Source organism: Tachyglossus aculeatus, chromosome 11, assembly GCF_015852505.1.
Source record: "Tachyglossus aculeatus isolate mTacAcu1 chromosome 11, mTacAcu1.pri, whole genome shotgun sequence".
NCBI classification, from domain to species: domain Eukaryota; kingdom Metazoa; phylum Chordata; class Mammalia; order Monotremata; family Tachyglossidae; genus Tachyglossus; species Tachyglossus aculeatus.
In genome coordinates, this window is record NC_052076.1 from 46415410 (window position 1) to 46534143 (window position 118734).

Here is a 118734-nt window from a genome sequence, read left to right on the forward strand (position 1 = left end):
GATACGTTCCTGTTCACAAAGGACACTCAAACAGGGGAGACCTACATAAAAATTCTTACAAATAGAATAATAAAAGGAAAAAAGGAACTATTGAAACAGCTTATATGCCAAAGTGCTGAGGATGGGGATCCCTAGGTACTTAAGTGCTGGACGTGATTGGTGGGTTCCGCACCCCTTGGGGTGTAGAAATGGAAAAGGTGAGACTTTAGGAGGGCTGTAAATATCGTGAGCTGGATTTGGCCAGTGAGGAATAGCGTAGAAGATGGAGGAGGGTGAGGTGAGAGTGACAAGGTTAGCACGGGAAGAACAAAGAGCAAGCTCGTGAGTAGTGGGTGAAGAGAGCAGATCTCTCCAGAGATCATTATAGCTGCCTGGAAGTATTAAACTGCAAAATCCTAGAAGATGGGAACTATATCTATTCAGCATTCAGCACACCATGGGCCAAAAAGGTGCAGGTGATCTCTGGAAGACCCCCCGCCAAACCCAAAACCTACCTAAATGAGAATGAAAACAACTTGAATGGGTTCTCTTCTTTCATTCATTCATTCATTCTATCATATTTATTGAGCGCTTACTGTGTGCAGAGCACTGGACTAAGCGCTTGGGAAGTACAAGTCGGCAACATATAGAGACAGTCCCTACCCAACAAAGGGCTCACAGTCTAGAAGGGAGAGACAGACAACAAAACAAAACATGTGGACAGGTGTCAAGTCATCAGAATAAATATATCTCCATATGTTGCCAACTTGTACTTCCCAAGCGCTTAGTACAGTGCTCTGCACACAGTAAGCACTCAATAAATACGATTGCTGAAATAGAAATAAAGCTAGATGCACATCATTAACAAAATAAATAGAATGGTAAATATGTACAAGTAAGATAAATAGAGTAATAAATCCGTACAAACATATATACAGGTGCTGTGGGGAGGGGATGGAGGTAGGGTGGGGAGGAGGAGAGGGAAAAGGGGGCTCAGTCTGGGAAGGCCTCTTGGAGGAGGTGAGCTCTCAGTAGGGCTTTGAAGGGAGGAAGAGAGCTAACTTGGCGGATGTGTGGAGGGAGGGCATTCCAGGCCAGGGGGAGGACGTGGGCCGGGGGTCGACGGCGGGACAGGCGAGAACGAGGTACGGTGAGGAGATTAGCGGCAGAGGAGCGGAGGGTGCGGGCTGGGCTGGAGAAGGAGAGAAGGGAGGTGAGGTAGGAGGGGGCGAGGTGATGGACAGCCTTGAAGCCGAGAGTGAGGAGTTTTTGCTTGATGCTTAGGTTGACAGGCAGCCACTGGAGATTTTTGAGGAAGGGAGTAACATGCCCAGAGTGTTTCTGCACAAAGATGATCCGGACAGCAGTGTGAAATATAGACTGAAATGGGGAGAGACAGGAGGATGGGAGATCAGAGAGGAGGCTTCTTCACTTACCCCAACCCAGGTTCACCCACCTGAACTTCCAGCTCCTCGGGTCAGTGGGTCAATGGGCTGGAGACCTCCATATCAGGGCCTTGGGTGATCTGCTCCACACTCAGCCAGAGTCTGTTTTCCCCAGCAGCTCGGGGATGCAGGGAATGTGGCAGAAGAGGCTCTTCTCTCCCCGTATTTTACAAGGTGACTTGGAACTTCCAGATCACCATTTCTGAGCCACCTGAAGGAATCCAAAAGGGTGATGCGGATCTCTGCTTTGCAGATAAGGAAAGTGAGAGGCAACAAGTGAAGCGTCTTGTCCAAGGTCACAGAGAGAATTGCTGGTGAGCCAACAGGATAGATAAATGATCCCAATGGCTCAGTGGAAAGAGCACGGGTTTTGGAGGCAGAGATCATGGGTTCAAATCCCGGCTCCACCAATTGTCAGCTGTGTGACTTTGGGCAAGTCACATAATAATAATAATAATAATAATAATAATAATGGCATTTGTTAAGCGCTTACTATGTGCAAAGCACTGTTCTGTGCCTCAGTTACTTCATCTGTAAAAGGGGGATGAAGACTATGAGCCCCCCATGGGACAACCTGATCACATTGTTCACCCCCCCCCAGCGCTTAGAACAGTGCTTTGCACATAGTAAGCACTTAATAAATGCCATTATTATTTGATATTGAGCACTTTCGGCTGAACTCTGAACTAAGCGATTGGGAGGGCACAATATAAAAGAGTTCACAGACACATTCCCTCCCCAGATCATGGGTGGAACTACACTGGGGCCTCTTGGTTGGTTGGATGGGGGGGGTCCATCTTCACACCCCATCACCCCACAGCTCCAGAAGCACCCAAGCTTTTCACGTGCAAATTAACTTGAGAGCCCCCAGTGTGAATGTTTTATGTTTCAGAACTAAATGGTCCCAGAGCCCTAAAAACCTTAAAACTCCCTGCTCCCGTGTTTGCCGTGGCACCAGAGCTTTAGGATTGCTGAGCCAGAACTCTAGTCTGGGGCCCAGGGATAAATTCTTCTATTACTGGTTCCACTGATCCAAAACCTCCAGTGGCTAGAGAAAAAGTGTGGCCTAGTGGATAGAGCATGGATCCAGGAGTCAGAAGGATCTGCGTTCTAATCCTGCCTCCACCACTCATCTGCACTGTGACAGCTGTGTAAGTCTGGGCAAGTCACTTAACTTCTCTGTGCCTCCGTTACTTCATCTGTAAAATGGGGATGAAGACTATGAGCCCCTCATGGGACAACCTAATCACATTGTTCACCCCCCCCCAGCGCTTAGAACAGTGCTTTGCACATAGTAAGCACTTAATAAATGCCATCATTATTATTATCATTATTTGATATTGAGGACTTTCTGCAGAACTCTGAACTAAGCGATTGGGAGGGCACAATATAACAGAGTTCACAGACACATTCCCTCCCCAGATCATTAATCCAGGGGGATTAATGGCTGTAAGTCACTTAATCAATCAATCAATCAATCAATCGTATTTATTGAGTGCTTACTGTGTGCAGAGCACTGTACTAAGCGCTTGGGAAGTCCAAGTTGGCAACATATAGAGACGGTCCCTACCCAACAGTGGGCTCACAGTCTAAAAGGGGGAGACAGAGAACAGAACCAAACATACTAACAAAATAAAATAAATAAATAGAACTTAACTTCTCTGTGCCTCAGTTACCTCATCTGTAAAATGGGGATTGAAACTGTGAGCCCCATGTGGTACATGGACTGCGTCCAACTTGATTACCTTGTCTCTACCCCAGCACTTAGATGAGTGCTTGGGAAAATAGGAAGAATTTAACAAATACCATGGATAAAAATGGCTAGCGATTTCCCCGTCAAATTGACCGTTGGTTTCAAGGATCTTCACTAGCTGCCTCCTCTTTATCTTTCCACCCCTTTCTCGCGCTACACCCCAATTAGTACTCTTCCTTCCTTGGAAGATTTCTTTCGCCTCTCCCATGTCTGACCTATTGTGCCTGCTCTCCCCCTGGACAGACTCCTTTCCCTTCAGATCTGCTGAGCCACATCCCTTCCTATCTTCAAAGCTCAATCAATCAATCAATCAGTCCATCAATCAATCGATCAAGCTGCCTTAACAAACCACTCTTCCAGGAGGCATCCCCCAATAAATCCCCACCTCATTGCTCATGTAATAATAATAGTAATAATGTTGGCATTTGTTAAACGCTTACTATGTGCAAAGCACTGTTCTAAGCGCTGGGGGGGTACAAAGTGATCAGGTTGTCCCACGTGGGGCTCACAGTCTTAATCCCCATTTTACAGATGAGGTAACTGGGGCTCACAGAAGTTAAGTGACTTGCCCAAGGTCACACAGCAGACATGTGGCGGAGCCGGGATTCGAACCCATGACCTCTGACTCCAAAGCCCGTGATCTTTCCACTGAGCCACGCTGCTACTCTTGGCATATGTGTATATACTGATTATTTCCCTTTTTTATTCCTGCATTTAGTTTTGTCGTTGATCTGTTTCTACTCCTGTTCCCTTTGCGTGTACACAATGTGTGCCTGTCTCTCCCACTAAACTAGTCAAAGGACTGTTTTCTAATTCATTCATTCATTCAATCGGATTTAGTGAGCGCTTACTGTGTACAGAGCACTGTACTAAGCGCTTGGGGAGTACAAGTTGGCAACGTATAGAGACGGTCCCTACCCAACAGCGGGCTCAGTCAGTACATACGTACATACATCATCATCATCATCAATAGTATTTATTGAGCGCGTACTGTGTGCAGAGCACTGTACTAAGCGCTTGGGAAGTACAAGTTGGCAACATACAGTGGGCTCACATACATACATACATACATACATACATACATACATCGAGAAGCAGCATGGCTCAGTGGAAAGAGCCCGGGCTTTGGAGTCAGAGGTCATGGGTTCAAATCCCTGCTCCACCAATTGTCAGCTGTGTGACTTTGAGCAAGTCACTTAACTTCTCTGTGCCTCAGTTACCTCATCTGTAAAATGGGGATTAAGACTGTGCGCTCCCTGCGGGACAACCTGATCACCTTGTAACCTCCCCAGCGCTTAGAACAGTGCTTTGCACATAGTAAGCGCTTAATAAATGCCATTATTATTATTATTATTATTATTATTATTACATAGGCTGTGCGCTCCACAGCTTTTAAGACTGTAAAGCCATTTTCCTGGATGCAAAGTTGCTCATAGGTATTTTTAAGGGGTTTTTAGTGCGGCCGGAGTTGAGCTGGCCAAGAACGCCATCGCTACCGATTAAACCAGTTCCCGTCCACACGCCTGAAGACACTTACTAATAATAATTGTGGCATTTGTTAGGCACTTATTACATGCCAGGCACTACAGTAGTAAGCGCTGGGATGGATACAGCAAATTCATTCATTCATTCGTATTTGTTGAGTGCTTACTGTGTGCAGAGCGCTGTACTAAGCACTTGGGGAGTACAAGTTGACAACATCATGCTCTTGCAGCATGGCTCAGTGGAAAGAGCCCGGGCTTGGGAATCAGAGGTCATGGGTTCTAATCCCAGCTCCTCCATTTGTCGGCTGTGTGACCTTAGGCAAGTCACTTCACTTCTCTGAACCTCAGTTACCTCATCTGCAAAATGGGGATGAAGACTGAGCCCCACGTGGGACAACCCAATCACTTTGTATCCCCCCCAGTTCTTAGAACGGAGCTTTGCACGTAGTAAGTGCTTAACAAATGCCATCATTATTATTATATACTAAAATTGGAACGATACGGAGATTAGCATGGCCCCAGCGCAAGGATGACATGCAAATTTGTGAAGCGTTCCATATTTTCCAGGAGGCCTTCCCAGACTGAGCCCCCCATTTTTCCTCTCCTCCACCTCCTCCTCCCCTCCCCATCTCCCCCCTCCCTCCCTCTGCCCTACCCCCTTCCCCTCCCCACAGCACTTGTGTATATTTGTACATATTTATTACTCTTTTTTATTAATATATTTATTTTATTAATGATGCATATATAGCTATAATTCTATTTATTCTGATGGTACCGACACCTGTCTACTTGTTTTGTTGTCTGTCTCCCCCTTCTAGCCTGTGAGCCCGTTGTTGGGTAGGGACCGGCTCTATCTGTTGCCGATTTGTACTTCCCAAGCGCTTAGTCCAGTGTTCTGCACACAGTAAGCGCTCAATAAATACGACTGAATGAATGAATGGATCATCTTCATCAGGGGCCCAAGAGCCGAGTAGAGTCCTCAACACGCAGTAGGTGAATTCTGGTTTTGATCCCGACGACCACCTAGTCCAGGCGTGAAAGCAGAAGGCTGAGACAAATGAAGCCGGGGTGGAGGGGAGCCAAATTTTGACCCCCCAAACTCTCCCTCCACAACTTGGGCTGTTCTGCTTTTGTCTCCAGTAACGAATGAATGCCTCCACCTTCAATTCTTAAACTAGATGAGACGTTGCCATATCTTAACCACTGGATTCAGAGTCAAGGTTTTAAAGAGGGACAAAGAGATGCTGACAGAAAAAGAGGGGTGGGATGGAAGTAATCATCATCATCATCATCATCAATCGTATTTATTGAGCGCTTACTATGTGCAGAGCACTGTACTAAGTGCTTGGGAAGTACAAATTGGCAACATATAGAGACAGTCCCTACCCAACATTGGGCTCACAGTCTAAAATGGGGAGACAGAGAACAAAACCAAACATACTAACAAAATAAAATAAATAGAATAGATATGTACAAGTAAAATAAATAAATAGAGTAATAAATATGAACAAATATATATACATATATACAGGTGCTGTGGGGAAGGGAAGGAGGTAAGATGGAGGGATGGAGAGGGGGACGAGGGGAAGAGGAAGGAAGGAGCTCAGTCTGGGAAGGCCTCCTGGAGGAGGTGAGCTCTCAGCAGGGCCTTGAAGGGAGAAGTAATCACCTCTCTATTGGGAAGGAGAAGCTCTGGGAGGGAATGGGGCTTTTTAGATTGGCTGGAGGCAGTAAGGCAGGGGACTTTGCCATAATTTATTTGTCTATATTAATTCCTACATCTCCTTCTAGACTGGAAGCTCCTTGTGGGCAGGGAACGTGTGTACCAACTCTGTTATATTTTCCCAAGTGCTTAGTACAGTGCTCTGTATACAGTAAGCACTCAGTAAATGCATTCGACTGATTGATTCGATGTCCCAAATAAGGACAATCTTGATAACAAACGTGTTTTTTTGGATAAGTGCTATGTGCCAAACACTATACTGAGTGCTGGGGTAGATACATGATCATCAGGTCCCAAATGGGGATCACAGTCTAAGTAGGAGAGAAAACAAGAATTGAACAGCCATTCTGCAGATGAGGACTGCGTGAAGACTGTGAGCCCACTGTTGGGTAGGGACCATCTCCCTGTGTTGCCAACTTGTACTTCCCAAGCACTTAGTACAGTGCTCTGCACACAGTAAGCGCTCAATAAATACAATTGAATGAAATGAATGAAGACTCCATTCCCAGATTGAGCCCCCTCCTTCCTTTCCCCCTCCCCATCCCCCCGCCTGACCTCTTTCCCCTCCCCACAGCACCTGTATATATGTATATTTGTTTGTACGGATTTATTACTCTATTTATTTATTTATTTTATTTGTACAGGTTTATTATATTTATTTTGTTAATATGTTTTGTTTTGTTGTCTGTCTCCCCCTTCTAGACTGTGAGTCCGCTGTTGGGTAGGGACTGTCTCTATATGTTGCCAACTTGTACTTCCCAAGCACTTAGTCCAGTGCTCTGCACACAGTAAGCGCTCAATAAATACGATTGAATGAATGAATGAAGGAAGGAACTAAGGCACTGAGAAGTTGAGACACCTGCCCGAGGTAACACAGGAAGCAAGTGGCAAAATAATAATAATAATGATAGCATTTATTAAGCGCTTACTGTGTGCAAAGTGCTGTTCTAAGTGCGGGGGAGGTTACACGGTGATCAGGTTGTCCCACGGGGGGCTCACAGTCTTAATCCCCATTTTACAGATGAGAGAACTGAGGCCCAGAGAAGTGAAGTGACTTGCCCAAAGTCCCACAGCTGACAAGTGGCGGAGCTGGGATTTGAACCCATGACCTCTGACTCCAAAGCCCGGGCTCTTTCCACTGAGCCACGCTGCTTCTCTGAAGCAAAACCAGAATTAGAACCCAGGTCTTTTGATTCCCAGGCCCATATTCGCTAGTCTATGTTGCTTTTTTTATGCCTACGTCAATCCCTTTTTAACACTCTTTTAGCATATTTCCATAATTGAGCTATTGAATTTTAATGCTAGTATGACTCATATCACTCTCTCACTTTGCTTTAGCATGCTCATGTTGCCACATGTGTGTTCTGGGCAGAATAAGTGTGTTCTGTGTGTTAGGCATGTATGGACCAACAGCACAGCCACCTTCCACCAAACACACGCTGCTTTTTTTACACTGAGGTTAGCCCTCAGTTAGATACAGAGAAGCAGCGTGGCTCAGTGGAAAGAGCCCGGGCTTTGGAGTCAGAGGTCATGGGTTCAAATCCCGGCTCCGCCAATTGTCAGCTGTGGGACTTTGGACAAGTCACTTAACTTTTCTGTGCCTCAGTTACCTCATCTGTAAAATGGGGATTAAGACTGTGAGCCCCCCGTGGGACAACCTCATCACCTTGTAAGCTCCCCAGCGCTTCGAACAGTGCTTTGCATATAGTAAGCGCTTAATAAATGCCATTATTATTATACAGCACTTCAAGACTTCAAAGCAAATCTCAATTAATGCAACATAGTAGCCCACTCTGGGAAGCAAAAGGAATACATAGTCTGATGTAACAATTAGAAGGCCCTTTGAACTGAAGTTTAGAGAAAGGAAGTATACTGGAAGGTGGAAGTGAATCAGTAGTAAACATGGTAACAATTTAAGTCTGGTAGTAACATTCATTCATTCAATCATATTTATTGAGCGCTTATTGCATGCAAAGCACTGTACTAAGCACTTGGGGAGAGTCCAACAGACATATTCCCTGCCCACAGCAAGCTCATAATCTAGAGATGTGCGGAAGTGCTAAACTCAGGTGAGTGGCAAATCAATATACTCAAAGCTTTTGGTGAGGACAATTTTTTATGTGTCTATATGCTCAAATGTAATTGTTTAAATTCATAACCTTTTATTATTGCTGCCTCCCTATAAGACTAACACAGGCCTGGAGTCCCATTGGCCCTGCAGGAAGTTTCAGGTGTGATTTAAGGCTGAGCCCCTTCCTTCCTCTCCCCCTCGTCCCCCTCTCCATCTCACCTCCTTCCCTTCCCCACAGCACCTGTATATATGTATATATGTTTGTACATATTTATTACTCTACTTATTTATTTTATTTGTACATATCTATTCTATTTATTTTATTTTGTTAGTATGTTTGGTTTTCTTCTCTGTCTCCCCCTTTTAGACTGTGAGCCCACTGTTGGGTAGGGACTGTCTCTATATGTTGCCAACGTGTACTTCCCAAGCGCTTAGTACAGCGCTCTGCACACAGTAAGCGCTCAATAAATACGATTGATGATGATGATGATATGTTTGTACATATCTATTACTCTATTTATTTATTTATTTATTTTACTTGTGCATATCTATTCTCTTTATTTTATTTTATTAGTATGTTTGGTTTTGTTCTCTGTCTCCCCCTTTTAGACTGTGAGCCCACTGTTGGGTAGGGACTGTCTCTATATGTTGCCAACTTGTACTTCCCAAGCGCTTAGTACAGTGCTCTGCACACAGTAAGCGCTCAATAAATTCGATTGATTGATTGATTGATTGATGACAGGAAGTTTTAACTGATTTAGAGACTTCTTGGATGCCGCCCAGAGAAGCTCGGACCCTTCCTCTTCCACCAGTTGTCTGGTTTTAAAAAGGTGTGCCCCCCTTCCTCTCTTCCTCCTCCCCTCCCCATGGCCCCCCTATCTCCCTCTGCCCTACCCCCTTCCCCTCCCCACAGCACAATTGCCAATTTGTACTTCCCAAGTGCTTAGTACAGTGCTCTGCACACAGTAAGCGCTCAATAAATACGATTGATTGATTGGTGCAGGTTGCAGTCAAAGATTGTCCAGGCCTCCTCCCTCCAAGAACTACGTTTAGTGACTTTTAATATTTGTTAAATGCCAGGCACGGTGCTAAGCCCTGTAGATATGGGCTGGACGCAGTCCATGTCCCATATGAGGCTCACGGTCTCAACCCCATTTTACAGCACAGAGAAGTTAAGTGATTTGCCCAAGGTTGTACAGCAGACAAGTGGAGGAGCCAAAATTAGAACCCAGGTTCTCTGATTCTCAGGACCGCGCTGTTTCCACTAGGCCACGCTGCTTCTGACTTTGTTTTATGATGTTGGCCAAGAGTTTCTGTTTGACGCAGGGAGGAACGAGTAACCACTGAAGGTTTTTGAGGAGTGGGGAGAGGTAAGTACAACAACATTTTCAAAAAATGATCTGGGCAGCCGAGGGAAGTGTGGACAGGAGAGGGAAGGAACTGGGGACGGGGAAATCAGTGAGGAGAGGGATGCAATAGTCAAGCTGGACTATGACAAATCCCCGGACCAATGTGGTGACCACCTGGATACATTAGAAGGAGCGGATTCTGGAAATGATGTGGAAGAAGAACCAAGGGGATTCAGTAACCGGCTGAATATTGAGACTCCAAGGTTTGCAGGCATGGAGCTGGCGTGGTCCAAGCGACGCTGTTGCAAGCGATGGATAAGCCGGGAAGACTTTGGAGAATTTGTTGCGTTCTTTTTTCACGGTGTTAAATTGTGGGTGCAGCCAGACCATCTGAGTGTGGATGCTGTGAAGCCAGGAACGGGACAAGGGAGAAGTAACCACACACATAGATCTGGGAGTAATATAATAACGGTATTTGTTAAGCGCTTACTATGTGCAAAGCACTGTTCTAAGCGCTGGGGAGGTTACAAGGTGATCAGGTTGTCCCACGGGGGGCTCACAGTCTTCATCCCCACTTTACAGATGAGGTAACTGAGGCACAGAGAAGTTAAGTGACTTGCCCAAAGTCACACAGTTGCCCGAAGTCACACAGCTGACAGTTGGCGGAGTCGGAATTTGAACCCATGACCTTTGACTCCCAAGCCCGGGCTCTTTCCACTGAGCCATGCTGCTTCTCATGCACAGAGACTTGAAACAACGAATCGGGTAATCCTCCCTTGTGTGTCAAAACCCAACTTCGTAAAAGTATAGTCATAATTCTAATAATTATAGTATTTATTAAGCGCTTTGTGCCAGGCACTGTACTAGGCGCTGGAGTGGATACAAGCAACTTGGGTTGGACACAGTCCCTGTCCCACGTGGGGCTCACAGTCTCAATCCCCATTTTACAGATGAGGTAACTGAGGCACCGAGAAGTGAAGTGACTTGCCCAACGTCACACAGCAGACAAGTGGCGGAGCCGGGATATTACTTTGCAGGGTACCACGAAAACATGTCGACCCCAGATCTGTGTAACTTCTTAAATTCTGGGGGCTCTATAACCATCCTTCTCTTCCTTTGCTTTCTTAAGGCACCTTGGAGACAATATATCCCCTTCTCTGTGTGAAATAGGGAAAATGTCAGCTTGTGGGCACTTATAAAACATGGATCTTTGGTAAGTCCCAAGAAGCAGCATGGCATAATGGATAGAGCACTGGCCCGTGAGTCAGGAGGTCTTGGGTTCTAATCCCGGCTCTGCCACTTGTCTGTTGGGTGACCTTGGACAAGTCACTTCACTAGGCCTCAGTTACCTCATCTGTAAAATGGGGATTGAGACTGTGATTCCAACAAAGGACAGGACTGGATCCAACCCGATTTGCTTGTATCCACCCCAGTGCTTTGCACAGTACCTGTCACATAGTAAGCGCTTGGCAAATACCATTATTATTATGATTATTGACAACCTACGCATCAAGCAAAAACTCCTCACTCTCGGCTTCAAGGCTGTCCATCCCGTCGCCCCCTCCTACCTCACCTCCCTTCTCTCCTTCTCCAGCCCAGCCTGCACCCTCCGCTCCTCTGCCGCTGCTCACCTCCTCACTGGGCCTTGTTCTCGCCTGTCCAGATGACGACCCCCGGCCCACGTCCTCCCCCTGGCCCGGAATGCCCTCCCTCCGCCCATCCGCCAAGCTAGCTCTCTTCCTCCCTTCAAAGCCCTACTGAGAGCTCACCTCCTCCAGGAGGCCTTCCCAGACTGAGCCCCCTTTTCCTCTCCTCCTCATCACCCCCACTCTCTCCCTCTGCCCTAGCCCCTTAATAATAATAATGGTATTTGTTAAGCACTTACTATGTGCAAAGCACTCTTCTAGACTGTGAGCCCGCTGTTGGGTAGGGACCGTCTCTATATGTTGCCAACTTGTACTTCCCAAGCGCTTCGTACGGTGCTCTGCACACAGTAAGCGCTCAATAAATACGATTGAATGAATGAATGTTCTAAGCGCTGGGGAGGTTACAAGGTGATCAGGTTGTCCCACGGCGGGGGGGGGGGGGGGGGGGATCACAGTTTGAATCCCCATTTTACAGATGAGGGAACTGAGGCACAGACAAGTGAAGTGGCTTGCCCAAAGTCACGCAGCTGACAAGTGGCGGAGTTGGAATTTGAACTCATGACCTGACTCCCAAGCCCGGGCTCTTTCCATTGAGCCACGCTGCTGATCATTTATATTAGTGTCTGTCTCCCCCTCTAGACTGTAAGCTCATCGCGGGCAGGGGATGTTATATATTGTTACCTTGTACTCTTTCAAGTGCTTAGTACTGTGAGGATGATGATGGTATTTGTTAAGCGCTTACTATGTGCAAAGCACTGGGGAGGTTACAAGGTGATCAGTTTGTCCCACGGGGGGGCTCACAGTTTGAACCCCCATTTTACAGATGAGGGAACTGAGGCACAGTGAAGTGACTTGCCCAAAGTCACACAGCTGACAGTTGGCATAGCCGGGATTTGACTCCAAAGCCCGTGCTCTTTCCACCGAGACACACTGCTTCTCCAAGCCCCTTCCCCTTCCCACAGAAATTGTGAATATTTGTACATATTTATTACTCTATTTTATTAATGATGTGTCTCTGTAATTCTATTTACTCTGATGGTATTGACACCTGTCTCCATGTTTTGTTGTGTTGCCGACTTGTACTTCCCAAGCGCTTAGTACAGTGCTCTGCACACAGTAAGCGCTCAATAGATACGATTGATTGATTGATTGATTGATTGTTGTCTGTCTACCCCTTCTAGCCTGTGAGCCCGCTGTTGGGTAGGGACCGTCTCTAGATGTTGGTGATTTGTACTTTCCAAGCGCTTAGTACAGTGCTCTGCACACAGTAGGCGCTCAATAAATATGATTGAATGAATGAATGATTACCATTATTAAAAGCGCGGCGACGCCACGTGCGGCGCAGCGACGAGGGGCCTGGAAGGGCGCATGCGCCAGATCGGGGAGGCGGGAGGAGGAAGGGCGCATGCGCCGGATCGGGGAGGCGGGAGGAGGAAGGGCGCATGCGCCAGATCGGGGAGGCGGGAGGAGGAAGGGCACATGCGCCGGTTCGGGGAGGTGGGAGGAGGTGGGACGGCGCATGCGCCGGGCCGGAGCGGCAGGAGGAGGTGAAAGAGCGCGTGCGCCGGTCCGGGGAGGCGGGAGGAGGAGGAGGGAGGGCGCATGCGCCGGGACAGGGATGCCGGAGGAGGAGGGGGAGGAGGAAGAAGGGCGCATGCGCCGGGACAGGGATGCCGAAGGAGGAGGGGGAGGAGGAAGGAGAACGCATGCGCCGGGACAGGGATGCCGGAGGGGGAGGAGGAAGGAGGGCGCATGCGCCGGGACAGGGATGCCGAAGGAGGAGGGGGAGGAGGAAGGAGGGCGCATGCGCCGGGACGGGGATGCGGGGGGGGGGAGGAGGAGGGAGGGCGCATGCGCCGGGACGGGGAGGCGGGGGAGGAGAAGGGGGGCGCATGCGCCCGGACGGCGGGAGGCGTAGGGGGGAGGAGGAGAGAGAGCGCATGCGCCGCGACGGGGAGGCGAAGGGAGAGCGCATGCGCCGGGCCGGGCAGGCGGGAGGAGGAGGGAGGGCGCATGCGCCGGGCCGGGGAGCGGGCGCGCGAGACCTCGTGCGCAGCGGCGCGCGCAGCTCTTCCCGCGGCCGTCTCTCGGGCGGTCGAGGCGTCGAGCGGCGGCTCTGCCCCTTTAAAGGCGGCCCGGCCGGAGGAAGGGAGGGAGGAGAGAGGGAGGGGGGCCCGCTCCGTGCCTGTGTGTGTGTGTGTGTGTGTGTGTGTGTGTGTGTGTGTGCGCGCGTGCGCGCGCGGCGCCGGGGCGGTCGCGGGCTGATGACGTCGCCCCCGCGGCTAGTGGCGCTCGTTTGTTCCGCCCGCGTCGCGCCGGAGCCCGTGAGGAGCGGAGCGGAGCCAGCGCGCGCCCGGACCGCCGCCCGCCCGCCCGCTCGCTCTTCCCGACGGCACGCGCGCGTGCGTGCGCGCTCCCGCCCGCCGCGTCCTCGCCCCCGCGCCGAGCTGAGGTGAGGGGCCCGCGGGGGGGGGGGGGGGAGGGGCGGCCGGGGGGGGGCTCTCCTCAGCGCTTAGCACAGTGCTCCGCACACGGGCAGCGCCCCCTTTATACCGCAGAATGAATGAATGAATGAATAGGGACTGCCTCTAGTTAAATACGATGGAATGAATGAATGAATAAATAGGGACTGCCTCTAGGTAAATACGATGGAATGAATGAATGAATCTGTGGCCCAGTTGTGTTTTCCCAGCGCTTAGTACAGTGCTGTGCACGCAGTCAGCGCCCCCTCAATGCCATGGAATGAATGAATGAACAGGGGTTGTCTCTGTTGTCTAATTGTCGTTTCCCAGCGCTTAGTACAGTGCTGTGCACGCAGTCAGCGCCCCCTCAGTACCAGGGAATGAATGAATGAACAGGGGTTGTCTCTATCTGTTGCCAAATTGCAGTTTCCCAGCGCTTGGTACAGTGCTGTGCACGCAGTCAATGCTCCCTCAGTACGATGGGATGAATGAATGAATAGGGACTGTTGCCAAACTGTAGTTTCCCAGCGCTTAGTACAGTGCTGTGCACGCAATCAGCGCTCCCTCAATACCATGGAATGAATGAATGAATAGGGGTTGACCCTATCTTTTGCCAAATTGTCGTTTCCCAGCGCTTAGTACAGTGCTGTGCACGCAGTCAGCGCCCCCTCAGTACCAGGGAATGAATGAATGAATAGGGGTTGTTTCTGTTTGTTGCCAAGTTGTCGTTTCCCAGCGCTTAGTACAGTGCTGTGCACGCAGTCAGCGCTCCCTCAATACCATGGAATGAATGAATGAATAGGGGTTGACCCTATCTTTTGCCAAATTGTCGTTTCCCAGCGCTTAGTACAGTGCTGTGCACGCAGTCAACGCTCCCTCAATACCATGGAATGAATGAATGAATAGGGGTTGACCCTATCTTTTGCCAAATTGTCGTTTCTCAGCGCTTAGTACAGTGCTGTGCACGCAGTCAGCGCCCCCTCAGTACCAGGGAATGAATGAATGAACAGGGGTTGTCTCTATCTGTTGCCAAATTGCAGTTTCCCAGCGCTTGGTACAGTGCTGTGCACGCAGTCAATGCTCCCTCAGTACGATGGGATGAATGAATGAATAGGGACTGTTGCCAAACTGTAGTTTCCCAGCGCTTAGTACAGTGCTGTGCACGCAATCAGCGCTCCCTCAATACCATGGAATGAATGAATGAATGAATAGGGGTTGTCCCTATCTTTTGCCAAATTGTCGTTTCCCAGCGCTTAGTACAGTGCTGTGCACGCAGTCAACGCTCCCTCAGTACCAGGGAATGAATGAATGAATAGGGGTTGTTTCTGTTTGTTGCCAAGTTGTCGTTTCCCAGCGCTTAGTACAGTGCTGTGCACGCAGTCAGCGCCCCCTCAATACCATGGAATGAATGAATGAATAGGGGGTGACCCTATCTTTTGCCAAATTGGAGTTTCCCAGCGCTTAGTACAGTGCTGTGCACGCAGTCAGCACCCCCTCAATACCATGGAATGAATGAATGAATAGGGGGTGACCCTATCTTTTGCCAAATTGGAGTTTCCCAGCGCTTAGTACAGTGCTGTGCACGCAGTCAACGCTCCCTCAATACCATGGAATGAATGAATGAATAGGGGTTGACCCTATCTTTTGCCAAATTGTCGTTTCCCAGCGCTTAGTACAGTGCTGTGCACGCAGTCAACGCTCCCTCAGTACCAGGGAATGAATGAATGAATGAATAGGGACTGTGTTGCCACATTGCGTTTTCCCAGCGCTTAGTACAGTGCTGTGCACGCAGTCAGCGCCCCCTCAATACCATGGAATGAATGAGTGAATGAATAGGGACTGTGTTGCCACATTGTAGTTTCCCAGCGCTTAGTACAGTGCTGTGCACACAATCAGCGCTCCCTCAATGCCGTGGAATGAATGAATGAATAGGGACTGTGTTACCAAATTGTAGTTTCCCAGCGCTTAGTACAGTGCTGTGCACGCAGTCAACGCTCCCTCAGAACCATGGAATGAATGAATGAATAGGGGTTGTTTCTGTTTGTTGTCAAATTGTCGTTTCCCAGCGCTTAGTACAGTGCTGTGCACGCAGTCAATGCTCCCTCAGTACCATGGAATGAATGAATGAATAGGGACTGTGTTGCCAAGCTGTAGTTTCCCAGCGCTTAGTACAGTGCTGTGCATGCAGTCAGCGCCCCCTCAATGGCATGGAATGAATGAATGAACAGGGGTTGTCTCTATCTGTTGCCAAATTGTGGTTTCCCAGTGCTTAGTACAGTGCTGTGCACGCAGTCAACGCTCCCTCAATACCATGGGATGAATGAATGAATAGGGACTGTGTTGCCAAATTGCGTTTTCCCAGCGCTTAGTACAGTGCTGTGCACGCAGTCAGTGCCCCCTCAATACCATGGAATGAATGAGTGAATGAATAGGGACTGTGTTGCCACATTGTTGTTTCCCAGCGCTTAGTACAGTGCTGTGCACGCAGTCAACGCTCCCTCAATACCATGGGATGAATGAATGAATAGGGACTGTGTTGCCACATTGTAGTTTCCCAGCGCTTAGTACAGTGCTGTGCACACAATCAGCGCTCCCTCAGTACCATTGAATGAATGAATAGGGGTTGTTTCTGTTTGTTGCCAAATTGTAGTTACCCAGCGCTTAGTACAGTGCTGTGCACGCAGTCAGTGCCCACTCAATACCATGGAATGAATGAATGAATAGGGACTGTCTCTGTTGCCAAATTGTAGTTTCCCAGCGCTTAGTACAGTGCTGTGATGCAGTCAGCGCTCCCTCAGTACCATGGAATGAATGAATGAATAGGGACTGTGTTGCCAAATTGTAGTTTCCCAGCGCTTAGTACAGTGCTGTGCACACAGTCAGCGCCCCCTCAATTCCATGGAATGAATGAATGAATAGGGACTGTGTTGCCACATTGTGTTTTCCCAGCGCTTAGTACAGTGCTGTGCACGCAGTCAGCGCCCCCTCAATGCCATGGAATGAATGAATGAATGAATAGGGACTGTGTTGCCAAATTGTGTTTTCCCAGCGCTTAGTACAGTGCTGTGCACGCAGTCAACGCTCCCTCAGTACCATTGAATGAATGAATAGGGGTTGTTTCTGTTTGTTGCCAAATTGTAGTTACCCAGCGCTTATTACAGTGCTGTGCACACAGCCATCGCCCACTCAATACCATGGAATGAATGAATAGGGACTGTCTCTGTTGCCAAATTGTAGTTTCCCAGCGCTTAGTACAGTGCTGTGCACGCAGTCAGCGCTCCCTCAATGCCGTGGAATGAATGAATGAATAGGGGTTGACCCTATCTTTTGCCTAATTGTCGTTTCCCAGCGCTTAGTACAGTGCTGTGCACGCAGTCAACGCTCCCTCAGTATGATGGGATGAATGAATGAATAGGGACTGTGTTGCTAAACTGTAGTTTCCCAGCGCTTAGTACAGTGCTGTGCACGCAATCAGCGCCCCCTCAATGCCATGGAATGAATGAATGAACAGGGGTTGTCTCTATCTTTTGCCAAATTGTCGTTTCCCAGCGCTTAGTACAGTGCTGTGATGCAGTCAGCGCTCCCTCAGTACCATGGAATGAATGAATGAATAGGGACTGTGTTGCCAAATTGTCGTTTCCCAGCGCTTAGTACAGTGCTGTGCACACAGTCAGCGCCCCCTCAATGCCATGGAGTGAATGAATGAACAGGGGTTGTCTCTATCTGTTGTCTAATTGTCGTTTCCCAGCGCTTAGTACAGTGCTGTGCACGCAGTGAACGCTCCCTCAATACCATGGAGTGAATGAATGAATAGGGACTGTGTTGCCAAATTGTGTTTTCCCAGCGCTTAGTACAGTGCTGTGCACGCAGTCAGTGCTCTCTCAATACCATGGAATGAATGAATGAGTAGGGACTGTGTTGCCAAATTGTAGTTTCCCAGCGTTTAGTATAGTGCTGTGCATGCAGTCAGCGCTCCCTCAATACCATGGAATGAATGAATGAATAGGGGTTGTCCCTATCTTTTCCCAAATTGTCGTTTCCCAGCGCTTAGTACAGTGCTGTGCACGCAGTCAATGCTCCCTCAGTACCAGGGAATGAATGAATGAATAGGGGTTGTTTCTGTTTGTTGCCAAATTGTAGTTTCCCAGCGCTTAGTACAGTGCTGTGCACGCAGTCAACGCTCCTCAATACCATGGAATGAATGAATGAACAGGGGTTGTCTCTATCTGTTGCCAAATTGTAGTTTCCCAGCGCTTAGTACAGGGCTGTGCACGCAGTCAACGCTCCCTCAACACGATGGAATGAATGAATGAATAGGGACTGTGTTGCCAAATTGGAGTTTCCCAGCGCTTAGTTCAGTGCTGTGCACGCAGTCAGCGCCCCCTCAATACCATGGAATGAATGAATGAATGAATAGGGACCGTCTCTGTTACCAAATTGTAGTTTCTCAGCGCTTAGTACAGTGCTGTGCACACAGCGCTCCCTCAATGCCATGGAATGAATGAATAGGGGTTGTTTCCGTTTGTTGCCAAGTTGTAGTTTCCCAACGCTTAGTACAGTGCTATGCACACAATCAGCACTCCCTCAATACGATGGAATGAATGAATGAATGAATAGGGACTGTCTCTGTTGCCAGATTGTACTTTCCCAGTGCTTAGTGTAGTGCTCTGCACACAGTCAGCGCTAAGTACCATGGAATGAATGAATGAATAGGGACTGCCTATCTGTTAAATACGATGGAATGAATGAATGAATAGGGGTTGTCTCTGTTGCCAAATTAGAGTTCCCCAGCGCTTAGTGCAGTGCTCTGCACGCAGTCAGCGCCCAGTAAATACCATGGAATGAATGTCTGAATAGGGACCGGCTCCATCTGGTGCCAGTTGGACTCTCCCCAGCGCTTAGTGCAGTGCTCTGCACACAGTCAGTGCTCCCTAAATACATTGGAATGAATAGGGATTGTCTCGATCTGGTGCCTAATTGGACTCTCCCCAGCGCTTAGTACAGTGCTCTGCACACAAATACGATTGAGTGAATGAATTAATAATAATAATAATGTTGATATCTGTTAAGCGCTTACTATGTGCCATGGTGATCAGGTTGTCCCCCGCGGGGCTCACAGTCTTCACACCCATTTTACAGATGAGGGAACTGAGGCCCCGAGAAGTGACTTGCCCAGAGTCACCCAGCTGACGGTCGGTGGAGCCGGGATTAGAACCCATGACCTCCGACTCCAAAGCCCGGGCTCTTGCCGCTGAGCCACACTGCTTCCCAATGAATGAATAGGGATGGTCTCTGTTGCCAAATTGTAGTTTCCCAGCGCTTAGTCCAATGCCGTGCACACAGTCAGCGCTCCGTAAATATGATGGAATGAATGAATGAATAGGGACTGTCTATCTGGTTCCCCATCCCCCCACCTTACCTCCTTCCCCTCCCCACAGCACCTGTGTATATGTTTGTACGTATTTATTACTCTATTTTATTTGTACATATTTATTCTATTTATTTCATTTTGTTAATATGTTTTGTTTTGTTCTCTGTCTCCCACTTCTAGCCTGTGAGCCCGCTGTTGGGTAGGGACCGTCTCTAGATGTTGCCGAATTGTACTTCCCAAGCGCTTAGTACAGTGCTCTGGACACAGTAAGCGCTCAATAAATACGATTGAATGAATGAATGAATGAATGTTGCCACATTGGACTTTCCCAGCGCTTAGTGCAGTGCTCTGCACACAGCGCTCCCTAACTACGATTGAATGAATGAATGAATAGGGATTGTCTCTATCTGGTGCCGAATTGGAGTGTCCCCGGCGCTTAGTGTAGTGCTCTGCACACAGCGCTCAATCAATATGATGGAATGAATGAATGAATAGGGAATGTCTATCTGGTGCCCCATCCCCCCCCCCCCCCCCAGCCTTACCTCCTTCCCCTCCCCGCAGCACCTGTATATATGTTTGTATGTATTTATTACTCTATTTATTTTATTTGTACATATTTATTCTATTTATTTCATTTTGTTAATATGTTTTGTTTTGTTCTCTGTCTCCCCCATCTAGACTGTGAGTCCGCTGTCGGGTAGGGACCGTCTCTAGATGTTGCCAACTTGGACTTCCCAAGCACTTAGTGCAGTGCTCTGCACACAGTAAGCGCTCAATAAATACGATTGAATGAATGTTGCCAAATTGGACTTTCCCAGCGCTTAGTGCAGTGCTTTGCACACAGTCTGCGCTCAGTAAATACGATGGAACGAATGAGTGTCTCTCTCTGTTGCCAAACTGTACTCTCCCAAGTGCTTAGTCCAGTGCTCTGTACACAGTCGGCACTCAGTAAATTCATTGTCGTATTTATTGAGCGCCAACTGTGTGCGGAGCACTGTATTAAGCGTTTGGGAAGTCCAAGTTGGCAACATCTAGAGACGGTCCCTACCCAACGGCGGGCTCACAGTCTAGAAGACTAGAAGTAAATATGATGGAATGAATGATTGAATGGTCTCTGGTGCCGAATTGTACTTCCCAAGCGCTTAGTCCAGTGCTCTGCACACAGTCAGAGCTCAATAAATACGACTGAGTGAATGAATGAATAATAACAATAAAGTTGGTATTTGTTAAGCGCTTACTATGTGCCAAGCACTGTTCCAAGCACTTGGGGGGGGGGGGGGGGGGTATGAGGTAATCAAAGTTGTCCCACGGTGGGGGGCTCACAGCCTTAATCCCCACTTTACAGATGAGGGAACTGAGGCCCAGAGAAGTCAAGTGACTTGCCCAAAGTCACCCAGCTGACAAGCGGCGGGGCCAGGATTAGAACCCACGACCTCTGAATCCCAAGCCCAGGTGCTTGCCACTAAGCCACACTGCTACTCGTCCCCATCGCCCCCCCCCCCACAGCACCTGTGTGTGTGTGTGTGTGTGTGTGTGTGTGTGTGTGTGTATATGTTTGTACGTATTTATGTGTATATATATATATGCTTGTACGTATTTATTACTCAATTTTATTTGTACATATTCTATTTATTTCATTTTGTTAATATGTTTTGTTTTGTTCTCTGTCTCCCCCTTCTAGACTGTGAGCCCACTGTTGGGTAGGGACCGTCTCTCGATGTTGCCAACTTGGACTTCCCAAACGCTTAGTCCAGTGCTGTGCACACAGTAAGCGCTCAATAAATACGATTGAATGAATGAATGAATGAGTTTATTGATGCCTGTTCTACGTGTTCTGATGTGTGTATGTATATACAGCTCTAATTCTGTTTATTGCCATGGATGCCTGTTTACTTGTTTTCGATGCCTGTCTCGTCTCTCCCCCCACCCCCAAGTCTAGACTGTGAGCCCCTAATGGGCAGGGGTTCCCTCTCTTTGTTGCTAAATTGTACTTCCCAAGCGCTTAGTCCAGTGCTCTTCACACAGTAAGCGCTCTGTAAATACGATTGAGTGAGGGAGCCGCAGGACGCTCCAGCACTTAGAACAGTGTTTGACACATGGTAAGTGATTAACAAATACCGTTATTGTTATTATTATTATTCTTGTTATTTGCGCCACCCGGTCTGACCGCCATCCTGGGGGTTGGGGGAGGTAAGGGTCCGCGCCGCCCCTCGGCATCCCCCAGGCCTGGGCTGCCCTGGATGCACAGCTCTGAATGACCCATGTTGGCTCCCCACAGTTGCCTTTATTTTTATTTCTATATTTTTCAAGCTGTCATGCAGCCTCCAGTTCACTGGCAGGGCACTCCTCTGCTCTCCACAAAATAATAATAATAATAATAATAATAGTGGTATTTAAGTGCTTACTACATGCTAAGCATTCATTCATTCAATCATATTTATTGAGCGCTGACTGAGTGCAGAGCACTGTACTAAGCACTTGGGAAGTCCAAGTCGGCAACATACAGAGACGGTCCCTACCCAGCAGTGGGCTCACAGTCTAGAAGGGGGAGACAGAGAGCAAAACAAAACATATTAACAAAATAAAATAAATGGAATAAATACGTACAAGTAAAATAAATAGAGTAATAAATACGTACAAACATATATACGTATATGCAGGTGCTGTGGGGAGGGGAAGGGGGTAAGGTGGGGGGGATGGGAAGGGGGAGGAGGGGGAAAGGAAGGAGGGGGCTCAGTCTGGGAAGGCCTCCTGAGCACTTACAGTAAGTGCTCAGTAAGTACGGTGGACTGACTGACTGCCTAGCACTTAGTAAGCACTTAACAAATACCAAAAAAATGGCTACAGCTTTATCTTCCCGATAGACTTGTGAGAGACATCACTATTCCCATTAGTGGGTGCTCAATAAATGCGATTGAATGAATGAATGAATCCCCCCCGCCCTACCTCCTTCCCCTCCCCACAGCACCTGTATATATGTATATCAATCAATCAGTTGTATTTATTGAGCGCTTACTGTGTGCAGAGCACTGTAGTAAGCGCTTGGGAAGTACACGTTGGCAACATACAGAGACAGTCCCTACCCAACAGTGGGCTCACAGTCTAAAAGGGGGAGACAGAGAACAAAACCAAGCATACTAACAAAATAAAATAAATAGAATAGATATGTACAAGTAAAATAAATAGAGTAATAAATATGTACAAACATATATACAAGTATACAGGTGCTCTGGGGAAGGGAAGGAGGTAAGATGAGGGGGATGGAGAGGGGGACGAGGGGGAGAGGAAGGAAGGGGCTCAGTGTGGGAAGGCCTCCTGGAGGAGGTGAGCTCTCAGTAGGGCCTTAGGAACAGTAAGCACTGTTCTGAGCGCTGGGGTAGATATAGGGTAATCAGGTTGTCCCACATGGGGCTCACATTTTTAATCAGACTGAGCCCCCAACTTCCTCTCCCCCGTCTCCCCCTCCCCATCCCACGCCTTACCTTCTTCCCCTCCCCACAGCACCCGTATATATGTATATATGTTTGTACGTGTTTATTTTATTTGTACATATTTATTCTATTTTATTTTGTTAATACGTTTTGTTGTCTGTCTCCCCCTTCTAGACTGTGAGCCCGCTGTTGCATAGGGACCATCTCTAGATGTTGCCAACTTGTACTTCCCAAGCGCTTAATACAGTGCTCTGCGCACAGTAAGCGCTCAATAAATATGATTGAATGAATGAATGAATCCCCATTTTACAGGTGAGGCCACTGAGGCCCAGAGAAGTGAAGTGATTTGCCCAAGGTCACACAGCGGACAAGTGGCAGAGCTGGAATTAGAACCCATGTCCTCTGACTCCCAAGCCCAGGCCCTTTCCGCAAAGCCACAATGTTTCTGCTTCTTCCGCCACAAAAGGCAGTGAGCCCTTTGGGGGCAGGGATTGTCTCTCTTTATTGCTGTATTGTCCTTTCCAAGCGTTTAGTCCAGTGCTCTGCACACAGTAAGCACTCAATAAATACGACTGGTTGATTTAAGCCATGCAGACTTGCTTTCGTTAATAATAATAATCATTCATTCATTCATTCAATCGTATTTATTGGTAATAATAATGTTGTCGGTATTTGTTAAGCGCTACTATGTGCCAAGCACTGTTCTAAACACTGGAAACAACGCAAGGAGAGCTAATCAGCGGGAAACTTTCCGAGTATTGCAAATGACCCCCCCCCCCCCCGCCACCCCCGGACTGGCTGCCTTCCCATCCAAATAATTATAGTGATGGTATTTGTTAAGCGCTTACTATGTGCTGAGCGCTGGGGGAGATAGAAGCTAGTCAGCCCGTCCCACGTGGGGCTCCCAGTCTTCATCCCCATTTTGCAGATGAGGGAACTGAGGCACAGAGATGTTAAGTGATTTGCTCAGAGTCACACAGCTGACAAGTGGAGGAGCCGGGATTAGAACCCACAACCTCTGACTCCCAAGCCCGGGCTCTTTCCACTGAGCCACGCGGCTTCTCTAGGTTGCAAAGGTAGACCAAAGTGGATGTGCTGTAGAGATGATGAGGCAGTGGCCAGACATCAGGGTATTAATAATAATATTGGTATTTGTTAAGCGCTTACCATGTGCCAAGCACTGTTCTAAGCACTGGAGTAGATGATACAAGGTAATCAGGTTGTCCCCCCTGGGGCTCACAGTCTTCATCCCCATTTTACAGATGAGGGAACTGAGGCCCAGAGAAGTGAAGTGACTTGCCCAAAGTCACACAGCTGACAAGTGGCGGAGCCGGGATTTGAACCCATGACCTCTGACTCCAAAGCCCAGGCTCTTTCCACTCAGCCACACTGCTTCTCAATTGTAATAATAATAATAATAATAATGGCATTTATTAAGCGCTTACTATGTGCAAAGCACTGTTCTGAGTGCTGGGGAGGTTACAAGGTGATCAGGTTGTCCCACGGGGGGCTCACAGTCTTAATCCCCATTTTCCAGATGAGGTCACTGAGGCCCAGAGAAGTGAAGTGACTTGCCCAAAGTCACACAGCTGACAATTGGCGGAGCCGGGGTGAGCCCACTGTTGGGTAGGGACTGTATATGTTGCCAACTTGGACTTCCCAAGCGCTTAGTACAGTGCTCTGCACACAGTAAGCGCTCAATAAATCCGATTGAGTGAATGAATGAATGACCTCTGACTCCAAAGCCCGGGCTCTTTCCACTGAGCCACGCTGCTTCTCAATTGTATTAATACAATTGAATCAATCAATCAATAAATAAATAATAAATGCTTAATAAATAATAATAATGATAGCATTTATCAAGCGCTTACTATGTGCAAAGCACTGTTCTAAGCGCTGGGGAGGTTACACGGTGATCAGGTTGTCCCATGTGGGGCTCACAGTCTTAATCCACATTTTACAGATGAGGGAACTGAGGCCCAGAGAAGTTAAGTGACTTGCCCAAAGTCACAGAGTTGACAAGTGGCGGAGCTGGGATTTGAACCCATGACCTCTGACTCCAAAGCCCGGGCTCTTTCCACTGAGCCACACTGCTTCTCAGTTGTAATCATGATGGCATTTATTAAGCGCTTACTATGTGCAAAGCACTGTTCTAAGCGCTGGGGAGGTTACAGGGTGATCAGGTTGTCCCACGGGGGGCTCACAGTCTTAATCCCCATTTTCCAGATGAGGTCACTGAGGCCCAGAGAAGTGAAGTGACTTGCTCAAAGTCACACAGCAGACAGGTGGCGGAGCTGGTATTCGAACCCCTGACCTCTGACTCCAAAGCCCGGGCTCTTTCCACTGAGTCACACTGCTTCTCAATTGTATTAATACAATTGAATGAATCAATCAATCAATAAATAATAAATGCTTAATAAATGCCATTAAAAAAAAAAATCCGGGAGAGCTGGAGGTCCCAATACTGATCGCAACTCGTGTTACTGACCAGTGCGACAAACAGGGAAAACTAACTTGGATGCGGAGGGCAACCGTTCCTTCTAAATTATGCTGGACTTGCCCGACGCGGACTGATGGTGGATTGACCGAAATTCCCTCTCTAGCAGATTGCCGTCAGGCCATCCAGCATCTGTCAAGGCCTTCGCCTCACCAGTTTTCCATCATTTTCTGGGAAGAGAAGGTGTCTGCTAATTCTGTTGGATTATGTGTGATCTCCCAAGCGCTTAGTACAGTGCCCTGCACATAGTAAGTGCTCAACAAATACGACTGATTGGTTTTTCTGTCCGAATCATCGTTAATTGGGTAGTAATGATTGTCGAGATTTCGTGACTTCCGTCTTTGATGTGTATTGTCAAACTAATAATTGTATTTTGTTAAGCTCTTACTATGTGCCAGGCACTCTATTAAGCCCTGGGGCAAATACAAGCAAATCGGGTTGGAAACAGTCCCTGCCCCACATGGAGCCCCCAGTCGTAATTCCCGTTTTACAGATGAGGGAACTGAGGCCCAGTGACGTAATAATAATAATAATAATGGCTTTTATTAAGCGCTTACTATGTGCATAGCACTATTCTAAGCGCGGGGGGGGTTACAAGGTGATCAGGTTGTCCCACAGGGGGCTGACAGTCCTAATCCCCATTTTACAGATGAGGGAACTGAGGCCCAGAGAAGTTAAGTGACTTGCCCAAAGTCACACAGTTGGCAGAGCTGGGATTCGAACCCATGACCTCTGACTCCAAAGTCACACAGCTGACAGTTGGCAGAGCTGGGATTCGAACCCATGACCTCTGACTCCAAAGCCCGTGCTCTTTCTGCCGAGCCATGCTGCTTCTCGTAATAATGCGAGAATAATTACGTAATAATATATTTATGACAATATATTAATAATAATATATTATGTAATAATACATAATAATAATAATTATGTCTCTGAAATGACGTGCCCAAAGTCACACAGCAGATAAGTAGCAGAGCCGGGATTAGAACCCAGGTCCTTCTGAATCCCCGGCCCATGCTCTGTCCATCAGGCCGGATGATGCCAGATACTTCTTCTCTTCTAGACTCTAAGCTCAGTGTGGGCAGGGAAAATGTCTACCAACTCTCTTGCGTGTTATATTATACTCTCCCAATTGCTTAGTACGGTGCTCTGCACACTAGTGCTCAGTAAATATGATTGGTTAGACCAAGCTCCTTGTGGACAGGGAACATTACCAAATCTTTTGGAGTCCCCCAAATGTTCAGTATAGTGCTCTGCACACGGTAAGTGCTCAGTAGATAGGATTGGTTTATTGAGGAGTCCAATTCTCCCATCACCCTGGCTCAGTGGAAATAATAATAATGATAATAATGATAGCATTTATTAAGCGCTTACTATGTGCAAAGCACTGTTCTAAGCTCTGGGGCGGTTAACAAGGTGATCAGGTTGTCCCACGGGGGGCTCGCAGTCTTCATCCCCATTTTACAGATGAGGTAACTGAGGCGCAGAGAAGTTAGGTGACTTGCCCAAAGTCACACAGCTGATACGTGGTGGAGCCGGGATTTGAACCCATGACCTCTGACTCCAAAGCCCGGGCTCTTTCCACTGAGCCATGCTGCTTCTCCAGGCTTGGGAGTCAGAGGTCATGGGTTCTAGTTCCGGCTCCGCCACTTTTCAACTGTGTGACTTTGGGCAAATAATAATAATAATAATAAGGCATTTATTAAGCGCTTACTATGTGCAAAGCCCTGTTCTAAGTGCTGGGGAGGTTACAAGGTGATCAGGTTGTCCATGTGGGACTCACAGTCTTAATCCCCATTTTACAGATGAGGGAACTGAGGCACAGAGAAGTGAAATGACTTGCCCAGAGTCACACAGCTGACAAGTGGCAGAACTGGGATAGGAACCCATGACCTCTGACTCCAAAGCCTATGCTCTTTCCACTGAGCCATGCTGCTTCCCAAGTCACTTAACATCTCTGTGCCTCAGTTACCTCAACTGTAAAATGGGGATTAAGACTGTGAGCCCCATGTGGGACAACCTGATTACCTTGTATCCCCCCCCCCCCAAAGTGTTTAGAACAGTGCTTGACACATAGTAAGCGCTTAACAAGTGCCATTATTATTTGTTAATCTGTTTGGTTTTGTTCTCTGTCTCCCCCTTCTAGACTGTGAGTCCACTGTTGGGTAGGGACTGTCTCTAGATGTTGCCAACTTGTACTTCCCAAGCACTTAGTACAGTGCTCTGCACACAGTAAGCGCTCAATAAATACGATTGATTGATTATTATTAATTAAGTGTGCTCTACTAGAAATATTGGCAGGGCTGCTTCTAGCCCTGGGGGACTCAGTTGGGGAGGCCATGATCCTAAATTTCCTGGAGCTAGAAAAAAGATATATGCATTTATAATCCTGTGAGAATGGGACGTGGCAAAGACTGCTGCTGCTGTCGGCGTGGGGCATCCGAAGGCCAAGCTTCTAATCACAGAGTGCCCTATGACTGCAGGCTAGACAATATGCTATTTATTTACTTATTTTACTTGTACATATTTATTTTATTTATTTTATTCTGTCAATATGTTTTGTTTTGTTCTCTGTCTCCCCCTTCTAGACTGTGAGCCCGCTGTTGGGTAGGGGCCGTCTCTAGATGTTGCCAACTTGGACTTCCCAAGGGCTTAGTCCAGTGCTCTGCACACAGTAAGCGCTCAATAAATACGATTGAATGAATGAATGATGCGGTCGAGCTATTGCTCTTCACTGCTTCATTACATCTCTAGATTTGAGCATTATAAGAAAGGTGGGACTGCCAGAGCTTAGTTGGTCACCACGTATTGGGGGCCCAGCAGGTGAGGGGCTCGAATGAAGAAAGCCCTGATGGCCAGTGGTGTTCCTTCTAAGAGGACATAAGATGTAGTTTCTCACCGTCAGGGGTGTCATCTTTGAATGACTACAACTATATATCCATGTATATATGTTGCCAACTTGTACTATATGTTGCCAACTTGTACTTCCCAAGCGCCTAGTACAGTGCTCTGCACACAGTAAGCGCTCAATAAATACGATTGATGATGATGTAGTGTCTTCATAACCAGGTCATGCCCTACAGATGCACAGGGAATTGGACCTGAACTTCCAATTGGATTTGGAGAGTCAAAAGGGTAATAGCAGCAATGTTAGGCAAAATTACTGTGGAAATAAATGTACTTCCCAAGCGCTTAGTACAGTGCTCTGCACATAGTAAGCGCTCAATAAATGCGATTGATGATGATGATAAATGGGCGTCAGCTAAGAGTTTTCTACTGATGACTATTGTCCACCCCACCATCGGCTAAAATGAACCAACAGCCCCTTTTACTGATTTTTTTTTTTTTTTGTAATGCTTTGTTTGGGCGGTGAAAAAGTTTTAAGAATCTGGGGATGTCCTGTCTGGTTTGAGACACTTCTAGTCCTAGTCAGCACATCTAAAATAAATCTCATTCGTTCATTCATTGAATCGTATTTATTGAGTGCTTACCGTGTGCAGAGCACTGTACTAAGCGCTTTGGAAGTAGAAGTTGGCAACATCTAGAGCCGGTCCCTACCCAACAGTGGGCTCACAGTCTAGAAGGGAGAGACAGAGAACAAAACATATTAACTAAATAAAATAAATAGAATAAATATGTATAAATAAAGAACAGCAATGTTAGGCAAAATTACCGTGGAAATAAATGGGCGTCAGCTAAAAGTTTTCTACTGATGACTATTGTCCACCCCACCATCGGCTAAAATGAACCAACAACCCCTTTTACTGATTTTTTTTATAATGCTTTGTTTGGGTGGTGAAAAAGTTTTAAGAATCTGGGGATGTCCTGTCTGGTTTGAGACACTTCTAGTCCTAGTCAGCACATCTAAAATAAATCTCATTCATTCATTCATTGAATCGTATTTATTGAGTGCTTACTGTGTGCAGAGCACTGTACTAAGCGCTTTGGAAGTAGAAGTTGGCAACATATAGAGACGGTCCCTACCCAACAGTGGGCTCACAGTCTAGAAGGGAGAGACAGAGAACAAAACATACTAACTAAATAAAACAAACAGAATAAATATGTATAAATAAAGAACAGCAATGTTAGGCAAAATTACCGTGGAAATAAATGGGCATCAGCTAAGAGTTTTCTACTGATGACTATTGTCCACCCCACCATCGGCTAAAATGAACCAACAACCCCTTTTACTGATTTTTTTTATAATGCTTTGTTTGGGTGGTGAAAAAGTTTTAAGAATCTGGGGATGTCCTCTCTGGTTTGAGACACTTCTAGTCCTAGTCAGCACATCTAAAATAAATCTCATTCATTCATTCATTCAAGTGTATTTATTGAATGCTTACTGTGTGCAGAGCACTGTACTAAGCGCTTGGAAAGTAGAAGTTGGCAACATAGAGAGACGGTCCCTACCCAACAGTGGGCTCACAGTCTAGAAGGGAGAGACAGAGAACAAAACATATTAACTAAATAAAATAAATAGAGTAAATATGTATAAATAAAGAACAGCAATGTTAGGCAAAATTACCGTGGAAATAAATGGGCGTCAGCTAAGAGTTTTCTACTGATGACTATTGTCCACCCCACCATCGGCTAAAATGAACCAACAACCCCTTTTACTGATTTTTTTTATAATGCTTTGTTTGGGTGGTGAAAAAGTTTTAAGAATCTGGGGATGTCCTCTCTGGTTTGAGACACTTCTAGTCCTAGTCAGCACATCTAAAATAAATCTCATTCATTCATTCATTCATTCAAGCGTATTTATTGAATGCTTACTGTGTGCAGAGCACTGTACTAAGCGCTTGGAAAGTAGAAGTTGGCAACATAGAGAGACGGTCCCTACCCAACAGTGGGCTCACAGTCTAGAAGGGAGAGTCAGAGAACAAAACATATTAACTAAATAAAATAAATAGAATAAATATGTATAAATAAAGAACAGCAATGTTAGGCAAAATTACCGTGGAAATAAATGGGCGTCAGCTAAAAGTTTTCTATTGATGACTATTGTCCACCCCACCATCGGCTAAAATGAACCAACAACCCCTTTTACTGATTTTTTTTATAATGCTTTGTTTGGGTGGTGAAAAAGTTTTAGGAATCTGGGGATGTCCTCTCTGGTTTGAGACACTTCTAGTCCTGGTCAGCACATCTAAAATGAATCTCATTCATTCATTCAAGCGTATTTATTGAGTGCTTACTGTGTGCAGAGCACTGTACTAAGCGCTTGGGAAGTGCAAGTTGGCAACATATAGAGACGGTCCCTACCCAACAGTGGGCTTACAGTCTAGAAGGGAGAGACAGAGAGCAAAACATATTAACTAAATAAAGTAAATAGAATACATATGTATAAAGAGAGTAATAAATACGTACAAACATATATACATATATACAGGTGACCCCAAGTTGCACAGATTGGCCCCTGAGTTGGGCACATCCATGGCTCAGTGGAAAGAGCCCGGGCTTTGGAGTCAGGGGTCATGGGTTCAAATCCCGGCTCCACCACTTAGCTGGGTGACTTTGGGCAAGTCACTTCACTTCTCTGGGCCTCAGTGACCTCATCTGGAAAATGGGGATTATGGCTGTGAGCCCCACGGGGGACAACCCGATCACCTTGTAACCTCCCCAGCGCTTAGAACAGTGCTTGATTTTTAAATGCTAGGATTTATAAAACAAATCAGTTGGCGGTGGGCCCAGATTTTAAACTTCCCTCGTAATTACATCAGGAAGGATACTCTAGAGCAGTGTAGTTCAAGGAGTAAGTCCGCTTTCAGGCAGATACTACCAGCTGCAATTAGTAATACCATCGCTGCTCTGCAGCAGCAGCGTGAGGTCGTAAGAATTACTTCAGTCCTAGCAAATACAGAAACTGTTTTTTTGTTTATCTGGATGTTTACTCCATCAGAAAGCCGAAGCAGGGCCAGGAAATTGAAGCTGGAAAGGTATTCAGCTCTTACCCATGCCATCTAATCATTTTTTACGTGCTACACTTAACGTCGCAGGCTTTAAAATCCGGTCGACGTCCCGTCCTCCGTAGAAATGAAACCAGAGTTCTAGTGGAATTCATGTTGTTCCTGTTTTATTTGTCTTTCTCTCTTTACTTGCCTTGTTTCTTTTCCTATGCCCAGGTAGGGCAAACTGATTAGAAGTCATCGTCATTCCGCATCCAAATTTACTCATAAATGATAATCAATCTGGTTTTGCCATAATCGTGAATTTGCAGCAAAATTATAGTCATGATTTACCATGATTGGCGTGCTTTTTGCGTGTGAGATCTGGAAATAGGATACTGAAGTACGCAATAGAACTGTAAGGAGAATGAAAATGTTGGTTGTAAGATATGTTTGCAGTGTATTAGCAGATTGACAGGAGAGGACTCTGTAATGACAATCAGTTATATGATACTTTAGTTGTGACTTCAGCGAAAACTAAATTCCAAACAAATTTACTGATAATCTTTTTTAAATCTAGGATTCATTCATTTCCACATGTTTATGGAACTAAAATAAGGTTTCATCGTAGGCTCTGTTCACTGGTAAACATCTTGCAGAAGGAATTGGGTTTTCTACTTCTGTCAAGAATCCGGTAGTCTCTACTCACAGTGGGCACTCAGTAAATACTGTTAATGTTGACATAAGATTCTTCTTAAGTAAAGCACTGATTATTTCAGTGGATTATGTGGTAGCAAAAAAAATTTTATTGTGGCAAATAGCCACCCGAAGAGAGCCCTTCTATTTAATTGTACTTTCCAAGCGTTCAGTACAGTGCTCTGCACACAGTAAACGCTCAGTAAATGCGATTGAATTTAATATTATGTCATCATCATTATCTCGAGAAATTGAATACTAAATATTCAGCTGACAGTAATTGAATAACACCTGCTATCAGAGATTCTCAGGGTGGCACTAGGCATCCCTGCCCCCTCTTTGTCATCACAGGTGGTATTCCATTTTCCCCCCAAAGTCATCAAATATCTAAAGGTTGCCTCATCCCCCGCCAGTTGACTGCGAGGACAAGAGGCAGTGGGAGTCCTGAAATTCCAGATCCTGGGTTCCCGGGAAGAATGACAGGGTTTCCATTTCCGCACCAGTTTGCCTATGAAAACAATTCATTTCGCCCAGGCCTGAGAAATGAAGCTGTTCGTTCATATTATTATATTATTATTATAAACAGTATTATTATAAATACTGTCATATTTATTGAGCACTTACTATGTGCAGAGCACAATAATACCAAGATAATAATGGTATTTAAATGTTTACTATGTGCTAGGCACTGTATTAAGCGCCGGGGTGGATACAAGCAAATCGGGCTGGACAACATTCCCTGTCCCACGTGGGGCTCACAGTCTCAATCCCCGTTTTACAGGTCAGGTAACTGAGGCACAGAGAAGTGAAGTGACTTGCTCAAGGTCACACCGACAAGCCAGGATTAGAACCTAGGTCCTTCCGACTCCCAGACTCGTATTCCATCCGCCACGCCAGGCTGCTTCTAAGGGCTTGGGACACATAAGTAGACACGTTCCCTGTTGGTTTTGTGTGGAGTTTAAGGAGGAATATGGGTAGCGAGTGGGAGAGACGAGAAAGGGCGTGTATGGTACTAGAGCTGAGATTGTTCTCACCTCATTTATTTTATTTTGTTAGTATGTTTGGTTTTGTCTCCCCCTTTTAGACTGTGAGCCCACTGTTGGGTAGGGACTGTCTCTATATGTTGCCAATCTGTACTTTCCAAGCGCTTAGTACAGTGCTCTGCACACAGTAAGCGCTCAATAAATACGATTGATGATGATGATGATGACTAGGTGTCTCTGAACTTCCCCACCACCCTTGGAGATTTGGGCAAAAATGTGGGCCTACTTTTAAGCCCCTAAGGATGGATTTTAAAAATAAGTTCTCTTTGCTCACCTGTCAGCTGGGTACTCGTTCCTCTATTCCAGCTGACTGTTTATTTTTAATGCTGTAGCAAATTGTGAATACATAGTCTTAACAGAAAACCTAAAGGGATTGCTTGAATGGCAAATGACGAAGTACTTGTACTTCCCAACCGCTTAGTACAGTGCTCTGCACACAGTAAGCGCTCAATAAATATGATTGATTGATTGAAGATTGTCATCAGTAGGAAGTTCTGGAAGGTTCACCACAATGTGGAATACTACCGCCTTAGACTTACATGTTCCAAGTTAGGATAAGTTCTAGAACCCTTGGAAAAAGCAATACAAAGTCTTTACATGCTCTAGTCTGTAGTTTGAAACATCACCAAAGTGTTGGTCAGTCTTTCTTAACCTAACATCTCTAAGCTGAACACACATTAAATGAGGAGTTGTAATTCGATTATAAATTCATCAGCCATCAGATGAGCAACTTCATAATCCTAAAATTTTTGCTGGTGATGGAGAAACCGTTAGCTACTACTTCTAAGCTGAACACGCATTAAATGAGGAGTTATAATTCGATTTTAAATTCATCAGCCATCAGATGGGCAACTTCATAATCCTAAAATTTTTGCTGGTGATGGAGAAACCGTTAACTACTACTTCATCTGTGTCAGCATCATTCGGTGAAGCATTGGATAGTTGTAGTTCAGCGAGATCCTTGTTGGACTGGGATTTTTGGGGGGTTTTTTTAATGGCATTTAAGTGTTTACTATGTGGCAAGCACCCTTCAGAGCGCTGGCTTAGATACGAGCTAATCAGGTTGGGCACAGTCTAAGTAAGAGGGAGTAGGATTTAACTGCCATTTTTACAAGTGAGGTAACTGAGGCCCAAAGAAGTTAAGCAACTTGCCCAAGGTCCCTCAGAAGACAAGTGGTAGAGGCAGGGTTAGAACCTAATCCTCCCAGATATGTAGTCTATCCACTCGGCCACACTACTTTTCCTCTGAATGAGATGCAGTTAATTCAGTAGCTACCCCGTCAATTTCTAAATGAAGTTGCCTCCCAAATTTAGCAACTCCTTTGGTTCTCTTCCCCCGTGTCTCTTCTGTGTGCCTTGAAAATCTTGACGATTCCAGTCCCACGGCACAGTGCCACATGGCAGTTAGCTTCATCCCGCTTCCCCCGAGATCTGGTCATTGTTAACTGCTTCATCTCAAACCAGGCTGGAGGGAGGGAAGGAAGGGATTTGCTTACCTGTAGCTCTTGGCTGGAACTTCAAGACAGTCGGGCCCTTGTGTGGTAAGACATTATTGACTCTGTCCCTAGGTGGTCCATACACCTAGGTAAATTAAAAAAATAAATCACGGATTGGCCGTAACCTGGGACACAGCTGTAGCGGGGCTCTACATTTTCGAGTCCAGCATCTCTTTTTAAAAAACTCAATCAGTTGAAGTCTGCTCTGTACTGTAATTGTATTGTAGATCCCATTTAGTGTCTCACAGGCTGCTGAGATCCCTTGTTTTAGTGTGGGAAGAATTCCCAACCTCTTGTTGCTTCCATACACAAATTTTATTCTGCAAGTTATGTGGGAGAGCAGCGTTGCCTAGTGGAAAGAGCACGGCCCCCCGGGGGTCAGAAATCCCGGGTTCTAATCCCGGATCTCCTGCTGGCCTTTGAAATTTGTGTATGGAAGCCATCTCCATCCCCCTCTCCATCCCCCCCATCTTACCTCCTTCCCTTCCCCACAGCACCTGTATATATGTATATATGTTTGTACATATTTATTACTCTATTTATTTTACTTGTACATATCTATTCTGTTTATTTTATTAGTATGTTTGGTTTTGTTCTCCGTCTCCCCCTTTTAGACTGTGAGCCCACTGTTGAGTAGGGACTGTCTCTATATGTTGCCAACTTGTACTTCCCAAGCGCTTAGTCCAGTGCTCTGCACACAGTAAGCGCTCAATAAATACGATTGATTGATTGATTGATCAAGAGGTTGGGAATTCTTCCCACTCCAAAATGAGGGATCTCAGCAGCTGTGTAATAGTGTAAATAGTTAAAAAAAATAAATCAGTGCTTTTTAGAATTGTTTCTGGCAACCTTGAATTCTGTTCAGCAGTAAGCATATTGCTTATTATGTATTCTTTTTTCCTCCAAATTTTCCACTATTTGTGAATATGCTCATTGAGAGTTTGTATCATAGTGTAGTCGGGGTTACATGAATTGTTTGCTCCAGCACTGTGATGAGTGTGAGAGGGAAAGGAATACTCTTGATCTGAGTAAGAGAATAATGTCGAAATTAGGTAATATAGGGTGGTTTTGCAGTAGTTGAAGGGGGCATGTTTTAAGCAGACGACCTTGAATTAAGGCCTCTCTTTATGAGAGTTAGGATAGTAGCCGAGCCTATCGGGCCAGTCATTAAATTTAGCACATCCCCGGGAAAGTACACTTCTTTTTTTCTAATTCCTATTGATTTTTAGATGGTGTTAACATAGCGCCCGTAAATGGTCTCTGCTGGCACCTGTTGCAGTGAAGTGCAAATATATATCTGGCTCTAGAGTTCCAGAAGACATTTCTTGAGCTATTCCAAGGGGTTGAGCGGTATTCTAGAGTTACTCCATCCCAGATCCCGTAGGGCAGATTCAGTGTTCTGGAGCTATTCCAGTCCCACAACACGTTGCCAGAAGCGTTAGCTTCGTCCTACTTATTATTTCATAAAGCGCATTCGTATTAACTCATCCCCTGAAGTGAGAATTTTATTGATTTTTTTTTTTGCTTTGTTGACAAAATATAAATCCCGATAAATTGACTAGATATCTGTTAAATTAATAGGACCGAGTTTTGTAACGATGGCATTTAAGAAAAACCCACTTCTGGAGAGCAGCGGATTCTTTTCCTGGGGAAGCTTTGTATTCATTCATTCAGTCATATTTATTGAGCGCTTACTGTGTGCAGAGCACTGTACTAAGCGCTTGGGAAGTACAAGCTGGCAACATATAGAAATGGTCCCTACCCAACAGTGGGCTCACGGTCTAGAAGGGGGAGACAGACAACAAAACAAAACATATTAACAAAATAAAATAGAGTAAATATGTACAAATGAAATAGAGTAATAATTCTGAACAAACATATATTAAGGTGATGTGGGGAGGGGAAGGAGGTAGGGCGGGGGGGATGGGGAGGAGGAGAGGAAAAAGGGGGCTTAGTCTGGGAAGGTGTCCATCATGCTGCCCCCTCCCAAGCACTTGCCCCAGCACTCCGCACAGGGTAAGCGCTCAATAAATACGATGGATCGATTGGCCCGCGGTGAGGGGGGTAGGCCCGTTTCAGATGTACCTTTGATTTATGGGCCTGATGAATAATCTTCATTGCGTCGTATTTGTATGTTATGAGAATAACATAAATTCTCAAATGTCTTCGTAATTTCAAAATGTCCCATTTGTGTACACTTCTTGTTTGGGTCAAGATCAGCTGGCTATAAGAGTTGTAGAAACACTAAGCCCAGGTTTCTCACTTGCGGGTAGATGGAGAGAGGCAAACTGGAGATCTGGAAGGAGTTGATGGAAGAAGCTTGCTTTGACTTGACTGTGGATGTCCCCGTGGGCACCCCCCCCCCCCAAAAAAAAAAATGGGTTTGATTTAAGGTGACAGGAAAGGGCCACCAAGGCATTGGGGGGGTCCCACTGCCACAGTACAGCAGGTTCCCCTCTTGTTGCATCTGCCCCGTGCAGTGAAGCGCCACTGCCCCTCCCCTCAAGTTCACTGGTACAGAAGCAATTGGTACATTCATTCATTCAGTCGTATTTATTGAGTGCTTACTGTGTGCAGAGCACTGTGCTAAGCGCTTAGGAAGTACAAGTTCATTCATTGTCATATTTATTGAGCGCTTACTGTGTGCAGAGCACTGTACTAAGCGCTTGGGAAGTCCAAGTTGGCAACATCTAGAGACGGTCCCTACCCAACAGCGGGCTCACAGTCTAGAAGGGGGAGGCAGACAACAAAACATATAAACCAAATAGAATAAATATGTACAAATAAATAAATAGAGTAATAAATACGTGCAGACATATATACAGGTGCTGTGGGGAGGGGAAGGAGGTAAGGCGGAGGGGATGGGGAGGGGGAGAGGAAGGAGGGGGCTCAGTCTGGGAAGGCCTCCTGGAGGAGGTGAGCTCTCAGTAGGGCTTTGAAGGGAGGAAGAGAGCTAGCTTGGCGGATGTGCGGAGGGAGGGCATTCCGGGCCAGCGGGATGACGTGGGCCGGGGGTCGATGGTGGGACAGGCGAGAATGAGGCCCAGTGAGGAGATTAGCGGCAGAGGAGCGGGGGGTGGCAACGTATAGTGGAAGCACCATGGCATAGTGGATAGAGCTTGCACAGATCTGGGAATCAGAAGGTCTTGGGTTCTAGTCCTGGCTCTACCACTTGTCTACTGTGTGACCTTGGGCAAATCACTTCACTTCTGTGCCTCAGTTACCTCATCTGTAAAATGGAGGTGGAGACTGTGAGTCCCTCGTAGGACAGGGACTGTGTCCAACCTGATTTGCTTATATCTACCCCACCGCTTAGTGCTGTGCCTGGCACATAGTAAGCGCTTAACAAATACCATCAAAATTATTATTATACCTCTATCTGTATTCCAGAGAGTAAATATATGTATATGTATCTGTGTTTGTATTGTAGACCAGCAGGTACTGATGGATGTGCCTGAAAGCCCTGAACGAGATCCCCGATCTCCTGAGGAGGAACAGCAGGAGCTCTCGGACGATGACATTCTGAAAGAGAGTGGGTCGGATCGGGAACTGGATGGAGAGGGCGGGAGGGGCACAGATTTGGAGGAAGATGAGGAAGACGCGGCCAGGGCGCTAAGTCAAGGCGAAGAGGAAAATCACTCAGACGAGGAGGACCATTTAAGTGAAACCAAGTCTCAGGACTCTGACAATAACGAACAGAGCAGGTTGAAGAGCTCCCCGTGTCACGAGGAGGAGGAGGAAGAAGAGAGGACAAACGACCTTCGAGACGAGGCCTCCTCGGTCACAAGGGAGCTGGATGAGCATGAACTGGATTATGATGAGGAGGTTCCCGAGGAGCCAGCTGCTGGAGTTCAGGAGGATGAAGCCGAGAAAGCTGGTGGAGAAGACGAGGAGGAGAAAGGCGAAGGCGCTCCTGAAGAAGAGGAGAAATCCAGTTGTAAAAACGAGGAGCCAAAGGAGCACCAGGAATCTCTAAAGGAGAGAAAAAAAGAGGAAGACGATGGAGAAATAGATGATGGGGAGATTGATGTAAGTAACTGATAGCTTTGCAACAAAGTACAGGTCTATCAGCCCAGCCGGCAACATTTCCAACAGAGTTTTTTAGCATCCCTTAGCTGAAGAAGTATCCAAACAGTCTGATTTTCCTTCTGGTCCTCGGTCCATCTTTCTTCCTCTGGCTAATTGGCTTGGTTGAGAGGGTAAACTCTTCCTTGCTTTTCCTCCACTGGACTTGTGACAAGTTTAAGTGGATGCTGGAGACAAGCAGAAATGTGGAATTTCAGGTTTTGTTATCTCTCGGCAGAACTGAATACCCTTGACTGGAAGACACCCACCCCCCACCCCTTCAACCAGGACCACATTTAAACCATTGTCAGTCTATAATTCTCCCACCCAGGGTATTCTTCCTATCTTCAGTCAGCAAGATTTATTTAGTGTGCACTGTACTGAATACTGAAGGGAGACACAAAGGAAGAACTAGAATGTCTCATCATTTGTGGTATCTTTGTTAAGCCCATACCAATCCCAAGCACTGTAGGAAGAACTTGGTAGATACAATACAGTTAGATCAGAAAGAGTCCCTGACCCACATGGGTGTTTTCTTTAGTTCCACATAATTAGTTCTCGGTTGGGCATTCTTTGGTTGTGTCCCGTGGCGATAATTACTTGCCATTTCCAACAATTTACAAGAGTCCAAATCCTATGATTGGTGGGGTTATTACTGTAGAAGACATAGCTTAAAATCTAATAGAAGTAAAATAGTGAAAAGTGATGGAAACATAAAAATATGCATAACCTAATTAGACAAGTGACTAGGAATATCCAAAGGGTGAAGACTAGGGGGAATTTTTCTAGTGATTAAAGTGACGAGTGACGTGAGCTTGGTTTAGCAAGATTACATTTTCAAGGTGAATTGTGAGCTTGATTTTGAAGGATGGGAAGAACAAGCATTATTGTGAAGGTCTGACCATGCTAGAAAGAGATGAAGGGTTGCTTTCTAGGTCCTTGGCTCTAGAGAGAAATTTCACCATTTTTCTTTGTCTTTATTATTAGTAATGTGCCTTGCTTGAAGAGGAATCAAAGTAATTTTAAGATTATTGTTCTTGTGTAGGTACAGGTGTAAAGAAAAAATGCTATGGCAAATACTCTAGTGTGCATCATGTAATGCTGAAATGTAAGTGGGGGTGACTTTTATGAAATTATGGCTTTTTTGCCTTTTTTTTTAAGATATTCTAGAATATCAAAGAGTACTTGACCCATTCATTGTGTAGTGAGCAGTGTGGTATATATGGTAAATAAGCTGTGCTCCGCAAAAGTGGGGGTGGGACTGGGCGAGTGAAGTAGCTTTCTTTCATTTATTCATTCAGTTGTATTAGCGTGCTTATTGCGTGCAGAGCACTGCCCTAAGCGCTTGGGAGAGTACAATACAGACACATTCCCTGCCCACAACAAGCTTAGAATCTAGAGGAGGGAAGATAGACATTACCATAAATAAATTATAGTTATGTACATAAGCGTTGTGGGGCTGGGACAGGGGAAGAACAAAGGGAGCAAGTTAGGGTGTTTAGTCAGGGAAGGCCTCTTGGAGGAGGGGTGCTCTCAATAAGACTTTGAATGGAGGGAGTAATTGTTGGATTTGAGGAGGGAGGGCATTCCAGGCGAGAGGCAGAGCGTGAGCCAGGGGTTGGCGCGAGATTGAGGCACAGTGAGAAGGTTAGCATTAGAGGAGAAAATTGTGTGGGCTGGCTTGTAGGAGAATAGCCAGGTGAGATCGGGAGGGCCAAAGTGGTTGTGAGCTTTAAAGCCAGTGGTGAGGAGTTTTTGTTTGATGTGGAAGTGGATGGACAACCCCTGGAGTTTTTTGAGGGGCGTCGGGGTGACATGTCCTGAATGTTTTTGTAGAAAAGTGATCCGGGAAGCAGAGTGAAGTGTGGACTGGGGAGAGGCAGGAGGATGGGAGGTCAGCTAGGAGGCTGATGAAGTAATCCAGGCGGGATAGGATGAGTGATTGTATTAACGTGGTAGCAATTTAGTTGAAGAGGAAAGGGTGGATTTTAGCGATGTTGTGAAGGTGGGACCGATCGGATTTAGCGATGGATTGAGTATGTGCGTTGAATGAGAGAAAGGAGTCAAAGATAATGCCAAGGTTATATCCTTTGTGAGACAGGAAGGTTGGTGGGGCCGTCTACAGTGATGGGAAAGTTACGGGGTTTGGGTGGGAAGGTGAGTTCTGTTTTGGACATGTTAAGCTTGAGGTGACGGGAGGACATCCAAGAAGGAGTAGACGGAGCGGCAGCTAGCTGCCCAGAGAGGCCTGGAAAGTGTTGCATCTTGGGTTGACTTGAGAAAACCAGAGTTTCACACTGATGGTTTGATTCCTTCAGAAGGGACCATGCAGATAGGTATCTGCAGCCCTTTCCCCATCCCCAGAGAGCAGAGGAAGTGAAGGCAACTTGTTCGAAGGGTTTGGGCAGGAATGGGTAGTGGTGGGATACTGGACAGTAACTGGGAACTGTAGTGGGATCCAAGAAGCTCTTTTTTTCTATTTTTTAAGGTAAGGGAAGATGTGGGCGTGTTTGAAACCAGAGGGGAAGGATTCATCTGACGTTAAGCAGTTGAAGACGGCAGTGAGAAAGAGAAGAGTGGGTACAAGTGTTTCTAGGAGAGAAATATACAGGTGCAGCATGGCCTAGTGGCTAGAGCATAGGCTTGGGTGACAGAGGATATGGGTTCTGATCCCGGCTCCGACATTTCTGCTGAGTGTCCATGATCAAGTCACTTCACTTTTCTGGGCCTCAGTTACTTCACCTGTAAAATGAGAGTTAAGACTGTGAGCCCCATGTGGGACATGGGCTGTGTCCAATCTGATTAGCTTGAATATCCCCCTGTGCTTAACAAATACCATAAAAAATGGTGCAGGAGGTAGAGTTTTAAAAATGGCGGGCGAGGGAGGGATCTTGAGAGAGAGTTAAGGGGTTGAGTAGGAGCATTTGGGAAGTTTCTGCCTCATAGTTTTAATTTTTGCCGGTAGAGTAGTTGGCAAGGTCATCAGGTGTGAGAGGAGAGAGGTTGGGGCACCAGGGGTTTCAGGAGGAAGCTGACTGATTGAATAACTGAAATGCCCAGAGTCAGCTTTGTGGCATAAGCGCTAAAATGGAGGGAGTTGATGAAATCCAGGTTTGGGGATTGGTGGTTCAAGGTGAGCAGAAAGGAAAGTGAACAGGAGAGGTGGTAAGCGGGAAGGGTGATGATGAGGATGTGGATTTGTGCCTCTAAGTGGGTAGGGGGTCCAAATGCGGCATAAATAGGATTTGCGGAGTGAGGGGGCAGTCTAAAGATGGGTGGTCTCTGTGTGTGGTCGGGGGATAGTTTTGAGGGGAGAGAAAGTGTGGGAGAGAAGTCTCACAGCAACATCATCTTCAAACTGAAAGACAAATCTACCTGTTAGCCGTTTTGCTAGGAGGTTAGTTCTGTGTTAACGTGACATTTTTGGGTTACCTGTGCATGACAACCACGGGACTCATTAGCAGCAACCCTTTCGGTTCCCAGAGTGGCACGGTGTTCATTGGTCCTCTTGAGCATCCCTTTTTTAGCCACTTAAAAGGAGCGGGGCTCATTCTCGGCCTAGGGATCCTATCCTGTTTTGGCCTGTGAAATTCACAGTTGAGACTTAGGCCAGGAGGGGTTAAATTTCCATTGCATGCTAGGTGGGTGGCAGTTGGGGAATTTATTATTGAGATAGTGGCATCGAGCCCTGCATGTGGTAGGCGTTCAATAAATACTTCTGGGGGGGGTAATGTGTAATCACTCCCACCAAAGAATCTAACCTGAATCCTACCTATCTGACCCAGATGGTGGGTTTGGGGTTTGTCATCCAGTGTGCTACAGTAATAAAACTTGGAGAAATCATTCTGCTGTTAATGAGATCAGGATAATATAAAATTAGTTGCTGTTATAACCGAAGTTCAATTTACACGTTGTTTCTTAGCTCGACTATTACCATTAAATGAAACAGTATTTTAGCTTCTCATAGGTAAATTGCGAGTGGAAGCCTGAGAGAGAAGTTAGCTAGTTATTTTCAAAATAATTTCAGATCCCAAAGTTTGAGTCTACAATAAAATAGGCCTTTCTCTGATTCTTGTGAAGGCATTGTTTTCTTCATGACAACAACCTGGGATGTGAATTACTTCAGAAAACCTGCCTGAGTTAGTTTCTTTTCTCAAAAACTCCACAGATTGGCTTGGATCGATCTGTGGGCCAAGCAGGGCTTTTTCTAACAGCCTTTCAGAGTAATAATCATTCTACTTCTCCCCTCTCCCCCTTTAGATTTTTTGCAAAATGGCAGGTGAATTGATCCTTTTTGTGGATAACTGAAATCCCCAAATTTATTTCAGCTACTCTCACTTCGTTTTCTTTTCCCATTCTGCTTGCTTTGGTTTTACCTGAGCTGCTAACAAGTAGAAAGGCGACTCAAAATTACTTTTATAAGACTTGGTGTGAGACTCCATAATTTTTGTATTAGAATATATACTTCAGTGAGTACAGTCTTGACGATATGTCCTTTTACGTAATGCCAACCCCTTGCTTAGCAGCAGTGATAGAGAAAGGGATAGAATGGCAGGCGAAAAGAGGAGGAAAAGAAATAAAAGGCCCTGATCATTCCACTTTGAATTGCTGGGAACCTACCAGAGACCTCTAATAGCACTTTTTGGTAGGAACTATTTACATATATTTTGACTATAGTTTTGAGCAAAAGGTTCTGGTTTTGACTGTGCAACCTGCTTAGTTAGGTCCTTTTTCTATCTTTATTTAAATTGAATGTATTATAAGCCTTATTGTAATAATAATAATAATAATGGCATTTATTAAGCACTTACTATGTGCAAAGCACCATTCTAAGCGATGAGCACTGTTCTAAGTAGTATTAGGCTGTGACCTTAATCAGTTACGCTTTGAAAGAATAGAGAAATTAGAATTGCCAAGTCAACCCATTAGTAATTTTTATTGAGCACTTACTCTGTGCAGAGAATTGTGTTAAACGCTTGAGAGAGCATAATGGAATTAATAGACAAGATCCCTGCCTTGAAAGATCCACACTAAAATAAGTAATAGGCAAGGGGAAGCAACAAGAGTTTATGCAAGTGCTGTTTTGGGTGGAAGGGGGGAGGTGAGGGAAGGTTTAGGGAGCAAGGACTCAAGCGATCGGTGATTCGGGAGCGGGGAGCTATGGTGGGGAGATGAGAGGGAAATCAGGGAGGGCCTTCAGGAGGTGTGATTTTAATAGGACTTTGAAGATGGGGAGAGCGTGGTCTGCCAGTATTAACAATAATAATGGTATTTGTTAAGCCCTTACTATGTGTCAAGCACTGTTCTAAGCACTGGGGTCAATTCAAGCTGATCAGGTTGGACACAGTCCCTGTCGCATATGGGGCTCCCAGTCTTTATCCCCATTTTGTAAATGAGGCACAGAGAAGTCAAGTGACTAGCCCGAGGTCAAACAGCAGAAAAGTGGCGGAGCCGGAATGAGAACCTAGGTCCTCCCGACTCCCAGGCCTGTGTGATTCCAAGCCCCACACGGGACAGGGACTGTGTCCAACCTGATAAATGTGTGTCTACCCCAGGGCTTAGAACAGTGCTTGACACATAGTATGTGTTTAACCAATTCTGTAAAAAACAACAACCAGTGAGCGAGTTTCAAGCTGGAGGAAGGATGTGAGCAACAGGTCACGGAACAAGGCATAAGAGGTTGACTTTAGTGGACGGAAGAGTGTGGGTTAGGATTTGGGAGATGAAGGTGGGTAAAGAGTGGGGAGAGAGCTGATTGCCTTAAAATCAGTATTCAGGAGTTTCTGCGCTATGGAGAGGGGTGACCAACTTTTGGAGGTTTTTGAAGAGAGGGGAGACACGTGCAGGACAGTGTTGTAGAAAATGTTCCGGACAGCAGAATGAAGTATGGCCCGGAGAGGCGAGAGGCCGGAGACAGGGAGCTCAACAAGGAGGCTGATGGCAGTAGACAGGATATAACAAGTGCTTGTACTGGCAGGAGGCAGTTTGGATGGAGAGGACTTTGAGTTAAAGAGATATTCTTACCTGAAATTAAGCTGATTGTAAAGCGGAAGAGAAGATGAAAGTGACATATGAAAGTTGCTCTTTAGTCCGACTTCTTCTTTGCAACGTATGACTTTTTTTGTGACCTGGGGCATAATACGAGACACCTAATTTCTGGCAACTGTTGTCCAAGATCCAAGATTTGAACTGCTAAACCCGCTTATTTTTCTGGACGGCAGACTTTTCCGAAGAGGTTTCTTTTGAACGAGCAGAGGACCTGCTTTTAATTTCATCTTTTATAATTTCATAACCGGTTGGCTTGTGTTGTATGTTTCCTTCTAAAAGAAATGGATAAAGAATTCTCACACACGATTCATCCACACCCGCTTACTTCCTTCATGAGGATCACTGATGTAGAGCAGGTGCAGCAAGATTTTGATGTAAACGATCCTGTTAAGAAAACTTTTTTTTTTTCTTTGAGGGATAATGAAACCAAGAGCAGAGTAGGGAGCCTGAAGAAAGGCCTTACACACTGTGAACTTGAAGTTTCCTGTGAAGATCAAACTAGTTTTAATAAATTATCAGGAAAGATTGTTCCCAGTATCCTGTATCTTGCCATTGTTATTTGGTAAGGATACTCTCCAAACTGATTTGCCCTATCAATCTTTCAGAACAGTACAAAACTTTTATCAGCTCACAAATGTCTTTTCCGGGCCCTTTTTCCCCCAGCTGGTAAAAATAATTGCTCTATGCTATTTCCTAGCATAAATCATTACTGGGTGAGAAAGTGCAGATGGTGGCTATTCTCAAAGGGCAGCCCAGCCTTTCAACCGAAGTACTAAAAGTTTTCCAGCCCACATTTTCTTTTTACCAGCCTTCTCCCCTCCTTGAGTGAATGAAATTTATATTTCTTTTATCTTATCTGACCTAAATTCTTACTTGGCCCGGAAGAGTAGGCAGATTGGCCATTTATAAATCAGTGTCTTTTTCTAAAGCTTTGAATCCCTTTTTGTGTGTGTCATTTTCAAGTCATCATACTTCAGCGGTGAAATGTCAAATCCCTCCAACTCCCAAAGTGTTTAAATTAGTTGTAGTGCCACATACTTCTTCCTTATCCGGGGTTATTAATGGAAAGTTAATGCACATTCAGTCAGTCTTTAAGCTTTTTTTAAAAACTTTTTTTTTGTGCGCATGATTGTGAAAGTCAGGGGGCTTTCTTTAATCGTATTTTGCACTCTTTCAGGATGACGATCTGGAGGAGGGAGAAGTGAAGGATCCCAGTGATAGGAAGGTGAGGCCACGGCCCACCTGCAGATTCTTCATGAAAGGTAATGATTTATGATTTATCAACACTCATTTTGTACATATTAGTGTGTATAGAGGCGAGTCTGTGTGTACTAAGTAGATAAGAACCAATGGAGGTTTATCCTCCCTCCTCCTCACCCCCCAAAATACCTGGAGTAACAAATCTGAGTTTAAAAAAATTATCTTCATAATAACTTCCACTACACTTCATCACTATGGTTGAACTGCTTCAGTCCATACAATATAGTACACTGTTTACCTTTTCGGGTCATTTACATGCTGTCACATTGAAATATAATCATTTCTCTTAGGGACTGTGAGGTAGTACAGTTACTAAACAAATGTACATTGTGGCAAAACTGTTCCCTAATTTGGCCACTCACTGTGTTCTCGCCAAAACATGGAGTCAAAAGAACACGTTGTGGCCCAGTTGACTTACAGGTGTCTGGGGGATGGACCTTTTAAGACAGGCCCTGGAATTGTTTTAAAAATAGTAGTAACAACAGTAATTATCTTGGTTTGGTGAAAAGTAGTTCTAAAGCAAACTTTGGAAAGTTCAATCCTGATCTATTTTTATAAAATCAAATAATCATGGCACTAGTTTTAGTAATCCATCAAAAGCATGGAGGAAATGGGGGTGTTGTCAGAATAAAGTATTCATTTTGCTGCCTGAAAAAATGTTCTTGCAGTGAGTTGAGATTAGATAGAGTAAATAATAGGTGGTAGTTTAAAGAGCCCTTATTTTTAAATTCAGCTGAATTATGTGGTTAAAAGTAGAATCCATTAATACAGAAAAATGTGCAGGCCAAACATATTAGGAAGTTCAAGAATGATTTAATAAATTCATGAATGAAGCCCATGATGGGAAAAATCCCAGTGGGAAAATGTGGTTTTATGGGGAAAAGTGGGAATTATGTGGTTGAAAGTAGAATCCATTAATACAGAAAAATGTGCAGGCCAAACATATTAGGAAGTTCAAGAATGATTTAATAAATTCATGAATGAAGCCCATGATGGGGAAAAAGCCCAGTGGGAAAAATTACGGATCAGAAATGGTTTATTCCTAAGCATTAGAATGAATATTTTCTCTGCTTCCAACTGAGGAATTTATTATGAAAAATCAAATTGTTTGAAGTTTGAATTCAAATTGTAGTTATATGAACTAATATCCTTAACCCTCCAAATGAACAGACCTTTTTTTAGGTGTAAAAATTGTGGCCAAAATGTGCCTTACCCCTAATTTCACAGCAAATTTATTGCTGTCATCTTGTGTTAGACAGCCAGGCCGTAATCAAAGCATCGTGCTTTTAAAAACCTTCTAAACGAGGCCTGCTTTAAAACCTGACAGATGAATGGCAAGGGAGGAAAGGAGGGGGAAAAAAAACAAACCTACATGTCCCAAAGTGTGTAGAGGCTGATTTGCTCGTGATTTTCACGTGGTTGACTTTATCAATCAATCAATCAATCGTATTTATTGAGCGCTTACTGTGTGCAGAGCACTGTACTAAGCGCTTGGGAAGTACAAGTTGGCGACATATAGAGACAGTCTCTACCCAACAGTGGGTTCACAGTCTAGAAGGGGGAGACGGAGAACGAAACAAAACGTATTAACAAAATAAAAACTTTATATCCCTACTTAACTAATTTTAGGGTAGAGAGGGGCTAAAATATCCTGATTTGGGATTATTTTAGCTATTAAACCTTTTCCCACCCCTTCCCCTCAGCAAAAGCCTTGGGTACAAGAGCATCCGCGTTCACAGAGTGGCTTTTGGAATTAGTCAAGCTTTGCGTTCTCCGCCTTAGTCCTCAGCGATTTTTAAATCTCATTTTGTAACCTTCAGTCTTGGTTTCTTTTGGTGGTCTCTCCGATTTGAGGTATTGATTGAATCTCGACTTTGGTCACTATTCTGTTTGGGCAGCTGGTTCAGCCGTGATTACCGGAGTCCTTGCGGATTGAGCAAGCTAGCCTCCCTGCCCACTCTTTCCTCTATCATATGCTGCATATAGAGCACCCATTTTCATATTATTTCATATTATTTATGAATATTATTATTCATAATATTTCATATTAGTCCTTCTTTGGAATATATCAGCCAAGTGTGTACCCCTGAGTAAAAACTCAACATAAAAGTAAATTTAAGTAATTTGTCTTGAGGGTGAGTTGTTGTAGAATCTATTGAAAAACACTAGAATTTTCCCTCTAGTAGAAAGGAAGAAACCCTGTTTGTGGAAACTGTATTTCTTCTTGTTCTAAATTGTCTTTTTGCTTGCTTCGAACATGCACATTGGTCATGCAAAGGCAACCGAGAAATTACCGTTTGCATTCTTTAGCCTCGAAGTACACAAAACCTGTGGATGCGTGCTGAAAATCTCACTGAATCGGAAAGTAGTCTTTTCTGTTAGAGCAAACTTTGTGAACCTCAGGGGAAATTATTAGTAATACCCCCAGTTTTCCTGTGACGTGGAGAAGATGGCCCCGTCTCACAAAGCGCCTTACTTGGGAAAAACTCACATTCAGCCTTGTCTGATGCGAAGTGTGCCTGCACACTTGTGTACTTGCACAAACCGTTTCTAACAACCCGGCATCGCACTATATCCAGATGGGCTCACCTTGGCAGAAGAACTGTACGTCGTTCCCTAACAATGTCCCAGTCAAAACACATTGTGAAAACTTGTACTGTGACAGAGTTGTGCAGATGTCGCTAGTTGTGCAGTGTGGTAGCTTGTGTCTTTATATTCAAGTCTGTGAAAGTTCTTCTAGCGTTTACTAAGTTTTTTTTTTTCTTCTAAGACTAAAAATTGAATTTGTCACAGGCCCTGCCACACTAGACACAATAACTCTGCAACACATTCATGAATGTAATTTTTTTAAATCAATAAACTTCAATAAGAGGGTACCCTGATCCAGAAGAGGAAAGGATTGGCACTGGTCTATCCGATAACATTGACTGAAACGTTTTAGTGTTTAAACTGCATATTTTAAAAACGTAGAAATTAGCAGTTGCATAAAATTATTTTATATACCTTACCTTGCAGTAGAAAATACTGCAATTACAGCTCTAACGAATAGCATGTAAGCACAGTTACCGCTTCTAACCAGTTTGGGGAAAGACCCTAGTCTTCATATTTTGTTTTTTCCCCATGTTGGCTATATTTCCTAAATTAAATTTCTCCTCATAGAGAGGGCATCATCTAAGAAATTGTGTTTCTTATAGTTTATAGATGTGAAAACAAAGTGCCTACATGTGAACCAGATGCAAGAGCAGATTTCTGTTTAACACTTATTTTGGGAGTAGAGGTCTGTTTCGTTAAGCTCTTAATATTCACCCCACCTTCAGCCCCACAGCACTTTTATACATATCCTTATTGTCTCCCATTTCCCATATCAGTAGTTTATTTTAATGTCTGCCTCCCCCTATAGACTGTAAGCTTCTTGTGGGCAAGAATTATGTCTTACCAACTCTGTTGTATTGTCGCAAGCACTTAGTACAGTGCTTTGCACACAGGAAGCACTCATTGATTGTTCGAGTCTCTGTTCAGACTAGTAAACCATAGTGAGAAATTGTCAAGCGTTGCACTCCAAACTAGCTTTATTTGAAAAAAGTAAGTTTTCGTCTTTTTCTCTAGGATGGGTCAACACAGGTTATGTTAATGACAGTATCAATTATGAGCAAGTGGATAAAATTGTTTCCAACCTCAGTACCACATCTCACATTTATCATCCTTTTTATTAAACAAAAACTGATGGTCCTGGATTGGAGCTCAGGATTTACTCCATGTGAATGCAGATATCTTCTTTTAGATCTCAACCAGATCCGTTCTCCTGTGGCACACCTAGCCATGGGTTTTCTCACCAAGCAACATGAATAATGCAAGAAATTAATTATGTTTGTCAAAATACAGACATACATTCTAGACTGTAAGGTTGTTATTTGCCGGGAATGTGTCTGCTAATTCTTTTGTACTCTCCTAAGCACTTAGTTCAGTGCTCTGCACATAGTATTATTATAATCAAGTGCTGTCGAGTCGTTTCTGATTCGTAGGGACTATGGATGTATTTTTTTGTAGAGCATCCCGTCTTCTGCCATAACCTGTAACTGTGCTGTCGGTTCTTCCATTATGTTGTTATGGTTTTTATTCATTCATTCAGTCGTATTTATTGAGCGCTTACTGTGTGCAGAGCACTGTACTAAGCGCTTGGGAAGTACAAGTTGGCAACATATAGAGATGGTCCCTACCCATCCAGCTGCTGATCTGCCTCTTCCACGTTTTCCCTGGACTATTCCTAGCGTTAATGTCTTCTCCAGAGAATTAGTCCTTCTCATGATATGTCCAAAATACACTGATCTAAGATGAGTCATCTGGTCTTCCAAAGACCTCATTGGCTTAATTTGCTCCAAAACCCATTTATTTGTTAGGGCTCAATGAATGCCATCGATGTATACCGCATGACACAACCATTCCCAGTGCAGCCACATTTTCAAGGATCATAACCAGGTGCCTCATGAATCAGTCAATCATATTTATTGAGGTCTTTCTGTGAGCAGAGCACTATATGACATGCTTGAGAGAGTACACTATAACAGAGTCAGTAGACAAATTCCCTGCCCACAATGAGCTCACAGTATAGAGGGAGAGATGGAGATTAATGTAAATAAATCATGGTTATGTACATAAAGTGCTGTGGGTCTGAGGGAGAGGTGAATAAAAGAAGCAAATCAGGGTGTCGCAGAAGGGAGTGGGAAAGAGGAAATGAGAGCTTAAGGAAGGCCTCTGGAGGAGCTATGCCTTCAATAAGGATTTGAAGGTAGAGAGAGTAATTATCTATCAGGTATGAAGAATGAGATGCTTTTTACCATAGACGTACATGTTGTAAATAAAGATACCATCCAAAACCTCTGGACAAGTAAAGTGGAGTTTAGCTTTTTGGTTATTTGTAAGAATCTTTGTGTGACTTATTGTAACCCCATTTAGATTTGAGGCAGTACCATGCCTGGACTGTTTATCTTGTTTGTTAGTCCAGTGCTTAGCACATAGCAAGCTCCTAATAAATACTGTAACCAATGAAATTCTTTTATGTATTATAAACTGTAACATTCACCATCACTAAACTGTGGTGTCATCTTTGTTAAAGTCATTCAAGGCAAAGCCTCGCAACACTACGTGAAGAGTTGTGATCGGAATGAGTTTGTAGGAGACCACAGAAGTTGCCACTTTGCTAACTAGAGAATAATTTCCCCAGTTTCGATTGAATAACAGCCTTATTGCCTTCAAAAAGTTAATTGTAGCGGGCTAAGTCTTTCCAAACAACTCTCTGCACCTTTGAACTCCTCTTTCTATTGGGATCAATCATTTTTATAAATTCATTGATTTGGAAACTTCATATAAAGCTTGTTAATCCCCCAGGTTTAGCTGATGGTAGGAAGACCATCACTACTTCATCTGTTGTGGCGTTTCGCGGGGATGTACTGGATTATCAGAATTCAGTTAGTCCTTGTTGGAGAATGATTCCTCTGAATGAAATGCAGCTAGCTTATTGGCATCGGCATTATCCATTTCTAAATGAAGTTTAGTATCTGCTAATGGGTTTCAGCAACCCTTGGAAAAATCTGACCCAGAGTGTGGGCAGAGCTACCACCAAGATCTATTCATTTTTGATTGCTTAATCTCAATCCAGGTTTCAATTACCTGCCTCGAAGTGGTTGTGTCCCAAGGTATGTCAGTACTCCGTTTCCAAAGCTTGCATTCTTGCCCACTGAAAACGAATTCTGTAGAAAATTGTGAGCATTGCAGGCAAAACTCTTCCATCAGATGGGGTTGACAGTTGCCAGCGGTTAATTCCAAGCCCTCCAGATCTTGTATAACTTTTATAGAAACAAACTTGTGATTGGTGAAATTCCGTAAATCAAAGAAAGTCTGAACTCTAATGCATTTTCTCTTAGGAGAGAAAATGTATACCTGGCCCATGACCTTTGTATGTAAAGAATGCTGAATCTTGTAAACCTTTCTTTGGGAGGGATGTCTGGGCAGCAGAATTGCAAGCAGCATTAATCTGGTTTCTGCATTTTCACAGGTCACTGTACATGGGGAATGAATTGTAGATTTATCCATCCAGGAGTGAATGACAAAGGAAACTATTCCTTGATCACCAAACCCGATCCTTTCTCACCTAATGGTGCACCACCTATTGGGCCTCACCCACTGATGCCAGCGAATCCCTGGGTATGAGATCATCCTGTGGCAATTCTGATCTTGTTATAATGATTGAGCCTTTGTTTCGTGAACCCAAAATGTTGAGATTTGTCGGTGTCCTTTAAACTAAATCAGTTGAGTTGATGAAATTTCAGGAGACCCTCTTGCAGTATTCGTAAACTGCTTAGGTGGGTACCGGTCTACTTTTGACAGATTTTTGACTGATTTATATGGGGTTGCCTATGATGAAACTTGGATGACCAGTTTATATTACAGCTGTTATCACTTTTTTAATGCTCTGAGTTTATGTTGTCATTTTTCTCATTCTTTAAGCAGGGTGGGCCTGTAGTGGAAGAAATTTTACCACCACCTCCCCCGGAACCCCCAGCAGAGAGTGCCTGGGAGAGAGGACTCCGGCATGCTAAAGAGGTGAAAAGAAGCAGCCAGAAAACTGGAAATGCAAAATGGTTCTTCATAAATAGTATTTTTTATAGCAAAAAAAACTAAGGTGGTTTCAAGGGGCAGTTTTCGTCTACCCATTTCTCTCTCTCTCCTGCTGCACTTCAGGCACTGTACTAAGCACTGAGGTGGATACAAGCAAATCCGGTTGGACACAGTCCATGTCCCACACGGGGCTCACAGTCTTAACTCCCATTTTACAGATGAGGTAACTGAGCCACAGAGAAGTGACTTAGCAGGGTCACACAGCAGACAAGTGGCGGAGTGGGATTAGAACCCAGGTCCTTCCCACTCCCAGGCTTGTGTTTCTATCCATTAGGCCATGCTGCATAATTAGGAAAGAAGGTGAGGTTAGCAAAGTATTCGAAGTCTTCCAGATCCTTGTTTGTCTATCCCTAGGTATCCGTATACCTCCAGCTTGAGTTTGGATGCACTTTTTAAATCCAGAAATGTGATGGCGGGAGGGGAAGCAGGGGGAGTTCGGCAGGGCACAGACTTTGAGCTAACCCCTTTCCTCTCTTCACATTCTGCCCAGTGCAGTGCAGGATTTGCTTTCGATTCACTCAGTGACCTTGTGCAGGTTAACTGTCCCCTTGTTTCTTCCGAAAACTGTTGGTTTGTTTTGTCCTTTTCAAGCCTCTTCATAATTTTATGTGAACCACCACTCCAAGGCTCTCGAATTCAGCCCCTTGCCCCATCAGGAAAGGGGCCAATATGACAGGAGCCAAGGGAATGTTAGATGGTAAACCAACTTGTACTTCCCAAGCGCTTAGTACAGTACTGTGCATACAGGCTCAATAAATACGATTGAATGAATGAGTGAACCACCATGCAAGTGGCTGGTCGGTTGCCTTTCCATTTGTTCTAGCACCGCGCTTCATAAAGGGTTGTGTATTGATTTTTCTCCCTTCTCTTTGGTAGGTATTAAAAAAAGCCACCATTAGAAAAGAGCAGGAGCCTGATTTTGAAGAAAAGAGATTTACCGTGACCATTGGAGAAGATGAGCGGGAATTTGATAAAGAAAATGAATTTTTCCGAGAGTGGAATTACCGAATCACTAGAGATGTCAGGGACACAACGTAAGAAATGGTTTTTGTTTCTTCCTCTTTTGTGGTTTTGTTTCAGGGGGATCCTGGTTTGACTTTTTATTAGCCTTTTTGGCCATTTGCGTGAAAGGAAAAGGAATGTCTGCTTTTTGAGATTTATGTAGGTGAGAAGTCCAGTACAACATTTGTTGAGTTGACAGGGTTAGGTGGTTACCTGGGTCAAGTTAAATTTGTTCCAGTTTAATACCACATGTAATGAAAATTTGTTCCAGTTTAATACCACGTGTAATGAATGGAGTGGATCAGATGTCCCTGAATTTTTTTTTTTTGGTTTTTTCCTTGCTGTTTGCTTTTCCTTTACTCAGTGGCTGATCCTAATTTGAAATTTGCCAGTGCAGAAATGAATTAATTTTTTTTTTTAACTATACTGAGTGAACAGAAAAATTCCTAGCGTGCACAAGTATGACAAGAGAGTGAAAAAAGAATAGTCCGGTCAGCATTAGTGCATGACTAAACCTCAAAAGTTGTGAATGTGATGAAATGCATCTCGAGTGATGCGAGTGTGTGTACGTAGAACTGACATCACGTTCACACAAGCGGTCAGGTATCCAGCCCTGTCCAAGAACAGCACCCTTCTTCCTCTGGACCTTTTTGTTTTCAAGCAAACAAAATTTTAAAATTAAATTTTAAATTAGCCATGCAAGTGTGGAATTTTGCCACTTCGTAGGGTTAGCGACCCATCTCCAGCAGGTCCAGAGCATTTCTTTGCTGCCTTTGTTTTGTTTGTTGTGTACTGCAGTCACTTTCACTATCCCAGATCAGTGCCTTCTTAATAATGCTTTTGTGAGCACCAGCCTACAGATTTAGCTCCCAACCAAGGAAGCACTAAATATTATTTTTACTTGGTTTCAAAGAAAATAAGGCAAGACTCTTAGCAGGCACATTGTAAGTGGATGCTTTTTTCTTTACTAGTCTATGCCAGTGCAGCCAAAGATGATGATGCAGATCGAAATAATCATCAGCAGCATCGGTTGCAGAAAATGTAGCTAGCCATAGTAGAAAAACTTTCATGTGTTTTATTAAATCACTTAACCAGAAGAGGAGCAAAGGGTAGTTTATCTTTGTGTGAACATTGAAAGGTGAGAATTCAATGAGAAATTAGTGATGGAAGGTGATTCTATCAATTAATGGTATTTATTGAGTGCCTACTGTGTCCAGAGCACTGTACTAAATGCTTGGGGGAGTACAATTGGTAGACCCATTCCCTGTCCATACCTGGACATTTACATAAATGCTGTGAGATTGAGGGTGGGGTGAATACTAAGTATCCAAAGCACATCGATTTATGTGCATAGGTGATGGGGGACGGGGGGGAGGAGGGCTTAATAAGGGAAGGCCGCTGAGATTTTTTGCAAGGAGACCCTCCGTGGAATATGCTCCATTTTTTTTTATGGTATCTGTTAAGCGCTTACTATATTCCAGGCACTGTACTAAGCACTGAGTTTGACGCAAACTAATCAGGTTAGACGCAGTCCACCTCCTACATGGGGCTCACAGTCTTAATACCCGTTTTACAGATGTAACTGATGAGGTAACTGAGACACAGAGAAGTTGAGTTGGTAGACATGATCCCTGCCCCAAGGAGCTTATAGTCTACAGGGTGCTCTTAATAAGTGGTTTTTGAATCTCTCCCCAAAAATGTTGACCCCCCCCCCCCGAGTGTAGACCTTGATTCCTAAACTTTAGTGCTCAGTTTTCTCCTTGAAAGTGCTATACCAGTATTTATTATCCCACCCAACTTTTTTGTATTGATGCACACTATGATTAAAACATAATCCATAGCATTGACAAGCCGTTTGCTCCCCAATCCTTTGTGTGCCATAGAACTTACTCTCTGATCTTTTTTTTTCTAACACAGAGTTGAGCCTTATACAGATCCTTACTATGACTATGAAATAGAACGTTTTTGGCGTGGTGGACAGTATGAGAACTTCAGAGTGCAATACACAGAGACAGAACCCTACCATAATTACCGAGTAAGTATGGCAATATTACATTCCAAATTTTCCCTCTTGTGATGTTTCTTATTGTGACAGTCTTTAATTGGTGTGAGTTTAGGAGAGGTATTGTGTAAATTGGTTTAGTCTGAGAGGTTTGGACCCCTTGACCAGACAGGAAGATTATATTAGTCTGGTGCTTGAGTCTCCTCCATCACCTTGGATGTGTAGAAATTGCCCCTGTGGACTATCAGATAGGAGCAGTGGTAGAAAATTTTCCTTATCGAGTTCTGTCTCCAGCCTCTTTATCCTTCTGCTCTCATTGCATTGGTACATAGGAATGATCGTGGATGGCTAGATGTCCCTCTTTGCTCTGGGACGTATTGTCCCCAGATTGGAGCTTGTCCCCTGGGAACTATCGACATGCCTGCTCCCAAGCCCAGTCCCTGAAATCCGGGCCTTTTCGGAGCCCTGCTGAGGGTACTCTTCACGGGGAGAGGTCCAGGCCTTTTTAAGCCTCCGTTGACATGGGCAGCTGCTTAATAACCGTTGTGTCCTGGACTGAGAGCCAGTGTGGGTCGGCTGTCATCAGAGTTGTGATTCTCATATTCCGTTCTGAGTTTGGGGAACCAACAACCAGATAACGTCCTGCAAGTGTCTTGTAGAGCCATTTCTGAGGTGGACTATTGGCCTCATCAAAATTGGACGCAGTATAGGCCAAGACCCTCTGAGGACTGGCCTCTGGTCTTGCTTCTAGATTCTCCACTACCTAAAGCATTTTGCCTCGCACTCTGGAGTCTGGCTTTTACAGGGTAAGACCATCTGAGCTATCTAATGCTCTAATAGCAGTACATCTGCCACCTTTAGCTCTCCCCTATAAACTCATTCCTATTACTGTTCCCTGTAGCTCCCTTCCATTAAGCCTCCTCTCCTGCAAAGGTGCCTGCTGAGCAACCGTATAAAAGCCAGTGCAGGTTTGAGTTCCCAACAAGCTCCTCCCTGCTGGGTCCAGGCTTTGCTCAGCCCCATTTGTGATTCTGGCTGTGGGTTCCAGCTGGCAGGAGGCAGGGAAAATGTTTTCATTCTGGGATCCTCAGGAGTAAGTCTGAGCTGGCCTGGATACAGAAATAGAGTCCCCTGCACAGGCTGTGATTCAGATCCAGTCTGCGGGGAGGCCCACCATCCACGGAGGCTTTTGGGTTTTGGTTTTTTTTTTTGCACGGTGTTTGGGCGACAGCCTTTCTGTGTGTCCTCAGCTGCCGTCGGCAGGTCCAGGCGCACCTGCACAGTTATTGGTATAGGATGCAAGCGACCAATGCCAACACAAAGCAGGCATGATGAGAAAGAAGCTGGAAGGCCCAGCGAAATCCCAAAACAAGTACCAAGCACCACACCCAAGCCAGACTACATGTGAGAATTAATGCCCACGAGGGAAGAGGCTCACCCCTGGCTTTCCGTCCACGCTTGGTTGCGGGAAGGGTGCGGAATAATGAGTGGGAGGCAATGTGGAACACTTCTGTCACGTGATGAGAGCGATTTTGGACTTCATCACAGTGGTAAACTCAAACGGTACGCTCAGTAAATGAAGAGCTATGAAAGCCTGAAAACAGCTCTGACTAGGTCTCGGGAATTCCCCCAGAGAGCTTAAAGACATTTATTAGACCCGAAAGAACCCCCAGCTTTATGCCTTTTACATTTATTTGCATCGCAGCCCACACCAACTTCATTGTTTCTTTGTTCTTAAGCATGATTTTAAAGTTTGATTGTCACTTGAGGCCCGGACCACTGTTGCCCATCAGCCTCCACATGCATAAATTTTACAAAATGATAAAAGAATAGATGGCAATAAATGTGTTAAGCAGTCATGTGTTTTGTTTTTGCTTTTGTTTTTTTTTTTTTTAACTAAGGAAAGGGAGAGGGAGCGAGAGAGAGAGAACAGACAGCGAGAGCGAGAACGAGAACGGGAAAGAGACCGAGAGAGGGAGCGGCGACAGAGGGAAAGAGAGCGAGAAAGAGAGCGGGAGCGTGACAAGGAACGCCAACGGCGGAAAGAGGAGTGGGAAAGAGAACGAGCCAAAAGAGATGAAAAAGACAGGCAGCACAGAGACCGAGACAGAGAGAAAGAGCGAGAAAAGGAAAAAGAAAAACCAAAACCCAGGTCCCCTCAACCACCAAGGTAGGCACCTGGATTTTCCAAAAATCGAAAACACTGGGGGGAGGGGAGGGGGCCTTAGGAGACAGGAGAGGTTTCAGCCTCCTTGCCAAAGTTACCGAAAGGGTCAGAATGGTGTCCCACTGTCTCCTGTTACTTTTGAGATCCTGTGTCCCTCGCACGTCTACCGAGAGAACAAGATATTGAATTAGCCCGATAGACCACTAAGTGATGCTACAGGAGATGAGAGCTCAGTTGTATTTGCTGTACAAAGGTAAGGGCTTCCGTTTGCCATAGGAGCCGGTGGGCATTCAGGCCCTCTCTCGGTGTGGCAGGTTTTTTGATTATTATTATTAACCGTCAGGGCCAGGACCAAATTCCCAAATTTCTTCTTTGCAGTTTACAGTGTGTGTTGCCTACTGGTGTGTTGAGGACCTCACGCGGACGCTCCAGTGTATCTTGTTAATAATATAAGAACAGTTGAGTATGATGCCGCAGTGGAAAACGTGGGCTTAAAACCCCCTGCAGATCAGAAAAAACCTTTACCAGCTAATCTTTCCATTGGTGGGTTTGGACAACCCCCGCGGTGCTGACGACCGGCACCTGTACTCTCCTTGGCTTGCTGAACGCGTGTTTTTTTTAAAAATAGGAGTTTTAAGAAAGAAAATTGCTTTCTTGGTTGTAAGCGGGTGGAAACTCAGATTGTTTATGAGTTTATGCTTTAAACCGCTTGTCGCGTTCATTTTCACACACTGGTAGAAAATGTCTCAAGGCTTGCAGGGGGCTGTGCTGGTGAGCCAAAAATCTTTTCCATTGTCAAATTAATATACGGGCTTATTCTGGAATTTGGAATGTATGGTGCCCGCCAGTATAGTTATTCGTTTGTGGTGTATTACTGGCCTCTTCCCTTCCCCATAACTGTTCTGTGCCCTACTCTCCCATCACCTCTAATCCTCCCTCTGTGATTGCCTTTGCAGCTATGCCCTGCCAGGAAGCCCCCACTTGACTTCACTGGCCATTAGCCAGCTTTTGCTTCCGAAGCCAGACTTGGGTGGCTTATGTCCCAGAAGGACTTGGGAACCACTAGTTCCTGCTTTTTAAAAAATTTCTCTTCTCTCTGTCCCCATCCCCTTCTCTTTTTCACTCCACTTCCTTTCCTCCCTTGTACTAAAACTCATTTTACCGCTGTCTCATCAACTAGCTACCAGCCCGATCATTTTTAACTTTGGGAGTGGGGCCAGGCCAGGAGGAGGCAGGCAAGTCTGTGAGCCAGGGCTTAATTCAGGGTGTATCAGAGAGCTCAGCAGTGTGCCCAGAACAGCTTTGGACTTCTCTATAACAATAATAATAATGATGATGGCATTTTTTAAGCGCTTACTATGTGCCAAGCACTGTTCGAGGCGCTGGGGAGGTTACAAGGTGATCAGGTTGTCCCACAGTGGGCCCACAGTCTTAATCCCCATTTTACAGTTGAGGTAACTGAGGCACAGAGAAGTTAAGTGACTTGCCCAAAGTCACCAGGCTGACAATTGGCAGACCCGGGATAAGCTGGAGTTCTAGAAGAGCTCCCTAGAAACTAACGTACCAATTTAAATTCAAGTTTTCCAGTCAATCCAAGGAATTGCAAATATGAGCTTGTAAAGCTGCTACTAGTAATTCTAAAACCGAGTTGTTTAGAGTAAAATTATTCTGTTGCCAGCCTATAAAATGTAAACCCCTATACTGCTTCTAAAGCAATGTTTATAAATGAAATTAAAGCTTCTAAAGCAATAGTTATAAATGAAATTAATAGCTTCATTTTTATGATGCAGATACTGGGGCTCTGTGATCCGCAGGGGAGCCCCATAACGTTTGAAGCCCTCATCATCATCATCAATCGTATTTATTGAGCACTTACTATGTGCAGAGCACTGTACTAAGCACTTGGGAAGTACAAATTGGCAACATATAGAGACAGTCCCTACCCAACAGTTGGCTCACAGTCTAAAAGGGGACTCAATTTGGGGCTTGGTTCAAACACAGGGACGAAACTTCTGACACTCATGCTCTAAATCGTCCCCAAACCTATAGTACCCAGCAGGCTTATGCTTTGAGTTCCCTTTTACCCACTCCTCTCCCACGTTCTCACATTCAGCAGAATGACACCTTGAGTGGTACGGTGCTAACCCCAATTAACGCTATATCGGAGAGTAGAAATTCTAACAGCTTTAGCCCTTACGTGTAGTGTATTATTCCTAGAACAAACGGACCAAACATTGAGTCCTAATGAGATGAATGACTTTTCCAGGACACCCAAGCTGTCGTTGTCAAAGTTACCAGTGTGTTTTACCAAGATGGACCCAGCATTCTTCCCTTGGTGACAGTGCGCGCAAAGAACTAAACAGTGAATTTCAGAAAGAGATTATTATTTTGCTCCTTGTTCCATTTCTGGCTTCCCTTTTCAATTTGCTTCCTTTTGAGCTTCTATTCCATTCATTTTCTTTTCTTAGCTCTGGAATCCAAACTGTCAGGCTGTGTTTTAGTTAATCACCCTCTGCAAACTGCCAGCCTTCATATAAGCGTAACTCTTCCACCCAACTTGACAGAAATAGCTCATTGTTGCTGACCAGCCATAAACTTTGTGATGTTACCTACAGTTTCCCCAGACTGAAGTTCCCAAAGCTAAAATTCTGTTTCTCTTGGTCATCCAGGATTGGAATGGTGTCTTTTTGTTGAATGTGTTATTGAAATTTTCAAGCCAACAAAGTATCGCTTATAGTGCAAGGCTGGTTTGTGCTTGTTATTCCTTTCAGGAAAAGTTAAGCTCCTTGAAGAACATGGGAGGTATTTTTTTTTTAATCTAGCTATGATTTGAGAAGTTCTTCTGTCTTAACCTGAAATGTCCTAAGAGTTCAGTGTGAGGTATCTGGCTGAGATCTGAGATTTATTTTCCCCCATCCAACTTTAAACATCCTCTTATTTAAAGAAAAAAATGTAGAAAAATATTTGCCAAAACCCACGTCTTGTAGATTTATTTGAATTCTTAACCAGAGAGCCAAAGTTGAGCTAAGTTTGAAAGTCTTACCAGGTAATAATTAAAATATGTGGTGATACTTTAGAGTCTAGGCCGTGTCTGTTTCCATGACCCTTCAGGGAATCTTCCAGGGAATAAATGAAACCATCCCAGCACTTTCTGTTTGGGCATCTTCTCTCTTTGGTTGCCACCTGGGAAAAAAATGTATTCCGTTGGAAAGAGTGCCCATAATATTATAAATCACTGGGTGGAAAAACATCTGAAAATTCTGCCGTAGACCGTTGACTTTCTAATCATTAAGAAGTGCCCCTTGTTGCCTCTTCTCTGTCCTAGCCTTTGTTCCCAAATCAGTCTCTCTCCCCTCAGTCTGAAAACTGCCTTAGATTTAGTGCTCAAAACTTCCTGTAACTTTCCTACCTCTCCAATTCTGCTGTCAAGCCTAGCATCCCCCATACTACATTTAATTTGTCTTTAATTTGTTGCTCTTCTCCACCCTCCAGATCACCGTTTATTTCCTCTTGTCTGTAGCTTTCTAGGCCATCAGTAATCTGGAGCAATAATAATTGTATTAAATGCTTACTATGTACCAAGCACTGTACTAAACGCTGGGGCAGGTGCAAGATAAAGACCCACAAGGGGCGTGCAGTCTAAGTAGGAGGGAGAGCAGGTATCGAATCCCCATTTTGCAGGTGAGGGAACTGAGGCACAGAGAAGCTGTGACTTGTCCAAGGTCACACAGCTGGTCAGCGGCAGAGCTGGGATTAGAACCCAGGTCCTCTGGCTCCAAGGCCCATGCAACTTTCCACTAGGCCATACTGCTTCCCAACCAGCTCCCTACCAACTTGAAAATCTTCATCTTTGCCCCAATCACCTCTTCTAGTATTTTTTGTCAGACCACGTGGATGTATTTTTGATGGCTACCTTAGGCCTTTTAAATGAAAGTGGGACTGGATGATTTTTCGGTTGTGGCCTCTCTTACTACTCTCCCAAGCGCTTAGTACAGTGCTCTGAGCAAGGGTGAATATCAAGTACTTAAAGAGTACTGATATAAGTGCATAGGCCACACAGGAAGGAGAGAGAGCAGGGTTAAAGAGAGCTTTATCAGGGAAGGCCTCTCGAAGATTTGATATTAATAAGGCTTTGAAGGTGGGAAGAGTGGTGGTCTATCGTATACAGAGGGACAGTGCTCTGCACATAGTAAGCGCTCAATAAATACGATTGATGATGACAGGGAGTTCCAGGTCAGAGGGAGGACGTGGGAAAGGGATTGGTGACGAGATCGAGGTACAGTGAACAAGCTAGCGCTACAGGAGCGAAGTGTGTAGGCTGGACTATAGTAGGAAATTAGTGAGGTAAGGTAGAAATGAGCAAATCGGCCCTGTCTACCAGTTTACTGCTGAGACCAAATCACACTGTGAACTGAATTTTCAAGGCCCTGAATAGATTGGAACCTGGCTTCTGGCCTACCTCAGTGATCGGCCGGTATGGCCCAGCTGTCCTTACCTAAAGTCTACTTGCTGCAGGAAGCAGGTATTTCAACCAAGAGACATTTTCAGCCCAAGAAATTCCCTAGCTGCATGGATCCTGTCTGGTTTGATGATTTTCAGGGAACATAGCAATTAATTAATCAATGGCGTTTATTGAGTGCTCATGTGCAGAGCACTGTAATATCCGCAATTTATTTATATTGATGTCTGTCTTCCCCTGTAGACTGCAAGGTCGTTGTGGCCAGGGAATATGTCTACCAATCTGTATTATACTCTCCCAAGCGCTCTGCACACAGTAAGTGCTCAATAAATACCATTGATTGATTGGAAGAGTACCAGTAGTGTTGGTAGAGGGGAGGGAGAGGGGCTTCTGATGAATTGTCATTTTAAAGTTTGGTGCATTTACGGATACCCCCAACTACAAATATATTTTGACCTGTGTTAATAATTTATACGCTGCCGCCTCTTAAATAAGGAAACACGAGCTCATCTTGGAGGATTAAGAGCCAAATCATAAAATGAGGACAGTGGTCCTTCTGACTCTGTCTTGTGGACAGTTCTCAGACAAACTGGCTTCTAGGTGTCATTGTTGTCCACGGTATTTATTGACTGCCCGGGGTGATAAACTGTAAACCTCAGGTGCCAGCAGAAATCAAGGAAGAGACGCTGACTTCCTGGGGCTTTGTCTACGTCAGGAAGGAAGATGAGAAAGGAAGAGGAAAGTCTGGTGGAGTGGCAGTCCCCTGGGAAAAGCCACTTCTCCGCCCTCTGACCGGGACAAACTCCAGAAAGCCGAGGTTCTCATCCCAGCTTCTGTTGCCACCCAATGTCAAAGTCCCGCACGCCTTTAATCTCCAGGTGCTGATCTGTCGTTCAGTCAGATTTATTGAGCGCTTACCGTCTGCACAGCACTGTACTAAGCGCTTACTCAGTAAGCGGTCACTGACCTTCGGATCATACGGTCTTTCTAACAAATGTTACATTGCTTTCGTAACCTGCAGAGCTTCCCTGGGAGAGGCTGCTCCTCATTTCAGACCTCATCACATGTTTGTTTTCAGCTATCCCTAATTTCTGCCTACTTTCAACACTACCCCATCTAATCCAGAAGTTTTTTCCACTGGGCCAGTTCTTTCTTTCATGAGGCCCCTGGCCGGGTTGCAGATTGCCTCGCAATTATGAAAGGGTCTTTTGAAGTTTGTCTAGTCTTAGGGTAAGCAGTACTGTATCCCCAGTAACCCAGTTCTCTCCCTTGTGGTCATGACATCTTAAATGTGTTGTAAAACTGTCCTGCAGGCAATCTAAATCATCCAAACCACAAGCCCCTTCCTTAGCCCGAGTAGCTTGGATTGACTAGATGGATAGTTCTAAATTCTACTTTGCTTTGCTGTGCAAATTTAGCCAACTGTAATGATTTTCCCCATTACTATCAGTATATTTTGTAGTGTCTTCATTCTGCAGTTGTCTATACAGTTAAGATCAGAATTCTATAAAAAAAAATGACACAACATAAATAGAAATGTCACTAGTTTTCAGGAGCCTTAGCTGTTTTGGTTGTCCATCCTCATTATGCATGATGGGTGGGGGCCCTTTCCAGCTGGTTCCTTTTTGCCAGTTATTTGCTTTTTCTCCCCTAGTCAAGGGGTTTCCTCTCTCCTAAGTTTGGCGTTATGGTGAGCTTTCAGAATTTCTTCCAGCGTTCTTCATTTTATTCCTAGATCTGAGGAACTTTGAAACTTTATGCTGTAATTTATTTTAATCCACACTCACCAGGGTTGATTCGTCGGGCTTTTGTTTTTTCTTTTCTAATGGAACCTAACTCCGTTGTCGCAGATTCTGTCGTTTCCAGAACTGCATGTGTAGCATAAAGCAGTGTACAGCTGTCGATCTTAAATTCCATGTGCTCTGCCAGTATTGCCACTGCAGTCTCTTCTCTGGAGGGAAAAGAGAAGGACCTGAAATTCACCTTTTTGTTCCTCACCTTTTCCTACATTGTCTCTTGGGATTCAGCTGTTCGCTTTTTGCCGCGTGAACAGAGAGTTCACTTTTTGTCTGGAACCCAGTTCCCTTCCTCCCTTTGTCTTCCCTCCAAAGCACCCAACCTTTCACTATGTTTATCAGATTCACGTTCACAGATGTGCCTTATATTTTTTTCCAAACATTTCCCCAGTGTAAACTGAGGGGAACAGAGAGCACAATTAGACCTTGGCCTTACTAAGCGCTTAGTACAGTGCTCTGCACTCAGTATGCGCTCAATAAATACAATTGATTGATTGATTACTGCCCTAATCATCAGTTAGTACATCAGTGACTCCCAAAGTAACATTCCCAAATTATCCACTGGATATTTCTGTTGACTCTAATACCTAAGTGTGAGGCCAGAGTTCTTCAGTTGGCATCTTGGTAGCTACTACAGATCCATGGTTCTTAGAAGTATCTTGGGGAGCACAGAGAATAATCAGAAGTGCTATTTGCTGAATACCTACCGTGGACAGAGGAACTGGACCAAATTCTCTGGGGAAAACAATAAATATAAAAGATCTACTGTTGCCCTAAAGGAACTCACCATCCGGAGAGGTACACATTCATTCAGTCGTATTTATTGAGCGCTTACTGTGTGCAGAGCACTGTACTAAGCGATAGGGAAGTACATAATAGAGACGGTCCCTACGGGTCTTGCTTCTAGATTCTCCACTACTTAAATCTCTTTGTTCTGATGGCTTGACACCTGTCCACGTGTTTTGTTTTGTTGTCTGTCTGCCCCTTCTAGACTGTGAGCCCGCTGTTGGGTAGGGACTGTCTCTATATGTTGCAAACCTGTACTTCCCAAGCGCTTAGTACGGTGCTCTTCACACAGTAAGCGCTCAATAAATACGATTGAATGAATGAATGAACAAAATCATTTTCTGATAGGAGGGTAAAGAGAATAAATAGAAAGATGGAGAGGTGAATAAAAAGTGCCTAAATGGTAGAGTAATAATAGTAGTTATGGTATTTAATGCTTACTATATGCCAGGCAGTGTACTAAGCACTGGAGGGATACAAGCAAATCAAGTTGAATACAGTCCCTGTCCTACATGGGACTCACAGTCTCAATCCCCATTTTACAGATAAGGTAGCTGAGGCACAGAGAAGTAAAGTGACTTGCCCAAAATCACACAGCTCACAAGTGGCAGAGCATCATCATCATCATCAATCGTATTTATTGAGCGCTTACTCTGTGCAGAGCACTGTACTAACTGTTTAGGAAGTACAAATTGGCAACATATAGAGACAGTCCCTACCCAACAGTGGGCTCACAGTCTAAAAGCAGGGATTAGAAACCATGACCTTCTGATTCCCGGGCCCGTTCTCTGTGCACTATGCCATACTGCTTCTCATGTAATGATTTTGGTATTTGTTAAACACTTACTGTGCATCAGGGACTGTGCTAAGCGCTGGGGTGGATACAGACAAATTTTATGTGTCGACCCTCTCTAGTGCTCTGCAGTCAGGCAAATCCCCTTCCCTCCATCTGGTTACTCCCACCCCGCTCCCTTATACTTTCTCGTCCGCCCTGTTGCAGCTTTGAAAGTGATTTCCCTACAACTGCTATTAGCTCTCCATCCCCACCTCCTTCAGTGAAGTACGGCACTGTACACAGTAAAAAGAGCTGGCTCCATAAAGGAGGCTAGGTGTTGTGAAGTTGAAATCGGTGTGCTCTAAAGCTGGAACGAGGTACATTTACAAACCCTGGAGTTCACTGTAACTCAAAAGACTGCCTGACACCAAAGGAGCCAACTTTTCATTTGGAGCGCTGGGGCAAAAAAGCGAACAGGGATTTTAGGGGAGATGCGGACTAAGAGGAAACAGGGAGCTGATGGGCCAGAAAGTTAGCATTTTAGATCCCTTCTGCCCTGACTGGAAACCCTTGGGCCTTATTAAAAGCCGTAGGATGAGTGAAACAGGGACCGTGGTTTAAACAACTCAGACATCGCTCCTTCACCCATAATAAAGCTGGCACCTAGGCTATCTGGAAGATCAGTATAAAATTTATTAGTGGATTCTGTTTGGGTTTTTTTGACCTCATACTATACAATACTGTATCCCCCAGTGCTTAGAACAGTGCTTTGCACACAGTAAGCGCTTCACAAATGCCATCATATGTTTGTACATATTGATTACTCTATTTTACTTGTACATATCTATTCTATTTATTTTATTTTGTTAGTATGTTTGGTTTTGTTCTCTGTCTCCCCCTTTTAGACTGTGAGCCCACTGTTGGGTAGGGACTGTCTCTATATGTTGCCAATTTGTACTTCCCAAGCGCTTAGTACATAGTAAGCGCTCAATAAATACGATTGATGATGATGATGATGATTATTAACACTGATGTTAATTCCAATCAAGAACGTGATCCATTTTAAGAGTATGCCCCTTCATTCATCTTTCTTCTTCTTGGTGGTATTTATGGGTTTCTGATTCCAGCAGCTTTTCTAAGAGAAGCCCAAGTTTTTTGATAGAGGCTATTGGTATGAAAAAAAAGCTTGGTGGAATTTTTGCTTTTAATTTGAAAAACATCAGTGTGAATGTGCAGAACTAGGACATAATTTTCAGAACTTCCAGCCTGTCTCTTTCTTTCCCAGTGTAGAGGAAGGCTGAACGCTGTCAATCTAGCTCTTAGTCTGTTATAATTTCCCACTCTTAAGCACTGCAGTTCCCTTTGTTGGGGGAAAATAAATGTAATGGGGGGGAAAACTGCAAAATTCACATATTTTCTTCCTATGCATCCACTGTACGTCCACTTCAGATACTAAGTAGCAAGTTACAGAAGACGCCTAATTAAGCAGACCAACGGTATGAGACATTAAATACCTGTGTAACTGCATACAATTAAGCGAAATCAAAACAGCTGAATAAATATGAAAGTTCAATACATCAAAACTTTACTGTTAGTCATGACCCATTTGCTATTTGAACTACTTTCCTTTAAATGTGGCTTAATCTTAAATATGCACAAATATATTGTAGGGAAACTAGAAGCCAATGGATTTTTTGTTCCCTTTAGTTCCCATTTTTGTTCCCATTTCCCTTAATACCTCCTTAGCCAGGCCTCTTTCATTCTTCCACAACCTTGTTCCATTTGATTTGGTAACTAGATACCCAGAAATCTATGATTTTTTAGGACAAAACTAGAATTTTAAAGTTCACGTATTTTCTTAAATTCTTAGTTCACACAGGTAATGAGAACTCCACTGGTTTCACATTTCAGCAATTTGTAAGGGTCACCATTTCCCCCATTCAGAAACAGAGAAGTGAATCAAGTCATTTCTTCCAAGCTTTAGCATCGTTTCATATTCCACTTCCTTTAATTTTCCTTCGGCATAAACATGTGTTGCAGGAGAAGATTGACGGGGATTAGGTTGTTCTGTAAACCAATTCACTTGACATGAAAAAGGAATTAAATCAAATTTCAACAGTCATGGTCTAATATTCATGAAATCCCAAGTGCCCTCTATGCAGTCAACTAGTTTATTTCAAACAAGATGTATTCCCTGCAAGGGTTTCGGCCAGTACAACAACAACAACAAAAAAAGAACTAAACTAAGATTACAACAGATCAAAAGGCCAAATTCTCCAATCCTTCAAGGTAGAAGGTAAAATAATGAACAAAAGCCAAACAATAAGACTTCAAATCAATGTCTCTACATATCTAGTGCTTAGAACAGTGCTTTGCACATAGTAAGTGCTTAATGAATGCCATCATTATTATGAAAGTTAAAAGTTTGGGTGTTTTCCTATTCCACATATCTGAAGAAGTAGCATAAAGAGGCAGCATGGCATAGTGGAAAGAACATGGTGCTGGGAGTCAAAGGACCTGGGTTCTAATTCTGACCGCCACTTACCAGCTGTGTGACCATGGAATAATTCATTTAACTCCGTTCTCACACTCGGTTTCCTCAGCTATAAAATGAGGATTCAGTGCCTGTTCACCCTCCTACTTAGCCTGTGAGCTAAGTGGGATGGGGACTGTGTCTGACCTGATTAACTTATATCTACTCTAGCCTTTAGAACATTGTTGGGCACATAGTAGATGCTAAACAAATACGATTATTACAGTTATTATCATCACTCACTGGAGCTCAGTTCTTAGGGTCGAAGAGAGATTCTGGGCATGGAGTAGGAGAAGGGAATGAAAAAAAAACCGCATGAGTTCCTCAGGTCCTAGTTAGATTGTGAGCCCATTAAGGATAGGAAGTGTAATTAATAATCTTGTAACACATAGCACAGTGTTTTGCACATAGTAACCATTTAATAAATATCCTTAGTGCTAGGAGCTTGTAGGTTTAAAGGAACCAGTTCTCTCAAAAAGGCTTACTCCTGGGACCACTTTGCCCTCTCACATGCTAAATCTCCGTAACAAGAGCAGCCCCTTTCACACCTAGAAATCTGCCCAGTTCCAAACCATTCCCCCATCTCAGAAAATCTACAAACCAGCCTTCTTCCTGCTCTTTTTGGGAATTATCTGCCCTTTGGGAGACCTTCACTTGACATATCAATTGCCAGACTCCCCCTTCACTTGCCCTCACCTCCTGTCAGTAGAACACCCAATTTGTACTTCCTCACCAACTTGTACTTCCCAAGCACTTAGTACAGTGCTCTGCACACAGTAAGCGCTCAATAAATGTGACTGAATGAATGAATAGCTAAGCTCTGAACATGCTCTTTCATGTGAATTCCTCTCCAGAACAGGACACTACAAAGACTACGCAAGGGCTGTGGGTGGCTGGAGGGACCAAAGTATTGAAGGGGGAATTTGACCGGGGGAGAGGAAAATTGACTGGAGAAAGTCTCCTGAGGGAGCTGGTATTTCAGAATGGCTTCGAAGGTAGGGGAAGAGCTGAGATCCCAGGAGCAGTCCTTCCATTTGGTAGTTGACGGGCCTCACCCAGGTGTCAGCTCTCATCAGCCAACCCCCTTGTTTTTCAGAAAAATTCCCTGCCCCTAATGAGCTTACAGTCTAGAGGATTGTCCCTGACTTCAGCAATATAGAGGTGCCCCGCTATCACACCCTTCATTTATTCATTATTCATTTATTCGTTTCTGGCTCAGTGGAAAAAGCCCGGGCTTTGGAGTCAGAGGTCATGGGTTTGAATCCCGGCTCCACCACAAGTCTGCTGTGTGACCTTGGGCAAGTCGCTTAACTTCTCTGAGCCTGTTACCTCATGTGTAAAAATGGGGATTAAGACTATGAGCCCTACGTGGGACAACTTGATCACATTGTATCCCCCCCAGTGCTTAGAACAGTGCTTTGCACATAGTAAGCACTTAACAAATGCCATTATTATTTAGTGTCAGCACTACTGAATTTTAATGCTGCTGCTATGTTTTAGGCCATGTTGCCACTTGCCATTAATGCTGTGGTTTTGCAGCCCATGTAAAGGTTACCTTTGCCCAGCAATCCCTCTTTTTGTGTTCCGTTTCTTTTCCCGTGCCCTCAACCTTTAAATTACTGTAACTGACTTGAATAGAGAGATTGAAAAGCTATTTCAGCAATTGATTTCCCTGTATTTAGTATTAGATTAATGATAGCTCTTTAGTTGTGTTAGCCCGTAGTGTTTTTGCTGAATAGGATGTGAAAGATAAAAGTTTGAAAATTAAATATTTACTTATACACCTATTTAAAAAAAACCGTGATTCCAGATAGTTTATGCTAGGCATATATTTATATTGCTATTTGACCTTGTAGCTGTTGTGTCATTACTGTTTTAAAATATGCTTATAGTAACAACACTAATAATAATAATGACATATTTATGAAGCACCTACTGTGTGCCAGGCACTGTATTAAGCACTGAGGTGGACACAAGCAAATCGGGTTGGACACAGTCCCTGGTGTAGATGGGGCTCACAGTCTTAATTCCCATTTTACAGATGAGGCTAGTGGGGCACAGAGAAGTGAAGTGACTTGCCCAAATCACCCAGCAGATAAGTGGCAGATCTGGGATTAGAACCCAGGTCCTTCTGACACTATCCACTAGACCACACTGCTTCTGATGTTGCTTTGCTCCAGTTTTGGGTCTTAAGAAGTATTAATGAATTTTATTTTGTATCGGAAACCATACCATGTAGGGCTCACTTATTTTCCTGGAACCAGGTTAGCCCTTTATTCTGATTTACATCATTTTCAGGATCTAATTAGTGATGATGATAATAATGATGGCATTTGTTAAGCGCTTACTATGTACGAAGCACTGTTCTAAGCCCTGGGGGGGAATCAGGGTGATCAGGGTGTCCCATGTGGGGCTCACAGTCTTAATCCCCATTTTACAGATGAGGGAACTGAGGCCCAGAGAAGTTAAGTGACTTGCCCAAAGTCACACAGCTGACAAGTGGCAGAGCCGGGATTAGAACCCATGACCACTGGCTCCCAAGTCCGGGCTCTTTCCACTGAGCCACGCTGCTTCTCTACTGATGCAATGCTATTGATGCTATTGAGTGAATGACTACACAGTTTTAAATATGGAACGTAGTTTTTCATTGGGCTTGGAATCGTGTGTTTCTTAATTATTAAATTAGCATGGTAATTCAGTAGTAAACAGTCATCCACGTAGCTCTATAAAATAGAGCCAGAGAGCCAGCAGGTACTATGCCATAGGTGGAAGTGCCAAGCCTCTCACACCTTCATTTTCTCATTGACTTAATTAACTTAATTTTCTTCAATGAGCCACAACTTCAGAGATTGCTTAAAGCCAGGGTTTCCCTAAGGCTCTTAAATCTCTTTTTAAAATAACCCTCACTCACTATGGAACCATAGCAGAGCCCTCTGTGACATGGTTCTGGAACTATTTATTGGATCTAACCCATTCTCCCCCTGAGTTTTGTATTCTCCTCGTTTCCACCTTCTTAGCAGTTAGTAAGCATGCCAAAAATCTAGTTGCCCTTTTTTTCATCATCATCATCAATCGTATTTATTGAGCGCTTACTATGTGCAGAGCACTGTACTAAGCGCTTGGGAAGTACAGATTGGCAACATATAGAGACAGTCCCTACCCAACAGTGGGCTCACAGTCTAAAAGGGGGGAGACAGAGAACAAAACCAAACATACCAGGGGTGGAGGATTTGTTTTGTTTTGTAAATCACCATGCATATACTATCAGCCCCAGAAAAACTTTGGGAAAATAGACTGATGCTAAAATTAGCAACACTTGCATGCTTACCATTGATTGATTGGTTTCCCCCTTCAGCTCTCTCTTGCATTTAAATATCTGTGCACATCCTCAGCCTTTGGGTGACCCTTTATGCATAGCTGGTACTTCTGTGTCTGCCTTCCCTTGTGGACAGGGAACATGTCTTGTGTTTCTGATGTATTTCAGAGGTTTACTACAGTACAGCGCGCTCAATAGCTTCTCAGTAAATATCATTCCTATTGACCTCCTGACCGAGATGGGAATCCCTGGGAGGCAGCTGCCGCTGTAGCTATACTTTACTTGCCACAGCACTTCTGCTTCTTGTTGTCCCCCTCCTTTTCCCTCTCCCCCTCAGAGCTGTCCCTTCTGTCAGTGGCCCAGAAAGAAATGGAAGAGTGGCAACCAGTAGGCCTAAATTGCTCCTCTCATTTGCTGCCGCCATATATAGCCCCTGGGTTTTGACCACAGTGTCGGTGAAGGTAGCAGTGGCCCTAATGTGATGCTTATGCTGTTCACCTTGCTGGGCCCCCAGCAAGGGCGAGAACTCTGGGGAACCAGAAGCAAGGGCTGCAGCTTTCTTTCTTACCGCCTCCAGTCCCTGTTGCTCCCTTGCTGAGATCCCAGGAATTTTCAAATCTCCCGGGAGCCCAGCCAGAAGCCGAGCCGCAAAGCAGCTAGAGAAATAAGGATGGAAACCGCTGCCGCTACTGCCACTGGAGGGCTCTTCGCAGGCCCTGGAAAGGAGCAATCCACAGGAATGTGTTTCTTCTAATGCCAAACACACCCCAGGGCTGGTGTCTTGGAAGCCAGGGCAAACACAGAAAGATGGGGACCAAATTGTAGCTCTTTGGCCACTCCAGTGAAGATAGTGAAGCCTCTGGCTTCCATCTACAATGGGTGACCCTCTCCGTGCCCCTCCTCAAGCCACGTTGCTTCGATCTGGGACACCCCCAATTTAAGCTGGGATCATAGCCAAGTGGAGCAACCCACGGTGACTTTCCTGGACTTCCTTAAGGCATCTCTTTAACCTTCCGGTTCATTTCCCAGGGAGTCCTTACATCCGAGGTGGGGATAACGTTTCCCGTTGACATCCACTCCCTTGACCTTTGCCCCCCACCTCTCCTGATTTCAGAAAACAGTCCAGTGCCATTGCTCTTGGACATTCCTGGCCATTCCACAGGGCATTTAATAGGCCTGGATCATACACTCACACTCACTCACACACTCACGAGGCTTTACTCTGCTTCTGATCATTGACCGATATTTTTGCGTAATTATCACCACCCTCCCACCTGGATGTTTTTATTGCCTTTTGAGCATTGGGCAACAGGGGCTATTGTCCCATCTAAGCCTGCCAGACTTTCCGCAGTTACCCAGCACGAGGTGGCATTGCTTTGAGTTCCCTCAGTCAGCGATCCAGCCTAAGGAATTGATTCACTCCTCTGACGTCGAAAACCTCAATAATAATTCTTTACCGGAACCTACATTGGACTGTTACCTAATCCTGAAAATGCACTGTGATGTAACTTGGCCACAACCCGTCTGAGGGCCTCGGGCAACTGTTCAATTGATCCAGGAACCTGAAAAGTCTGTAATAGGTGAGAGGCAGAATTATTGTTCCGACCCAAATACTGTACTGTTCAAAGTACTGCTGGCTCTGAGGTGGCCACCGCCCCTTTAAAAAATACATTTGTGTCCTGGAAACTGAGATCACAGAAAGTTCATTTAAGCTTCGTACAGGTTGGATATGTCACAGAGGGATCCAGGGTAGAAATCGAGCTGTCAGGCTTGTTATTTCTAGGATAGTGCTTCTGGCTGAACCTAAACGGGGAAATAAAAAGCTGACATTATCCAGGTAATTTGAGCCATCTATTCAGACAACTCAGATAAATCAGGTTCCAAAAGGGCATTTTGGGGAGCTTGAATTGTCCAAATGGACGGTCTGCCTGGATCAGAATAATTAAATAATTGCTGTAGATCCTCTTCATTATTTATAAGTAAGTCTGGCCTGGGTGCTTTTTCCAAGGTTTCAGAAACCTCACCAGTAGTCTAAACAACCTTAAAAGTGATAGTTTGTGACTGCAAACAATTTGGCTGAATCACAACATTACTGTAGGCTGTTAAATGATGAGGGTCAGTAGATGGAAGCACAATGACTTATTTAATTAATCATCACTCATTCTTTCCCTTTCCCCTGTTGGTTTCTCACTCTCATTCTGTGCCCAGTTTTCAAATTGCAGTTAAGTAATTTTACAAAAATCCTGTAGTTGCCAGATACGAGGAGGGAACCTCTAATAGCCTCTGCTCGTCGTTCATTCATTCATTCAGTAGTATTTATTGAGCGCTTACTGTGTGCAGAGCACTGTACTAAGCGCTAGGGAAGTACAAATAAGCAACATAATAGAGACCCAACAGCGAGCTGACAGTCTAGAAGGGGGAGACAGACAATGAAACCTAACAAGTAGGCAGGTGTCAATACTGTCAAAATAGTAAAGTATTTTTCCTTTACCCTTTGGGAGGACAATCGATGGTTTTTGAAAAATATCTCCAGATCTGTCTTCTGCCAGAAGAAACTCCTCATTTCTTTGTTTTAGATTAGGGGCTCTTCTTTTCTTGTGCTGAGCTGCTACTTTATTCCTTTTGCGGGGAGACCTAAGATAGCTTTCATTTCTTACAGGGCTTCCACTTGGGCCTCAACTCTTCATTTAGGTTATTATTATTATTATTATTATTATTATTATTATTATTATTATTATTATTATTATGCGGTAGTATTAGAGAAGCAGCATGGCTCAGTGGAAAGAGCCCGGGCTTTGGAGTCCCCCCTTACCTCTTTCCCCTCCCCACAGCACCTGTATATATGTATATATGTTTGTACGTATTTATTACTCTATTTTATTTGTACATATTTATTCTATTTATTTTATTTTGTTAATTTGTTTTGTTTTGTGCTCTGTCTCCCCCTTCTAGACTGTGAGCCCACTGTTGGGTAGGGACCGTCTCGATATGTTGCCAACTTGGACTTCCCAAGCGCTTAGTATAGTTCTCTGCACACAGTAAGCACTCAATAAATACGATTGAATGAATGAAAGAATAGAGCTAACTTTATTACAGGTCTAGCTCCTTAAAACTCCCTTCACCCCCTAAGGACAGCCTGCTACTTCCCAGAAGCCAGTGAGCTCCCGTTTATCCACTGAGGAGCAATGTGGATGGTGGTTTTCACAGTAAGCACTCAATAAATACGATTGATTGATTGATTGTCTTAACAGCAGTCTGTAAATGTGGGGATTTCTTTTAAACCTATAATGGTTCTCTAGGTAGTTATTCCCTTATCTCTTCCACTGAGAAGCCGTTTGGCCTAGTGGTTAAATCACAGGCCTGGGCGTCAGAAGGACCTGATTTCTAATCCGAGCCCTGTCCCTTGTCCGCTTTGTGACTTTGGGCAAGTCACCTTAATTAACTCCTTTGTGCCTCAGTTATCTCATCTGTAAAATGGGAATTTAGACTGTGTGGGACAGGGACTGTGTCCAACCTGATTAGCTTGCATCTACCCCAGTGCTTAGTACCTGGCACATAGTAAATGCTGAACAGATACCATTAAAAAAAGAAACAGCCATTCCCAAGAGGTCTTATGAAACTCCTTCACCCGCTTAGACATTTTGTTGGAGCCTAAAAACAAAAATGGAAAAGACTCTCATTCAGTGAGTGTCAAGACTGAACGAGTTTCATCAGATGATATCAAAAGAGTCAGAGTTCTTCCCAGGAAAGGGTAAGGAAAAGAAAGCTCAAAACGTAGTAAGTGCTTAAAAAATACTATGAATAAAAACTTGGGGGGGGGGGGGGGTGCTTCAGGTGGCCCCTTTTCCATGCAATTGAAAAATCAGTCAATCAGTGGTTTTTATCACCTGCTTACTGTGTACAAAGTACACAGTACTTGGGAGTTAGCAGGTCATGGGTTCTAATCCCAGCTCTGCCACTTGTCTGCTGTGTGACCTTGGGCAAGTCTTTTAACTTCTCTGTGCCTCAGTTCCCTCATCTGTAAAATGGGGATTGAAACTGTGAGCCCAACATGGAACAGGGACTGTGTCCAACCCAATTTACTTATATCCACCCCAGTGCTTACTACAGTGCCTGGCACATAGTAAGCGCTTAAGAAATATCATCATTATTATTCTGCTACAAAAGTCTTAGCAGACATGTTCCCGGCGCAAAAAAACAATGTGTTAGCCTGCAGTCTTAAGAATGCTTAAGACATTCAGTCATTGGCCAAGATTTTTATTTTGGTTTACTTTCAAACTTCATTTCTATAACTTTTCATGTCTACTGCAAGATGGTTTAAAAACCTGGACGCTAGCCAGGCTGGAATTCCCAAAGTGGATCTGGATTTCTATTTCCTTTATTACATTTGCATCTCACGTTTCTTTGGGAAGGTTGACATCAGGAAGGTGGAGGTTTTTTAGAGCATTTTACTTTGCCTTCTAGGTATGTCTACATTTTGTAGTAGAGGTGAGGTGAACTTTCCTCTTTGATAACTCTTTAACCAGTGGCACTGAAGCTTGAACTCTAAGGCCTCTGAGCAGCCTCAAGAGATAAGATTTCTATATTCTCTAGGTGTACTGGGAAAAGCGAAATCATTTCCTGTGTCATCATTTATGGAGGATTTTCCCCTTGTGTTCTTAGTAGAGTTTAGGCAGAGTGCTTTTTTTTTAAAAAAAAAAACCCTCTTTCCACCCAAAGGTCATAAAGTTAAGTCACTTCATCATCATCAATCGTATTTATTGAGCGCTTACTATGTGCAGAGCACTGTACTAAGCGCTTGGGAAGTACAAATTGGCAACATATAGAGACAGTCCCTACCCAACAGTGGGCTCACAGTCACTTGTAATGATATTTCTCCTCATCTGACTATGGTGTGTTTTACTATTAAGGATTCTCTTTCAATTAATGGTGTAAAAGTTGAACTCTCAATTGACCTGCCTCCTAGCATTTCACTTTTAAGGTTCTATTATTTTTCTAAGGTACCGTCTAGCAGAACGCAACGTAACTTCATTTTTCAGATCAGATTCTCGCCTGCTGTAAACTTGACTCCTCCCTCCCCCCCAGCAGTTCTCTGAAAAACTAAGAGTAGTCATGAGACACTGCTTCAAGAGATGAGGGAACTGAGGCCCAGAGAAGTGAAGTGACTTGCCCAAAGTCTTACAGCTGACAAGTGGCGGAGTCGGGATTCGAACCCACGACCTCTGACTCCCAAGCCCGGGCTCTTTCCACTGAGCCACGCTACTTACAGAAGTTAGGAGGCCTTCCCAGACTGAGTCCCCTCCTTCCCCTCCCGCCTTACCTCCTTCCCTTCCCCACAGCACGTGTATATATGTATTTATGTTTGTATGTATTTATTGCTCTATTTATTTATTTTACTTGTACATATCTATTCTATTTTATTGTGTTAATATGTTTTGTTTTGTTATCTGTCTCCCCCTTCTAGACTGTGAGCCCACTATTGGGCAGGGGCCATCTCTATGTGTTGCCAGCTTGTACTTCCCAAGCACTTAGTACAGTGCTCTGCACACAGTAAGCGCTCAATAAATACGATTGATTGATTGATTTGAGTAGCAGCGTGGCTTAGTGGATAATAGAGCCTGGGCCCGGGGGGTCAGAGGACCTTGGGTTCTAATCCCCACTCCGCCATTTGTCTGCTGTGTGACCTTGGGTAAGTCATTTGACTTCTGTGCTTGTTACCTTGCCTCTAAAATAGGGATTAAGGTTTTGAGCCCCATATGGGACATGGACCGTGTCCAACTTGATTAGCTTGTATCTACCCCAGTGCTCAGTATACTACGTGGCACATAACAAGTGTTTAGCACATGCCATTAAAAAAAAAAGTAAAGAAAAGAAAACCACGGATCCTGTACCGAATCTTCAGGATATAATCAGTAGGTGGTTGCCAACCTGAAACTGGGTTTAAAGGGATTGTAGGTTAAGGAATTTCAGGTGCATCAGAAACTGACCCCAAAAAAGAAGTGATTAGGGATGACAATATCAAGCTAAGGCTTGTGGAGTAGGAGCCCTGCCTACTTGAGGTGGAGGTCCTGATGTTCTCTGCTAATAATAATAATAATAATAATAATAATAATAATAATAATAATAATAATAATAGTGACATTTATTAAGCGCTTACTATGTGCAAAGCACTGTTTTAAGCACTGGGGAGGTTACAGGGGGATCAGGTTGTCATCATCATCAATCGTATTTATTGAGCACTTACTATGTGCAGAGTACTGTACTAAGCGCTTGGGAAGTACAAATTGGGAACATATAGAGACAGTCCCTACCCAACAGTGGGCTCACAGTCTAAAAGTCCCATGGGGGGCTCACAGTCTTAATCCCCATTTTGCAGATGAGGTGACTGAGGCCCAGAGAAGTGAAGTGACTTGCCCAAAGTCACACAGCTGACAGGTGGCAGAGCCGGCATTTGAACCCATGACCCCTGACTCCCAAGCCTGGGCTCTTTCCACTGAGCCACGCTGCTTCTCACTGACGGACCCATTGCCCGTTGGCTTTTACCACCCAAGAAGGCCTGCTTCATATTCTGCTAACAGTGTTTCCTGAACTTCCCGTAATGGCAGCTGGCCAGGTGAAAACTAGAGACGACTACAGGTTTACCTTTCGGGTTCGATTCTGGTCCTTTGAAGCAGCCAGTTCATTCCGAGTCTGAGCACTCGCTTGCAAAATAGGTGGGAATGGCCTCACGGGGAGAAAATGTTGACGGTAGAAAGGATTGAAGACAGTCTGGATTAACTAGACTACCCACAAACTGAAACTGTTCCATCGGACGTGACTTCAGTGGTGGAGGCAAACAAATGATTCGTTGTTTTGCTTTCACTGTTGCTGCAGCCTAAAATCTTAACTCTTTTAAATTAGTCGGACTCAGGGTAAGGAAGCTGTCATCGATGTAACAGCTTCCTCCTTAATTTCCATCTGATGCAGGTCATTAAGAGCCCCAGTTCTGTTCTAAAGGTTAACTACCTTGTAATTGAATCTGGAGGACTTAGATTCTAATCCCGCCCCTGCCACTTAACACCTCTGTGCCTCAGTTTCCTCATCTGTAAAAATGGATGTTATTATACCTATTCTCCCTCCCACTTAAATGGTGAGCCCCAGGTGGGGCAGATGCCAAAATTATTGTTGAATCTGCCTGTGTGGGCAAGGAAGAACTTGATGACCCAGCCCCTCAGCGGCTGAACCACTTCATGGGTGAAGTTGAAAGGATTCTAAACACAGCCACAGAGCCCAGCCTCACCAACCCTGTAGCTGAGGTAATAAAGGGAGGGAAAACAAAGAGACAGAAAGAACTGGTAAAAGAAAAATATAAATAATACTGCTAGGCCTGAGAAGCCTCAAACTGGGGGATTCAGCCCTCAGTTGACCACATTCATTGTACTACCACTGCATATAAGACACTATACCAGCCTTTTGGAGGAATACAAAGGTGTTGCTTTACAATACATAGGAATCCCCCTTGCTAGTTGTGGGCAGGGAATTGTCTACCAACTCTTTTATACTCTCTCAAGAGCTTAGTACAGTGCTCTGCACTGCTCAATAAATACAATTGATTGAAGTACTGCTCTCAGAGAATTTCCACTCCCCAGAAATGGCTATCAAATGTCACTGTTGCTGCCATTCCTAAGACCGTTTCTCCCAGAGTCTGAAACAAAAGCATGTCTGAGTTTGTTGATGCTAAAATTGAAACAAAATATAATAATAATAATAATAATAATGATGGCATTTATTAAGTGCTTACTATGTGCAAAGCACTGTTCTAAGCGCTGGACAAAAGACATGATTGTGGCATAGCATTAACACACTCATTGCCTGCACCTGCAGTTTTGGTTTGCCCCAACTCAGAAAGGGCATGTAGAGGGTTGGAGGAGGAGGATCAGAGTTGGGCAACCAGGGTGATCAGGGAAATGGAGCAGCTTTTACAAAGAGAAGAAACAGAAAAGAGGGGGACTCATCAGTCTGGAAGTCTACAAAATTAATGAAGGGCATGGGTAGGGGCATTCACACAATTGTTCAACAAAATCCCATAACACCAAAATAGAGGGGAGGAGGGCGACCAACATTGAAGCTTGGAGGCAGTAGATAAAAAACACAAGGAGAGATTTCTTCACAGCAGGTGGTGAACATATGGATTATTTTTACCAGAGGAATTCGTGCTGGCCAAAAGTAATTGGCAAGAGGGGTTTGAATAAATTCATGGACAAACAGCTCATAGATGTCAAGAGAGTAACATCAAAGAAGTTAAGGGTGCATCCCTAAATATTAGGCTGAATGTCAAGGAAGGCAGTCATCTCCCAGCGATCCTCTCGGCAGCCTGTTACCGCCGTTGGAGACAGAACTACTTGGTTGGGTGAACCCTTGGTCTGACCCAATAATGACATTTTTTATGTTCTTAAATTTTTGAAGCACATTCCAAGAAAACCCCTCTTGGGGTTGAGTGATAACAGAGTTGGATTATTCTGATGTCGGTCCAAAATCCCGATTGTGAAATTGAATTTTGTGTTTTGATTCCTAAGGCAATGAAGAAATCCAGGAAATGGAAAGGTGACAGCTTCTCAGTTACACTGAGAGGATACAAATCTCTGACTGACTGGGTTACGGGACTCATTTCCTTCCCGGATTATTTTTATCCTGTAAAACAAGGTTATGCGGTAACATGTCCTGGTGGACTGAGTTGGGCAGGGATTTTAGTTGAAGCAACGGTAGGTCTAATCTCCCTCTGGTTCTTACCTTCAGTGGTCGGGGGACTGACCTCATTGAGACAGTTCAGGTTTTACACGAACACCGAGGCTGCAGTAATAAAATGACAAGAAAATGGAGAGAGTACTACAGAGTTTATACGTGTTGTGAGCTAATCTCATTTCTTACGTTGTTAGTGTTCCACGAAACCTTGTTACCTTTCAGCCTCTTCCTTGGGGACTTCAAGTCATTTTTCCCTAGAAGAATCCCCAACTGTGTCACTCTCCTTCCTTCCCCAGCCCTGATAGCACTCATGTGCCTATCTTTATAGTCTTACTTCCCCCTATTTGTAATTTGTTTTAATGTCTGTCTCCCCTCTGGATTATAAATGTAATATGGGGGATTATCTCTCTTCATTGCTGTTTGTAGTTTCCACACGCTTTGTACAGTGCTCTGCACACAGTAAGTGTGCAATAAATGCGATGGAAGGAATGAATAAGGGCAGGGATCATGCCTACTATCTCTGTTGTACTCCTAAGTGCTTAGTACAGTGCATTGCACAGAGTAAGTGCTCAAAAAATACTACTGATTGATCAGATTTTCAAGGAGATATGTAATTTTGTACTGTGTTCATATTTTATTTTTCCTGTACTGATCGTGTGTTGAGGTGGTCTTGATCTTCTTTGAAATGTCATAAAAGTGTAACAGGCCTTGATGGTAATGTAAAATCCTTCCTCTGGATTTATTCTCCCAAGAAGAGAGGGCTTACTAGCTTTTGGATCTGATCTTCTTTTTGTTTTTTTTTAAATTTCCAAAATGTCGTCTTAGACACATACAAGATATGTAAAGGGAATGAGTGAGCCACAATCTTGGGCCTCAGTTTTGCATCGAGGCAGCCTCACTGTGGAGGACCACTCCCCTTTTTGTACTAACATGGTGTTTGTGTGTGTGTTTTTGTGTGTTTTGTCAGCCGTCAGCCTGAGCCACCAAAGAAGGAGGCCACCTCAACTGGCCCTCAAGTCAAGAGAGCAGATGAATGGAAGGATCCTTGGCGCCGATCCAAGTCCCCTAAGAAGAAACTTGGGGCGTCTGTTTCTCCAAGCCGGGCTCGCAGGAGACGAAAAACATCGGCCTCATCAGCTTCTGCCTCAAATTCCTCGAGGTATTGAGCCCTCCAGGGGACTCTGTGGTCTGGTGGTGGCATTGAATGTCCTCTTCAGCCATCATCTGCTCAGCTACCAGCATTCAATTTTTTGGTTCTAGCATTGACAAAATATGCTTTCCTGCTACATTAAAAAAAAAATCCCCAGGAAAAGATGGGGGTAACAGGAAATGTTAGAGGAGCAACTTTTGTGGGAAAGCAACCTAGAAGGACCTATTGAGTAGTCTTTTTTTTGTCTCTAATAAGACTGCAAGCTCTTTAAGGGCAGACCCTTGTATTTAACATGCCTTTTAAGGATGTAGGGCACCGTGTGGGTGTTAAGTGAATGCTTGTCATTTAGCCAAGAAAACTGAATCCTGGGAGGGACGATTGGCACTTGGAGGACAGAGCCAGAAAGAATGAAGTGTGGTTTTCATGCAGTTTACCTAAATTTGAGGGGATATGCTCCACCCCCGCCCTAAACCTATTACATCTTTCTTGAATATTTTAACCCAAAAAATTCGAGTTTCTATCATTATTTTTACCTGCTGTCAAAGGTTGCTCCTCAAGGGACAGGCATCCCACAATTTTTAAACCAAATATTCGCAAGGAAGAGGAGAGTAAAGGACTAAGAGAGGGCCCCCTTTTAGTTTGTTAAGGGAAGCAAGCGAGAAGCGGAGGGGAAAGGAAGCAGAAATCATGAAAGGGATTTTTTCTGAAAATCCAAGAAATGCGGAAAGCGCTTTAATGGAGAGTAGTTTGTGCCGTTCAGCCTTAAAAGTTATTCATGTTACTTGTTGCTTTATTTCTTCCGGGAGAGGCTCCAGGGCACAGTTAGACCAGAGCCCTCCCTACTGTCTGGTGAAATGGCTCCCTGGAGGTGTTTAGGAGTGAGAGGGTGGGGTTCAGAGTCTCTAGCGCAAATTAAGCACTGTTATAATCGTGTCAATTAAAACGTTCGGGATGGCATTGGACCGAAAGAGTGACTTGTTTCTCTCTTCTTCCCCACTCCCCCCTCCCCAATATATTAGGTCATCATCTCGTTCATCATCTTACTCTGGATCTGGCTCTTCTCGATCCCGTTCCAGGTCTTCGTCTTACAGCTCCTATTCTAGCCAATCTTCCAGGCACAGCTCATTCTCAGGCAGCAGGTCCAGGTAACTAACGCTTCCTTTAAATCATGCCCACTCGTTTCACACTGTCCCCCTCGCCGCCTCCAACCCCCTCCAAGTAAGTAACCCCGCGTTCTGCTCCTCTATGGGGTTTGAACTGATTTTTACCTGATTTTTAAATACTCTCGTTGTGTAATTTAAAGGACCATAGCACTGTGTGTCCTGAAGTCTAATGGAATTAGAATTCGTTTAGTTCGGTAAATAAATCAAATTTAAGTAGCCAGATCTGGAGCTGACTGGAAAGTGAGAGGACAAAGGCTAGAGGGGCACCTCAAATAATCTATGTAGAATTGGCTACGATTTTAAATAAAACACACTGATTTAGTAATCCTCAGCTCCATTCCACCCCTGCACTTTGCTTTCTTTTCCGTTACTCTATGTGCTCTTCCCATTCCAACAGCTTCCTCATACCATCCTTCCCTTGTACCTCAGAGTCCTTTATCTCTTCTACCTAGCCCCAAACACCACTCTGCATCATCAGTGGTATTCATTGAGCACTTACTGTGTGCAGAGCCCTACTCTAAGGATTGGGAGAGTGCAGTACAACAGAGTTGGTAGATACATTTCCTGTCCACAGTGACCTTGTGGTCTAGAGGGGGAGACAGACATGTATAAATATGCCCACACCCCCCCACAAAAAAAAAGCAGGGGAGAAGCTCACACTCTATCCTTAAGGGAATAAACTTACAAATACCTCTTGCCAAAGCAGCTGTTTCTTGTGCCAAAATTGGTAGTCTCTCTGTGAAGACCATAAGGCAACTTTTCACTACGCATTTTGAATTCAGCACGTCGGAAGAATTAAGAATTTATCAGACAGTTGCCACGTGGGGGTAGAACAATGTGAAATGTCAGAAGAAACAGTTGTGCATTTGTTCATGACGTTAGTCAATGAGGGCCTTCTGTAATAACTTGTGAGGCACTTCGCCCCCAATCCCCGCTCCGAACGGAAGTAAGAGCTTAATAAATCCTATTATCATTACTAGTAGATAATATTCATTGAGGGCATTCAGAGCGCAAAGCACTATACAGAACGCTGGGAACAAAATACACAGATAAGATGTACATAAAGTCTTGTCCCCCAAGAACTCAGAGTCTGAGAGTAAGTGGGGCCGGGGGCTAGGAGGGACTTGGCAACAGGCACACAAGGAAAGGTGAAAGCATTTATTCATTCATTCGGTCGTATTTATTAAGCGCTTATTGTGTGCTGAGTATTATATTAAGTTCTTGGGAAAGTACGCTGCAACAGTAAACAGTGACATTCCCTGCCCACAATGAGCTCACAGTGTAGAGGAGGCTAACATAACATAACAATATTAAGGAACAAAATGGGTGGCAACTACGACAGGAGCAGTAGGGCATTGTGGCTAGAGGAGTATATTTATTACTCTATTTATTACATATTATTTACATATTATTATTATTATTATCATTACATAATATTATATTATTATTATTAAATACATATTTACATGTATTATTTACATATTATTACTCTATTTATTACTCTATTACATATTTATTACTCTATTTATTTATTTATTTTGCTTGTGCATTTCTGTCCTATTTATTTTATTTTGTTGGTATGTTTGGTTCTGTTCTCTGTCTCCCCCTTTTAGACTGTGAGCCCACTGTTGGGTAGGGACTGTCTCTATGTGTTGCCGATTTATACTTCCCAAGCGCTTAGTACAGTGCTCTGCACATAGTAAGCGCTCAATAAATACGATTGATTGATTGATTGATTGAGCAGCATTTCAGGCTTCTCCTAGCCTGAAATCACCAAAGTCACAAGCCTCAGCCACTTCCTTCCGAGCCTGGAGCAGAGACCATGGAGAGTTCGATGGCGTGGTCGGGGGCAGCTTCTCCTGGGTCACAAGTTTTCCTTACCTAGAGGCTCTTCAAAAGTGTAATCCCCGTATTGTAACCATCTCGTTGGTTGATTTTTGTGATAACCAAGTATTTCATGTCAGCAGGTCTTCAGCAGTTGTAGTTGACTAAAATTCTCTGTGGGCCACCTGCTGAAGTAATTACCCTTCCCTGTTATATCTGAGTCTGCCATGATTTGAATTGTTTTATAGCTGGCTTCCACTATAATTAGAGAGCCTCTCGAGAAGACAATTAAGTTTTTCCTTTACATTCTTCCCCTTTATTTACAGGATGACAACATAGGTATTGTGTAATGTGTATAGTTCCAGTCTTGAAGTGCTTAACCGCTGTGATTATTTGAAGGAAGTGATGAAATATTTATGTGTCATATAGAGGTTTTTATTTGAAAATTTTAAAATGATGTAAACATTGCCTTCTGACCCTTTTTTAAATGTAAGTGCTTGCAAGGAAGGTGTTTGCTTCATTGATGAAGTCAGTACTGTGAATCACTAACTTGCTGCAATCTTCTTTGTCCTTCTCTGACATAGTTTGGTAGTCATTTGACTTCTGTCACTCCCAGTCCAGGAAATCAGTGTTGAGTTTGGGGCTCTTTGGTAACCTTCTTTTGAGTTTTTGCCATGTAATTTCAGGGACATTTAAAGATAATTTCAGGGGTATTTAGACGCTTCAATTCTAAAGTGTGAAGAGAATTCAAATTGTCCGTAACAACTAGAGGACTAGGCCCACCCAAAGCTTTTGGCAAAACTTCAGACTTTTTATAATCTCGAAGTTCCAGGCACTCAAAGCATGGCCATTGTGCCTTTAGTTACTGAATTTGTGAACTCAGTGGAGGGAGCGTGCCAGAGTTTTTACTTGAGAGCTCCTGTTTTGTGTTTTTCCCCAGGTCACGGTCCTTTTCATCTTCCCCTTCTCCTTCTCCAACTCCATCCCCACACAAAGCTTCTGCAAAAGTTAAAGGCGAGCCTGCGCTAACTGCTGGAAAAGGGTAAGCTTGAAGAGTTTGAAATTGCTGATGAAGGGATGTGTGATTTGTGTTCTTAGATAAATAAGTTAGCTAAAGTATGGTTGTCTCCCCGGTTTTCACAGTACAATAAAAACCCAGTTATACAGAATGTGTGGGGCCTAGGCCTTTAGGGATTGACCGTTATTCTGGTTGATTGAATTTTTACCAGTTTTCGTCCTGACGATATAGAAGTATATCTTTTGCTTCTTTATAAAGGGGTGATGGTATGTGGTAGTTACTCAGGAATAGCATCGGGGCCACGGTCATTTGTTGGTCAGTTGATGAAGGAAGCTCCAGATAGGCAACTTTTTTATGGGATTCTTTTTTTTCTTGCTGTCTACAAAGTAGATCCAAGTCCAAGTTTTCAAATTTATAAAACTTGGATATCTCATGAAAACCTTCCTCCAGTGTTGTAAGTGATTGCATAACTTGAGAAGCAGCATGGCTCAGTGGAAAGAGCAGAGGTCACGTGTTCAAATCCTGGCTCCGCTAATTGTCAGCTGTGTGACTTTGGGCAAGTCACTTAACTTCTTTGCGCCTCAGTTACCTCATCTGTATAATGGGGACTAAGACCGTGAGCCCCACGTGGGACAACCTGATCACATTGTATCCTCCCCAGCGCTTAGAAAAGTGCTTTGCACATAGTAAGTGCTTAACAAATGCCATCATTATTATTATTATAACTGATGGAAAAGCTTCTAGGGACAATAAAACAAGAAAGCAAAATATGTAACCAGCTCTCACTGATAAAACACTTGGATTGGATATGTGAGGGTGTGTTCTATAATTAGTAGGTAAAAAATGGGAAGTATGGTCTAACTTGAACATGTTTATCACTGGATGACTTTTTAAACATTATTTATCCTTCACAAAATGTTCCTTCATTGAAAAAGAAGATGATAAACCAGGAGAAGGTTTCTTGCTATCAGTGAGTTGACTGGGGGCCTCTCAGAAAAACCAATCCACAGTGCTTTCAGAAATCAGTTTTGTATTGAGTTTTCCAAGTGACAAGAGCGAAAAGGACCGCTGCTGGTGATAAAACATGATTGTGTTAGCGGTAGGAACTAAAGACAATATTAAAAGGCGGCCTGCAGATATTGTTTTATGTGTAATTTCTAATATTATATCTCATCCTCCCTGTCCTTCCATCACAACCTTCCTTGAGAGGCAGCCTGAGTGGGAAAAGGCAGGGATCGTGGGCACCCAGGGACAACACCTCGGCTGTGGGATGGAATTGCCATTCGGGCCTTTCTATTCCCCACCTCCTCCCTCCCCACCCTGCAGCATCAGGTTGAGGCCATGCTATGCCACCATGAAATCTGGTCCTCGTGTCATCACAGCTCCGAGGAGTGGTGGAGCTGAAAATTCCAAGACTTCCTGGAACATGTCCCTCAGGACTTAGACTGCACATTGGGAGAGAGGGCACTCAGCCACCAGGCCTCTCCAAGTGTTCAGTCAGTTAATGGCACTTACCGATTGCTTATTTTGTGCAGAGCACTGAACTGAGCTCTTGGGAAAGTGCAGTGTAATAGAGTTTGTAGATCCGATCCTTGCCCATAAGGAGCTTACAGTCGGTGGGGGGAGGCAGACGTTAAGATAAATGCGTTCCCAGAAGTCCTGAGGTATAGTGGGCTCGGCATTTCAAATGGATTCCTTCATACTCGGGTCCCCAGAGCAATTACCCTGCTGCCCTAAAGTTCCTGTCTTGCTTGGACTGTAGTCCACCTACAGAATTTTGGCCCAGTGCTAATTCAGTGCTCGCTGTGATCAACAATAATTCCATGGTTCAAAAATCAACTTGTAGTCATGTATTTTCTCTTTCAAGAAACCTAAGCGATTTTCAGAATTTATTTTTATGTGTATGGTTGCTCAGAATAGCACAACTCTATTCCCAGTGAGAAAAAAGGAAGAAATGTAGATGAAAGGAAACTCAGGATTATCTGGTGTTACGCCCTGTAGCAGTGCCAGTGTGGGAGTAAGCAAACTCTGTCGGTGTGCCCACGGACCACCAGGCCAGACCTGTTCCACCATTTGTCATCACGCCTTTCCTACTTGGTGTCAGAAACTTTCTCTTGTCTCCTTCAGGATTCTATTGTCACGGGCTTGTTGGGCTAGAAAGTGACTTTTTCTGACATCAGCTCCTTCCTTGCTTGTTATATCCCAGGAAAAGTCTCTTTTCCTGACAACTGGAGCCCACTCTCCTGGAACCCGCTATCTTCTCCTCTCCCTCCCTAAACAGTTAAGAAACAGGGTTTCCGGCAACAAGGAAGGAAAATGGGTGGGCTGATAGTAGTGGAATCAGGAGGACCACCAGGTAGAGCCCTGAATTTGGTGTGGTGCATTCCTTCAACTGCCTCTACCTGAGCCCGTTTTGAGGCTCGGGCCCCTGGAACCCTCCTTCCTCATTGCATCCCACCCCCCTTCTGGTGGTTTCCACCCACGGGATAGAGTAAGCCTTGGATTTTGTAGCCCTTAGGCTTGGGAAAAACCACAGGATCAGGTCCTCAAGCTGCCCAGACCAGAGCCTTGCCAACCCAAGCCAAAAGAAGGAAATGTCTTCATTCTACTGAGGCCACTTCATAATTCTTAATTTTATCTTGGAACTACAGTAGATAAGACCTGTCCCTATTATTGCCCCTAACCATGGCTTATTTGAATTCCTCCTTTCAGAGAGAAATCTCTGAAGAAACCAGCCCCACCTCCAGCCCCGCCGCAGTCCGCCAAAACCACTGCATCTGCACCAGAGCCTGCCAAACCAGGAGATAATCGGGAGGCAAGGAGGAAGGAACGTCAAACCAGGACCCCACCTAGAAGGTAAGAATCAGCGAGCTTTTGGGGGTCCTTGGAATTTCTGAGCTATCATTAGGAATGAACCATAATCTCCATACGAACATAGATGAGAAGCAAATGATTAGGAGTATGGAGTTGGGGCAGAAAAACGAGCCAGCTGCAGAGCCCAGTGTGAATCTGGTCTTGGGGCTCTGCCGGAGCCCAGAATCTGGCTGGCTTCTCTGCACACAGTAAGCGCTCAATAAGTACAATTGAATGAAAAGACGCCTAGCCTCAAGTAATTTAACAAGTTAGTAATATTAGCCAGACTGTGGGCTTGGGATTTGGGAAGGTGATTCTGTTTCTTTGGTAAATACAACAAAATTTGCTCAGTCTTTTAAAGTTTCACCTGCACAGGTGCACATAAGTGAAAGACTCAAGGAGGAAGTAGTAACCTTGTTTGTTGTTTTGTTTTATGGCATTTGTTAAGCATTTACTTTGTACCGGGCCCTCTATTAAGCACTGGGGTAGATTGAACATAACGGGTTGGACACAGTTTCTGTCCAACGTAGGGCTCACAGTCTTAATCCCCATTTTACCTGGGTTCTGAACCCGGCTCCACCTCTTGTCTGCTGTGTGACCATAGGCAAGCCAGTTAACCTCTCTGAGCCTCCGTTTCCTCATCTGTAAAATGGGGGTTAAAGATGAGGAAACGGAGGCTCAGAGAGGTTAATTGGCTTGCCCAGGGTCACACAGCAGACAAGAGGTGGAGCCGGGTTCAGAACCCAGGTCCTCCAACTCCCAGGCCATGCCGTTTCTCAACTGTGGGTCTCTTTCCCTTCAAGACCCTATTTTCCATACTCAGAAACCCTCCTCAGCAAGTTTTCTGGACTAATCTTATGGAATACACGTTACTTCTTAAATCTGTGGGTGTGGGTTATTACCAAGAGAGAGCTATTTTATGAATTTGGAAAAACATTCGCCTCGAGGCAAGTTGGCTCAACTGTCCTTCACATATGGAACCTGAACGGATGTTTAATTGATAAGCTAGCATTCTCTTTTGAGCATAAATGTGGCTACGATTACTTGCAGAGTTGGAAATAGCAAGCAAATCGCACTTTCATCAAGCAGTTTACTTGTATTTTCCCCTTATGGATTCCAGGCTTAAAAAGGATGGTGTTTTCTCCTCCCCCTATCCTAGTAGATGTACCTAACTAGTTGTGTTTTCGGGTGTGCAAATACATTTGTGACCAAATCTTTGCTTTTTATTGCAGGCGGACTCTCAGTGGCAGCATCAGCGGCAGCGCCAGCAGCTATAGCGGCTCTAGTTCCCGATCAAGGTCATTGTCAAGATCTCTCTCTAGGTCTCATTCCCGATCAACTTCTGCCTCTGTTTCTCCCTCCCCTTCAGGGTCCAGGAAGTCCCGGTAAGAAGTAAAGCCGAGTGTTAGCTTCCTTCGCCCTCAGGTATTCTGGGACCAATTACTAGTAACTAGCATAACGGAGAATCAGAAAATCACTCTACTGAAGCGAGAGGAAGACCACAGAGCAGGGTTCAGGTTATCTTCATTTTGAAAAGTGAAACTGGCTACGGAATTCTTCCATACCCATTGATTCTTGAGAACGGTAATAGATATAAAAATGAAGGCCATTGATTCTTGAGAACGGTAATAGATTTAAAAATGGAGGGCTGTTCAACTCTATGTAAAATTTCAAATGAGGAGTTTCTGTTGAACTTAATTGGTCATTGACTCTGTTTAAAAAAAAAAATCCTGAATTTAGTAGGGAAGCACCTAATTTTCGTCTATTGGGAGATGCTCCGTTTCCTGAGGTCTTTGGCTTGAGAAGATCTCAAAAACTAAAACCGTAAGGCCAACCTAGTGAAAGTCCTGTACTTCCTTGAGAAATAGTGAGTTTAGCTGTCGGCAGAGATCTGGTTTGCCAAGCTGATCGGGTCTGTGATAGTAGAGACCTCTGCGTCCCCCGGCAAGGTCATGAGAGAAGAGATCCAGAGAAGAGCAATGAGCAGAAGTAGCCTGGCCGAGTGGCTAGAGCGTGAGCCTGAGAGTCAGAAGGACCTAGGTTCTAATCCCGGGTCTGCCACTTATCTGCTGTGTGACCTTAGGCAAGTCACTTCACTCCTCTTTGCCTCAGTTCCCTCATCTTTTAAATGGGGGTTAATACTGTAAGCCCCATGTGGAACCTGGACTGTGTCCAATCTGATTAAGCTGTATGTACCCCAGCATTTAGAAGAGGGCCTGGCACGTAGTAAGCGTTTAACAAATACCGTTAAAAAAAAATGCAGGCAGCATTATGCAGTTCCAGAAAGCTTCCTTTCTGAGTCTCCCTGAATGGAGAGAGGGTAGGTCCTAACTGTGGTCAGGAAGACAGTTTCAAAACTTAGGGAAAACTGGAGGAAGGGGATTTTTATGATTGGGGCGGAGGGAGGAAGAGAGAGGAAAGGATGCCTGAGAGGGAAGAAAGTAACCAAAAGGGAAAACAAAATTCTGCCAAGTGCTGCATCAATTCTAAGAGCCACCTGCATTGCCCAGAATCCAGCAGCAGCAGCAGAGTGTGAAACAATAAAATAAAACACGTTTTGTGAGTGTACCAGGCAGTGGGGCAGTTAACATTTTCATGCCCAAACTTGATTAATTTAGCCCAACGTGTTTCAAAGACATAGACTTAAAAAATATGTGGTTCTCTTTCCCTTTTTTCTTCAAACCCACTGACTGATGACCTTAGGAAATCCAGGTATGTGTCTCCTCCCAAGCATCTGTTAGAGGGCTGCTTCTAAAGCCCTGGTGGGTCTGGCGTGCCAATCGAAAGTATCAGTTCTGGCCTTTCAAGCTCGTGTTCAGTTCATCTGTGAAGACGTCGGTGCTTTTAGAAACTAGGAGACATCTAAAACCACGTGGGGACAATTTCCCAGAGCTTCGATTCTCTTGAATTTCAATGTGAATTTAAGCGCTTCTAATGAAATCCACTTTCCAAATGAAATGCCCTAAACCTGTCCTTCTCGTCTCTCTTGGGTTGTGATCACCTCTCCTTGTGTTGGTAATCTAGTTTAATGTACCAAACTTGTTTTCGTAAGTTTGCTAGAAGCCATATATTGTGGTTATTAATCCTCTATCTTCCTGCCCAGCAAACTTGGCTAGGGCCCTTGACTCAGCTGATAAGAATTCAACTTGTCTGCCATCTTTTGAGTTTACCAGGGTTGAACTACCGATGAACTAGAACTGGTCTACGTGGGTGTTGTAGAAACTTTCTCTTCTGCCCTGCAGAGTGGATGTCATGTTGGTGGCATATATGCCTTTGTGTCTGTTTCAGGTCCCTGAGTGTGAGCAGCGTATCCTCTGTCTCTAGCGCCTCGTCCAGTAGCAGTTCTGTTCACAGTGCAGATTCAGAAGACATGTACGCTGATCTAGCCAGCCCTGTTTCCTCTGCCAGCTCCCGCTCTCCAACCCCAGCCCAACAAAAAAAAGAAAAAGGTAGAGTGTTTTGGTTTCCTTGTGGGCCGCTGAACTCTTGACCCTCTCGCCAAGGGAATTCCCGCATGAAGTGACCGGGGCTAGAGAGAGTCTCTTTATCTGGGCCCAGCTTAGGGCTTAATGATAAGTCATGGGTGATCTAGGCTTCCCTGTGAACTTTGAGTCGACACAGAGAAGAACCTAAAAACAGGGATCCTAGAAAGACGTAGAAAACACGAGGGCTGAGTCCTTGTTTCACTTCACCTGAATGGAAAACACAGACTTTGACCCCAAATTTAGCTGGCACTTCCGTTTCCCAATTACACATGCAGCCGTTGGAGTAAGCTAATCGACAACTTTAGATTTGTTTGCAGGAAAAAGTGGTCAGTAGAGTGTAGAAAGGAAGATGTTAAGATGAAAATTCTACCTGTCATGTGTATAGAGCAAAATAAAAAAGCTGTCATTTCTGTATCTCTTTTGGAATAGTCTGTTTTTGGTCGACCAAAGCCTGAGGTGATCTACGAACCTCTTTTCCTTTATTTGGACGTCTTTTCTCCTTTCCTGTCGCTGTTGAGAGATTTGGTGAATTTCTTGCAGTCCTTCATATTGCTTTCAACACATGCACAACAGTGACCCAAACACAAGTCCCCTGCTGTTACCTGCCCCAAAGACACACCCGAAGCGGTTATTGCAGACTGTTGACTGACTTTTTGGCATCAGCAGGAAAATCTAAAAAAGAAGACAGTGTTAAGGAGGAGAAGCGGAAAAGGGAGGTGCCCTCCCAGCCCCCCAAATCCACGAAGCCCACAACAGGTAGTAAATCGTCGCAACAGTCACTACCATCACAACAGATGCCGTCATCACAACCACAGCAAGGGGGATTCAGCGCCCACAAAGAGATCAAGCTGACATTGCTAAACAAGGTAAGAGGAGCAGGATAAGACACGTACTCCAGCACCTCCGGCTGTCTAAATAGTGAAGGCAGAATGGAGGCCGATCTTTTGAGAAAGTAGAGAGGATCGTTCCTTCCCATTTCTAAGCTCACAGCGAGCGAGAGTTGTAAGGGAGTGTGTCCCTCCCCTGAAGCGTCCGGGTCGGCAGGCAGGTGACTAATCCTGCCCCACATTTTCACTGGGACTGCAGCGGGGAGCCAAATGAAGTGGAGGAAATGAGAGTCATCGTCCATGTTGAGCCCTTACCTTCCAGTACCTAGTTGCTCGCAGTCATTAATTTGTGCAGAGCCCAGCCCTGAGACTTTTCCTGAACCCCAGTCACCTTAGTGCTTTGCCCTCAGTAAGCGCTCAATAAATGTGATCGAACGAATGAATCAGGGATACTAGCAGCCCAACGGGGAGAAGGAGTAGAACATCTGTTCTTGGAACCTTCCTCTTCATCCCACTCCTCCTCCCCAACCCCCTCCTCTCTTTTAAACTTCCCAGAAGGCATTTTTTGGGAAAGATAAGCTTCCCAGGTTTCAATGCCCCAGCACCTCTCCCAGCTCAAAATAAACTGTTGGGATTGCTACAGTAGAATGATAATTATCTGACCATCTGCTTACTGAACCATCCAGTTTTCTGATTCAAGGCTCCTTGGATAGTTTTTGTTTCGTTTTAAAGTTCAAATAACTCCAGATTGGGCCAGTGTGTGTCTGAGATCCCCCAGCCCCAGCTCTCTGTTTCCCGAGCCGTTGGTTCCCTGGCCCTGACGGGTCCTAGTTTGTTTGGAAATCGGCTTTCAAATGTTGTAAATTGGGCACTTTGGGAACCACATTATTCCTTTTCAGGCCCTCGAGAGGTACCATTTAGACCATTTAGTCCTAGTGGCCTTAAAAACGTAAAACTTGCAAAGTGGTGCCCGCTCTACCAGAATAGAAAGCCGATTATCCACACAAATCTGGGTCACAATGCATTGGAGCAGCTTAGATCCTGGGGCACTCGGTCTCCTCCACTCTTATTTTATCCCCGCCGAACAGATATTTTTGTGCTTCCTTTCCCCTCTCTCCTTCCTTTCTAGCCTCCCCCTCTCCTTCCAGGTCAAGGAGCAAAGGAAGGTAAGGATGTCAATGAATGTTGAAAACAGAGCCCAGGTCTCCTTACTTCTTATTAACTGACGGACTGCCTCGCTGTCATCTTTCCCCGCAATGACACGCACACTGCTGTGGCTCTTAAGGCTGATCCTGAAGAAACAGAGGAATTGTTTTCGGTTTTTCTATCTAATTATGTGTCGGAAGATGCAGGGACACCTTGGCCTGCCATCTCTTTTCTCATACCACTGGTATTTTCTGCTACCTACCAACAATACATTCCTCTGCAGCTCTTGGATTTTGTCTTCTTATCATTCTAGGCGGCCGATAAAGGAAGCAGGAAGAGATACGAACCGTCAGACAAGGATAGGCAGCCCTCTCCTCCAGCCAAACGAGCTAACGTGTCACCTGACAGAGGTGAGAACTTTCTAAAGTTGTCATTTTAGTGACTAGTTGTCCTTTGGGGTTTTTTTTTTCTTTTTGGCTTTTATTTTCCTGGGCATAGATTGACCACCACCCCATTCTGACGATCAGCATCCAGTGCTTAGAACAGTGCTTTGCACATAGTAAGCGCTTAACAAATGCCATCATTATTATTGCTCCCGGACGGCCGTTCAATTGGTTCAGTTAAGGGAACTGCTAAAAAGTACCCACATCTGTCTTCCAGTTGCAGTTCTTTTTCCTTATTCAAGTATTTCACATGTCTGTAAACTGCCTCTTAATGTGATGTGCACCCCACTTTATATGGTATTTGTTAAGCGCTTATTATGTGTTAAGGACTGTTCTGAGTGCAGGGGTAGATTACAAGTCTGCTAGAGAGGCAGCATGGCCTGGTGGCTAGAGCACGGGCCTGGAAGTTAGAAGGACCTGGGTTCTAATCCCACCTCTGCCACTTGTCTACTGTATGGCCTTAGGCAAGTCACTTGACTTCTGTGCCTCAGTTCCCTGTGAGCCCCACAAGTTAGGCGGGACACATTATTCCACATGGAATTCACAGTCCAAGTAGGAGGGAAAACGGGTATTCAGTCCTCATTTTACTGATGAGGTAACTGAGGCACTGAGAAGTGAAGTGACTTACCCGTGGTTACCCTTGGCTAGCCGGGATTAGAACCCAGGTCCTCTCAGCCCCAGACCCACGCACTTTCCACTGGGCTACGCTGCTTCTCGTTTTAGACCCACATGGACCCCCAAGCCCTCAAATCTCATTTTCGCCTGGCTTTTGAAAGTATCTTAGCTCCAAATCTGTCGTCTTAGACGTGCCAGACAAAGCCGGGCAGAATGAGACTCTGGTGGATTTCGGGGACCCTAGAGTGGGTGGCACGAGAGTGGGAAGGGTGGAAGTAGAAGAGGTAGATAAAAGTGGAGGGGTATTTTCTCTCCTTGATCCTCTCTCCTCCCACCAAGCCTGGGCTAACACACAGAGGGAGCAAAACCGTTCACTCGCTCCTAAGGTTCAGGAGCTCCATATTGGCAGGCCAGTATGCATAATGGAAAGAAGTCCTGGGGCAGAAGATTTGCTCGCCCAGAAGCCATTTTCCAACTAAGATAAAACAGTTGGTGAAAAGACATTGTCCAGTTTTGAAGGCACCTGCATTCATTGAAAAAAACCCACGTCAAGAGGCCCCAATCAGTCGTATTTATTGCGTAGGTACTGTGCACTTGGGAGAGTACAGTAGAGTTGGGTTGGTTGAGAGCGTCTGCTCACAAGGACCTCGCAGTCTACAGGATACTGATAAATGTGTGACGGATTAGTGTTAATCCTTTATATTCCGTTTTACAGGTTCTCGGGATAGGAAACCAGGTGGGAGACTCTCATCCCCAAAACAGGAACGCCAGAGAGGACAGAACCCCAAACCATCTCTGACTCAACCAGATAGGTGAGTTCCTCTTGTTAATATTACAGTTGCAGCACTCCGTTGATCTTATAGGACGGTGATGTATAAACCCCTATTCTGACTTCCCCTATCGACTTACTGGTGGTTGTGTTACTGTTACTGTCGAGTATTGCCAAAACCGTACATTGCGTGCAGAACTCCTCTTCAAGGAGTTCTGGGTTGGATAATCCTTTTTTACCTTAACAGTCAGCGTAAAGCAGCTGATCAGTTCTCCCCCTCCTACCTTACCTCACTGATTTCTCCTGCAGGGCAGCCCTCACGCTTTGCTTCTCTAGTGCCGGCTTGCTCACTGTGCCCCTATCTTGTCTATTTCATTCATTCATTCATTCAATCGTATTTATTGAGCGCTTACTGCGTGTAGAGCACTGTACTAAGCACTTGGGAAGTACAAGTTGGCAACATATAGAGACAGTCCCTACCCAACAACGGGCTCACATTCATTCCGTCGTATTTATTGAGTGCTTACTGTGTGCAGAGCACTGTACTAAGCACTTGGGAAGTACAAGATGGCAACATATAGAGACGGTCCCTACCCAACAGTGGGCTCACAGTCTAGAAGGGGGAGACAGACAACAAAGCAAAACATGTGGTCAGGTGTCAAGTCATCAGAATAAATAGAAGTAAAGCCAGACGCACATCATTGACAAAATAAATCCCCCTCGTCCCTCCTCCATCCCCCCATCTTACCTCCTTCCCTTCCCCACAGCACCTGTATATATGTATATATGCTTGTACATATTTATTACTCTATTTATTTATTTATTTTACTTGTACATATCTATTCTATGTATTTTATTTTGTTAGTATGTTTGGTTTTGTTCGCTGTCTCCCCCTTTTAGACTGTGAGCCCACTGTTGGGTAGGGACTGTCTCTGTATGTTGCCAACTTGTACTTCCCAAGCGCTTAGTACAGTGCTCTGCACACAGTAAGCGCTCAATAAATACAATTGATTGATTGATTGATTGAAAATAAATAGCATAGTAAATATGTACAAGTAAAATAAATAGAGTAATAAATCTGTACAAACATATATACAGGTGCTGTGGGGAGGGGAAGGAGGTAGGGCTGGGGGGATGGGGAGGGGGAGAGGAAAAAGGGGGCTCAGTCTGGGAGTCTGTTTCGCTGCCAACCCCTTTCCCACATCCTGCCTCTGACCTCCAACTCCCTTTCCCTCCATTTATGCCAGACCACCACTTTCCCCACCTTCAAAGCCATATTAAAAATCTCATATCCTCCCAGAGGCCTTCCCCAATTGCGTCCTCTTTTCCCCTACTCCCTCTCCTTTCTGTGTCACCTATGCCCTTGGATCTGTACCCTTTTAACACTTGGTGTTCACCGCACCCTCAACCCCACAGCACTTATGGACATATCTGTAATTTATCTATACTAATGTGTCACCCCCTTGACTGTAAGCTCCCTGTGGGTAGGGAATATGTCTCCCAATTTTGTTGTCTTGTACTCTCTCAAGCGCTTAGAACAGTGCTGTGCACATAGTAAGTCCTCAGTAAATACGATGGATAGAGAAGCAGCGTGGCTCAGTGGAAAAGAGCACGGGCTTTGGAGTCAGAGGTCATGGGTTCAAATCCCGGCTCTGCCACTTGTCAGCTGTGTAACTTTGGGCAAGTCACTTCACTTCTCTGGGCCTCAGTTACCTCATCTGTAAAATGGGGATGAAGGCCGTGAGCCCCCCATGGGACAACCTGATCACCTTGTAACCTCCCCAGCGCTTAGAACAGTGCTTTGCACATAGTAAGCGCTTAACAAATGCCATCATTATTATTATTACCAGTGGTACTTCCACAGCACGTCAGATTTTCCTCAACTCAAATCCCCACGTAAAAGCCCTGAGGGGTTTGCTTTTCAGAGAAAAGGAGAGTGATCTGAATGTTTACTTGTGGCTGGGCCTCTAAGGTAAAGGGCTCCTTTCCATCATCATCATCAGTCGTATTTATTGAGCGCTTACTATGTGCAGAGCACTGTACTAAGCGCTTGGGAAGTACAAATTGGCAACATATAGAGACAGTCCCTACCCAACAGTGGGCTCACAGTCTAAAAGGGGGAGACAGAGAACAAAACCAAACATACTAACAATAAAATAAATAGAATAGATATGTACAAGTAAAATAAATAAGTAGAGTAATAAATATGTACAAACATATATACATATTTCCAGATGGTCCTCCATTCGGAGGTCTCTTAGCTCTTGACCAGCTGAGAGAGGGAGGGCAGTTAACCTAGTGCCTTTCAACCAGTGACACAGAGCAAGAGCCAGGTACCAGACAAGTGGTGTTCTCCAGAAGCTGCATTCGAGCATCACTTGGTCATCAATCAGTGGTGTTTACTGAGTGCTTATTGTGTATAGAGCACTGTACTAAGCACTTGGGAGAACACAGTACAATAGGATTGGCAGACACAGTCCCCTGCCTGTAACCAACTTTCAGACCAAACCAACCAGCTCTCACCTACCCATGGCAACGGGGGCAGGAGAGCAGAGTCATTTAAATCCCCATGGAGTCATTTTGAGAGGCAGAACAACTGCAGGACAGCTGTGGGTTCCGGGCTCCTCCACATCCCCAAAAAGGAGGGAGAGTCCTTGAGTTCTCAGGAACCTGTAGCCCGGGACTTGGAGGGTGCGTTTTGCCAAACGGGCAACGCTAACGGCCCCTTCTCCGAGCCTGAATGCAGACGCCTGTCCATCTTCAATCAATCAGGCCAGGAGCCCACTGGGCTCTGTACAGCCCGTGTGCATGGTGCCACTGCCCTGGTTGAAAATCCCCCGAGTTAGCTGCTCCTCCACCTTTCTCCTCTACCCACCCTTTACCGAAACGGCTAATACAGTAACCAAAGAGACTGGTTCCCGTTCCACCTCCTCTCCCTACCCAGCTTCAGGTGAACAAGGAAATAGCCACGAGGTGAACAGCAGGAAGGAGGAGATGAAGCAGCAGAGAGCCTGGATAGTCAGTCCCAGAACTATTTTTACTGTGCTTACCTTTCACAGAGGGTGAAATAGGCCAATAGGTTGGGCAAATACCTGAGATGCTAGGTCACTGGGTGAACTTGCAGGCTTGTTGGGATTGGCTCATCCTGCATGACCTTACCGAGGGGCGGTATTAGAGGCAGACACGCACAACACACACCCATATGTCCCTCCTCCAACCACCACCTACCACCCTGCCACCCCAACTGTAAGCCTACAGGCCCGGGCTTTGGAGTCAGTGGTCATGGGTTCAAATCCCAGCTCCGCCAATTGCCAGCTGTGTGACTTTGAGCAAGTCACTTCACTTCTCTGGGCCTCATCTGTAAAATGGGGATTAAGACTGAGCCCCCCGTGGGACAACCTGGTCACCTTGTAACCTCCCCAGCGCTTAGAACAGTGCTTTGCACACAGTAAGCGCTTAATAAATGCCATCATTATTAAATCCCCGAATCTCTTCTACATTAGTCTACCCCTACCAGATTTCGGAGGCTGGGAAATACAATTAGCATATTAGCAATTGGAAGGGCCGCAAGTGATCTTCAACGTGTTCGATTCATTCCAAAGCTACTGACTGAGGTTGTCTTCAAGTAGGGGTTCACCGAATTATAATTCGGATAGATTGATTGTAAACATGCAAGTTGAAAATGCATAAAAAGCAGCGTGGCTCAGTGGCAAGAGCCCAGGCTTTGGAGTCAGAGGTTGTGGGTTCAAATCCCAGCTCTGCCAATTGTCAGCTGTGTGACTTTGGGCAAGTCACGTCACTTCTCTGGGCCTCAGTGACCTCACCTGGAAAATGGGGATTAAGACTGTGAGCCCCACGTGGGACAACCTGATCACCTTGTAACCTCCCCGGTGCTTAGAACAGTGCTTTGCACATAGTAAGCACTTAATAAATGCCATTATTGTTATTATTATTATAATAAAATCCCAAGAGGAGGAGAGAACAGAGGGTGTTGGCTGCCACAGTCCCTTGGGTTATTGATCTAGTATTTGAGCGCCCATTCTTGCAAGAGAACAGTAGAGGTAGGAGGCCAAATCTCTGCCTTCAAGGGGCTTAAACCCTAAGTGGGGAGACAGACACCAACTAATCTACAGAGAGCAGAAGAAGAGAAGCGATAGAAGGATAGGTGGAAAAGCAAATGCGAGTATGGCAGTTCAGAGTGACGAGGGTGGTGGTGAGTGTAGGAAAATTGAGTGGCCCCAGAAATGCCAAGCTGGAATTAGTCAATCAGTGCTATTTATCGAATGCTTAATGTACACAGAGCACTGAACTAAGTGCTTGGGCGAGGGCAATACAGTAAACACAAACCCTGCCCACAGGAGTTTGCAGACTAGGTGGGGAGGTTAGTAGGCCCTGACCTAGGGAGAAGAAAAATGAACCAGGGAAAGCCTCCGGGAAGAGGTGGATTTTACAAGGACTTTGAAGGTTTGGGAGAGCCGTGCCCTGCTGGATTAGTGGGGCGAGAGTTCCAGGCAGGAAGAAAGGCCCCAGCAAGACTTGGTTGGAGGGTTGAGCAATTAACAAAACACCCTCGATTGGCAAACGTTTTCTCCCTTTCTCCAGGCTTCCTATCCTGGGTGAGTGCCTTTCAACTAATTCCCAGTCAGAGATCGTCCAAATCCTACGGTCCCTCTGCCAGAGGCAGAGTTGCTCCTTTAAGACCAGAGACTAATCTGAAAGCTTTAATAGGGGTGGAACAACAGGCTTGAGAGTGTTTTTTGCACATAGGGCTTTGGGATGCTGATGACAGGACAGAAAAAAAGCCAACCTCAGGTGCTCAAAACTTTTCCTTTAAAAACTGCATAGTTTAGTACTTGGAGTATTTCAAGTTTCCGCATCTGTAAAATGGTGATTAAGACTGTGAGCTCCACGTGGGACAGGGACTGTGTCCAGCCCGATTATCTTTTATCTACCCCAGCCCTTCTTTGGCACATAGGAAGCACTTAACGAATACAATTTAAAACAAAATAGACCCATTCTGGATTGTGCCTGGGCAGATGCCCCACTTTCTCTGCCCTAGAGAAAGAGTCATGCCTCCAGTACTTAGTAGAGTGCTTAACACATAGTAAGCACTTAACAAGTACCAAATAAAGGCAGAAGAAAATCAAAGGAAAAGGGTTAGAGTGGAGTGTGTCCTCAGTGTTGTTGCCATCTTCCGGAGGCCTGCAAGGCTCTGGACATTGCATTAACAACTGGATTCAGAGACGCATCTCACCTTTCCCAGCTGTGGCAGCCAAGATGTTACTAAATGATCGAGTGAGAAAGGATTCTCAGACTGTTGGTTCTCTAAGGAGAAATTTACTATTGCAGAAGTAAATTTCTGCACATCAAAAGAGCAACCACCACCTCAGACATGAGAGCGCAACAAACTCTCGGGCACAGACTGACTGATTTTTACGTGTTGTCATTTTGAAACGTTATTCTTCGGAAATGGTCCAGATCATTTTTCCCTGGCAGCTCCTTCCAAGATAAAACATAATATGAGGTCACCTGTCAATGGAAGTGAAGATGGGTGATGGGAGGGGCCAGGGAATCCCCAGGTTGATGGAAGTGGCACGTATTGATGATGATTATGGGGTTTGTTCATTCAATCGTTCATTTGTATTGAGTGCTTATGTGTGCAGAGCACTGTACTAAGCGCTTGGGAAGTACAAGTTAGCAGCATATAGAGACGGTCCCTACCCAACAGCGGGCTCACAGCCTAGAAGGGGGAGAGAGATGACAAAACAAAACATATTAACAGCACAGGGGTAGATACAAGGTAATCAAGTGAGACAAAGTCCCCGTCCCACCCGAGGCTCAGGTACCGATTCCCCATCTGACAGCTGAGGAAACCAAGGCACAGAGAAATGAAGTGACTTGCCCAAGGTCACCCCTTTTTCCTCTCCTCCTCCCCATCCCCCCCACCCTACCTCCTTCCCCTCCCCACAGCGGCTGTTTATTTTTGTACAGATTTATTATTCTATTTTACTTGTACATATTTACTATTCTATTTATTTTGTTAATGATGTGCATTTAGCTTTAATTCTGTTTGTTTTGACGACTTGACACCTGTCCACATGTTCTGTTGTGTCGTCTGTCTCCCCCTTCTAGACTGTGAGCCCGTTGTTGGGTAGGGACCATCTCTATATGTCGCCAGCTTGTACTTCCCAAGCACTTAGTCCAGCGCTCTGCACACAGTAAGCGCTCAATAAATACGATTGATTGAATGAAAGAGGCGGAACTAGGATTCGAACGGGCTCTTTCCGTTAGGCCGTGCCGTTCCGATTGATCTTCAGTCCTCTGAATTTTTTTTTGTTTTTCCCCTCCCAGGAAACGCCAGCTGTCTCCACAGTCCAAGAGTTCCAGCAAAGTCACGAGTGTGCCTGGCAAAGCTTCCGACCTGGGCCCTGCCGCGGCTGGAGCCAAGTCTGGAAAATCGAGCACGTTATCCCGGCGGGAGGAGCTGCTGAAGCAGCTGAAGGCTGTGGAAGATGCCATTGCTCGCAAGCGGGCCAAAATCCCTGGAAAAGTATAGTCCAGCGCATATGAACCTTCCGGCTCCTTCCCCGACTCCCATTCCCCTCTCCCTGTCCCCCAGCCCCCCGATCCCGCCCCACCCACCCCCCAAGCCCGGATTAGAGACTATTATGTGTTTTTATAAATAGCGTAAACGCAGCCATTTGGGATTTTGCAGTTAACGTCTTACTTCGGCTGCGATTCTTTTTAAAAATTACAAAAGGAAAAAAAAAAAAAGTTGGGCAGCTGAGGAAAAAAAAGCCACACTCAGATGAAAGATGACTCTGATTTCCCAGCTGCTTCCCAGTGAGACCGTGGATCAGCCCCTTCCCAGAGCCGAAGCAAGACAGACCAAGTCAGCAGCAAGGTGGAGGCACTCACAGCAACATTTTCGATGTAAATTATCAATCCAGGACTCCAAATTCCAGCCACGTTGGATTCCCCCCCCTGCCCTTCTGTCTCTCTCTCTCTCACACTCTCTCTCACTGTCCTTTATCTTTTTCCCATCCCTCTGATCCTCTTTGCTAGCCAAGAATTGTATTCTAGTTAGCCTTGCTGTGTGTTCAGTGTCTTCAGCGACGCAGCTCTGTTTACTTTGCAACAGGAAAACCGAATACTTCTATGAACTACTGGCAACATCTGCCCCTTCTTCGCCCCACCCCCAGGAACAAGAAAAAAAATATATAAATATATATATATATATTCTTGACTAAAGTCCGATTGGAAAAATTTTCCTGTCTGTTATTTTAAGCATCACATTGTTTTAGTTGATTTAAAAAACAAAACAAACAACAAAAAAAGGGTACTGTTGGGGCGTCTGTCTAAGGAGGAGGGTCTTTTTTTTTTTTTTGAGGGGTCTCCTAAAATAAAGTATTTTGATAAACAGTTCTTCCTGCCCTCTGGTCGTGTTTCTGTGCGTTTAAGTGACTCACCCATTCGCAACAAAATCGGAGTTAGATGCCTCAGAAACCGTTGATTGGATTTCCTTTGACATCCAGTAATTCCTTGAATTTGCATGGCATTCTTCTCCCTCGGGTATTACCTCTCCCCATTTGAAAGATTAAAAAACCAAGGCACGGAGAGGTTGGGCTTGACTCACAGGGTCAGTATTGGTACCCGAACTACAACTCGGGTTTCCCGAAATTGAATTTGACTTCGAACTCTCTAGAGCGGGCCTTTATTACAGCACTGTCGGTAGATTGCTCTCGTGCTTCAGAAACGATGACTGTGATGCGGGAAGCAATCGTGCCTGTACTACAAGGGTAAATGAAGAGGAAATAGCTGAAGAGCAGAGAGTCTGCTTAACTAGTTAACTAGTTAGTTAAATGGACTATAGGAAAGAGAATTCCTGTGGTGGTGGTGGTGGTGTGCCCATCTTTGCCTCTTCGCAAACCAAGACGGCAGAGTTAATGGCTATTGCTCCATGACCTCCCCTCTTTTACCCGCCGGCTCGGTCAAGCAAATGTGATTTCAACAGGGTTCAGCTGCAAAAAGGACAGGGTGAAAACAACTACTGCCATATTATCATCCAAAGGGCAGTGGATAGAGAATCCAAGAAGTTGAAGTCGCTGGCTGGCTTTCTTTCTCAGGGCAGTGCTAGCACTCCAGAACATCCATCCCAATTACGAGGAACACAGCCTGCTGGAGTCTATCCTGAGTTCATTCAGCTTCTTGCTTTCCAATTCCTCTCTTTCATTCTCTCCCCGAAACTGTGAAGCAACTGAAATATGAATACGAACCGTGAACAGTTACGCTGCTACATTGTGATTGACGTGTATGTCTTCAGTTGGTTGTATTTTCTCGTCGCCTCCGCGACCCATGTAAATGACGGTAATGAAATGACTTGAACCTCGAGCCAGGGCTGATTCCGAGACCCACCAGGTCCTGAATGTTTTTGGCTATTTTCAAGTTGATTCAAATTGCTGGCAGGCCAAAGGTGGACTTCAGTGGGGCTGGGAAGGAAACTTCTCCCTTCCTCTCTCTTCTCCCCGCTCAAGAAAGAATGAAATTCAGAGGGACCACAATGAAGGACATTACGGTAAATAAAATGATGGCTGAATGTTCTTTTCCATAGGAATGAAATGTCTGAGGTTGGGAGTCAAGGAGGGACCCTTTGGATAGCCTCAAAGGTTTGTGCTGTGGATGGACGGTATTAAAATTTGGCTTATCAAACCAGCCTCTTGTGTTCCTGCGTGTTTCCGAGCTTAATCTTGAGCCATAGATGGACTGATGACGCGGTCGGCATCCGCCTTCGGATAAATTCCCAACTCCCATTTGTCTGCCTTTCTGAATTTCCCCATAATTGGGGGAAACGCTATTTTTTTATAGTATTTATAATAATAATGATGGCATTTGTTAAGCGCTTACTATGTGCAGAGCACTGTTCTTGTTCTTATTATGTGCCGGGCAATGTACTAAACACGGGGGTAGATACCAGCTAATCAGGTTGATTATTGTGAAGAAGTGTGGTTTAGTGGATACAGCACAGGCCTGGGAATCAGAAGGACCTGGGTTCTAATCTTCCTCCGCCACTCTGCCGTGTGATCTTGGGCAAGTCACAACTTTCCTGTCTCAGTTCCATCATCTGTAAATTGGGGATTAAGACTGTGAGCCTCGTGTGGGACACGGGCTGTGTCCAACCTGATTAGCTTCGTCTACCCCAGTGCTTAGTATGCTTGACACATATTAAGTCCTTAACAAATACCATTTAAAAAAAGCCAGGTTTCACACAGTCCAAGTCCCTCATAAGGCTCACGGTCAATCCCCACTTTATAGATGAGGCAACTGCAGAGAAGTCAAGTGATTTGCCCAAAGTTACTCAGCAGACAAATGGCAGAACTGAGATTAGAACCCAGGTCCTTCCAATAATGATGGTATTTGTTAAGCGCTTACTACGTACGAAGCACTGACTCTCAGGCACTAAGGCCATGCTGCTTCTCACTGAATGTTTGTTGACTGATGTGGGCACTTGTTCAGTGCTTTGGAACCAAAGGGAATTGCCCCTAGTGGATCTTGGATAATAATTATAAATACCATTATTGGCATTTATTAAGCACTTAATGTATGCAAAGCACTGTTCTAAGCTATGGAGAGGTTACAAGGTGATCAGGTTGTCCCACGTGGGGCTCACAGTCTTAATCCCCGTTTTACAGATGAGGTAACTGAGGCACAGAGAAGTGAAGTGACTTGCCCAAAGTCACACAGCCGACAATTGGCAGAGCTGGGCTTTGAACCCATGACCTCTGACTCCAAAGCCCATGCTCTTTTCCACTGAGCCACGCTGCTTCAGTAATAATAATAATAATAATCAATTAGTCAATCGTATTTATTGAGCGCTTACTGTGTGCAGAGCACTGTACTAAGCGCTTGGGAAGTACAAGTTGGCAACATATAGAGATGGTCCCTACCCAACAGTGGGCTCACAGTCTAATAATAATAATAATAATAATAATGGCATTTATTAAGCGCTTACTATGTGCAAAGACTGTTCTAAGCGCTGATATTATTCATTCCACGCTGGGGAAGCAGCGTGGCTCAGTGGAAAGAGCATGGGCTTTGGAGTCAGAGGCCGTGGGTTCAAATCCTGGCTCCTCCACTTGGCAGCTGTATGACTTTGGGCAAGCCACTTCACTTCTCAGGGCCTCAGTTCCCTCATCTGTAAAATGGGGATGAAGACTGTGAGCCCCTCGTGGGACAACCTGATCACCTTGTATCTACCCCAGCGCTTAGAACAGTGCTTTGCACATAGTAAGCGCTTAGTAAATGCCATCATTATTTATTATTATTATTTATTCAATCGTATTTATTGAGCGCTTACTGTGTACAGAGCACTGTACTAAGCGCTGTAGCCAGTGGAGCCAAGCAAGCAGTGAACAACTAGGCATTTGGATTCTCCCTGTGTATGAGCTATTCAAATAGCGCGTCCTTGGTGAGTGGAAACAGGAGCCACAAGTGGGAACAGCATGAATCTCAAGGTTAGAGTGAAAGTGCCTCGTAGGTTGGCTAAACTCTAATCTTTTGAGAGAAAAGTTGAGCCCCCAGACCAGCCTGGTGAGCAGAAGAGGTTGTGGGTCCTCAATAAATATCATTAATGTTGGTTGGTAATAATTATAATTGTGATATTGCTAAGCATTTACTATGTGCCAAGCATTGTACTAAATGCTGGGGTAGATACAAGATCAGATACAGTCCCTGTCAAGCAGTGTGGCTCAGTGGAAAGAGCACGGGCTTGGGAGTCAGAGGTCATGAGTTCAAGTCTCAGCTCAGCTGCTTAGCTGGGTGACTTTGGTCAAGTCACTTCTCTATGCCTCAGTTACCCTCATCTGTAAAATGGGGATTAAGACGGTGAGCCCCATGTGGAACAACCTGATTACCTTGTATCTACCCCAGCACTTAGAAGAGTGCTTGGCACATAGTAAGCACTTAACAAATGCTGTCATCACCATCCAGTGCTTAGTGCTTTGCACATAGTAAGCGCTGAACAAATGCCATCATCATCATCATCCTGCGCTTAGTGCTCTGCACATAGTAAGTGCTGAACAGATGCCATCATCATCATCATCCAGCGCTTAGTGCTTTGCACATAGTAAGTGCTGAACAAATGCCATCACCATCCTGCGCTTAGTGCTCTGCACATAGTAAGCGCTGAACAAGCGCCATCATCATCATCCAGCGCCTAGTGCTTTGCACATAGTAAGTGCTGAACAAATGCCATCACCATCCTGCGCTTAGTGCTCTGCACATAGTAAGCACTGAACAAACGCCATCATCATCATCCAGCGCTTAGTGCTTTGCACATAGTAAGCGCTGAACAAATGCCATCATCATCATCATCCAGCGCTTAGTGCTCTGCACATAGTAAGCGCTGAACAAATGCCGTCATCATCATCCAGCGCTTAGTGCTTTGCACATAGTAAGCGCTGAACAAATGTCATCATCATCCAGCGCTCAGTGCTTTGCACATAGTAAGCGCTGAACAAATGCCATCATCATCATCCAGCACTCAGTACTTTGCACATAGTAAGCGCTGAACAAATGCCATCATCACCATCCAGCGCTCAGTGCTTTGCACATAGTAAGCGCTGAACAAATGCCATCATCATCATCCAGTGCTTAGTGCTCTGCACATAATAAGCGCTCAACAAATGCCGTCATCATCATCCAGCACTTAGTGCTTTGCACATAGTAAGCGCTTAGCAAAGGCCATCATCATCATCACAATCTAGGGGGAAGGGAGAACAGATAGGTTATCCCCATTTTCCAGATGAGGAGGTGTGATTTGCCCCAGGCCGCACAGCAGGTAAGTGATAGTCAAGATTAGAACCCAGGTCCTCCAGTGTTCTGCCATTTTCCCATCCCTCTCCCCACTGAGTACTGTGCAGGATTTCCCACCCACAAAAAAAAAAAAAAAAAATCAAGGCACAGCATCCCGTGGAAAGCATGAGGGGGAGAGATGCAGAGATGGAAGAGCTAATTACCGCTCTGCCCCAGCTCATAAATCCTGAGCCGACTCTGTTCATTAATCTTTTCTCTGCTCTCACTTCCTTTCAAGTGGGCATAAGGCTCCTTCCCCTGGTCAGCTAGAAAGCTGGAGCTTGTTTCTGAATTAGTTGGGAGGATAGGGGCTTGAGCACAAATTCAGAGACCCTAAAGGACCCGTTGAAATCAGAGAAACAGGGAAGGGTGAAGAGAGAAACCCTGGAGAAAAGGAGAGAAGCAGCGAAGTTGGAGCTTGGTTCTGAACTAGTTGGGAGGATAGGGGCTTAAGCACAAATTATAATAATAATAATAATGGCATTTATTAAGCGCTTAAATTCAGAGACCCTAAAGGACCCGTTGAAATCAGATAAACAGGAAAGGGTGAAGAGAAAAACCCTGGAGAATAGGAGAGAAGCAGCGAAGTTGGAGCTTGGTTCTGAACTAGTTGGGAGGATGCGGCTTAAGCATAAATTCTGAGGCCCTAAAGGACCCATTGAAATCAGATAAACAGGCAAGGGTGAAGAGAGAAACCCTGGAGAACAGGAGAGAAGCAGCAAAGTTGGAGCTTGGTTCTGAACTAGTTGGGAGGATAGGGGCTTAAGCACAAACTCAGAGACCCTAAAGGACCCGTCAGGTAAACAGGCAAGGGTGAAGAGAGAAACCCTGAAGAATAAGAGAAGCATCGAAGTTGGAGCTTCTGAACTAGTTGGGAGGATAGGGGCTTAAGCACAAACTCAGAGACCCTAAAGGACCCATTGAAATCAAACAGGCAAGGGTGAAGAGAGAAACCCTGGAGAACAGGAGAGAAGCATCGAGGTTGGAGCTTGGTTCTGAACTAGTTGGGAGGATAGGGGCCTAAGCACAAATTGAGAGACCCTAAAGGACCCGTTGAAATCAGGTAAATAGGCAAGGGTGAAGAGAGAAACCCTGAAGAATAGGAGAGAAGCATCTAAGTTGGAGCTTGGTTCTGAACTAGTTGGGAGGATAGGGGCTTAAGCATAAATTCAGAGGCCCTAAAGGACCCGTTGAAATCAAACGGGCATGGGGGAAGAGAGAAACCCTGGAGAATAGGAGAGAAGCAGCAAAGTTAGAGCTTGGTTCTGAACTAGTTGGGAGGATAGGGGCTTAAGCACAAATTCAGAGACCCTAAAGGACCCGTTGAAAACAAATAAACAAGGATGAAGAGAGAACCCCTGGAAAATAGGAGAGAAGCATCAAAGTTGGAACTTAGTTCTGAACTAGTTGGGAGGATAGGGGCTTAAGCATAAATTCAGAGACCCTAAAGGACCCGTTGAAATCAGATAAACAGGCAAGGGTGAAGAGAGAAACCCTGGAGAATAGGAGAGAAGCATTGAAGTTGGAGCTTGGTTCTGAACTAGTTGGGAGGATAGGGGCCTAAGCACAAACTCAGAGACCCTAAAGGACCCGTTGAAATCAGGTAAACAGGCAAGGGTGAAGAGAGAAACCCTGGAGAACAGGAGAGAAGCATCGAGGTTGGAGCTTGGTTCTGAACTAGTTGGGAGGATAGGGGCCTAAGCACAAATTGAGAGACCCTAAAGGACCCGTTGGGAGGATAGGGGCCTAAGCACAAATTGAGAGACCCTAAAGGACCCGTTGAAATCAGGTAAACAGGCAAGGGTGAAGAGAGAAACCCTGGAGAAAAGGAGAGAAGCAGCGAAATTGGAGCTTGGTTCTGAACTAGTTGGGAGGATAGGGGCTTAAGCGTAAATTCAGAGGCCCTAAAGGACCCGTTGAAATCGAACAGGCAAGGGCGAAGAGAGAAACCCTGGAGAATAGGAGAGAAGCAGCGAAGTTGGAGCTTGGTTCTGAACTAGTTGGGAGGATAGGGGCCTAAGCACAAATTGAGAGACCCTAAAGGACCCGTTGAAATCAGATAAACAGGCAAGGCTGAAGAGAGAAACCCTGGAGAATAGGAGAGAAGCAGCGAAGTTGGAGCTTGGTTCTGAACTAGTTGGGAGGATAGGGGCTTAAGCACAAATTCAGAGACCCTAAAGGACCCGTTGAAATCAGATAAACAGGCAAGGGTGAAGAGAGAAACCCTGGAGAATAGGAGAGAAGCAACGAAGTTGGAGCTTGGTTCTGAACTAGTTGGGAGGATAGGGGCTTAAGCATAAATTCAGAGGCCCTAAAGGACCCGTTGAAATCAGATAAACAGGCAAGGGTGAAGAGAGAAACCCTGGAGAAAAGGAGAGAAGCAACGAAGTTGGAGCTTGGTTCTGAACTAGTTGGGAGGATAGGGGTTTAAGCTTAAATTCAGAGACCCTAAAGGACCCGTTGAAATCAGATAAACAGGCAAGGGTGAAGAGAGAAACCCTGGAGAAAAGGAGAGAAACATCGAAGTTGGAACTTGGATCTGAACTAGTTGGGAGGATAGGGGCTTAAGCACAAACTCAGAGACCCTAAAGGACCTGTTGAAATCAGATAAACAGGCAAGGGTGAAGAGAGAAACCCTGGAGAATAGGAGAGAACAGTCGAAGTAAAATAGAAACTGTAGCACTAATATAATCAGGGTAAAGCAGAGGTATTCATTCATTCAATAATATTTATTGAGCACTTACTGTGTGCAGAGCACTGTACTAAGCGCTTGGGAAGTCCATGTTGGCAACAAAAAAGAGACGGTCCCTACCCAACGGCGGGCTCACGGTCTAGAAGGGGGAGACAGAGAACAAAACAAAACATATTAACAAAATAAAATAGAATAAATATGTACAAATAAAATAAAATAGAGTAATAAATGCATACAAACATATATACAGGTGCTGTGAGGAGGGGGAGAGGAAGGAGGGGGCTTAGTCTGGGAAGGCCTCCTGGAGGAGGTGAGCTCTCATTAGGGCTTAAAAAATATGGAACGCTTCACGAATAACGATTATAATCAGTGCTAATGAAGTGGTAGATCTCTAAAAAGCTGAGATGAACAACGAAAATAAGGACTCTGTTGCCAAGTAGGTAGCCGGGGGAGAAACGGCATCGAAATTGTAACTGAAAAAGAAATGCAGGAAATGGGATTATCAAAGAAATAGTCTCTCCCTATATCCACCTCACCTCCTTCAAGCTCTCTTAATGATGGCATTTATTAAGCGCTTATTACGTGCAAAGCACTGTTCTAAGCGCTGGGGAGGTTACAAGGTGATCAGGTTGTCCCACAGGGGGCTCACAGTGTTCATCCCCATTTTCCAGATGTGGGAACTGAGGCTCAGAGATGTTCAGTGACTTGTCCAAAGTCACACAGCTAAGTGGCGGAGGCGGGATTTGAACCCACGACCTCTGACTCCAAAGCCCGGGCTCTTTCCACTGAGCCACGCTGCTTCACTTCTGCTGCGGGACGCTTATAAGACACTCAACAGGTGCCCCCCAAAGCAGCGTGGCTCAGTGGAAAGAGCCCGGATTTGGGAGTCAGAGGTCGTGGGTTCAAATCCCGGCTCCGCCGCTTGTCAGCTGGGTGACTTTGGGCGAGTCCCTTAACTGCTCTGGGCCTCAGTTCCCTCATCTGGAAAATGGGGATGAAAACGGGGAGCCCCACGTGGGACAACCTGAGCACCTTGTATCAGTGCTTAGAACAGTGCTTGGCACGTAATAATGATGGCATTTATTAAGCGCTTACTACGTGCAAAGCACTGTTCTAAGCGCTGGGGTGGTTACAAGGTGATCAGGTTGTCCCACGGGGGGGCTTACAGTCTTCATGCCCATTTTCCAGATGAGGGAACTGAGGCACAGAGAAGTGAAGTGAGTTGCCCAAAGTCCCACGGCTGACAATTGGCAGAGCTGGGATTCGAACCCATGACCCCGACTCCAAAGCCCGGGCTCTTTCCACTGAGCCACGCTGTAAACGTTTAACAAATACTATCATTATTATTATTACTATTACCCCAGTGCTTAGAACAGTGCTTGGCACATAGTAAGCGCTTAACAAAAACCATCATTTATTATTACTATTATTACCCCAGCGCTTAGAACAGTGCTTGGCACATAGTAAGTGCTTAGAACAGTGCTTGGCACACAGTAAGCGCTTAACAAATGCCATCATCATTATTATTATTATTATTATCACCCAGCGCTTAGAACAATGCTTGGCACATAATAAGTGCTTAACAAATACTATGATTATTATTATTATTATTGTTATTATTATTATTACCCAGCGCTTAGAACAGTGCTTGGTGCATAGTAAGCCCTCAACAAATATTATTATTATTATTATTATTACTCAGCACTTAGAACAGTCCTTGGCACATAGTAAGTGCTTAATGAGTACCATCGTTATCATTATTATTATTACTCAGCACTTAGAACAGTGCTTGGTGCATAGTAAGCGCTTAACAAATGTTATATTATTATTATTATTATTATTATTATTACTCAGCACTTAGAACAGTCCTTGGCACATAGTAAGTGCTTAACAAGTACCATCGTCATTATTATTATTATTATCCAGTACATAGAACAGTGCTTGGCACATAGTAAGCGCTTAACAAATATTATTATCATTATTATTATTATTGCTCAGCAGTTAGAACAGCCCTAGGCACATAGTAAGAGCTTAACAAGTACCATCGTTATTATTATTATTATTATTATTATTATTATTATTATCATTATTACCCTGCGCATAGAACAGTACTTGGCGCATAGTAAGCGCGTAACAAAATTATTATTATTATAATTATTTCTCAGCACTTAGAACAGTCCTTGGCACATAGTAAGCACTTAATAAATGCCATCATCATTATTATTATCACCCAGCGCTTAGAACAGTGCTTGGCACATAATAAGCGCTTCACAAATACCATTATTATTATTATGGTTATTATTATTATTATTATTATTACCCAGCGCTTAGAACAGTTCTTGGCACATAGTAAGCGCTTAACAAATATTATTATTATTGTTATTATTATTATTATTATTACTCAGCACTTAGAACAGTCCTTGGCACATAGTAAGCGCTTAACAAGTACCATCGTTATCATTATTATTATTACCCAGCGCTTAGAACAGTGCTGGGCACATAGTAAGTGCTTAACAAATGTTATTATCATTACTATTATTATTGCTCAGCACTTAGAACAGCCCTTGGCACAAAGTAAGCGCTTAACAAGTACCATCGGTATTATTATTACTATTTATTATTATTATTATTATTATTATTACCCAGCGCTTAGAACAGTACTTGGCGCATAGTAAATGCTTAACAAATATTATTATTATTATAATTATTACTCAGCACTTAGAACAGTCCTTGGCACGTAGCAAGCGTTTAACAAATACCATCGTTGTCATTATTATTATTATTTTTATTACCCCAGTGCTTAGAACAGTGCTTGGCACATAGTAAACGCTTAACAAATACTATTATTATTATTATTATTATTATTATTATTATTATTACCCCCAGCGCTTAGAACGGTGCTTGGCTCATAGTACACGTTTAACAAATATTATTATCATTATTATCATTATTATTATTATTACCCCAGCGGTTAGAACAGTGCTTGGCACATAGTAAACGCTCAACAAGTACCATTATTATTAGTAGTAGTATTATCCTAGCGCTTAGAACAGTGCTTGGTGTATAGTAAATGCTTAACAAATACCATTATTATTATTATTATTATTACTATTACCCCAGTGCTTAGAACAGTGCTTGGCACATAGTAAGCGTGCCTCTCTAACTGTTGCCCATTTGTACATAGTAAGCGCTTAACAAATACCATCGTTGTTATTATTATTATTATTACCCCAGCGCTTAGTACAGTGCTTGGCACATAGTAAACGCTTAACAAATACCATCATCATTATTATTATTATTATTACCCCAGCGCTTAGAACAGTGCTTGGCGCATAGTATGCGTTTAATAAATATTATTATTATCATCATTATTATTACTATTATTACCCCAGCGGTTAGAACAGTGCTTGGCACATAGTAAACGCTTAACAAAATTATTATTATTATTATTATTATTACTCAGCACTTAGAACAGTCCTTGGCACACAGAAAGCGCTTAACAAATACCATCGTTGTTGTTATTATTTTTTTTTTTATTACCTCAGTGCTTAGAACAGTGCTTGGCACATAGTAAACGCTTAACAAATACCATTATTATTATTATTACTATTATTATTATTATTATTATTACCCCAGCGCTTAGAACAGTTTGGCACATAGTACGTGTTCAACAAATATTATTATTATCATTATTATTATTATTACCCCAGCGGTTAGAAAAGTGCTTGTCACATAGTAAACGCTTAACAAATACCATTATTATTATTATTATTATTATTATTATTATCATTATTATTATTATTATTATTACCAGGGCTTAGAACAGTGCTTGGCGCATAGTAAACGCTTAACAAATATCATCATTATTTTTCTTTTTATTCCTATTACCCCAGCGCTTAGAACAGTGCTTGGCACATAGTAAGCGTGCCTCTCTGTTGCCCATTTGTACATAATAAGCGCTTAACAAATGCCATCGTTGTTATTATTATTATTATTATTATTATTATCATTACACCAGCAGTGTAACAGTGCTTGGCACATAGTAAACGCTTAAGAAATATCATGATTATTATTATTACCCCAGCGCTTAGAACAGTGCTTAACGCATAGTATGTGTTTAATAAATATTGTTTATTATTATTATTATTATTATTATTACCCCAGCGGTTAGAACAGTGCTTGGCACATAGTAAGCGCTTAACAAAATTATCATTATAATTATTACTCAGCCCTTAGAACAGTCCTTGGCACATAGTAAGTGCTTAACAAATACCATCGTTGTTATTATTATCATTATTATTATTACCCCAGCGGTTAGAACGGTGCTTGGCACATAGTAAACGCTTAACAAATACCATTATTATTATTATTATAATTATTACCCCAGCGCTTAGAACAGTGCTTGGCGCATAGTACACGTTTAACAAATATTATTATTATTATCATTATTATTATTATTACCCCAGCAGTTAGAACAGTGCTTGGCACATAGTATAAGCTTAACAAATACCATTATTATTATTATTAGTAGTATTATTATTACCCCAGCGCTTAGAACAGTGTTTGGCGCATAGTACGCATTTAACAAATATTATTATTATTATCGCTATCATTATTATTATTACCCCAGCGCTTAGAACAGTGCTTGGCGTATAGTTAAATGCTTAACAAATACCATCATCATTATTCTTATTATTACTATTACCCCAGCACTTAGAACAGTGCTTGGCGCATAGTAAACGCTTAACAAATATCATCATCATTATTCTTATTATTACTATTTCCCCAGCGCTTAGAACAGTGCTTGGCACATAGTAAGCGTGCCTTTCTAACTGTTGCCCATTTGCACATAGTAAGTGCTTAAAAAATACCATCGTTATTATTATTATTATTATTAACCCAGCGCTTAGAACAGTGCTTGGCACATAGTAAACGCTTAACAAATACCATTATTATTGTTATTATTATCATTACCCCAGCGCTTAGAACAGTGCTTGGTGCATAGTACGTGCTTAATAAATATCATTGTTATTATTATCATTATTATTATTACTATTACCCAGCGCTTAGAACAGTGCTTGGCACATAGTAAGCGTGCCTTTCTAACTGTTGCCCATCTGTACATAGTAAGCGCTTAAAAAATACCATCGTTATTATTATTATTATTACTATTATTATTATCCCAGCGCTTAGAACAGTGCTTGGCACATAGTAAACGCTTAACAAATACCATCATTATTCTTCTTTTTATTCCTATTACCCCAGCGCTTAGAACAGTGCTTGGCACATAGTAAGCGTGCCTCTCTGTTGCCCATTTGTACATAATAAGCGCTTAACAAATGCCATCGTTGTTATTATTATTATTATTATCATTACACCAGCAGTTAGAACAGTGCTTGGCACATAGTAAATGCTTAACAAATATTGTTATTATTATCATTACCCCAGCACTTAGAACAGTGCTTGGCGCATAGTACGTGTTTAATAAATATCATTATTATTATTACGATTACCCAAGCAGTTAGAACAGTGCTTGGCACATAGTAAACGCCTAACGAATACTATTATTATTAGCATTACCCCAGCGCTTAGAACAGTGCTTGGTGCATAGTACACGTTTAACAAATATTATTATTATTATCGTTATCATTATTATTATTACCCCAGCGCTTAGAACAGTGTTTGGCGTATAGTAAATGCTTAACAAATACCATCATCTTTATTTCAACCGTATTTATTGAGCGCTTACTGTGTGCAGAACACTGTACTAAGCGCTTGGGAAGTCCAAGTTGGCAACATCGAGAGACGGTCCCTACCCAACAGAGGACTCACAGTCTAGAGTCTATTATAGTCTATTATAGTCACAGTCTATTATTATTATTACTTCTACATATTTATTCTATTTATTTTATTTTGTTAATATGTTTTGTTTTGTCATCTGTTTCCCCCTTCTAGCCTGTGAGCCCGCTGTTGGGTAAGGCCCGTCTCTAGATGTTGCCAACTTGGACTTCCCAAGCGCTTAGTACAGTGCTCTGCACACAGTAAACGCTCAATAAATACGATTGAATGAATGAATTAATTACTATTCCCCCAGCGCTTAGAACAGTGCTTGGCACATAGTGAGTCCTTAACATATACTATGATTAGTAGTAGTAGTAGTAGTAATAATAATAATGGCATTTATTAAGCGCTTACTATGAGCAAAGCACTATTCTAAGCGCTGGGGAGGTTCCAAGGTGATCAGGTTGTCCCACGGGGGGCTCACAGTCTTCATCCCCATTTTACAGATGAGGGAACTGAGGCACAGAGTAGTTAAGTGACTTGCCCAAAGTCACACAGCTGACAAGTGGTGGAGCCGGGATTTGAACCTTCTAGACTGTGAGCCCGCTGTTGGGTAGGGACCGTCTCTCTATGTTGCCAACTTGTACTTCCCAAGCGCTTAGTACAGTGCTCTGCACACAGTAAGTGCTCAATAAATACGATTGAATGAATGAATGAATGAATGAAGTCTAGACTGTGAGCCCGCTGTTGGGTAGGGACCGTCCCTATATGTTGCCAACTTGGACTTCCCAAGCGCTTAGTACAGAGCTCTGCACACAGTAAGCGCTCAATAAATACGAATGAATGAATGAAGTCCAGCCTGTGAGCCCGCTGCTGGGTAGGGACCGTCTCTAGATGTTGCCAACTTGTAATAATAATAATAATAATAACAATGGCTTTTATTAAGCGCTTACTATGTGCAAAGCACTGTTCTAAGCACTGGGGAGGTTACGAGGTGATCAGGTCCCTCGGGGGGCTCACAGTATTAAGCCCCATTTTACAGATGAGGTAACTGAGGCACAGAGAAGTTAAGTGAGTTGCCCAAAGTCACACAGCTGACAAGTGCTCAATAAATACGACTGAATGAATGAATGATTGAATGAAGTCTAGCCTGTGAGCCCGCTGTTGGGTAGGGACCGTCTCTAGATGCTGCCAGCTTGGACTTCTCAAGCGCTTAGTACAGTGCTCTGCACACAGTAAGCGCTCAATAAATACGATTGAATGAATGAATGAAGTCTAGACTGTGAGCCCGCTGTTGGGTAGGGACTGTCTCTAGATGTTGCCAACTTGTACTTCCCAAGGGCTTAGTACAGTGCTCTGCACACGGTAAGCGCTCAATAAATACAATTGAATGAATGAATGAAAGCCGTTTTCTTGGGCAAAAATGTCTGGGCAGGAGCCAGGAGAATTCCTGGGGCTACCCCGAGGGGCCTAGTGGCTCGGAGTCAGAGGTCGTGGGTTCTAATCCCGCCTCTGCCACTTCTGCCGTGTGAACTTGGGCTTCTCTGGGCCTCAGTTCCCTCATCTGTAAAATGGGGATTAAGACTGTGAGCCCCACGTCGGACAACCTGATCATCTCATACCTAGAAGCAGCATGGCCTAGTGTCAAGAACCCAAGCTTGGGAGTCAGAGGTCATGGGTTCTAATCCCAGCCCCGCCACTTGTCAGCTGTGTGACCATGGGCAAATAACTTCACTTCTCTGGGCCTCAGTTACCTCATCTGTCAAATGGGGATTAAGACTGTGAACCCCACGTGGGACAACCTGATCATCTCATAGCTTGGGAGTCAGAGGTTGCGGGTTCTAATCCCAGCCCCGCCACTTGTCAGCTGTGTGACCTTGGGCAAGTCACTTCACATCTCTGGGCCTCATCTGTAAAATGGGGATGAAGATTGTGAGCCCCACGTGGGACAACCTGATCACCTTGTATCTACTCCAGCGCTTAGAACAGTGCTTGGCACATAGTAAGTGCTTAGCAAATAGCCTAATCATTCATTCACTCATTCAATCATATTTATTGAGCGCTTACCATGTGCAGAGCACTGTACTAAGCGCTTGGGAAGTACAAATTGGTGACATATAGAGACGGTCCCTACCCAACAGTGAGCTCACAGTCTAGAAGGGGGAGACAGACAACATTCATTCATTCAATCGTATTTATTGAGCGCTTACTGTGTGCAGAGCACTGGACTAAGCGCTTGGGAAGTACAAGTTGGCAACATATAGAGATATTCATTCATTCAATCATATTTTTTAGGACAGGCTGCTCGGACTGGTGCTTCCTTCTGCTCTGCTGAAAAAGAGAGGAGAGATTGGGGGTGAGGGGCGCAGGCCCTCCGGGAATGACGCCCTCGGATCACTTGGATGTGAAGGAGAAAAGGGAATCAATCAATCGTATTTATTGAGCGCTTACTGTGTGCAGAGCACTGTACTAAGCGCTTGGGAAGTACAAGTTGGCAACATATAGAGACAGTCCCTACCCAACAGTGGGCTCACAGTCTAGAAGGGAAGTAATAATAATAATGATGATGGCATTTGTTGAGCGCTTATCATCATCATCATCATCAGTCATATTTATTGAGCGCTTACTATGTGCAAAGCACTGTTCTAAGCGCTGGGGGGATGCCAGGTGATCAGGTTGCCCCACGTGGGGCTCACAGTCTTAATCCCCATTTTACAGACGAGGTAACTGAGGTGCAGAGAAGTAAGTGACTTGCCCAAGGTCACACAACAGACACGTGGAGGAGCTGGGATTCGAACCCACGACCCCTGACTCCAAAGCCCGAGCTCTTTCCACTGAGCCACGCTGCTTCTTGTCAGCTGTGTGACCTTGGGCAAGTCACTTCATTTCTCTGGGCCTCATCTGTAAAATGGGGATGAAGATTGTGAGCCCCACGCGGGACAACAGTGCTTGGCACCTAGTAAGCGCTTAACAAATAGCATAATCATTATTATCAGGACAGGTCGTTCGGACTGGTGCTTCCTTCGGCTCTGCTGAGAAAAGAGAGGAGAGATTGGGGGTGAGGGGCGCAGACCCTCCGGGAATGTTGCCGCCGGATGACTTGGATGTGGAGGAGAAAAGGGAAATAATCTTACAGCTCTTACAGCTAGCCCTCTTCCTCCCTTCAAGACCCTACTGAGAGC

The 118734-nt window shown here is 44.4% G+C and overlaps 1 protein-coding gene and 1 non-coding gene across 5 annotated transcripts; both read left to right on the top strand.

The window, feature by feature from the left end:
* Positions 1-5122: 5122 nt before the first annotated feature.
* On the top strand, positions 5123-5225 carry LOC119935459. Its single transcript, XR_005453340.1, has one exon. It is a non-coding gene; the product is annotated as a U6 spliceosomal RNA (small nuclear RNA).
* Positions 5226-13850: 8625 nt separating this feature from the next.
* On the top strand, positions 13851-103938 carry ZC3H18 (zinc finger CCCH-type containing 18). Of its 4 annotated transcripts, none has more exons than XM_038753701.1 (19): positions 13851-13902; positions 37762-38360; positions 45622-45706; positions 51757-51905; positions 52209-52304; positions 53256-53413; positions 55299-55416; positions 57285-57553; positions 80904-81095; positions 82106-82231; positions 85014-85115; positions 87804-87947; positions 89177-89242; positions 90648-90656; positions 91233-91393; positions 92093-92295; positions 93716-93812; positions 95176-95272; positions 101581-103938. In XM_038753701.1, exons 2-19 carry the CDS (start codon positions 37776-37778, stop codon positions 101783-101785), a joined length of 2862 nt encoding a protein of 953 aa, XP_038609629.1. In that variant the 5' UTR covers positions 13851-13902; positions 37762-37775; the 3' UTR covers positions 101786-103938. The 4 variants fall into 4 exon arrangements, with proteins under 4 accessions (XP_038609629.1, XP_038609630.1, XP_038609631.1 ...); XM_038753702.1 differs by having other exon boundaries at positions 92096-92295; XM_038753703.1 differs by lacking the exon at positions 90648-90656.
* Positions 103939-118734: the final 14796 nt, after the last annotated feature.

What these genes read in the sequence shown, in the direction of transcription:
- ZC3H18 (XM_038753701.1), top strand. Translation starts at nt 37,776, where the DNA reads ATGGATGTGCCTGAAAGCCCTGAACGAGATCCCCGATCTCCTGAGGAG. An exon ending in AACCCTACCATAATTACCGA is followed by an intron (nt 55,417 to 57,284) that starts GTAAGTATGGCA and finishes TTTTTAACTAAG; the next exon opens with GAAAGGGAGAGGGAGCGAGA. An exon ending in CCAACAAAAAAAAGAAAAAG is followed by an intron (nt 91,394 to 92,092) that starts GTAGAGTGTTTT and finishes TTTTGGCATCAG; the next exon opens with CAGGAAAATCTAAAAAAGAA.